Below are 144179 nucleotides of genomic sequence, written 5' to 3'. Positions count from 1 at the left end.
CACTCAGGCCTTAGGCCCCGCTCCTGTGGCATTCTCTGGGGCATCTCCTTTGATCCCTACTCTTCCTCAGGTACCAGCGGATCTTTCCCCTTGCCAGCCAGATCCCCTGGCCCTGCAGCCTAATCCAGTTCAGCAGGCATTCCCCAGCCCCTCCCTCACAAGAAGTGGGACTTCCTATCTTCCTCCACAAGCCCCTGTCCCCACTGGGCTGTCAGGGCTGTTTCCCTTGAGAGAAGTGCCTACCCCACCCAGTGGGACAACCAGGATGCATGTTCCGTTCTCTCTTTCAGATCTCACCCAGATTAAAGAGAAACTGGGGAGATACTCAGAAGCCCCCACTAGATTCACTGAGGGTTTTAGGGACATATCCCTACAATTTGAACTTTCTTGGAAGGATCTGCATATTCTTTTCTCTGTCTGTTGTACCGTTGAGGAGAAGGGGAGAATTTGGGAACATGCCCAAAAGTTTGGGGATCATATGGCTAGCAATAATCCCATAAAATATCCCCCAGGAGCAGCTGCTGTTCCCACGAGTGACCCCAGATGGGACTATCAAAAGAGTGAGGACAGGGAAAAGAGAGACTTTATGGTAATTTGCCTATTAGAAGGCCTAAAAACTGCATTTCAAAAACAAGGAAATTTTCAAAAAATTAGGGAAATTACTCAGGGAGAAAAGGAAAACCCTGCCCTTTTTCAAAACCGGCTACTAGAAGCTATTAAAAAGCATACAAATTTGGATCCAGACTCCACAGAAGGGGCAGCAATCCTTAGCATGTATTTTATTAATCAGTCTGCCCCAGATATTAGGAGGAAACTGCAGAAATTGGCAATGGGACCCCAAACACCTCAGGCCCAGTTACAGGAGATGGCCTTTGGAGTCTTTAACAACAAAGACCTTGTTGCAGCAGAGGAAAGAGAACAAAGGAGAAGGACCAGGGCCAGGGAGCATGATCAATTCTTGGCTGCTGCCTTGGCCAGGAAAAGACCCAGGGAGCACCCCTCCAGGGCACCCCCTTGGAGGAAGGCTGGCTACTTGGGCAGTGGGGAAACCTGCTTTCGTTGCCACAAGAAGGGTCACTGGTCCAAGGAGTGCCCCTCCAGGGCACCCCCCCAAAGGAAGCCCCAGTAACCAACGCCTGTGGAACTGTGCTCATGTGACCGAAGGGACATTGGAGGAAAGATTGTCCCTCAGGTGGGAGAAGTGGTGGAGCCACCCCCCAGTACCCTGTCCTCCAGTCTTCTCAAGACTTGGAACATCAGGAAAGCCTGGGTGCTGGCAGTGCTCCCACTTTCTCCACCTCTCTCACCAAGCCCTGGGCAAAAACGAAGGCTGAAGGTAAGGTTACCCACTTTAACATGGCTAAATTCTCTTCTTTAACCAGTCACTCTGGCCCTACCTGTCCCTTGACCCCTTGGGTCATAGGCATTGAAGGGGAAACTAAGGAATGTCTCCAGACATATCCCCTCCCCAGCCTGCTTGAGAATATATTGTTTAATCGCTCCTTCCTTATGCCCTCCTCTGACCCTGCCCCCTTGTTGGGAAGGGACCTGATGGTGAAATTGGGGAGTCAATTTTCTCTAGTTAAACCTCCCATTTCCCTTTTGCCGCTGTTCACTATATCTTCTCTGGTTTGCTTGAGAGTGTGGGAGACAGTCAGACCAAATATTTGGGACACTGGAATTCCAGAGAGAGCTACTTCTGCCATCCCAGCCACTGTTAGTCTCCCAGACCCTAAAGTGGTCCCCCATCTCAGCCAGTATCTGATTAAACCTGAGACCTGGGAAGGTCTACAACCTTTAATTGAAAAATTCCTTAAGTATAAAATCCTTGTCCCTTGTTTATGTCCATGCAACACTGCAGTCCTTCCCACAAAAAGGCCTAATGGAGAATACTCACAATTTATTCTTGCTTTTGAATGTACTTTTCCTGGGGAATCAAGTCCATATCAGCTAACATGGACAGTCTTGCCCCAAAGCTTTCGAGATAACCCTCATTTATTTGGCCAGGCTTTGGGAAGGGATTTAAGGCACCTGAAACTAGCAGGCAGTAGCTTAATTCAGTATGTGCATGATATTCTTATTTGTAGCCCCACACAGGAGGCTTCTTTGGCTGCTGCCACAGGAGCCCTTAATTTCTTTGGCATTCAAGGCTATTGGGTCTCTTGGAACAAAGTCCAGATAGCATGCCAGTCCATAAGGTATCTGGGCCATGAACTCACACCCACATCTCTCTCCTTAACGTCTGAGAGAAAAAGGACAATCCTGTTTATCCCTGTTCCAGCCACTAAGAAACAAGTTCAAGTGTTTTTAGAAATGACTGGATTTTGTAGACTCTGGATTCCTAATTTTGGTTTTATTGCTAAACCCCTTTATGACCCTACTCAGAGCACTGACTCAGACACCAGACTAAAGTTTTTGAGACTCTGAAAACTAATTTGATCACCACCCCATCACTAGACCTACCCAATCTGGGAAAACCTTTCACTCTGTATGTTGATGAAAGGAGAGGACAGGCTTTGGGAGTCTTAACCCATTCCTTAGGACCTGACCCCAGGCCAGTTGATGTTTTTATTTACTCAAAATATGCTTTCCTTGTTCTACATACCTGTGGAGCAATCTGGAAAGAAAGGGGATATCTGACAGCAAAAAACTCCCCTATCAAACATGCCCTTCTGTGTTTTGGCCTTGCCACAGTCATCTTTAATTCTCTCCAGAGAAATTATCTTTTATGCCAGGGAAATTGTCCTTTCTTTATACTCCTTTTGTACCTGTTTGGTGTGTGTGTGCCTAACCTCTTTGCCAGGTTTATCTTTTCCAGGGTGCAAGCCATCAACTTCCAGATGACAGCCCAGGCTATATACCAATCTCTGTCTGAATCCTAGGTCTCCAGCCCACTGGACCTGGCACCACCCAGGTTCTGAAGTCTGACCCCTTGAACAGGACCCATCGAGGCAGGGACAACTCTACGCCCCTTGCCAGCAGGAAGAAGTTTCAGAAACTGAGACCTTCACCCTTTACCCCAAAAGAATTTGGGTTCAATCTGTTTGAGGGGGGAATGATGGGGTTCAGACTCTGGGAACTTCCTTGAGCTCCCCTGGAATCTCCTCACTTAACCTGACCTTTCATACTCAAATTGAGCTCTCCCTGTATCCCTCCACAGAACCTGGCTTTTCATACTCAAATCTGTGACCATTGTCTGTTATCTCTCAATTGCCCCACCTGCTTCCTACCCAAACCCTCCATTGTCTGATCTCCTGATAGCCTCCAGCTGTTTTCAGCCTTTGACCCTCCTTGGATTCCCTCCTTGGACTTCTCCTCAAAGACCCTTCCTAAACCCCTCCTCCCATCACCCTGGACTACCAGGCCCCTCCCCCCCCCCCCCATCCCTCCTATAGTCTTTTCTGTATTTAAGTCCCACCTTGCCTCCATGAAGGCGCTCAGATGTAATCCAGGTCAGACTCTGTCTAGCTGGGATTGTGTCTGGCCCACTTGTATAATACAAGCGTCACAAATGCTTAGGCTCCTTAAGAGGAAACCCAATTTGGAGAATCTTTAATAAACTTTGTTTTCTTTGGCTTTAAATAAAAATAAATAAATATAAAGAAAGAAATTATCCCTACACATAAGGAACTTAAATTCTATTGTGAAAGGCAATGGGTAGGAGCATAAGTACATACAGGATAAATAAAAATTAGTAATGGAGATCAATAGTGGTTGGGGGAATCAGGAAAGGCCTTCATGTAGAAAGTATTCCTTGAGCTGCATTGAAGGATGAGATTTTATGAGAATTCATCCCAGGATTGGGGAAAAGCCAGAGTAAAGGCTTTGTCTTCATTTTACAAGCAAAGACTAAATAACCACTTACAGAGGAGATTCTTTTCCATTGTGCTTTGGACTGTATAATCACTGAATTCTTTGCTGAATTTGAACTATAACTTTCTGATTAATAATTGAATTATTTGGTCAAAAGGCAAACAGAGATACTTTCAGTACTCCAAGTTCTAGATGAGTGTTGATGTTGAGATTGTGGGAAATCACTTCACCCAAAAGGTAGTGAAACAACCATTAAGTGAGTTGGCATGAAATTTTCCCATTTTGCTGGTACGAACATCTACTAGGAGTTATACTGCTGACAAAGCAAATAGTGTATACTTTTGAATATTTGTTGAACTTCACATTCTCTTACAGTATGTTTTGAATGTTTCTCTCACCAGTGATATGATTTTGCTTCCTAATCTTGGAAAATGAAAGAACTGACAAATGACTGGTAAATGGTGCTTGGGTTCTATTTTGTTCCAACATTCTATTCATTATGTAAAGTCAATGGATGGAAGTGTAATTAGGAATTTTTTTCAATGGAGAAAGTTCTAATGTTTTAATTTATTTTTTAATTGTGTCCTTCATACAATCTCAGGGTGCTATGAAATTCAGAACATCAACAAAACAAGAGCAAATAATTAAAATCCTGTAAAAAATTAAACTATCAACATCTAAACTCTCAACTATAAACAACTTGTTATGTGCCTCTTGGGCTATGTCAGCCTAAAGTGATAGGTTTTTACATTTGTTTTTCCTGCTCTCTGCCTCTCTCATAAATCAATCTCTCTGGAACCTTAATTATTTTTGCTACTTCGTTCCAAATTCCCTTTATTTTTCCTGTCTTTTTCTGGTACAGACTTCTAGTAGATGCTATATTGCTGTCAGGGTAGGAAATGTCTTCTTAAATCCAAGGAAAGATGATGGGGAAACACATGGGGATTCCATCTATTAAGAGTATTGAGGCCAAGATGGCGGAGTAGAAAGACACACATACACATAGCTCCGAACCCACAACCCACAGAACGGCTAGAGGGGACCAATCCATGGTGAATTCTGTACCCAGACGCCATGGAATATTGGAGCGAGGGAGATTTCTGTTCCGGAGAGACCTGCAAACCTCTCGCGGGGGGTCCTTCGCGCTGTGGACTGGGCGCCGGGACTGGGAGCTGAGTGCAGCCCTGCAGCGGCCACAACACCGTGAGGAGGAGATCCGAACGGGCTACGAGGACAAGATATCCTGCGGCCACGAGGGTCCCTCCACCCACAGAGGGACCTGCAAACCTCTCGCAAAAGGTCCGTCGCGCTGCAGACGCGGAGCCCAGCCCGGACCTGCGGCGGCCGCGGCTCCGAGAGGTACAGATCCGAGCAGGCTTTAGGGATGGGATCTCCAGTGGCGGCACAAGACCCCCCCCCCCCCCCCACAGGTGACGAGGGTTGGTGGGAGAGTCTCTTTGGCGGGTCGAGAGGGGAGTGGGGTGCCCCCATGGCTCGGGCCCCCCTGGGAGATAGAAGCTGAGAGGCGGCTGCAGACAGGGGCTCCCCAAGTGGGCGGGAGCCTGGATCCATTGTGGAAGGTCTGTGCATAAACCCCCTGAGGGAACTGGGCCTGACCATCTGAACTTAATTCTCACACTGAATAGCAGCCCTGCCCCAGCCAAAAGCCCTAAGGCGGGAAGCAGCATTTGAATCTCAGTCCCCAAACGCTGGCTGGGAGGACCAGGAGGCATGGTGGGTGTGAGGATAATATTCAGAGATCAAGCCACTGGCTGAGGAGAATGCCCAGAAAAGGGAAAAGAAATAAGACTATTGAAGGGTACTTTCTCGGAGAAAAGACACCTCCTCCCTTCCTTTCTGACGAGGAAGAACAATGCTTACCATCAGGCAAAGACACAGAAATCAAGGATTCTGTGTCCCAGCCCACCCAATGGGCTCAGGCCATGGAAGAACTCAAAAAGGATTTTGAAAGTCAAGTTGGAGAGGTGGAGGAAAAACTGGGAAGAGAAATGAGAGGGATGAAAGAGAAGCATGAAAGGCAGATCAGCTCCCTGCTGAAGGAGAACCAAAAAAATGTTGAAGAAATTAACACCTTGAAAACTAGCCTAACTCAATTGGCAAAAGAGGTTCAAAAGGCCAATGAGGAGAAGAATGCTTTCAAAAGCAGAATTAGCCAAATGGAAAAGGAGATTCAAAAGCTCACTGAAGAAAATAGATCTTTCAAAACTGGAATGGTACAGATGGACGCTAAGGACTTTATGAGAAAGACAGATATCATAGAACATAGCGTGAAGATTCGAAAAATGGAAGATAATGTGAAATATCTTATTGGAAAAGCAACTGACCTGGAAAATAGAATCAGGAGAGACAATGTAAAAATTCTGGGACTACCTGAAAACCATGATCAAGAGAAGAGCCTAGACATCATCTTCCATGAAATTATCAAGGAAAACTGCCCTGAGATTCTAGAACCAGAGGGCAAAATAAATATTCAAGGAATCCACAGAACACCGCATGAAAGAGATCCAAAAAGAGAAACTCCTAGGAACATTGTGGCCAAATTCCAGAACTCCCAGGTGAAAGAGAAAATATTGCAAGCAGCTAGAAAGAAACAATTCAAGTATTGTGGAAATACAATCAGGATAACACAAGATCTAGCACCCTCTACATTAAGGGATCGAAGGGAATGGAATAGGATATTCCAGAAGTCAAAGGAACTAGGACTAAAACCAAGAATCACCTACCCAGCAAAACTGAGTATAATACTTCAGGAGAAAAAATGGTCTTTCAATGAAATAGAGGATTTTCAAATTTTCTTGATGAAAAGACCAGAGCTGAAAAGAAAATTTGACTTTCTAACACAAGAATGAAGAGAACCATGAAAAGGTGAACAGCAAAGAGAAGTCATAAGGGACTTACTAAAGTTGAACTGTTTACATTCCTACATGGAAAGACAATATTTGTAACTCTTGAAACATTTCAGTGTCTGGGTACTGGGTGGGAGTACACACACACACACATGCACACACGCACACATACATAGAGACAGAGTGAATTGAAGAGGATGGGATCATATCTTAAAAAAAAAATGAAATCAAGCAGTGAGAGAGAAATATTGGGAGGAGAAAGGGAGAAATGGAATGGGGCAAATTATCTCTCATAAAAGAGGCAAGCAAAAGACTTATTAGTGGAGGGATAAAGAGGGGAGGCAAGAGAAAAACATGAGGTCTACTTTCATCACATTCCACGAAAGGAAAGAATAAAATGCACACTCATTTTGATAGGAGAACCTATCTCATAATACAGGAGAGTGGGGGACAGGGGCACAAGCAGGGTGGGGGGGAGGATGGAGGGGAGGGCATGGGGAGGAGGGAGCAATTTGAGGTTGACACTCATGGGGAGGGAAAGGATCATAAGAGAATAGAAGTAATGGGGGTCAGGATAGGATGGAGGGAAATATAATTAGTCCTATACAACACAACTAGTATGGAAATCTTTTGCAAAACTACACAGATTTGGCCTATATTGAATTGTGTGCCTTCCAAAGGGAAGGGGTGGGGAGGGAGGGAGCTAAAGAAGTGGGAACTCAAAGTGTTAGGATCAAATGTAATGTTCTTACCACTGGGAAATAAGAAATACAGGTTAAGGGGTCAAGAAAGCTATCTGGCCCTACAGGACAAAAGAGAAGACGGAGACAAGGGCAGAGAGGGAGGACGGAAGAGAGAGCAGATTGGTCACAGGGGCAATTAGAATGCTTGGGTTTGGGGGGGGAGGGGATAAAAGGGGAGAAAATTTGTAACCCAAAATGTTGTGAAAATAAATGTTAAAAGTTAAATAAAAAAAAAAGAGTATTGAGATTACATAGAAATAGTTACAGAATTGACTAAGGTTAGAAAAGTAAGGAAAGAATTGAAAAGAAATGGGAAGAATAGATCTGGCAGGTGAGTGCCTCAAGTTAGAGGGAACAGGTATATTTTTTCTAACTATATATGACATTTTTATTGAACTCTTCATTTTACCTTTTTTTGGTCTTTTTTGGAGTGAGAAAGTTTATTTGTGCTTAAATGGTTATAAGAAGATGCAGTCCCTGCCTTCAAGGAGTTAGTAATCTAATATCAGGGTTTGGACACGTCTAGTACTAATCATAATGTACAATGAAAAAAATAAGTGTAAAGTATAAAGGTGGTATACAGAATGTTAGAGTTATACTTAGATTTTCTAGGAAAGCCTTTGATAAAGTCTCATATTATTGCAGTGAACAAGATGGAGTCAAAACTAACATACAAAGTACAGAAATATCCTAATTGAGAAATAATCATATCTTCCTTTTCTAAAGAAGTAAATTTTTTAAAGATTCCTCCTAGTTCAGCCCTCAGGGATCCAATAAAATTAATGTAATCACCCTACCAAATATTTACCATTCAAATGCTCAAAGACAACTATGATCCCCTGTCCCCCCACCCCAAGCCTTCTCTCCTTCAAGCTCAACTACTTCAGTTTTCCTCGTACAGTCAGTCCTTCACCTCTTCTTGTTATGGGACTTACAGATGTGTTAGTTGATAAGTTAGCCTCATTGACAAGATGTCAGCAACATCTAGGAAGGTTTATTTTGGCTTTATTAGAGCAGGTAGAATAAAGGTGTTTAGGAAAAACATGACAGTATGACTTGGTTCAATTTACACATTACAGAGAGAAACATTTGAGCCAATCAAGTCTCTCTATGCTCCTTTCCACACTGGTATGTTAAATTTAAGGCAGATAGAGCATCAGTTTTGCAAATAATTGGAGGTCAGATTGAAGCCAGACCAGAAGATAATTTATTGAGATGAATTAACTTCTAAAGAATTGAAGATGATGTTGAATTCCTATCGTGATATACAGTTGTGGGATAATGATATTATTTAAAACATGGATAGTTAATCTACATTAGTGTCATTCATTTTTTCATTTTTTTTCTTTTTCAAGGAAGGCTAGTGAGAGTAGGGAAAAACTTATTTTCCCTATTTTTAGGTAAAAAAAAAATACATCAACAAGTATGCTAGAGCTTTGTTCCCATGCAATTTTAGTTGTTTTTACTGCTATTGTTAGAAAAGGGTGTAGCCAAAGGGTGTTTTTAAGGTTAGAGATTATAAGATCTTCCTAAAATGGGTTCATTGCTCCACCCAATGACAAAAAAAGCATGCTATTTTTAACTTTAACTTTCTTTGACTTTAAGTTGCATTTGTTAAGGTCGTGAATCTTTAATTCTAAAGTCCATGGGTCAATTGTATGTAAATAAACATGAAGATGCAAAGTGTGTTGAATATTTTGTTGAATCTACTGGTTCCAAGATCAGTTTTGATTTTGTTCTAGATAAATTTCACATATCAGCTTGTATGCATTTTAAAAAAATAATTCAGTGATTTCCCCAAAAGTTTATTTGGGGCAGAAATTAAAGTGGTTGACAAGTTTTGGTCATTTGAGTTTTGTTCCTCAAATTTTTGTTATACTTATTGCTTAAGGACTAGTAAGATTGCTTTTATATTAGATTAATAATTTTGAAGGAGAACTATTAAGGAATTAAACAGATCCAGCTTGGGATTAACTAAACAGAACTTTCCTCAGTTGTTAAGAAACCTTGACTTCCTGTTGCCTTTGTCTTCTCAAAATGTTTTAAAGTGATGTGTACTTAAAGAAGATTAATACCATTAAAAAGCCATCATCTATCCAACTACTGGCAAGTATTTGGTTGGCTTGACAGGTTTTAAGCATGATTTCTCAGTTTCAAATTTCATATGCATGTCTGAACAATTCTGTGGTTTTATTTGCTAAATGCTTCTGGCACTCAAATGTAATTCATATCATTTCCCTACAACAGTAGCATCATTTTTCTGGTTCTTCAATGCATTTCTATTGCTCAGGGAAATCCTACTTTTAAAGGTCATAATCTGAATCCTGGAGGTAATATAAAGGATGGCCTTGCTAGGTATGACTCTGATGAGAAAAGTAGAACAGTCTCCCAGTAACCCATGGCAAATTAACCTAGACTGTCTCATCATTCATAAAATTTTGAAAGATTGAAAGGGTATTATATTGTGTGCATGTGTAGTGGCTGTAAAATAGTAATTTCAGAAGAATAAAGTGTATTTGTTCTTCCAGACTTGATACAAAGTGTAGAAATAAACGAGATCAGCCCCCTCTCTTTATAGATGAAGAATTTGAAACCAGAGAAGTAAGAAGACATCCAACATCACTCACATAGTAAGCAAAAGACGCAAGACTGAATGCGGATCCTCTGTTGCTAGATATAGCATATTTTTTCTTATATCATGTTCCTGTTCTTTAGAAGACATTGGAAAAGTTTTTCCTGTTTTTTTTTTTTTTTTTAAACACAAAAACCTGGCCCATAATATCCACATAGTGACATAGTGGATAGAGGCTTAGACTTATAGTTAGGGATATATGAGGTCAAATCTGGCCTCAGAAACTTACTAGCTGTGGGACCCTGGACAAATCATTTCACCTCTATCTGCCTCCACGCCCTCATTTGTAAAATGGGGATAATAATAGCACCTACCTCCCTGAGTTGTTGTGAGAATCCAATGAGAGAATATTTTAAAAATCACTTAGTGAAAATGATTCTTCCTGCCTCTGGGCCTGGTATTCTATCCACTGCACCTCTGCCTTGTGAGAAAGAGGGGGGGGGGGGGGGGGGAACAGGGCTAAATAAATGTATCTGAGAATTATCTCCATAGAAATGATAATTGGACCCACTGGTGTTAAAAAGATCACCAAATGATAGAGTATATATGAAGAAGAGGAGAGGGCCTAGAACAGAGCCTTGAGAGACAGACACTTTTAGTCACCACCCTTTGTTTAAAGATGCTGGAGAGAAGACTGTGAAGGAGTGGCTAGACAGGTAGGAGAGTCATCAAAGAGCATTGTCACAAAACCCAAGAATGGGGATAAAGCTGATTGATGATGTCAAAAGATGCTGAGATGTTAAGAAGATAAGAACTTTGAAAATATGTATATTTGGCAATTAAGAGAACATTGATAACTTCGGAGACACCAGTTTCAATTGAATGAGGAGGTCAGAAGTCATACTATAGAGGGTTTTGAAAAGAATAGGGGTCATTGAACCACTAAGAATATACTTCTTTCTCAAGGATTTTAACAACCAAAGGGAGGAGAGATATGGAATGATACCCAGAGGGGTTGGTCATGAGATCTCACTCTAAGGAGTTTCTCACTCCTAAAAATGTCACTCATAAATTCCTTCAGCTTGATGTATCTCCCTCAGCTGGGAAATCAGTCACTTTAGAGTTAACAGATGTGACAGGTATAGGAAAGTCTCCCTTTACTTCTTGCCAACAACTGATTTATTTGGACAAAGAAGCATACAGAATTTTCTAGTCAGCAGCAATAGTTCATACACACTTGGTTTTTGAGACTGGAGTTGAGTTCTTGGGCTTCCTCATTTTAGTTGGTGTCAGCATGCAAAGGTTTATCTGGCACCAGTTCTAGAATTATTTGCTATCTTTGCAATGTCAATCAGATCTTTTTCCATGAGCATCAGTATAAGGTCCATCTTTCCAAGGTCTCTAGCTCTTGCTGCTTTCATCCTAACTGAGATCAGACTCCATTTAGTGCAGGTATGGAGCAAAGTCTTAGTGGGGAACATCTCACTTAGTCTTTTTCCGTAAGACTCAAGGTGTTCTAGCTGAGGGAGAGCTGGGATCACAGAGCTGCCTATGGTATGAGCCCTGTCTCTGGGAGTCTTGCCTAGGAGATGTGGTTCTCAATTTATATGGTTTCAAGTTTATTTTTAAAGACAGGAAAGCTCTTTGGGGAGAGCTATAACTGTTATTCAATATGTATTGTGACGACTACATATTTGGTACTGTTCTAAGGACTGGGAACACAAAATGAAGCAAAAGACAATCCATATTCTCAAAGAGCTCACAATCTACGGGGGTAGGCAACTAGCAAATAAATACGTACAAAGAAAATATATGCAGATTAAAGAATAAGTAACTAAAAGAGGGAAAGCCCTAAAAATAAGTGGGGTTGGAAAAGGTTTCCAATAGAAGACAGGATTTTAGTTGGGCCTTGAAGAACTCAAGGAATCCAGGAAGTAGAAATGAGGAAGGAGAGCATTCCAGACTTGTGGAACAATGAGATAAAATAGCCAGAGCTGAGGAGGCCGCTGTCATTAATCAAAGAGTTCTTAGAAGGAAATAGTGTGTAAGAAGACTAGAAAGGTGACTGGGGCTGGGGGGGGGGGGGAGGGGAGGGATGATAGCTTTTGAAGAGCTTTGAAGGTGAAACAGAGAGTTTTATATTTGATCCTGGAGATGATACTAACCACTGGAATTTATTGGGAAAACAGTTGACATGGCTGTACTTGCACTTAAGAAAATCACTTTAGTGGATGAATGAAGAGTAGATTGGAATGGAGAGATATTTGAGCCAGGCTCACTCACCCGTGGGGAAGGAAAACTTTGCCCCATAGTGTCATAATATAATGGACAATGACAGTGCTCGTGATCTGTCTATAAAATAGAAATCAGGAAGATTGAGCTTAGCACCTAGACAGCAAGAATTTGTTCATTCATTTCAGTCATATCTGACTCTTTGTAACTCCATTTGAGATTGATTTTTTGACAGATACTGGAATGGTTTGCTATTTATTTCTCCAGTTCATTTGACAGATGAGGAAACTGAGGCAAACCGAGTTAAGTGACTTGCCTAGGGTCACAAAGCTAGTAAGTGTCTAAGCCTGGATTTGAACTCATGAAAGTAAGTCTTTTTGATTCCAAGTCCAGTGCTATATGTACTGCACCACTTAACTGTACTACTTAGTTAAAATAACAATCTACTTGCTGGCTCTTTTTTCTTCTCACACAGATCTACCGGGCCTCAAATTAGAACCTCTCTATCCTACCTCTTCCTGCTTACTGTCATCTGAATGACTCCAGGTGCTAGAATTGAGGCCAGCTTTATACAGTTTGGTATAAAAGAAAAAGAATAGTGGATTTGGAGTCAAAAGAACCGAATTTAAATTCCAACTCTGCTCCATGCTCCTATTGTGATACTAGGCAAGTCAATTAACCTCAGTGGGCTCTTATTTTCCACATCTGAAGAAAGCACTAAGATCTGCTCCAGTTTTAAATTCTGTAATCCTATGATTCAGCATAGACTGAAAGCAGAGGTGCTAATCAGGGAAACCATCGTACAGTCAGGAGATCATCTAGGTGTGAAGTATGAAGCAATTCAGTTAAAAGCAACCATAGTCCAAAACTAGATGTGGAGCCTGGGCATAGATCAGTTCAGTATTCAGAAAATAAGTGGAACAACAGGCTCTAAGGTCAAAGTGGTCAGAAACCATGAAATTGACAGTCATCAAGAGAAGCAGAGAGATAGCTTCAAGGTCAAGCTGAGCTTAATAGATGAGCTAGAAAACTTCCTGAAGTCTTGTATATGATTTCTGTCCTTGCAGGAACTAATTCCTAAGTGGGACTAGGCTGAAGGCCTACAATATGAGGTAAGCTGAATTATCTGGGTTGGGTAATGATTGTGGGTATAGGGGGATGGGCAATTGGCTAAGAGATCCAGTATAGATCATGAAATCTTCAATTCTGTTATCCCAGATAGATGCCAGTGCAGTGCAGTTCAACTACGTGACTGTACCCATGACCATTTCAAATGCATTAGGAAAATCAAAGCAGAAAAAGGCCCTTTCCTTTTGAATACACACATTCTTTATATTGTAGTAATATAGGACATTTATAGGAAGTTACACTGATTTAGGATTTGTAGAAATATGCATGTACCTCTTAACTGTGCCTTTGGACCAAAAGTGTTACGCCCAAGTGAACAATCCTTTAAAGACTCTTGACAGTAGTAACAAGTGCCTCAAGGTTATGCCCTATCTCTTTTTTTCCCTTTATGTCATCTGTAACAACTATGGTCTCTGACATTTAGTTAATTAAATTTGCCCACAATATCTGACTTACTTGCGCAATTCCTCTTGAGGATGTAATTTTTGAAGGTAGTAGGCAAGAAGAATGGTTAACCTTGATGAGTCAGTTTGCCACAGTGGCATGTTATTCATGAAGGAAAAAAAAAAAGAAACCTCTGGAACGTTCATCCATTGTATAAATAATAAGCCCCTAGACAGGGTATGAGTATAGAATATTTAAAGAACTATATTACATTTCATGAACCAGATAGCAGAAGGAAATCAAATGATCACACGATTTTAGCTCTGACCCCATGCCACTCATGATTGTTTTAATACGTTAATTTAATTTTAATGAAGTTTTCAGCCTAATCTTTTCAAGTTACTATTTTATAGCTATTTTATAGCTGCTTCCATGCATAAAATGGAACATTTACTGTAAGAGCAAATCTCTCTCTCTCTCTCTCTCCCTCTCTCTCCCTCTCTCCCTCTCTCTTCCTCTCTCTTCCTCTCTCTCCCTCTCTCTCGCTCTCTCCCTCTCCTTGAGTGTGTGTTTATGTGTATGAATGAGAGATAGACACAAAGAGAAAGACAGAAAAAGGGGAGAGATATACAAATCGAGAGACAGAAAAATAACAGATTGAAAGACACAGTATACATAAGCAAGGACTCAAGAAAGTGATCTGCCTTCAATGGAGTTTCTGTAAACGTTGAATCACTAATCATTCTCATCTGTCTATTTGTTTTACCTTTAACACAGGTTAGCTTGGACAATACAGAAATAAAGGCTGGGAGAGAAAATATGAGAAATGAAAGTCTAGGTCCAGCAAAAGAGACAGACTAGAACATGGGAGGATGGAGAATTTGTGGGCTGAACGCAGCACTGATTGACTTCCCAGGGCAAAATCAACCTGGTGGCCGAGGCTGTAGAATTACTTGAGAACTCTGACATTTTCCATCATCCTGTCAAGCTAGGCCTTTGCAATGAAGTCAGAGAATGAAGTTATGGAATTACCTGGTGAAACTAGAACATTCTAGAGCAGTGATGTCAAACAAGTAAAACTGAACGCCACTAAACTGCATAAGGGTCTCTACAGGCTGCATATTGACTTAGAGAACTGCATGTTAACATTATGTTCTATTTTATTTTCATTTATTTAGTTAAGTATTTCCCATTTACATTTTAATCTGATTCTAGTTGTAGTGGAAAGTGTAGCCCTGCATTTAAGTTCTCTGTTCTAGAATATGCATGAAGCAGGAAGGGAATTTCCTATGCAAGATAGAGACTTACTGGGGCTTATATTATTGTCCTGTGCCAATAAAGAAGTATTTTTTCTAGACAATATCTTGTTAAATAATCCTTGTTCCCAGAGAGTTTCCTGGTCTTTGAACACATAATAGATGAAATGAAGAGGATATAGAATAATGGGACACATATATTTGCAGTTTTCCCGTAAATGTGTAAGAGTGTGTGTGTGTGTGTGTGTTTTGGGCTCATTGGAGAAGGAGTGTATATTTGTTGTTGCTTCATATGTGGAGAAATGGAATCTCCTTGGGGCCCTCATTATTTGTCCTTCATTTTTTGAAGAGGACCAGTGACATTACAGGTGATGAAACGCAAGAGGATTGAATATAAGTGAGGTTGAGTTGCACAAAGTTGTCAGCCTCACTCTCTTTTTTCTGAGTCATTGAAGTTCAGTGGCAGGACAAAAGTCAAGATGACTGGTGATGGACCATGATGCAGTGGATAACCTTGGTGTCTTTGATGGCTGATCAAGCTTGAAGTGCTCCATAGCACCTGTTTCAGCCGCCTCTATGGCTACTGGAGCAAAATGTTCTCATTCACCCATTCTGTTGTGGAAAATCACATGCTTGGGATAAGCATTCGCCTAATTCACTGACAGCTAAAGGTGGACACCAAAGGTAGAGTAGCAGCCCTGAAAATTTCTTGGCAAGTCCTCACACCAGAGGTGCTAGTTCTCTCTGAATACTCCACACATGCCCGGGGCCCACAAATGAAGAAGAAGGAATTGGTTTTCAGAGAGCTTATGAAAAATAGAATTACTGAACTAATTATAAAGTTTTAGCAAATTCTTGGAGTTAAAACCTTTTTAGAGGTGATTGGACAGTAGAGATCACCTAGCTTAACTTAGATGAATAGATGAGTAAATGAATAAATGAAAAAAGTTTGAAATTCACTGTTTCCACCAAAATTCATAGTCCAGATTTGTAAAGAGGAACCATTAATTGTCTATTGAATCCAAAAGCCTCATGGCAACAATGCCAGACAGTTCTTACCCTGCCAGCACATCCAGCCAGAACTCTCTCAAGAGACTAGATCCTTGGCAGGTTTTCTACTTTGGCAGAAGCATTCCTATCAGGACAGGAGGACAGTCATATTTTTCCCAGTGAGGGTTAATTTTTGATTGGACAAGAAATATCATAGGATGCCCTTGCCAAAGGAAATACATTCCCAATGAGGAGATTTCTCCCTAGCTGGGAAAATGGTATCTGCTGAAACATTCTCCCTAGAGAGTCTGTAACTTCACTGGGAAAGTTGGTTGCTAGCTGCTACAACTTGTCTGTGCCAGCATGGCCTCAGGGACCCTGTTATCACTTGGCATCAAGCATCTGTTGACATTAGGATTAATGGGATGTTGGAGTCTCAAAGCTTTGGGTAGAGTCCTATACAAATTCATATTAACCACACAGCTAAATTGACAACACAGCAGTTGTATAAACGTTGCTGAACCCAAAGTGGTATTTCATGGAAATGATATAAATGGGTTTCATAGGTTGTGGTTTTTAAGCAATAGGATGAATCATGGATGGCAGAGACAAGGACAATTAATTCAGAGCAGCACAATGTAAGATCGAGATTATAGCCATAGCTCTACAACTTACTAGTTATATGCCCTTGGCTAAGTCACTACAACTTCTCTGGTTCTCTAACTATAAAATAAAGGTTTTTTTTTTTTTTTTGCAATATTTGAACGTCATATGGAATTTCTAAAGTGATAATTATTGCACTAAAGAACCATGAGTATATGGGATAATGGTTAGGATCATAAATACTTTTATACATATAGGCTTCATGACCCCCTAGGCAAGTCACTTAATGTCTCAGTGTTCTAGGCAACTCTCTTTGACTATAAATTGTAGAAAACATCATGACCTGTTGTGATAGAGTTTTGTCATCTAGGAGTTTCTAATATTAATAAAATTCCAGATCTAATCTTTATATTATAAAGTGCTATAAGTAGAATTATTTTTATTATTATTTATTTATTTAAGTAGTGGGCATGGTAATGCGATTTACCTTGCATACTTAAACTAGCAGTAGACAGTGTAATCTTGCTCTAATCAATGTTGATTAGAACCCTGTTCGTTGGTGCAGATAACAATCCCTACACTCTTTTTCTTATTGTACCAATCCCCCAAATACGTCCATGCAATGTAGTGGAGATATTTCCGATGCTCTAAATCAGTGAAGCTTTTGAGTCATCCACGTGTTATGCCTTTTCTTGCCACATGAATGACTGGCTCCTTTTCCACACGTACATTTCTTTGATGATGTCTTTTGAATTGCTTTTTGTACATAAAACATTTTAGGTAATTATGCAGTTTATTTGTTTCTGCTACGTTTCTTTTCAGTTGTCTTTAGGGTGGTCTGAAACTTTTATTTTGGGTGGGGAGGTGCTATTATTACATGATTGGAAGTCATGTGTCAGAGAAAGAGTACTGTTGTTGAAAAGATGGATTTTTATATCAGAGAAAAGACTTCGATAATTGAGCGTAATGCATAATTTTCTGAAGGCAATCCAGATTAATTACCTCTCCCTAGTTAGGTGGTACAGTTACTAGTTCAGATTCACTCTGAGATACTTACTAGATGTGGGACCGTAGGCCACTCATTTAACTTCTGTCTGCCTCAGTTTCCTCCACTGTAAGACAGGGTTAGTGAGAGCACCTACTTCAGAGGGTCATTGTGAGCCTACACGAGATAATAATTTGTAAAGCACTTAACAAATACCAGGCACACAGTAATCATTCTATGGCTCTCTGCTATGAGGATGATGATGATGATGATGATGGTGATGATGATGATGACGATGATGTTCACATTTAAGACAGTACCTGGCAAAGAGTTGTCACTTCATAAATACTTGTTCCTTTCCATTCAATTCTGAATTGAATTCATTTTCCACCATCAATGTCTTTCTAGTCAAAATATTAATGAATCATCTATTGATTATCTATCCAACAGCAGCACACCATGGCCTAACCAATAAGCATTCTTCATTTACTTGTTTCTCTTCTCCCTTTGTTGCCCTGCCCAGGAATTGTTAGACAAAATAATTTGAGGGATTGTGAACTTCATTAAGGAGGCCTTTATGCCATAAGTATAATATTGATGAGTTCAGGGTTGTACCATAAGAATGCTGGGGTGCCACCAGAAGTGATAGCCTGTACACCTGTGGGTTCTACCATCCTGAAAGAATTTTGCTCAGACAATTCTCCAAGTTAAAAACAGGCATTTTTTTGGGGTGACACACCCTAGTGATCCTGGTCCCGTGTGAAAGAGACAGAGCATGGGTGGTGTGTCCTGCTCCCTTAAGGGAGGCAGAGCAATTATTGGGGTTAGGTGTCTGGTCTATATACAATTCATTAGGATAGGGGAAAAGGGAGGTAAAGAGGTGGAGGGTTCTGGAATGCCTGGGATATCAGGTCATCTGGAAGTGACTATGTCATACAGATAAGCAAAGGAAACAGGAAAGGGGAGGTAAAGAGGTGTTCTACAATGTCAGGTAAGGGGGTGGTTTGTGAAAGTCCACAGTGGGAGGCATCAATACATAGTCTTGTTTGATCACTTTTTCCGATTGGTCACAGCCTGCATCTTATCTCATATCTCACATCCTATATTCAGCTTGTTCCATCTGCCTTGAGCACTCCATCTACCTCATCAATATGTCACCTAGGAGCCTCTGGGTGACTTCCACATTCTATAGGAATATTCTTATTCTTTTGAAATCTGTGCTGAACATATTCCTTGAAAGTAGCAAATTCCTTCAGCAAGCATCTATCTCTGTTTTATAGAGTTGATGTTAATAAGATCACTGAGGAAAGGTAAATCTATCAAGGAATCATTTGTGATTCTTTGCTTTTTTTTTTAATAAGAAAGTTTAATCTAAAAAGATTTTAGACCATTAGAGATCTTAGAATCAACATTGTAGGTCACATGGAAGGAATCTCAGTGGATGTTTAATCTACGAACTTCTTTACACAATGTAGAAATTGAGTATGGAAGCAGATAAATGTCTTGGCTTACTTCACCCCGGTGAACATAATCATTTGCATAGCATTGAACTCATGTCTTCTACTTCTACTTCTAGCATCCTTATTTGTACAATTAAGATGTTCCACAGATATCTGGGTATTTTAGTAAGAATCTCATTCCAAGATGAGGATTCATAATCAGAAAGTTTTCTAAGGCCCAGTAATAAAAATTGTGCTCTCCTTCATCAACCCTTCGGTCACTGCCTTAATTGGAAGTGAATTCTTCCTCTACTGAATTTCTGTAGCACGTATAATTACATCCTCAATTGGATAGTTATCCTTATTGTGTATCTCTTTTTTTGTATTTTAAAACTTTTATATTTTTTCTTCCAAATTCAAGCTCTTTGTGGTCAAGGACTATATATTATATTTGTGTACCAAATAATGTCACAACTGGAATACTGCAGGATTGGTCAGGATTAGTAAGAAAGTTACCAGATTTAACTGAGGAAAATTCTGTAAAATCTTAATCAGATTATCTTCTAATTTATTATTTAATGATTTTCAACTGCATTGATAAAGACCTAGATTTGATTTAAAGTGGGGTGTCATAATGGTAATTTAAATGGGAAGATCTTTTCCATTCATTAATAGTTTCATGTGATCTGCCTGGGTCACATGGAAACCTGAGTCACATGAGTCTTAGTCACATGGAGCCTGTGGTGGGAGAAGCTTGCTGAATGGGTGGAACAGGAAGAAGTGGACCTAGAGCAGAGCTGAGAGGAAATTGGTCAGAGTCTAGTCAGAACAAGGAAGGATGCAGGCAGCTGGCTGGCATGAGTGAAAGGACTTGTTTGTGATGTTAAGGGAGTTGGTTATTGGGAAACCTAGCAGCGAAAAGGCTTGGCGGGGGGATGGTGTTGTTCTCTGTGTTGTTATTGTGTATAGATTTTTGTTACTATGATGGATTTGGCTTTCTGGTGTCTGAATAATTGTTTTGGTCCTGTCTTCCATGTGGAGAGTGTGTTGTGTTTTGCAATTCAGAATTGTGCCAGCATTTTCATGGCTGCCATAAGCCCTGTGAATATCATATTGGTGCTGTAGGTGTGGGGAGGTAGAAAAATATGCTGAACACTTTTCAGTTAATTATATCTCTGGATTAAAGCTCATAACCATAACCTCAACATCATTGTCATCTGGGAACTGAATTTTGTGGCTTCAGGTTCAGTTACTTTAGGGGATATTTAAACTCTCAAAAGCAAGTATGTGAATCAGCAGCTGTTAAAAAATGCAAGAAATTCTACTGGAAACAAAGGGATAAGAAATGCCATTGCTGACTCTTCTATGCCTTGGGGGATATAGAAGAGGAAGTAATAAGAAAAAAGAACACTAATCTTAAACTATGTCATCAAAGAAAATGAAGTTCAGGACAGAGTAAGCACTGAGCTATTCATAGATAGATAGATAGATAGATAGATAGATAGATAGATAGATAGATAGATAGATAGATAGATAGATATATGTTGGGGATGGAAGCTCAATTCCATGTGGACAGTCTCGGGCGGGTAAAGGTGGGAACTTCTAAATCTTAGAGTTTCTCATGAGGCCCCCCATGAAACACCAGGGAATCGAGGAGTGAGACCGAGCTATCTCGTGTATTTCCGCCTCTTCCCGTGAGAAACGTGATGGGAGGAGCATCCCCGCCCTCGAGACTGTCCTGGATCTGGGCACACCTATTGTTATCTAACAGGCACGGTATTCAGGTGCAAACTACACGGCTGGAGAGCTTAATTAGGGTCAGGAAAGCCTGACGGCGCTCTTAGCGCGGAGGGGCCCTGACAGGACAGAAGGCTCCATTTTTCCTCTCTTCGCTCTCCCCTCCCCCTCTCTCCCCACTTACACTTCTGCTTCCAATCTCTTACTGTAAGATCTTTGCCTCCTTGGGAGATTTCTCTAACTCTCCTAAGGAAGAGTTCCCCCTGCACATGTAACCGAGACCCTGAATAAAGCCTAACCCTTGTTCGACTCTGGAAAGTCTCTTCTCTCATACGTTTATCCGGTTTGGCAAGCCGAAGACCTGCGATAGGTGTAAGGTAAGACTCGGGTAGCCGTCAGGCCTCTAGGCCTGGCAGATATAGATATAGATATTCTTGCTTTCAAGGAGCTCAATACTAATAGAATGCTAAGATTGAAAAGAAGGGTCTTTGCTTTAATGACAAGCTTGGGGTTCAGTAAATGGACTTTGTAATTTTTAAAAGCAAATCATCTCACTATGTTCAGCTCATTATCCATCTGCACTGTCCATTCCTGATTGACATACACTTGGCCAAGGGGCAGCTAGGTGGTGCAGTGGATAGAGCACCAGTGTAGGAGTCAGGAAGACCTGAGTTCAGATCTTACCTCAACACTTGATACTCACTAGTTGTGTGACCTTGGGCAAGTCACTTAACCCCAACTGCCTCATCCTGGGTCATCTTCAGTCATCCTGAGAAATATCTGGTCACTGGATTCAGATGGCTCTGGAGGAGAAGTGAGGCTGGTGACCTGCACAGCCTTCTTTCACTCAAAACAAAGTCAAGTGTAAGTCACATCATTATTCCTCTGATGGCATGGTCTTCTTTGGCAACAAAGGATGAACACACACACACACACACACACACACACACAGAGTTTCACTAGGTTATCTCGTCAACTCCCATGGATTCAAATATCATCTTTATGCATATGATTCTCAGATATATTTGTCTAACTTCTCCAGTTCTAACTTCTCTGCTGAACTCTGGCCTCACATTTTCAATTCTCTAACTGGATGTCTCATAGATATCATAATTTTAACATATTCCTGACTTAACTCATTAACTTTTCCCTCAAACCTTTCTTTATAATTTCCCAGTTGCTTTCAAGGGTACCACCATCCTCTCAGTCATTCAGGCTTGCAACTTAGGTATAATCATCTATCAATCATTCACTCTCCCTCTCCAACTCTCCACAACAGCCCCTGCCCCCAGCCTTTTGTCCAAACTCTTTCCAAGTCCTATTGATTCTACCTTTACATCTCTCATACCTGAGTTCAAATCTCACCTCAGACACTTGATACTCACTAGCTGTGTGACCTTGGGCAAATCACTTAACCCCAATTGCCTCATCCTGGGTCATCTCCAGTCATCCTGAGGAATATCTGATTGCTGGATTGAGATGGCTCTGGAGGAGAAGTGAGGCTGGTGACCTGCACAGCGCTTCCTCACTCATAACAAAGTCAAGTGCAAGTCATGTCATTATTTCTCTGATGGCATGGTCTTCTTCAGCAACAAAGGATGAACACACATACATACACACACACACACACACACACACATACATATCCACTTCTCTTCTCTGACACTGGCACCATTTTTGTGTAGGACCTCATCATTTTATGTATGGACTATTGCATTTAGTCTTAAGTGTCAGCTAATTATAGTCTATCTTCCCCTCACCTGTGAAACTGATCTTCTTAAAGGTCAGTTGTGACCATGTTCTGTATTTTTCACTGGCTGTCCTTCCTGCCTGGAATTCCCTTCCTCCTCATCTCTGTTTCTTGGAAACTATGGCTTCCTTTAAGTCTCGCTTGAAGTTCCATCTTCTGCAAAAAGCCATACTCAGTCCTTCCTAGTCTTAGTGAATTCCTTCTCACACTATTTCAAATTTATCTTGAATATGCATTGATTATATATAACCATTTGTATGTTGTCTCCACAATTAGTCTGTGACCTCTTGAGGGCAGATACTTTTTTCCTTTGTATTTCTAGCAGTTAGTAAGCTACCTAACATAATAAATGCTTGTTTGCTTGTGAAGGAAGTAATGCAAATACAAATACAAGTGGGAATGAAATGTCTTTCTCCCTCTCCCCCAGTCCTGTCCCACCCCTCAAAATGTACTGATATACAACCAACAACACTCTGAGAGATATTTTCTTCCTGTTTCAAGGTCATTATACTAGAATACACAATTTTGAAAAAAAAATTTTGTCTTTTTAATAGGTGAATTTAAATGATGCAAAAAGGCCAGAAAGGAGGGATAGAAAGTAGGACATAGATTCGCAATTATGGCAGAACAAAGAAATAAGCTTCCTTTTCCTGCCTTTTATTTAGGGGTAGAAAGAAGTGATTGAAGAGTCAATCCCATTTTCTCTGTATTGTCATACAGTTGAAAACACGACCCTGTGAAATTTGAATACAGATTGGAAAGGCTTTTGATGGACAGATATAGTTCTGAAGCTCATTTTGCTGTACAGATCTCTATGTGGAATTGTAGTAAGGGGCCCTTGATAGTCAGTCTATATTAAAAGGTCAGTGGGTGACAAGTAGAAGCTATTAAGGATAAGATAGCTAAGTCTGTGTAATATTTTAAGGTCTGCAAAGCTCTTCATATTTTATCTCATTTGGTTTTCATAACAACCCACATGGTATTGGCTATTATTATTCCTATTCCTATTTTATAGATGAGGAAATCCAGGCTGGGAGAGGTCATGTGCTTTGCCTATGGTCATATGACTAGCAATTTTCTGAGGTGAGATTAGAACTCACATATGCCTGACTTCAGATCTAATGGTGCAACACCTGTGGTACTCAGCTACCCCACATCTTAGCTGGAAAGAAATATTTCAACTTACTGGGTCATTGGAGAGGCATATAAAGCTTAATAATTTTCACAATGTTCACCTGGAGGCATATGGTAAGGCAATGAAAAATATATGGACAGCTAGGTAGTGCAATGGATAGAACACCAGACCTGAAATCAGGAAGATTCATTCTGACATTTATTCATTCAAATCCAGCCTCAGATACTGACTAGCCATGTGACCCTGGACAAGTCCTTAACCCTTGTTACCTCAATTTCCTCATCTATAAAATGAATTGGAGAAGGAAATGCAAACCACTCCAATATCTTTGCCAAGAAAACCTCAAATGGAGAAACAAAAAGTCAGAAACAACTTAAAAAAAAATAAACTGAATGGGTGATATATAGGACCTTAGAATGAATGAATGCATGGGGATTTTCAATAAAAGGGGAGAGAGCATGATTAAGATAATACATAATAATCTGTAGTAAAAGAAATACTCTATGTGTGTGCATGTATGTGTATGTGCACATGTAAGTATAAATACATAAAACAGGTTTTCCTGGCTTTCAAGCAGCTTTTCATCCACTATGACTTCTTTCTTTTTTAATAGCATATGTATTTAGTAGCATATTTATGTGTAGATGTGTACAGATATGCACATTTGTATTTGTGTGTGTACGTGCAAATACAAATACACACATGTAGGTTTTCGTGACTTTCAGGTCAGCTCTCTTCTTCCTATGTGATACTTTCTTTTTAAGAGTATATATGGATTTATGTGTGTATTGTTTGTGTATAAAATGTATCAATTTATGTTTGTGTATAAATATAAATGCACACAGGTCTTCCTGGCTTCTAGTTCAATTCTCCATGCTTTCTATCTAATAATATAAATGTATGTGTGTATGTTTGTGTATGTATAAATTTGTGTAAATATAAATTCATATGTAATAGGTTTGTTTTGGCTTCCAGGATAGATTTCCATGCACTGTCATGCTTCCTTTTTAATAGCATATATGTGTATATATGTCATTTGGGTGTAGATTTGTGAGTTTGTGTCTATGTATGAATGTATTTAATAAAAATTCATACTCAGATTTTCTGGCTTCCAGGTCAAATCTCCACCCTCTATACCATACTTTCTTTTCAATTGTGTGTGTGTGTGTGTGTGTGTGTATGTGTGTGTGACATCTATGCACACATATTTGCAACCTGGGTTCAGATCTTGCCTATAATATATCCTGGTTCTGGGACCCTGGGCAAGTCACTTAACCTCCCAGTAATCTAGGAAATTTGCAAGACTAAATGCCAGAAAAGGTCCTCATCTGCCTTGCTAAAAAGAGTTTCTTCAACCTGGGCACTCTAAGTAATATTAAAATCCCAATTCTTGTCTCTATCTTTATCCCTTTCAATGATAATAATAATAATAAAATTCCAAGTACTGAAGAGAATCTTTGCATGAGACAGTCGTCATTGTCCCTGACAGCTTAGAGATAGGTCAGCTTCATAGTAGGGAGCATGACAGATTTCCTTTCACTTTTCCTTTCAGCTCTACGAGACCAGGATTTCCTGGGTAGATATAATCCAGCCATTCCTAAACTGGGTCATTTTAAATTTTGATCTTTACCTCACATAACCTTACCTTTTTGAATTTCTTATCATTCTAAACATTGTTCCAGTGTTAATCTATATCTTTTTAATTTAGAATTGCATGTATCTCAAAGAAATCAAACTAAAGTCCCTCTTTTAACCTCCTTAAGCTTATTTTATCTAAGAACTTAGCATGTCTCTGATCACCAAATCATTGTCTCTGGTTTTAGCTTTGAAACCAGTACCAAGTGTTTTGAGCTGTGATGACAGAGGTACCCAACCTTCTAGAGAACTCCAGTGCCTCATGAATGACGAAACCGTACTTCCTGCTAGTACTGTGCATGTACTTTCATCTGCTTTAGGTACTGAGCTATATGTTCCATTTTGAAATACTGATTTCTGTGACTTCCTAAATGATATCATATAGATGGCAATTCCAGAGATAGATATCTCCATTGGAGGCAAAGAGACAGAGACACAGAGAGAGACAGAGCCATTGGAGGCCAACGTTTAAAGAGGGATTGAGATTCTTGAGAGAAGGGATGCAAAGGGCTATGAGTCTACCTGGCTAACAAAGGTCAGAGGCTTCTCTTGAACTTGAATTCTCGTTTTTCTAGCTTTAAAACTGACTATCCTTTATGTATGCTGCCTCTCATGGTCAAGAAACAACAACTATCACTCTGGAGTCTCAGAAAATGTCATGATTCCTAATGACCAGTGGAGAAAATTTTTAAAGGATTGTTGTTCATATTGAGGTTGGGGCAAATGGCAGAACTTCCTTTCTACTGCCCTAGAGCGGCGTGAACCATATATCTATTCTCCTTTTATACTTTTGTGAAAGGTAAAATATGTGACAGACTTATAGAGTCACAACAAAGCAGAGAGTTGACCCCCTCTATTGCCGTCTTATCCAAAACGCTATCTTACTTATCTTGTTCACTTAGATTATTACAAGCTTCTTGATTAACCACTTAATACTCTGCTACATTAAAAGTGTTGGTCTGCCAATCTTTGTCCTGGAAAGGCTTCTTGCAGAATGTTGGATTTTTTACTCGGTGAACAAGCATTTATCAAGTACTTTATAATTTTTCAGGCAATAGAAATCCAAATAAAGTAAAAGAAACAAACCAAAACAAAACAAAAAACTATCTGCCAACAAGGAACTTACATTCTAATATAGAAGAAAACAAATAAAAGGAAGCTGAAAATGGTGGGGGAGAGTACCAAGTGCCAGGATCATGACAGAGAAGTCCAGAGAAGAGCAGCATAGTAGGAAATGAAGAGATAGTAGGACTAGGTACGCTCCTTACATGGGGTTTCTAGGTAGAGTTATCTAACCAAACGGGTTGGCGGAGAGATAGAAGGTGCTTCTGAGAGTCCTAGTTCTAGAGCTGAAGTGAACTTCCATGTTGAAAAGACTTCTGGGGCATAAAGAAGTCCTGGAGAGTACAGCCTAATGGGAAATGGCACTTTAACCCTGTTCCTCTTGGCTTCAAGTCTCTCCTATCCATTTTGCCATACCTAGAGCAATTCCATAGCTATTAACAATCAAAATCTTCTGTGTTTCAAATCATTGTCTTATATTACATTAGAATAAATTCCCAAGTGCTAAGACAAATTCCAACAAATATTCAGTCACATGTTGGCCTGTTTATATGTCTACATTTCTTTGTAGTGAGAATATCATATTTTCACATGATTTGATTTTTCTCAAGAAAATTAGAGTAACTGATGCTATGAAATCCTAGGAAGTAACTCCTCTCTTAAAATCACCATCCTACAACTATTACCTATTCCCCTCTAAGACCCTGTGAAATTCAAGATAAGTTAACTTCATCTTATATTTCAACTCACTTCACAGTCCCTTCATCTCTAGGTTTTATAGAGAAAGGTTCAATAGCTTTCCACATCCTGTAGGACACATGATTATTTTACCAAAGAAAATTCAAAGACTCTTTTAAGAAGGCAGAAGTTTATAAGCTCTATATCTTCACTAAAATACATTCTTACTTTAATCACTCCCTACAAAATTTTTTAATGATCATCTATCAGCAGAGCTATGGGAGAGTTATTAAAATGGTACCATGAATAATCCCCAAATAATCCCCTGCTACCTGAGAGCCAATGATGGTAGTGGATAATAATAATTCAACATATCTCATGTTATTAGTTAGCTCAGTAAGAAGCCATTCCATTTGACATCCAATCATTTCTTTAAGCATTACTTTGGAGAAAACTACATATAGTCATTTCTGTATCATGCAATCTTATTATGCAGCATAAAGTGGAGTAGGTTAAGCTTACAAAAGAGATAACAGATGAATCATTTTCTTTTCCTATATTTTGAATTATGCTAAAGGAATTCATCTCAATAGATGTTGCTCCAAGGGGATTAAGGAATTGTAAATTATAAAACAAAACAATTTCAAGGTATGTTAATCCATTGTGCATCCTTCCATTTTGCACTTTTCCCAAGCTCTCCAAATTGAGAACTTGTTTATTCATATTCACTCCTTCTGATGGGTATCTCCTTCCCATTTAAAAAGCCTGACAACTCTCCCTTAAGAATTTTGCTATTATTTTCGTAGTTGTCATGACAACACCTATTTCATGCTGAAGCTATGTCGCATACTTTCATATTGGACAGATCTAATTTCATTGGGTATTTCCCTCCAATGATGCAACTTATATTTTCTGGATGACTAAACAGATTATTGAGTGCTGGTGTTGATAAACAATTTGTGAGCCTGTGTTCATTCTGGTAGAGAGAATCTTCAAATTTTTGCTATCTAGGCTAGTCTTTAGAGAAAACATTTATATTCTATAATTCAATCTTCAACAAACATTTACTGAGTATCTTCTATGTGCTGGATAATATAAACAAAATTTGTGTACTTTGTATACATATGCAGAAACATAAGAATTCCTCCTCTGAAGGAACTTACCTTCTATTGGGGAAAATAATATCTAAACATGTAAGTAAATGCGTTTTTTAAAGAACAGAAAAGATCAAGGCATCAAGGAAGACTTAATTCGGAGGTTGAACTTGAGCTGAGCCTTGAAAAAATCCAAAGATTCTAAAATCTACAGTTATAGGAAGAGAGTGTATGTATGACAGTGAGTAGAGCACAATGATAGCTCATGCAAAGGCACAAAGATGTGAGATGGAATTTTATGTACAGGCTAGTTTGCTCAGAATGTATGTAAGAACGAAGTTGTGCCAAACAGAGTAGTTTCTTTGAATCCAAAGGCAGTAGGGCGTTGCTGAATCTTTCAGAACATCGCTGGACCCATATTTCCAATTTAATGGCTTTCTATGTTTCCCTTCTTTGAGCACAGTTCATGAAAGTGCTCTAAGAGTAGAACCCTTGGTTCTAAGAAGCATCCTCTTCTGAAGAATGCAACTTGCTCTGGAAGATAAGACATTTGTGGGAGAAGGAGTTTTCTCAGCAAGGAAGAAATCATGGGTCTTAACAGTCAAGCAAGCAATACACATTTATGAGGAGCGTGCTATGTACCAGGTAATGCACTTAGTCCTGGGGATTAAAAAGACAATCCCTGCTCCAAGAAGGCTCATAATCTAATGGAGGAGACAATATATAAATAACTGTGTTCTATAAAGATATATTCAGAAAATAAAGTGGGAATAATCATCAGGAGGAGGGCACTAGAATTAAGGGGATTCAGGAAATGATTCCTATTGAAAATGGAATTTTATAAAAAAACTTGAAGAAATTCAGGGAAGCTAGGAGATGGAGATGAAGAGGGAGTACATTTCAAACATGGGGGACAGTTAATGAGAATACCCAGAGTTGGCGAATGATATATATTTTTCAGAGGGAACTGGTGGCTCAGGAGACAGAACACTGGATCTGGTATCAGGAAGACCTGAGTTCAAATACAACCTCAGAGACTTCCTAGCTGTGTGATCTTGGGCAAGTCACTTAACCTCTGATTGTCTAATAAAAGGATCCTCTGGAGGAGGAAATGACAAACCACTACGGTATCTTTGCCAATAAAAGCCCATGAACAGTTAATCCATGGTATCACAAAGAGTTGGACACAGCTGATCAACTGAGTGATAGCAACAACGAATCTTTTTCAGGGAATATCAAGGAGGCCAGTGTAATGGATGGCTGGCAGCATTGATGCATGCAAAGTGTAAGAAGACAAGAGAGAGTATAGGGGACGTATTTTATGATGGACTTTGAATAACAAACCGAGGAGTGGGGACAGAGGGAGAAAGGCCTTAAAGGAGGGACCAAACAATTATCTAGAAGATGAGTAACTTTTGATGTAATTGGTGAGCAAATAATGATATTAATTTGTAATTTCATTAAATTTTAATTCAAGAGTGAAGCTTTGAATAATAATTTAACAAAGAAGAGCTATAGACTAAATTAATTGAAGCACATAGGACTGGCTCTGAAAATGGTGTTTTGTATTAGACCCAGAGACCCTCAGCTATTGTAGAAGATACAGACCTTTTCATTAGCTTAGAAATGTCTAAATCAATTGAACCTAAACAATAAAAAAGAACTGGGAGGTTCTTACTCATCCCTATAACTCTGCATAATTTTGCATAATTCCTGTGACTGTTAAATATACATAGTAGTTTTGTAGAAATCATTTAATCAACTATTATTTGTTGAGTTTCTTAAGGCCCTGTTCTAGGTGCTGTGTATAGTTTAAATAATCAAAGGTTTTTAAAGGTTGAGATGAGTCAGATTAACCTTTTTACTTTAGATAAGAGGAAGCTGAGAGCCTGGGAGTTAAACTAACATGTTTAAGGTCAAATAGTTAGTTTGTGGAAATGTCAGGATAGAACCCAGGTCTCTTAGCTACCAGTGCAGTGCTCTTAAATGACACTGTGCTATATATCACATGGTAGGGTGGGGGAGAGACATACAGCTAGTTGTCACAGTGGATAGAATGCCAGACCTGGGCTCATCTTCCCACATTCAAATTTAGCCTCAGACATTTACTATGTGACCCTGGGCAACTCACTTAACCCTGTTTGTCTCAGTTTCCTCACCTATAAAATGAGCTAGAGAAGGAAATGGCAAACCATTCCAGTATCATTGGCAAGAAAACTCTAAGTGGGCTCATGAAGAGTTGAACACAATTGAAATGACTCAATAATAACAGTATAAGACATGAAGGAAACTTATGTTCTAACTGGAGAAATGAAGCTTGTCATGAAACTATTGTAGAGAGTCATATACACTCAATCCATCTACCACGTCTCCCTGTACCTGTTTCCCCTTTTTGCCTTCACAGTTTCCCTCCCTTCCCCAATCTCACTAGTCTAGTCTAGAAATTCCTTCCCAAAAGATCAGAAATACCTGATTCAAATGAATTCTCTGATTAATCTTAATCCTAGCCTCTTATCACATATTATTCTGTGTTATCATTCTTTATGGGAGGAATTCCACCCAATCCACTAGGATTCCACCCAATTTAAAGCATCTCCTCCAAAAATAATACACACTCAGTCCCTCTCTGACCACAACTCATGAGAATAAACACTCAAGTGTGCTTGCCCTCAACATGTCAGTTTCTCACTTGCACATTTGCCCACAAATTCTCTTTGCCCCCCTTCTAAGTTGACCCTCAACCAAACCTCTCTGCACAGGTCACCTCTTCGCACAAGTGCACACAGTCCTCTTACAGTCTGTAACTACCTCCAAATCACTTTCTGGCCACTTGATAACTGACAACCATTTCATAACTAGCCCTGAGGCTGGTTCTTAATCTCAGTAAGTAAGTGCAGAGAATCATTCATCTCATTTCTGAAGTGACCTCCCCCTGGGAACATAGCTGCTCTTCATAGAGTGTTTGACCCCTTGGTAACCTCAGCATCAGAGAGATATATGCAGAGATAACTAACACCAGGAAGTGGCTCATCCCCAGAAAGTTGGATATCAAAGAAAGAATTTTTTTGTCAGCCATAATAAATCATGAAATCTAGTTTCCTTACTAAGATATAAAGAGGTTGTGATCATTGCCATTGGAGGGAATATGTTAATGAAATCAGGAATATTTGAAGAATTGATATAGTACAGGAATACAAGGCAGAAATATAAGTCCTAAACAAATGGCCAAGAGATGTCACTTGAATGATAAGTGACGTAGGAAGTCGTAAAGTGAGGGAAGCATCATGGAATAGTGGCGAGAATACTGATACTGATGTCAGAGGATGTTGGTTCAAATCTAGCCTTTGTTCTTTAATACCTGAATGACCCAGAGGGGTTGGATTAGATGGTTGGTGCAGTTAGCTCTTGCTCAATATTTATGACTTAATATGTTCTTAAGCTTCTCCAGACACAACATTAGTTTCATAAAACAGTAAGATTAGAAAATAATCAAAGGCAATTTTGTAAAAATTTCACATTATTATATGGTAGCCTTTTATAAAACTATGACATTTTTTAAAGCTGCAGTATTTAAAATCATAGAACAAAGCTGTATTTAAAAGTATTGAGTCTTAGATCCTTTTGTAACCTTAGTAATAATCTAGTTTAGAGTTCTCATTTTTGCAGAAACAGAAACTGAAGACCAGGTAGGGGATTTAACTTCTTCAAGGCCATATAACCAAGTAGTTTTAGAGTCAAGAGTTAGGTCTAGGATTCCTGATCAGGGTTCCTGATTCTGAGGTCAGTGTTCATTATAAAATACAGTATTTCCTGCATTTTGCTTTTATGATGGTATAGATTCTTTCTGATGATCTGTTTTTTAGGCTAGCCAAAGATTTGTTAACAATACGAAGAAGATATAAACTTTACTCTCCCACAGCTTTTGCAGTCAGACATTAAGAACTTGACTGGACTATACATCAGTCTGGCCCCTAATGTATTTCTTATCTTCTTGTTTAGCTGCAAATTAATTTTAAAAATCAAGTATGCAGTCATTAGAAGTCTGATTTGCTATAAGTTATGGTCCTCATTCCTACTAATCTTAAGCCAACTTCAAGTTGAAATAAACACAAATTAGCATTTGAGAGATATGATTTAAAATGGGCCACATTACAAAGCATGACAAATTAGAATGAATACCTTCCGTATCAAGACATATTATATAATTACATGGCTAAGCTAAATATAGTGCCAGCATGACAGAGATGTTCAACTTCGAAACATGGCCCAAACGAATAAGATGAGGACAAGAGCTCAGTCTCATCTAATAGTGAACAGAATGTCTGAATGCACTGATCTTTGTTTTGCGTTCAGAGACCCTGAATGAGAAGGTGCCATGGGAAATAGAAAAGAGGTTGAGAATGGTGAGAATGTCTATTTTTCCTTCAAGAAATGTACTATCTGGAAGTGGGCTAGGTTTTTGACAAATTGTTCTTTGTAAAGCCAGGGTCTCATTTATGTTACTCTACTGTTTCTGAGGTTTCAGGGCTCCCTATTGTCTTAGGGATAAAAGAAAATATCCATTGTTTGAGATGTAAAGCTCTTCACATTCTGACTCCAAGTTATCTTTCCAGGCTAATTCCACATTACTTTATATTACACAGTATTCATTTGAGTCAAATTGGCATCTTTGATGTTTGCCATATATGACATTATCCTTCCTATGTCTGTGTCTTAGACCATTTCTGTTATTCCACAGGCTTAGAATCAGGGGTTGCTCTAGCCAGCTGGAAAAGGAGAGACACTTGTTAAATTTTCAGTCTTTCAATTAGAAAATTGGTAAGTGCTACAATTCAAGACTAGACACACTGTTTTGTTATTGTCTAGACTTCAGAAAGTTATGAAGAAAATGTTAATAACGTAGATGAAAAGTATGACAAGTCTATGAGAAGATTAACTTTTTGGAGACACTAAATATTTTTTGACTGAATAAAAGTATTATTTTTTCCTTCTATAAATTTTTCTATCTTTTACTTTGTTTACATAAACCTCACCCATCTTTCAAGCCCCAGACAAAGCCTCAGGTTATCCTAGAACTTTCCGTAGCTGCTCCAGCACACATTGTTTTGTCCCTTCTACTTATGTTTAGGTTGATCCTATTAAACACTATAGTGCCTCCCCAGTAGTAAGAGCTTCTGACAATGTTTGGAAGTATTAGAACATTTGGTGGCTGATTCAATATATCAATCAACAAGTATTTTTAAGTAAATATGATGACTTTGTTAAGTAGAAGAGATACAAAGACAAAAAGAAAATCCTGCCTTTAAGTAATTTACTGTGTACTCCAACAGTGGTGAATTAACCATACAGAGATAAACAAAAACAAGGTAGCCTAGGTGGAAAGGATCCTGACAACTGAGGAGAGGGGCATGCAGTGGACAACAAGGCTTCATGCTAATGGTAGGTTTGAGAGGAGTGTTGAAGGAAGTCAGAAAGATAGGTGGACAACACAGTTACAGACACTGTATGAGGTACTAAGAATTCAAAGGACAGTCCCTACTCATAAGAAGTTTATATTTTTACAGGAAATGGCAACATATGTAGAGAAAACTTTGTGAAATAAATGAAAAAGTTAAGATATTCAAGAGTAAGAAAAGCCAGGAATTCAAACTCTGATTAAAGTATATAAAGTAAAAAATATAAACATAGATCTAGATATAGGAAATATAGATAGAAATGATTTGGATATCTAGATCTAAATATTGACACAGATGATATGGATATATTTTCCTCATTTAATATCAATTTATAAATTTATATCTTTGGAATATGTAATTATTCCTTTGGCATAACTTGACTATTAGAAAATTTGGAGTTGGACAACCTGGTTTCTAGTGTCAGCTTTGAGGTTTACTTAATAGCTGCATAAATTTGGATAAAACAGTTTGCTTTCCTTATCTTTTGTTTCCTCATCTATATGTTAGAAAAAAATCTACTACTGCATGATTTACCTCTCAGTTTTTGGAGGAAATTTTTTTTATCAGCTGAAAAATGTACTATCTAATCATGAAAGTGGAGAAAATCTGAGTTTGAGTCACAGCTCTGAATTTACTGAGTGGAAATCACTTAATCTCTCTGTGACTCATTTTCTATTTACGTATTCATTTTCATTTATTATTTTATTGATAAGCATATATATATTTAATTTTCATTTCCAAATTTTCTCTGTCCTGCTCTCCTCCCATATTGGGAAAGCAAGCCATATGATATCAGTTATACATGTGAAGTCATGCAAAACATTCTTCCTATATTAAGCACATTGCAAAAAAGACCCAAAATGGTAAAAGCAAGCAGCTTAAAGAAAGTGAAATAAGCATGCTTCAATCAGCACTCAGAATTCATCAGTTCTCTCTCTGGAGATGGATGGCATTTTTCATTTAGGTCCTTTGGAATTGTCTTGTATAGCATTTTATGGATGAGAGTAGATAAGTGTTTCACAGTTGATCATTACATATTGCTGTAACTGTATATAGTGTTCTCCTGGTTCTGCTCCCTTCACTTTGAATCAATTCAAATAAATGTCCCCATATTTTGTTTGTTTGTCATTGTTTTCTGAAGGCATCCTCTTGTAATTACTAATAGCAGAATAGTATCCCATCGCAATCATATATCATAATTTGTTCAGTCATTCTTTAATTGGTGGACATTGATCTCATTTTTCTTACCATAAAATGGTGATAATAATCCATTTCATTGGCTTATTGTGTGGCACATACTTTGTAAAGCTTGAAACTGTCTATAAAGGCAACTAATCATATTTATTTTTTCCTCTTTCACAAACTAAGATCACAAACTCTCACTACTCTCTTAATTCTCAGTCAGACTTAATTCTACAGATATTAATGAGAATTTACTAATTTGTTAGTAATTCCATGTTAAAGAGTATTTATAAATTCTGAAGTGGAAAGTAATGGCATAGTAAATTCAATAGGAGCTTGAAGCTGTTGTAACCAGGGATACTGAGGAACTACAGAACTGAGCCAGTCATTTTAAATTCACCATGACAAAGCTAAAACTTATTCCTCTGTGCAACCAGATCCTTTTCATTCTTATTTATCAAATCTTCATTAAAGATGCAAATGCAGTATAACATGGGTTATGTGCATGTTTCCTCCACCCCACTCTTTCCTTCTTTATCCTACCCCTGGCCTTTTGAACCAAATTAACTGGTTGTCAGCAGTAAGTAGTGGCAAAGAGAGGGCAGGCAAGGGGGGCTGTACTCATCAGAGTGTTAGGGGCAGTTAAAGAAGCAGTAATAAGCTACATAAAGTGTAATACAGTCTCTTGATTTTTGATTAATAACTTCAATTCAAGAAGCATTTATTAAAGGATGACTGAGCAAAGTATGGTACTAAGGGAAAGACTAAGATAAATGATCTTATCAATGATCTTTTGCCCCTAAGGAGCTTACAATCTCAAGGCCCAGAATATTTTCATTCCCTAGCATTATAGTTTTAGAGCTAGGTCAGTAATTGTAGCTCCCTCATTTGCAGATAAGGAAACTGAGGAATAAAGGAATTTAACTAAAGTAAGGACATATTGTGTTTGGGAGCAAGTTATTTACTTTGATCATGAAATGATTTTATTTTGCTTCCCCTCATCTCTCTCCCTGTTCTGCGTGGAGACTCTTACAGTAACCTCTATATGATTAGTCACTTCCCCCCCTTATATCAAAAGAAATATTTTTATTATCATTCCCCAGGAGGATGGAAGTTGATATTTTCAAAGTAGTTGCAATTACTATACTTCTATATCTAATTATATATTCATCTATGTAAATTAGCATGGGATCATATGATCATAGCTGTAGAACTGGAAGGGAACTCAGAGGCCATCTAGTCCAACCCCCTCATTTTGCAGATCAGGAAACTGAAACTGAGTGATTTGCTCAGGATTACCTAACTAGTAAATGTGTGTTGTAGGATTTTGCTCATATATGAGGTCTGGGGAGGCAAGAGCTGTGTTTCAACTCGTCTCACTTTAAACCTCTGCCCCAAAAGGTTTAAATGAGGTTGTAGGGCATAAAGGGTTAACTTTTTCAATATGTGCACTGCTATTTCATAAATATTTATGTTCCATTAAAATATTCCAGTTTTTCCATTTCTGTTTAGTATTAAAATAGGAAAACATATTAATTCTCTATATTTGTTTCCTGGGGCCAATCTTGCAACTGCTGTCCCCCCATAAAAGACCCAACAACTTCTAATCAAATACTATTATTTTCCTTTTAAAATACAGTAGCTTTATGGCCCATAGGCAGAACTAGGAAAAACATCTATTATTCCCTCAACAAACCTGGTTTCTTTTTCTAAACACCCCATGTCCCTATTTAACTTTTTTTGCTTATTTTTATTTTACTTTCGAGAATTAAAAATATCTATGTAAGGTTCAAAATACTACACATTTACTACAGACATGTTCCTCTTCTTTCTTATTTTCCTAGACTATTGTGATTGACTTTGAACTCGGCTTTTTTGCTTCCATTATCTGCCCTCACTAATCCATCCCCTACAGTACTGCCTTAATAATTTATTTTATTTCATCCCTTGCAATCATAAGCCTCCTCTACTCAAAAATTTTCAATGGTTTCCATTTGGTCACCTAAAAAAGTTTAAATTCCTGATTCTGACAAGTAAGGCCCTCTATTCTGTGTCTACAGGCTGCCTGGTAAGCCTCATCTTCCTTTCATGTGATGTAGGTTTCAGCGAAGCTAGACTACTCTTTAGCCCCCATTCTGGTCTTACCCTTTCCTTACTCAATGATTATGTTCATGACTCATCTCCTCATCCATTTTCATCCGCTAAAGTTCATCATTTTCTTCAAAGCACACATTACACACTCTCCTCTCATTAATCTTTACTAAAAATGATCTTTCATCTCAAATTAGAAGAAAAACTAACATTTTACCAGCTCTCCTTTACCACCAACATATTTTACTCATCATGAAGTTTGTGGATATGCCTTCCTACATCCCCTTCTCATTAGACCATAAGCTACATAAGGGAAGCCCTTTAATGGCAGTGGTTTTTTTTTTTTTTATCTTTTTATCCTCAGTAGGTTGAATGTAGTGGGCACTTAATGTATCTGAATAAAAATGATTAAATAAATATGATTTAGGGAACCAGAAGAACACTGGGTCATGATACAAAGCTGCTCCTTATTTTACCTGGAGCAGCAACAGAGCATGGTGAGTAGAACTCTGGATTTGGAATTGGGAAGTCTGGATTTTGATCCTACGGCATTGCACTTCTTAAATCTGAGACTCTGGGCTATTTAACCTCTCTGGTTTCCTTATATGTGAAAGGGAAAATTTGATAACATCTACCCCTACATGTTTGCTATGAAGATAAAGATGGGGATAGATCTGTGAGTTCTTGAGCTGGGGAGCTCCTGGGTGAAAAATTTGATTTTTCAGTGTAGGTTGGCACTTTTTCTGCAATTTATAGGCCTATAGAGTTGCCTATAGCACTGAGGGACTAGGTAACTTGCCCAGGACCACAAAGCCCTTATACGTCTGAGACACCACTTGAACTCAGATCTTCCTGCTCCAAGGCCAGTTCTGTATCCATTAAACCACACCCCCCTTCATGAGTTAAAGATGGAATGAGATAATATACATAAAAATACTTTCCAATTCTAAAGCTATACAAATGTAGCTATTATTCTTTTCTCAGAGACCATGAAAGGGGAGAATGTTAACTAGATGATGATGATAATGAATTCCTTTAGCATTGTACTGAACAGCTTTAAAAGTTTGTTGTATTAAAACTGAATCACTTTTGCCATGATCCTCTTCACTTCCACTTTTCCATGTACAATGGAATGGAATTTAGCATCTAGTTTATTGGTTTATTAAACTGTAATCTATGGATGGCAACAGGCCTGATACTTTAGTCATACTCTAAGGTGTCAAGTCTTCTCACTCTGGAAATAAAAAAATACGTAGTCAAAGAGCAAAAGTAGTATGAGTATGAGCTCATAGTATAATTATATGTATAATTATATAAATATAGTATAAAGTATAAATAATCCCTCAGAATCATACCTTTCCCCATCATTGGGAAAAAATAGCAGAATGAAGGTTTTCCATTTCCCCCTCTAATTTCTAAAATATCTTTTCTTTGAAAAACAACTTTATCCATAAGCAGTAAGCTTTGTATGATATTGTTCATGATAGTTCATGCAGTTTGAATGATATTATTAATAGAAATTTGGAGGCCACTTGGAGCTGGCCTGATGCTCTGAAAGCAAATTGAACCAAGCCTCTTGGCTCACATTCCTTCTAATCTCTGCCTCAGCATGGATTAAATTAAACAGAAACAAATTTGTTTATCATGACTAGGGGACAATTGTTCTCTTCTATCATTTTAAGTGGATGAATTATGGTCCTCTTTTAAGTCATAGTGACATATTAACCCTAGAACCCCTTATTGCCCTTTTTTTAAGACCAGCTACTCTGTATGTACTCAAATGTTTTCCCAACTCCCAAGAATAAAGGGTTTAAGAAAAATGAATTTAAGAATTAGTTTCCTTTTTTAAGAGCATGATATGTCAAATTCCCAGAGAAACTTCCAAGTTTCTCCCAGCCTTCCCTTCCTCCTTCTTAAAGGTATATGCACTCTCTCTTCCAGTTAAAGATTTCAGCTCTCAGTCTGAAACATCTCTCTTAAATTGGATTTTATATTAAAAGGCCTGGAAACAAATCCATGTAATCTTTGGCATAAACTTGCACAGTTGTATTACAGACAAAGTAATAAGAAGGCAAAGAACTACAGATTTATGTATGGTGTACTATTTTCTTTAATTTTTATTTTTAAAATCTGTAATCATGTTGAAGTATGTTTCTATTTTTCTATATTCTATAATGATTGTGGTACTGATCTAATCAGTGAACTTGTTCAATTTAATGATCACTATAACTGGACCTTGTCAAATTAAATTAATATGCCTCTTTTTAATTTATTATTTTTTGGAAAACAGAGTGAAAAATGACAGGAAAAACAACAGAATGTTTTAGAAATACAACCTTACACAATGAAAACAGTTAAGGATGAACACTGACTGGACTGGGATCAGGATCAACTAGAGAGGGTTGGAGTAGGCCTTTGTATCACACCTAGGTGATTTCACAGATATCAGGAAGGTTCTCAATGTCTTGCAGAAAAAAAGAGAATTTTTGCCTTTTTTACCCTGGCATTTCTGCCAACAGAAGCTCATTAAAGTTAAATTTCTATGAAAAATGCAAAGACCCGGTAAGGAATAGCACTTTAATGATTAGTCTAAGATGAATGAGGATCTAGGAGTCAAGAAGCTGAAGTTCTTGTGCCACTTCTACTCGAGACTCTATTTCCTCAGTTTCCTTTCTCTATCCAGGCCTCATTTTTCTTATCTGTGCAAAAAAGTAGATTGGACCACATGGTTTTGGAGGTCTTCATCTGCCAACTTCTGTGATTTACATGTGTATGTTAAGGAAGGAATCAAAAGAATGGTATGAGATTGAGGTTTCAGGAAAGAATAAAAGGGCTGCTGGTGCAAGAGACCCTTCACAACTATGAAAGCTAAATGTCCTGTCATGACTTTGTTGGGCTTTGGTGAGGAGGAATGGTTCTGGCCCTCCTGAGGGAAAGGTAAATGATTACATGGGTGGGGGGAAGAGGGGCCCTGTGGGCATAGTAACTCCTTCAACCAAAACAGAGGCTCACTTTTTAGAATTTAACTATAGAATAATAAATTGAAGAGAAGTAAGAGATTGTAAATGTCACATAGTTCCACCATCTCATTCTCTCATAAAGAAACTGAGCCACAGTGAAATGTAGTGACTTCACCAAAGTAATTCAACACAATGCAATTGAAACAGCATTTATTTATTCTCTGTGTTAAGCACTGTGCTAGTTTACAGTCTGTGGAGGGTAGCTGATCTATCTATATCTATCTACAGAAGATTGAATACAAAATATATACAAGGTAATTTCCTAGAAAGAGGATAGGAAAGATTTGAGGTGGAGATAATATACTTTTGAAGGCATTCATTAATAGAAATAACATGATAATAATTAACATTTGTGTGGCATTATATAATTGCAAAACACTTAACAAAAATTACCTGATTTATTCTTGTCAGCAAAGCTGGGTGGTAGCTGTTATTATTATCCCCATTTTACGCATAAGGAAAAGTGAGGTAGATATTAAAAGTGTGACATCAGTAAGTGTTTGATATGTGATTTGAACTCAGGTTTTCCTGACACCAGGGCTATCTCCCATCCATGCATCAAGCTTATTCAAAATTCCTTGAAAGATGCAATATTAGAAATAACCCTATTCAATGAACTCCTGATAATAACCATCAGATAAGTTATAAAGGGAGATATCCCATCAAAACTATTTGCTGCTACTATGAAGGAGATCGTGCACAGTGACAAGGTCACAGATGGAGTCCCTGTAGTTAATGAGGTTACACAAATGCTCTTGTTTGCATTAAGCTCAAAAACAATCTCTAGACTCTTTGAAGAGATCTGTAATTACACAAAAGCATTTGATTCTTTTACAGAGGAAATACCAAGTGGATGAAGAATATGTATTACTCAGATTTCATCATGCCTCTGTTTGGATACCTTTTGAAACCTATATAACATATCATTGTATAATACTTGTAACAATAATAATAGGTTAGATTTATGTAATGCCTACTATGTGCCAGATATTGTGCTAAGCACTTTACAAATATTATCTCATTTAATCCTTATTACAATCCTGGGAAGGAAGAAGGTAGACTTTATTACCCCCATTTTATAGATGAGGAAATTGAGGCAAACAGAGATTAACTGATTTGTCCAGGGTCATGGATCTGGTCTCTGAGGCCATATTTGAAATTGGCCCACTGCTTTATGCTCTGTGCTGCCACCTCACTGTTTCTCATGTATATCTGTGTCAGACAGTAGATATGGATCATGTGTGTGGCCCAGAATTTAAAAGAAGGAAATGAGATAAAAAAAGGAGGAAATGAATAGGCTAACTTGCTTCCTAGAACACATAGCCCCAAACCTCAATAGAACAAAGACCCCCCAAGTTTCCCCAAAAAGCAAAGGCCTATTTTCTCAATACTAAATATCACCCAAGTTACAGAACATACTTGTTACCAAAAAACTAAAGATGAATATGAGAGAGAAGTCAGAGGGAAAAACTTACAGTGAGTGTGAGCAGGATGCAACATAAAATCAACCAGGAACTAGAGAGAACAGGAATAAAAGATGTCATTTAAAGGATTGTATAACATGAAAAGATTAAACTGGTCACATACTAAAAGTAAGAAAGAACAAACAGATGGATAACCTTCAAAGGCCCTGGCTTCTCTCTCAATGCTAGCAGAGAGTGACTAAGACTTTAAACATCGGGTGAACTGTCTGTGATGCGTTTTTGGGAGAACCTGAAGAACAGCTGGATAGTACAGGAGATCATGAGGAGGTCACATTTTGCATTTTTAGAAGGGTCTTGCATATTGATGAGGTCAAAATCCATTTAAGTATTTAATTTTTAAACTATATTTAAATAATTAATTTTAGTATACTTCAAACACTTCAAACATTACATGTTTCAGATTCTTATTAGATATAAAGAAAATTATGAATTGTCATAGATTTGTTCAAAGGCTACTCAATTGTTTTGAATGATAGAAAAGTTAATTTTAGAAAGGATATATTCTTTTATTTAAAAGTACAGATTTTCATTAGTCTGTCTCTGATTTATTTTAGACTCTGAAGATATAATTTAGTACTTTTAGAGTGAATTTAGTTGTTGTTTTTTTCTTTCTTTATAATGGTAATTAATTTGAGGAAGGAGTTATGTTGCAACTGGTTGTGGAAGACCTAGGTCAGACAGACCTTTAAATTGTGAAATACCAAATCAGCCAATGCTTTTTCACATAACCCATTTTATTTTTCAATTTGAAGATAAACGAAAGTCTATTTTGTTATCTTTTGCCAAGATCTTCGCTTGCTGTTCTCAAATGAGGCTGGCATAAGAGTTGGGATGGATGGGTCAAAGATAACATGGGCATTAAAAAAAAGAACTTATAGATTAAAAATTAATCTTTTTTTTTCTTCTCAAAGACATTATGTCCTCAATTAGGAATTTAAAATAGAAAATACTGAAAATAGACTTTTGGCGAGGCTCCATTTTTTAAATGGCATATATGTCATTTATATCAATTCCCTTGTCAAAAAAAAAGCAAGACACTTTTTTTCTTCTCCCATAAAATGAAAATGTTTTCTACATTTTTTCCTTCCTTTCCTCTTAGAAATAAATAATATTAGGAAAATTAACCATATCTCACTAGTGATGTTACTTCTTTATAATGTTTACATTTAAGCTGAGTTCTTGATAGTGGGGAAAGTGTACCTTTATGTATTATAGTCTATAATATTAAAGTCTATATATCAAAGTCTTGATTCTTTTTCTATTAAATGTCAGCTTCAAAATGAACACATAGTAAATAATAAACACACATTTATCCATGCTATTACCAAACAGAAATCAAAGAAAGTATGAAGATGAGAATAAACCAGAAAAAAACCAAAGTGAATGACCTTTCCCAGTGAGAGTGAAATATTTGGTTGCACACAGTCCTAGGTCTTACACAAGGGAAATTACCCAATGAATCTAATGTAGCAAGCTGACAGCAACATGATCAAGGTGCTCGTTCCTTTACATATCAGCTTCTTCTCAGAGTCTTTCATTTCTGAGACTTCTCTTTGAAGAGAATCTGGAACTGATTACCTTTTTTTAAACCTAGGAATAAAAACACAAAATCCCTCTTCTTTCAGGCTCTAGCCAAGGCTACTCTTCATTCATGGGTGGAGTATTGAATATTCAGCCTCCAGTTATGTGGAGACTCTTATGCAGATAAACTTGGAATCAAGGGTTAGTCTAAGACCCTTGTGTCAAATCCCCACTTGTGGGGGCACCTAAGCCCTGGTACTGTAAAGGACTTTTCATTTATCTATTGTATTTTTTCCTACCCAGACGGAATATGTAAATTTCACTATCTGGTATTGTTCTTTGGGTAGATAGCCACCAGGTATCATTAATAGTACATAAAAATTAAAAACCTAAATTTGTTTAGTTTTGTTTTGATACAAGAAAGGACATAGAATGAGTCTCTAGAGAGCCAAGGGTGTCTTCTGAGTGTGCTATCAACTGCTTTCCTCCTCCACCTGCATATCTCTGATTGACTGTCTTCTCTAGAGTCCCAGAATGGAGGACATCCATGTTTTGCTACTCTATGCTTTTCGTCTCATCTCTCTTTTGTCACTCCTATTCTTGTTACTGGTTCTCCCCTCCTGTGATGCTTCTATCCTCCTTTCCTAGCAGGGTTGTGTCATCCACCACCTCCTTACGTGGGTTTTCTTGAAGCTGCAAGAGAAGGATTCTGTGAGATGACTGTAAGGACAAAGTGACTTGAAAGCATGCAAGAAAGCCAATACAAAGGCAGGCATAACTTTTGCAATATGCATCACTGAGAGATGAATTATTTTGTGTAAAGCATGGAGGGAATGCCACTTTGGCTATATGGTAGCATATGTGAGAAAGTATTGTACATTGAAGTTGGAAAGACAGTTTGGGGGCCAGATTATGTAGGGCTTGAAATATTAAACAGAGGGTTTATATTTTATCCTAGAGTCAAGAGATCTGTGTATAGATTTTAAGACATGTATGAACTCAGAAGATGAAACAAAAACCTTTTATTTTCATTAACCAATAAAATAAAATTAGCATTTCCTTTATCAATGTTGTTCAAAAGAAAATATTATCCTGAGGAAGGACCCCTGCACTTCACCCAACTGCCAAAGAGGTCTATGAGTGAAAAAAAAAATATTGATCCCTGTGTTAGAGACAGAGTTGGCTGAGAACAGTCACATGATCTTATATAAACTTAAGGAATGTTATGCTGGCAGCAATATATAGGATGTATTGTATTGATGAGAAGCTTGAGAAAGTGGAGGCATTGAGCATGGGCATGAGCAGGTTTCATGGTCAAAAAATTTAGTTCAGAAATTGAGTTTGGTTCCTATAGAGCATGATTCCAGTTCTACTTCCAAATCCTTCACTGGATCACATTCTGATCATTCTGGTTCTCAAGGCTTCATCACTAGATGGATGAATGTATAATTCCGTCTGCAATCTTGACTCAAGATCACAACAGGTCAAACTCCCAAGTCATGTGAGGATCTCTGCCTGTATCTGAAACTTACAACTAACCCTCCTCAGCCTAAGCTCACTGCTCAATTTTGGTATAAAAGAGTGAGCAAGGGAAGGACACCTTTCTCCTCTCATTCGTTCAGTTCATGGATGGGCATGGTGCCCATGTGGAAAATACAGTAAGAAGGAAGATACAGGAGGGAGTGGCCAAAGAGAATCCCATGATACAGTTTTAAGTTTAATCTGCATCATTAACACTTAAATCTAGAAATCAACAAAACAATAAGTCAAGCACTATTTTGTAGTATTTGCCAATATGCAAGATATATGCACACAATATGTACAGTGTACACTGACATGTAACATATTTACATGTGTGCCATGGTTCTTGTGCATGTGTGATGCTTAATGTTGTGGTACATTGTGAATGTTTATGTTACATGTGTATGTATAGCTAAGTGACACGGTGGATCAAGGCAGTTTCTTAGCACCTGTCACTTGTTAACTGTGTGTGATCTTGGGCAGTTTCTTCAACTGTAAAATGAGGACATTAACAGCATCTACCTTCCAGGGTTGTTGTGAGGATCAAATGAGTTCATATTTGTAGGTGTTAAGCACAGTGCCTGCCACATAGTAGGCACTATTACTATTACTATCATAAGTATATATGTATATTTACATGTGTGTATGCACATGTGTATGTGTAAAACCAACAAACTTTTTTTACCATTATGTGTCAAGAATGATGTGCACTACAGATGAAATGACAAAAGTAAAAGTCTTTTTCCTCGAGTACTTGACATTGCATTCAGTGGAGACAATATGTTTTATGTGTATGTATACATATGTGTGTGCATACATATGTGTATACATTCCTGTGAATCTGTGTGCACATATGCATATACACATATACACTCACAGTTATCCAAGCAAGAGATTTGGTGGCAAGATATATTAGACTTAGGGGAATTAGGAAAGACTTCATATATTACTTGGATACTGAGCTGAGTCTCAAAGAGAGAGATTCTAAAAGGTCAAATAAATACATTCAAGGAATTGGAGGCAGACCACATATTGGACAGAGATGGAAAACAGAGCACTCTGTATAAGGATCAGGATGAAATCTGTGTGAATGGACACCTGAATGCATAAAGGAGAGAAATGTGTAATGAGGCTAGAAATATAGGTTGGAAAAGGCTTTAAACACCAACTAGAGAAGTATATATTTGCTTCAGTAGGTGACAGGGAGGTATAAGGCTTGTTTTTTCAAATAGGGGAGTGACATGTTGTGACCTATGCTTTCAAAAAATCTCCTTGACAGCAATACTAGAGAGATTAGAGTTGGATGAAGCTTGAGCTAGGAAAACCAACTGGCATGCTATATTACAGTATCTCAGATGAGAAATGATGATTCCATGAACTAAGGTAGTCACTGTTTAGCATTAGAAAAAGGGACAAAGGTGAAAGATATTCTGTCAGTTTGCATGAGATTTGGCAACTTTTGGAAGATAGAGGGTTACATAGTAGGGAGCTGAGGATTAAATGGGTAGATGTACACACATATAAACATACATGCACACATATGTGTATATATACTATACAGAAGATGCATATACAGCTGTATATCTACAAATGCATTATGTATGTGTGCATCTATATATTCAGATATATATATATATATATGCTCACACACATCTACATGCAATTTTGCTCATAAAATCCCAGCCTCAGGCTCTCAGGATGCTATTCTGCACCACAGGAAAGACAGATATAATCAGAACAGGTCTTTCTTAAGGTCAGCAGTATATAGTATTCTATTTCACAAGCAGAGTTTCATGAACTTTTAATTGATGCTGATAAATCTAAGAAATATGAAAGAATAAAGAAACCACTTTGACCCTTGGATATGAAGATGATATAGGTGGGAAAATGTGCTGAGTTTCAACAGCCAATGAATACTCTAACCCATTGAACTTAGGGATATGTGCAATCTGTTAAGTTTCATGCATGTGGGTGGCTGTGAACAGGAAAAATCTGTTACAGCCAAGATCTCTGTACAAACAGTAAAATACTGGCTAACCTGATTCTTTTAGTTGGAGGATTTGTAACTTGGGAATAACATTTTGTCACAGTTCTTACCCACTGCAGTATAACCACTCGCTTATTCCATTTTGCATGTTTTCTTTCAGCCTTTGGCTAGATAATTTCTATTTTCTTTAGGGCTTATCTTTTTCTTTAAAAAATAACCTATTCACTTCGGCTGATGTCACTGTCTGCCTTTCACTGAAGCTATTAATATTTTCATATGCTCCCATAACTAGAACTCCAGATGATGCTAGGGATGTGCATTAGAATGGCTATTTTCCTCCTGTTCCTTCTTTCCTTCAGATCCTTCTTAATTACTCTCTCCTTATGCAGTTCTCTCCAGATTATACACACTTTACTATTACAGGGAAAGACTAGCTCATAGAGTCAAGAAACTAGGGTTCAATTTCTGAATCAGATTAAAATGTAAAATGTAAATTGGGAAGTATTTAACAAAATAAATAAAAAATAGGATAAAACTTAATATCTTTCTAAATATGTTGCCCATGGAGATCCTTATGTATTATTTTGTTGACCCTTTGGAATTTGACATCACTCCTTAGAATATTTGGTTTTTCTGGACTGTGACCTCCCAGCTCCTAAGTCTGAGAAAAGGTAGGAGGATCAGAGAGGGAGAAGGGAACAAGAAAATATCCATAGTACACATATGAATCTGGCATTTCTGTGCCCATACTAAAAGAAAATGCTATTCAATTTTAAAAAAATGATGACATTAAGTTTAGAGGATAATATACAAGCTTCATTTAGACATTTCCAGAAGTGTTGCTGATTAACTCCTTTCCATTCCACCTCCCTTGAGTACATTCCAGTCAATACCAAGTAGACTGTTCTCTTGCCTGTATTTCTCTCATTGGGCACTCTTTCCTTCTCATCTGGTCTCTTCTTGTCTCTGTGTAAGCCATTGTTGCCACTGTATATCCTACCTCATGGGTTCATGGGTATGTGGGAAGAGAGGAGAGATGTGATAAGGCTTTGTATTGAAGGAACAAAGTAAAAAATAAGAGGTGGTTCTATCCCAGACATTGACTTACCCTGGAGGCCATACCTTCGTGGTTCTGTCCAGTGGTACAATGCTCTATGGAGCTCATAAAAGCATCCCTATACCTGAATAGTGTGGGAATCAGAACCCTGATGGGCAGGTAATCCCCTCATGGTGTCTTAGTGTATCCATAGAGTTTCTTCTCAGCCACCAATTAAAAAACCCATTGTAGCCAAGAGGAAAGAGTCAGAGACCATCTGAGCCCACTCTGAAGTGGGGAGAGAAAGGGTTGCTCTGTCATACATGTCTAAGGGGATGTAATATAAGGGAGGGAAAAACAAAAACACTGAGGAGCACCAACTACCCACAATGGCATAATTAGAACATTCTGAAGTCTTAAGTAGACTTTCTTGCTTCTACTCTTTCAAAGATAATCCATTATAGAATCATGACTTATTGGGTAGGTCTATAATAAACTATGTTCCATAGATTGTGGCTCTTTCTCCTGTTGTTATTTTCTATTGCTTCAGAGTGGGAGATAAAGTGATGGAAATTTCTGGGTTATCCCTTAACATGTTGTTCTGTCCAAATTTGCTAACTTTCCTAACTATGGATTTCCCAAGGTATCTTTGGAAAAATTAGTTTATATGGTATGAAAAAAACTCTCTAAGGATGGAACAGGTATAAATCTCAAGAGATAATTTTTTTTTTTTTATCATTGGTTCTGTCATCCAATGGCAGAATCACATAAGGTTCCATACGATGAGAAATTTTTGTATTGTGTACATCAGAAAAAGACTTAAGGAAAAACAATTTGGAAATATTTCTTTTCCCAGACTGAAAGAACAGAAAACTCACTTTGCTATTATACATGCATTTTAAATTGATCTTATTTTTACCCTATTTCCAAATCTCCTGTCACTTTCCCTCTCCCACTTGTCCCAAACAAAATAAGACATGGAAAGGACCTCCGTATTGTAGGTGATTCACTTTCTGTTTGGGGCTCAAGGGAAAGATTAAAAAAGGCCTTAACTTCTTATTCAGCTTTCATATATACATACATATATATATATATGTATGTATATATGTATATGTATGTATATATGAAAGCTGAATAAGCAAGGGCAGAAACCCCAGAATGACAGGGTGTTGATTCAAGCTTTAGAATGAAATTCATAGATCAAAAGGAAAGATATAAAAACAGTCATATACCAGTATGGATTATTGTTTTTACTCTGCTTAAGCACTCCATCAGAATTATGACAACAGAGGCTATACCAATTAGAGTAAAGTCACAGTCAGAGAAATAAAGGGAAGAAAGTACAGATATTTCTTTTTCAGTCTATAATATTTTACTCCAATTTCAAAACTGAATTACAGAGCTTTGTTTATAGTGTATGAATTTCTTTCACTAGTAAGTTGAATAAAATCACTTCAGTGAATTATGAATAAAAGACCAGATCCCTAAATGAAAATTTGAGGTGCAAATAATATCTTTGCATGTTATAGTTGGAAAACAATTGTAAGATTTGTTTTTTAAGTAATCCTCTCATTTCACATAAAAGGAAACTGATTTCCAGGGAATTGGAGGATTTTCCCCACAAAAACATTATGAATTGGGCTAATTGGACCTAGAATGGTCAATCTAATACTTTTTTTCAACTGTTGTAGACTGCCCCATGTAAATGCATTCAGTTATTTAGATGAGTGTATATGGATGTGCTTGTGTATGCTGGAAATTTTACTCATATTCTTGGTACTAACAATTATGATTAAGCAAGGTACTATTAGGTATTCATTTTACGAGAACAGAACCTCTTGCTTACCAAGAAGCATTGTCTCAGAAGTGGGACAAGAATGTGGATTTTCTAATTAACAGTTTTCATAAACCATACTGTATCTTTAGATCTCACTAGACTGCATTGGGCACACATGCAGTTTTATTTGATGATGTGATGATTTTCAGTGTTCTAATACCCTCCATGATGAAGGTATACATTTTTTTAACTTTGTTGGTTTATGAATGTATAAGAATTTTATTCTGGTTTTAGACAAAATATAGAGCCTTGCCTTTCTACAGTCTCCAAAATGAGCTTTGTTAAGATTCTTGCTTCTTTCCAGCTGTGAGAATTAAAAGGCTGTTCCATCTCACTAATTTTATCTTGCTGCTTCTTTCAGGCTCTAAGATGATGACAGTGAATTTGGTAACTGTACATGGCATAAGAAGAAAATGTCCTTCCTTTTAATTTAGCATATAACTTTTATTCCCTTGAAGACAAAGTAGAGTTGAATCAGAAGCCATACAAAAATAGCTAATTTTCTACCTAATAATATCCTAAACAAAATTAACTGGGTATTATTATTATTAACTTCAGGCTGATTTGGCTAATGGTCATCTAAAAATGTCACAGTATTAGAAATCAGTGACTAATCTGGATTTATATGTATTATTTCACTCAGTTGGTCATTTTTAAAGTATGCTTTCATCCTGCAAAGATATTGTAAAATTCATTCCATGAACTTTGGAAGAGGGGGGAAGAATAGACTGTAGCACTATCATGTTTCATCAATATGGATAATTGAAATGTTTTATTTCTTTACAAATTATGTGTCATTTATTAATAAGGTCTTGCTTTTATTTCTCTGAATAATTGGTTTAGCCACTCAGTTCTCAAATGTTTCAAAAGTAATCTAGTTATGTAGAAATTGGATATTTCTTCCATGGAATTTGTGGACAGGGTCCCTTAAAATATGAAAATTTAGGACCAGAATTCATGAGTCACTAAGAGACAACACACTGGAGTCATACTTAAGTGGGCAAGATAACTGATTGGGTAGCAGAGCTGACCAGAGTGAGGTGGAAGAGAAGAAGCTCTCTCACTCACTTATTCCCTTCTTGGTAATATACCTTTAAAGTATTGCTGCCCTCCTAAAAACACTTTTGAAATTTTTTATTAATTATTATTTAAAATAAAAACGTTTATTTTTAACTTTCATTTTAAAAATAATTTTGAGTTCCAAATTCTCTGCCTGTTCTATATCTTTCCTACCCATGGAGATGGCAAGAAACATATTAATTATGTGTTTGAAATAATGCCAAATGTGTTTGCATATTAGTCATGTTGCAAAAAAGCAAGAAAAATTAAGAGAAAAAAATGTTTCAACTTGTTCTTAGATAACATCATTTCCCTCTATAAGGTGGATATGCATACATGTATATGTACCTATATACATGCAAAATACATTTATAATATACAATACAATAATATATTGTATCATTATTGTATTGTATTATATGATACAATGATACAATATATTATTGTATTGTATATTCATAATATGATACAATAATATATTGTATCATTATTGTATTGTATAATCCATGTGTGAAGTGTGATCACAATACAACATGTGATAACATGGTATTGTATAATACAGTAATATATTGTATATAAATTATATCTATTTAATATATAATATAATACATAAGTATATATATAAATGTAAATCGCCAATATAGAACTGATCATTGATCATATGATATAATAAAATCTCCTGATATAGTAAGAACATCAACCAATACAGTGGAGAGAGAAAAGAAGAGGGAGCCCAGGACAGAGCAGCACAGAATACCCACAGTTAAGGAACACAAAGTGGGTGAAAATCAAACGGAGAAGAAAGAGGGAATCCCAGAAAAAAGATGATCCATTGTATCAAACGCAAGAAGGATAACGACTGAAAAAATGGTGATAATTCAGACCGGAGAAGATTTAGAAAAAATAGGAGGGTCCAGCCAGAAAGCCGGCTAGCAGGTGTGCAGGACCTAGGGAGGTTTTTTGTTTTTAAGCACATGGAAGCGAGGGGGGAGGGGAAAGATTTACTGAGAATCTCTCCCACTTGAAACATGGTTATTGAGGATTACTGCATTTTCAGTGTCTTGGTCCCATTTTTTTTTTTTTTTGCTTTTGTGTTCCTTCAAAATTTCTGATTTTATGATTTTTAAATATGAGAAATGACACAATGAAATATTTCTGAGAAACAAATTAAAATTCTCTAAACAACAAGGATATTAAGGGAAACTGTTTATTTTACATGCCCTTTGACACAATAGTCTAATAATCAAGAAACGGTACCTAAAACGGTGACAGGAAAAACATTCATTCTAGACTAATTCTAAAACATTACCGGAAGTGTCTTCATCCGGAAACCGGGAACGCTCTAGCCGGCGGACGGCTGCTCTCTCTGTCCTTAAGGAGAGCTTCGCGCGCAGCGCAGTCCTCCGACCGCGGGGTGGCGTGAGTGCGCTGTGAAGGGCGCCCCTCCGGGCTTCTCTTGACGAGGGGCGCCTTTCTCTATGGCTCTCTGACGCAGGCGCCGAGCAGGTGGGAGGCGGAGCCTGAGGGGGCGGGGCGGGCATAGGCGTAAGCGCGATGGGCCTTTTGGGGGAGCGCGTGACCCGATCTCCATGGCAACGCCGCGCAGCCGCGGCGCCGGAGGTGGTTCCAGGGCAGTCTGAAGGAGGAGCGGGAGGCGGAGCCATAGACAGGGGCTGCCTATAGGGGAGCGCCCCTAGAGAATCTTCTGTAGGAGCCAGGTGACCGACCTTGTCAGGGAGCTGTGGAAGCAGGGCTTTAGACTGGATGGACCCTTGAAGGGCCCTCTCACTTCGGAGATTCTGGGAGTACAAAGGGCACGATTCTGTGTCAGTTCTAGCGTTTTGAAAGACCTTCCTTCCCACAGTCTTGGGTAGGTTTTACACCAGCATTTTTCGAAGAGGAACAGTTACTACTGACATTCACTCTAAGCCAGGGTCCATAAAACAGCCCCCGAGGGGAGCTTGGGCAGGGGCCAGCCCCTGACTACTTCTTCAAGAGGCCTATTCACCGGATGGGCCTTACCTCACTCTGAGGGTCCGAAAAAGCCTTAGCCTAAAGGGCGGGGTCTCCCGCTGCATCCTGGGCCATCTCCAGTCATCCTCATGAATGACGTCACGGGATTCAGATGGCTCTGGAGAAGTGAGGCTGGTGACCTGCACAGCCCTCCCTCACTCAAAAACAAAGTCAAGTGCAAGTCAAGTCATCATTTCTCTGAAGGCAGGTCTTCTTTAGCCACGAAGGACAAACAGCAATTCTCAAACACTAGGAAAGGTGGTTTTGGGTCATTTAATCAATTTTACCTGGTCTCAGATGTTTCTTCTTAGTACATCATCAAATAAGGTTTCAGAGTCTGAAGGAACCTTAGACACGATCAAGTCCAACTTCATCATTTTACAGAAGAGGAAACTGAGGTCTAGAGAGGTAAAATAGGAATAAGTCACAGGTGTAGTACATATCTGTGACAGGATTTGATCCTAGGTCTTCCTGATTCTAAGTCTGATACTCTACCTAACCTCACTTGAGTGCATATATCATATGGGAGTAAAACTGGTTGCAAATTAAGCCAACTTTGTATGCTTGGTGCCATTAAATTGTCATTTCTTTTTCTTTAGGCAATCAGGGTTAACTGAATTGTCCAGGATCACACAGCTATTATGTGACTGAGGTTAGATTTGAACTCAGGTCCTCTTGACTCTAGGGCTGACACTTGATCCACTGCATCACATAGCTGCCTTGGTGCTAGTATCTTGAAGAATTTCCTGGAACCCTACAATATATTTAACTATGTGACTCTGCCATTTCCTAATAAATTAATCTGATGTATCATTTATATAATGAATTGGAAGAAATATTTCATATTTTTTATTTATAAAGGTAACCACATATTCAATCTTATTACATAAGAATCCAGATTGATAGTCACAGAAAAAAAAACCTAGTTTTTTTAAAGTTTACTTCACATTGTAATTGACTTTTCTGATCAAGTATGAATTCCATTATATTCACCAATTCTTTGATATGAGCACCTGACATGACCCTTATATCCTCAACCAACCTTCAGATAGGCAGATGCTTAGTTATTCTTCCTCTTAAAAAATAAAACTCATTATTACAGTTATAGGAGAAGTTCTAAGTTTTCTAGACCTCTTAATTTGTTGGGAAGGAATGAAAGGGACTAATCTTTTTATAAGATGTTACACATATTTATTTCAGTTCATTAAGCAATAAACAAGAATTTATTTAGTAGTTAAAGCTACCCTGTACTATGTTAAGTATTGTAAGGGATAGAAAATAATTATATTGCATGGTTTCTATCAACAAGTTTCATACTCATAAAACAATTAGAAAATTATATTTAGTATCTATGGATCTGGGCACCAATGTGGAGGGACAAATTATTCCTCTGGCTGCTGTTTGGGTCTTCCCTATTCTGGGCTTGATATCTTTGTTTCTTCACAATGCATAGTCATGAAAACTTTACTTATTCAAATACTTTCAGGATTGCAATGTACGATCATGTTTAATGATTGGTAATTGTATCCCTAGTCCCTAGCATAGCATCTGGTATATCGTAAGCATTTTAGGAGCACTTGTTGAATGATTGATAGATAGAAAATATCTCTTCTTTGGGGGAGAGTAACAAGTCTATTCTTTCCGTCCTTTTAGCTACCTTTACTAATGAGTGGGGAGTCTGTCCTGCAGAGGGAGAATAAAACCAGTTCTCTCTGCCATTGACTCTCAGGCTTACAGACAGTTTTCCTAGAAGACAGCAGTCTTCAGGCTATAGTCGTACCTACCGTATGAATGCCTCTCTCCTAGAATGTCTCCTCTTATTCACAAAGTTTAGTTCTTATCTGACATTATAAGAAATCTTATTGTTGTTTCTTCTCATTCTCCTCCTTCCAGATGTGGCAAGTATCCTCAGGGCTCTACTTCTTCAAACAGAAAAGGTTCTTATTGGAACTGGGGTGAGTGAATGACTTTTAACCTTACTGTGTGACTCTCCTTGGTTCCCTATAAATCATAAGGACTGAGCTGGCTGGAGAAGATTGAAAAGCCTGCCAGCCTTTTCCTGTATCTTCCAAAATAATCATAACCTGTTTTTTTTGTCTCTTTGAATATAAATGCAAGGATATAAATGAATATATGTAATACAAGAGCACATGATATTTATTGTGTACAATATACTAATTTAACATATGCATATGATAGATAATATATAAAATATATGTACATATTTGTCTGCATTGTATTTATCTGCATATACACATATGTGGATGTCCATATATATGTGGGTCTGTATATATAGAATATATTTGAGAATATGAGTATATATATATATATGTATGTATGTATATGTGTGTATGTTCTTAGACTTACTGCAGGATCTTGAGTGTCCTATAAACGAATTTGGTCTGGCATTCCTTATGCTTTTCCTAAGCCCATGCTTGATCTTAATGGTCACTTCCTCCCTTTCTAAGGGTCCATGAACTGCCCCTCTCATCATGCAGTCTAGAATTGGACTATTTAAAGTTCAAAGGATAATAGCTAAAAGGAATGAACCTCTTGACCTTTTTGGAGATGACATCTCCCCTTCTCCAATTCATCTTTCACATTCTACACAGTTCTTCAAAGATCATTTTTAGCAGTTCATCTATAAGATCCAGAAGTTCTTTCAGTATCTCAGGATATAATATCTTTTTTCCTCATTTAATAGTATATTTTTTGCAATTGTATCTAAAGATAGTTTTCAAGTTTGATTTTTCTAAGAATTTTTATTTCCATTTTTTTCTCCCTAGCCCCACCTCCCCTAAACAACAAGCAATCTGATATAGGTTATACATGTATAATCATGTTAAACATATTTCCACATGAGTCATTGTGAAAGAAAAATTTTAAAAAATGGAAAAATCATGAGAAGAAAAAAACAAAATAGGGAAAATAGTATGGTTTGATCTGCACTCAGACTTCATAATACTTTCTCTGGATGTGGATAGCATTTTTCATCATGGGTCTTTGGAATTGTCTTAGATCATTGTATTGCTGAGAAGAGCTAAATTTGTCATAGTTGATCAATTCACTAAGTTGCTGTTACTGTGTGCAAGGTTCTCCTGGTTTTGATCATTTCACTCAGCATCAGTTCATGTAAGTTTTTTCCAAGGTTTTTCTGAAATCTACCAGCTCCTCATTTCTTATGGAGCAACATTATTCCATTACATTCACATACCATAACTTGTCCAGCCATTCCCCAATTAATGAACATTCCCTCAATTTCTAATTCTTACCACCACAAAAAGAGCTGCTATAAATATTTTTGTCCATATTGGTCCTTTTCCCTTTTAAATGCTCTCTTTGAGATAGAGACCTAATAGTGGTATTGCTGGATCAAGGAGTATGCGGAGTTTTATAACCCTTTGGGTATAATTCCAAATTGCTCTCCAGAATGGTTGGATCAGTTCATACCTCTACTAATAAGGTGTTAGTGTTCTAATTTTCCCCATCTTCCCAACTATAATTTTCCTTTTCTGCCATAGTAGTCAACCAGATATGTGTGAAGTGGCACTCCAGAGTTGTTTTAATTTGCATTTCTCTAATCAATAGTGATTTAGAGCATTTTTTCATATGACTGTATATAGCTTTAATTTCTTCATTTGAAAACTGCCTATTCATTTCCTTTGACCATTTATCAATTGGGAAATGACTTGTATAATATTAAATAGTGGTGATAATTGGCATCCTGCTTCACTCCTGATCTTATTTTCTTGCTGATATTTTATGTAAAATTTTTCATCAATATTCATTAGGGAAATTGAATTGAATTATAATTTTCTTTCTCTAGCTTTGCTCTTCCTGGTTTAGGTATCAGCACTATATTTGTGCCATACATTGTTGAGAATAGCTAAGTCATTCAAAGTCAATCATCTCACAATATTACTGCTATTTTGTACATAGTACATTTCACTTTGTATCAGTCCATGTAAGTCTCTCCAAGTTTTTCTGAGAGCATCCTGCTCATCATTTCTTATAGTACAGTAGTAGTCCACTATAATCACATACCCAGTTTGTTTAGTCATTCCTCAGTTGATGGCCATCCCTTCAATTTCTAATTCTTTGCCCCCAGAAAAGAGCTGCTATAAATATTTTGGTCCATATTTTTTTGAAATCATGGCTTTCAGGTTGTCCAATAATTTCAAAATTATCTCTCCTGGAACTATTTTCTAGGTCAGTTGTCTTTCCAATGAGGTATTTCACATTGTCTTTTATCTTTTCATTCTTTTTTTTATTGTTTCTTGATTTTTTATGAAGCCATTAGCTTCCATTTGCTCCATTCTAATTTTTTCAGTATTTGTGTGTGTGTGTGTGTGTGTGTGTGTGTGTGTGTGTATGTGTGTGTCTCCCCTACCAATCTGTTAGTCTTTTCTTACAACTGTTCTAGGACCTAACTACTCATTCCATTTATCCATACTTACTTGTCTTTATTTTCATTTCCATCTCTTGTACATGTGTTTTTACTATCTTGGAGTCAATTAATTTTCTAATATATCACAATATTCTTTTCATTTAATTCCCCCATTTCCCCCCACAGGAATAGATAATGTTTCATTGTTTTTGATTCCTAAGATTCTTTCTTCCTTAGGGTTCATTTCCCTTTAAAAGCCTGAGACATTAAATTTACTTTCTTATCCTTACTCTCAACTCCTTGACATACAATTTACGTGAAATATGCAGAACTTGAACACTTCACATGTTGACAGCAACATTATGGAGGGAGAAAAAAGCTACATGTAAAGACATCATAACTCTGATTAATATAATGATTAACCACATGAATAGGGGTTAAAGATGAATCATGCCACCCACATTCTGCCAGAGAAGTGATAGACTTAAAATCCAGAATGACTAATGCATATTTGCTATGAGCAATGTGGACATTTCCTTTGCTGGACTATGCGTATTTCTAGTGAAGTCTTCCCCCCTCCTATTGGAAGGGCAGAAAAAAATGACTTTTAAACAATAAAATATTTTGTTTAAAACCCTTAGATATATTGCAGGCTCTGTCTGTATTTATCATAATTACCTTTCTCATATCCTGAAGTGGCATGATGCCTTCATCTCAAATTTACCTGTTTTGCCCTCCAAGATATTTTTTGTTCAATATCAGGTTAAAAAAAAAAAACCTTTTAAAAAATACCTTTTTAGGAGAATATTTTGGTGTATTTTCAAATAGGTCAAGTGCCTCATTACTGCTCTATCCTTCCACTTTGCTTGATTTGTGACAAGAACTCTTCACTTACGTCCTTCAGCTGGTCCCCATTACTATATTGCCTAGACATTTTTACTCTTTTGATTCTTTAGCTAGCTATCTTAATGACATCCATATCTAATACATGTATATAGAATGTGTATATAGAATATATACATAAATATACATCATTGATAAATGATCTTAAAATAGAGCACTCAGAATAAATCATAGCATGGCAGATGTGGTTTCATCAGTACAGAGTATATTGTTATTTAACTTTCTCAATGTAAATTTTTACTTTACGCAACTAAATTTTTATTAGGAGTTTTGGAATCCACTTGATAATTTTAGAGTCAACTTAAACTCCAGATAGTTTTTAACATAAGTTTCTATAAAACAAATAAACTTTTTCTCAAGGTCAAAGAAACAAAAAAGCAGTCAGAAACAAAATAATCAAAGAACATATATTTTCAAATTAAAAAAAGTTATCACTAGTGTCAAATGCAGCAGAGGGGAAAGCATGTGTATTAAAATATATCATTGCAATTGGCCATAAAGTGGCCATCGGTGACCTTTAAGAGACTAAATGCATTTGTTATTTTGGGAATAGAGGGGATAAATGAGGAAACAAATCCTCTAAAATGCAGGAAAGATAGGATATAAATGGAAAGATTGGCTTCAGGCTTTCATCCAGAATTTTCAAGATTAGAGAGAGGGAAATCAGAGAATGGCCATAGACAAAGAGATACATGGATTTTTTTCTATCTATTTTAAAATTTATTTTTATTTATTTCATTAAAATTTTTTCATTATATATTTCATTTTACTTATTCATTTCTTTCTTTTCATGTACTTCCTAATCATATTGCGTTTCTTATATGACTGCAAACATATAAAAAAATCCAGTCTTAATTTTCTCTCTAAAGGTAATTATCAGAAGGTTGATAAAACTATGAAAAAGTTCTTTTTTAAAAGAACAGACTAAAAATTTCCCTTTCTTTCAGGAAACCTATGTATTTAATTGATGCATAATGTTAATTTTATAGATATCCATTTTACCTTGCTTTATTGAAATAGGAACCTAAGAGATAAGGGAGGAAGAGACATATTACATGGGAAGGAGGCACACAATTGGAATCATAACACTGTAATTCAAATCACTTTCAACTGTTGAGCTCTAGCCATGCTACTACACTTGCTTCCTCATGTGAAAAATGGGACTGTTAATACTTATTGTGCCTATCTTACAAAGTCATTGTAACAAATCACTTTGTAAATCATTACAATTCATTGTTAAGCATGTGATTGTATTATTACCATTATTTTGTATTTCTCAATTTTATTTTCAATGAAGTTCAAATAGAAATGGTCCTAGGACAAGTCATTCTTTTATTTTTAATGGATATGGAACTTTTTTTCACAGTCATTTTATGTATAAATATATATTGTATATACACATATATATGCATATCTATGTATGGAAGCATTTGTATATATGCATTAGTACACACACATGTATATGCATGTATTTATATATGTTCATATATTTGTATTTACATTGTACACATATATGTGTCTGTGTAGCACTTGTGTGATTTGTACATGTTTATATTAATTTATACATATGTATGTGTGTATATACAAGCTGTGTGAATATAGGTAAGACATTAAGTCCTCTGATCCTGTGTTCCTTCATAAGTAAAATGGGAGGGAAAATATATGATTATACTATAGTGGTAGTGGTGGTAGTGCTAGGTAGTAGTAGTAGTGGTCATAATATATTGTAATAGGTAATAGTGGTACAGTGAGGACAATGACCTAGATAATCTAAGTGCCTGTATAGCCCTATATTCTGCAATCCTTTGATAGGTCAGCTTTACTGCTTAATTGTGATCCTAGTCAGTTGGGTACTCCTTTAGTTAGTACAGTGGATGTATAAGTTATAAAAGGGGCAACTACTTGGGAACTTTCACAGGTTGTCTCTAAGGTATTGCTCAAATAATTCTTTCTACTCCTCCCACTCCATTTCAGTTACTTTTTCCAAGAGATAAATCTTCCAGGAATATTATAGATATGATCTTACCTTTAGTGCTTTTCTAATATATATCTCCATAGAGCAAGAAATAGAACTATTATTCTGAATAATTGCTGGTGTTTTAATTTAAAAAATTAATTTAGGGATTAAGAAACACCAAAATGAGAAAGCATTTCTAAATACAAATTAGAGCAGAAAGGAGGATTATGTGAAACCACTATCTCAATTATACCTACTTTTTTTTTAATTTTGCAAATTGAACATGTTACTTTTAGAGTTGTCTTGATTCACTATTTTCCTCTGAATTTCCTTCTATTACATTATGTACATTCTTTCTATCATTTGTTATGGCTACACTATTGCTCTTGTTCTACCTCAATGACAACAAAAAGAAATGTGCAGTCCTTGTTAAAAATAATTAGAGCCAAGGAAAATAAATTCTCATCTTTTCCATGTCTAAAAATGCATGCCTCATTTTGTAGCTGAAGTCCATCACCCCTGTATCAGAAATTGAGGAGCATGTTTTACCATCAGTCCTCTGAAATCATGGTTGATTATTATATTCATCAGTGATCTGATTTGGATTGTCAGTTTCATTGGCATATAATTGAACAAAATAGCTTCCAATAATTGATTTAATTTTATTGTCATTGGCAGTGCATTCATCCTTTTCTTTTTTGAGAAACAGAATATTTTTTCAGTCATTAGTCAATAGTTTGTTTTGTTGATCTATTTCCTCCTATAATTTATTGAACTTTTTCTCCTGAAATTTAAGATTCTATGTCATTTGGTGCATATGTGTTAAGCACTGATATGACTTCATTTGTCTATGGTGCCTTTGGACAAAAAATAGTTTCCTTGAATATTCCTTCTAAATAGGTTCATTTTTTCTTTTGCTTTGTCTGATTGTTACTCCTGATTTTTTTTTTACTCCAGCTAAAGGATAATACATTCTGCTCCAGTTCCATATATTTTGTGTGTCTTTCTATTATAAGTGTATCTGTTATGGAGAACATATTTCTAGATTTTGGTGTCTGATTCATTCACTATCCTTTTTCATTTTTGGAGTGAATTAATTCCATTCACATTCTCATTCACAGTTATGATTATTAACTGTGCATTTACTTCCACGATGATCTACTTATCTTTCTCTTTTTTTTATCCTGTCCCCTCCTCTAAAAATCTGTTTAGTTTTGATCACTGCCATTCTTAATTTTCCCTCTCTCTTAACCACTACCCACATTTCTCTTAGCCTCTTCTTTTCCTCTTTCCTTGTTGGTAAGATAAATTTTTATACACAGTTCTCTGAATGCACAGGAATTATCTCTATTTCAATATTTCTAGATATATATTTATCTAGAGTGCTGTCTCTCTCTACATTCATACGTGTGTGTGTGTGTGTGTATGTGTATGTGTATCCATCCTCTTTGAACCAGATCAGATGACAGGTTCATGTGTTGCCCATTACCCCATTATAAAAACTCTTTTTTCATCCCTTTTTAATGTGAGATAATTATCCCCATTCTGCTTTTCCCTTCTTTTTCCTGGTTTATTCCTCTTTCTCACCATTCCATTCTTTTTTGAGGTCATTCTGACATAATAGACTCATGCCCATGCTTTCTGTTTGAGTAAAATCCTTTCAACTGCCTATAATGATGAAGTTCTTAGAGTTACATATATCATCTTCCTATATGGAAATATAGGAAGTTTAACCTTGTTAAGTCTCTTATTGGTTTCTCATTCATGTTTGCCTTTTTATGTTTTCCTTAAGTCTTCAGTTTAGATGTAAAATTTTCTCTTTAGCTCTAGTCTTTTCAACAGAAGTTGTGGAAAAGTCTAGTGTTTCATTAAATGTCTTTTTTTTGCCCTATAAAATTATGCTCAGTTATACAGGATAAGTTATTTTTGGTTGCAATCCTAGTTCATTTCCTAGAATTTCCAGAATATGATAGTCAAATCTCTCTGAAAAATTAACGTAGCTTCCAAATTTTGTGCTATCCTGACTGTGACACCACAGTATTGGTACTGTTTCTTTTTGACTGCTTGTAGTATTTTCTCCTTGATCTGTATGGCTATATTATTTATGGGGATTTTCATTCTGGGATCTTTTTCAAGAGGTAATCAGTGGATTCCTTCTTTTTTTTTATTTTACCTTATGATTCTGTGGTATCAGTATAGTTTTCCTTTATAATTCCTTGAAGTGTGATTTCTAGGTTGTTTTTTGAGCATGGCTTTCAGGTAGCCCAATCATTTTAAAATTATTTTCCTCAATCTCTTTTCTAGATCATATGTTTTTTCAATACGATATTTCACAATTTCTTCCTAGGTTTCTTTTCCTTTTTACTTTGTTTTTTAATTTCTTGATGTCTCATAGAATCATTAGTTTCTAGTTGATCAATTTTAACTTATAAAACATTAATTTCTTCTCTAAGCTTTCATACCTTTTTTTGTACCAATATGTTAATTCTCTTATTATTTTATATTTCTCTTATTTTTCCAATATTTTCCTCTACCAGTCTTACTTAATATTTAAAATCTTTTTTTGCTGCTTTTTTCTTTTTCTTTAGCTCTTTTAGGAATTCTTGTTGAACTTATGTCCAAAAATATTTTTATTTGAAGCTTTGCTTGTAGATGTTTTCTTTTTTTCTTTTTTTAAATTTTATTTTATTATTATTATTTTTTAATGTTTTACAGTCACTGTCATAAAATTAAGATATTTATCCCCCCCACACCTACCCCCCACTACCTCCCTCCCTCCCCATGACAGCATACAATTCTGTATAGGTTCTACATATACTTTCCTATTGAGTACGTTTTCACTATAGTCATGCTATGTAGTCAAACTAAAATAAATGGAAGAAATCATATAACAAATCAAAACATGATACACAAAAGCACACACACACACAAACATGATCTGTGAATGACTTCCATATTTCTTTCTGTGAGAGTGGAAGGCATTTTGCATTAGAAAACCACCATTGGGATTTTTTTTTTTAATAAGTTCTTGCGTTATTACAAAATTCCAAGTCTACCAGAAAAAACTCTCTCACACTGTGGTTGTTGCTGTGCACAAAGTTCTCCTGGTTCTGCTCCTTTCACTCAGCATCAGATCATATAAGTCCTTCCAGGACTCTCTGAAGTCTTCTTGTTCATCATTTCTTATGGCACAATAGTACTCCATTACATTCATATACCTTAATTTATTCAGCCATTCCCCAAGTGGTGGGCATCCCCTTGACTTCCAGTTTTTGAGAACTACAAAGAGTGCTGCTATAAATATTTTTGTACATGTGGGACCCTTTCCCATTTTTATGATCTCTTGGGGATACAGTCCTAGTAGCGATATTGCTGGGTCAAAGGGTCTGCACATTTTTGTAGCCCTTTGGGCATAGTTCCAAATTGCTCTCCAGAATGGTTGGATGAGCTCACAGCTCCACCAACAATGAATTAGTGTTCCAACTCTCCCACATCCTCTCCAGTATTTATCACTTTCTTGTTCTGTCATGTTTGCCAATCTTATAGGTGTGATGTGGTACCTCAGAGTTGTTTTGATTTGCATCTCTCTAATCAATAGTGATTTAGAGCATTTTTATATGATTATAGATATCTTTAATTTCTTCCTCCGAAAATTGGCTGTTCATATCCTTTGACCATTTATCAATTAGGGAATGACTTGTATGGTTATACATTTGAGTCAGTTCTCTATATATTCCAGAAATGAGGCCTTTATCCTGGAGCTTAGCCGTAAAAATTCTTTCCCAGTTTACCACATCCCTCCGAATTTTGGTTGCATTGGGTTTGGTTGTGCAAAAACTTCTCAGTTTAATGTAATCAAAATTATCCATCTTGCATTTCATAATGCTTTCTATCTCTTCTTTAGTAAAATGTCTTCCCTTCTCCACTTACTTAAATCTGACTTTATTTGTGCAAAAAGTGTCTTGTAATTGTGTTTATATAATCCCTGGGTTTGTTTCGGCAGGGAAACTCCCAAGTATTTTATAGTGTCTACCCTAGCTTTAAATGGGGTTTCTCTTTCTATCTCTTGCTGTTGGACTTTGTTGCTAACATATAGGAATGCGGAAGATTTGTGTGGGTTTATTTTGTAACCTGCAACTTTGCCAAGGTTGTTTATTATTTCAAGTAGTTTTTTACTTGAATCTTTAGGATTCTCTAAGTAAATCATCATATCATCTACAAAGAGTGATAACTTAGTTTCTTCTTTGGCTATTCTTATTCTTTCAATATCTTTATCTTGTCTAATTGCTACAGCTAACATTTCTAGTACCATATTGAATAATAGTGGTGATAATGGACATCCTTGTTTCACCCCTGATCTTATTGAGAATGCATCTAGCTCATTCCCATTGCATATAATGCTTGCTGAAGGTTTTAGATAGATACTGCTTATTATTTTATGGAAAGTTCCCTTTATTCCTATGTTCTCCAGTGTTTTTAATAGGAATAGGTGTTGTATTTTGTCAAAAGCTTTTTCTGCATCTATTGGGATAATCATGTGGTTTTTGTTAGCTTTGTTGTTGATGTGATCAATAATGCTAATAGTTTTCCTAATATTGAACCAGCCCTGCATTCCTGGTATGAATCCTACCTGATCATAATGTATTAATCTCATGATAAGATGCTGTATTCGTTTTGCTAAAATCTTATTTAAAATTTTTGCATCTATATTCATTAGGGAAATTGGTCTATAATTTTCTTTCTCTGTTTTGTCTCTTCCTGGTTTGGGTATCAAAACCATATTGGTATCATAGAAAGAATTTGCGAGGACTCCTTCTTCCCCAATTTTCAAAAATAGTCTATATAGTATTGGAATTAACTGTTCTTTAAATGTTTGATAGAATTCACTTGTGAATCCATCTGGCCCTGGCTTGTAGATGTTTTCAAGGAATTATCTGCTTCTCAATCTGTATGGTTTCCTGGCATCATAGAAACATTTGGGGTTTTGTTGTTGTCATTTTGGTAGTTTGCTCATTTTCCCTCAGCCTTTCTCTTGACTTTTGGCTTCTGTAGCTCAGTCTGCTTGTTTATATGTTTTCAGTGCTTCCAAGGTGGTATGATCATGGATAGGTCTGGTCACTGCCTCCTCCACACATAGCTGGTGAATACTTCTTCTTCCCCACAACCTGTCAGCTGTGCTCCATACCAGCCCCCTTTCCATTATTTGAAGATCTTTCTTTCAATCTAACTTGGACTTGGCTAGAACAAAGACTTACTCTGATTTCTTATGAACTTTTCGATCAGAAATTGATTTGTTTTCTGTGGTCATTTTCTAGGAAAGATTTTAGAGGGAGTCTGGTAGTTGTGACCCTTCACCATACTATATCCCCAGGATCATGATTTTAGCAGGGAAAAAGATTTCGAAGGTTATCCTGTTCAACTTGCCCATTTTACACAAGGAGAGATTTTGGATGAAATTGAGACATCATTTGAGTTAAATGATTTGTCCATAGCCTCACATCTAATTTCCAAAGCAGTATTTGAATGGAAGTTATTCTTACTCCCAATCCAATGATACATCTTCTGTAGCACATTGGTGAACAAAGTTACATCATGTGGAGTAATGTGGGATGAGGTGCAGACTGTATGTGAGAAATAGTTTCATTAGCATGAGATCTCAGTTTTTGAGTTTAATTTCAAATAGTTTTGGAGTAAGTGAATAAATTACCATGTGGTACATCAAATATAATAAAACTAATTATTTCAGCTCACAAATTATTTGTTTAATAAGCATTATCTTCAAAGTTCCTTGTGAACAACTCCACATTGATACAAAGGGACATACTCAGGACATCTTGACTGACCAGGTCATTAACCTTTCTTTTAAATATGTCAAATATTTATCTATTTAAATATCTAAATAAATATCTAAATAAGCTGTAGGGATTTGTGCATAGATAAGAGTTACTCCTCTTTTTACTAGATAGTAGGAATTAAGGCATTTTCTTTTTATTACTTTAACATTTATCTTGTGGGATTTATCCATCACTAATACAAGAGATGTTAATATCAATAGTTTTTCTAGAAATTTAAAATTGTATGTTTGTCATTCATTAATCTTCATGATGATCACTATTTTCCTAGCTTTTGTAGTAGATCTGTGTTTCTGGGGCACAGGGGACTGTGTCCCACAGTTCTTGTGCCTAGAACTTGAGGCTTTGTGTGTTGTGGCCTCTGGTTCTTTCAGCTAGAAGCTAAAATGCTGCAGCTTACCTGGTGCTGAGCTGGCTGTTGCTGAAAAGCAGAGGCCAGGTGAAGTCTTTCTGGGTTTCCCTGGTGTAAACTCTGGAGCTAAATGCGTTAAGTGTGGGGGAGTGGTGGTCTGGCCACAGGAGATCTCCTCTGCTGAGCTAGAGCGTAGGCAAACTCAGAGATCAGTGAACCTGTCTGTGCTAGTGTCTTCCTGATTCCCCTGGGGTGCTGAGGACGCCTGGGGTCCTGGTGTTGGCAGTGGGCTCCACCCCCCTGGGCTCAGGATCTCCTTCTGGTTTGCTGAGGTGGGGCTGTCTGGGACAGCTGTGGTCCTGCACTGGTCCCCTTCAGCCATAGCATGAGGGACCTTCCTTAGTGATTGTCCTAGCCTCACAGACTAAGAGACTGTATCACCCTTTTGCTGATCCTATTGTTTCAGAATTTTTCCTGGGGAAATATTCTCCGAGCTCTGCAAGGTCAACAAGGGGAGGGAGATAGCAATTACTGATCACTCTGCCATCTTGGCTCCCAGAAGTTCAAGTAGGTGACTTACAGACATTTAATCTACTGGTTGATATTCTCTGGAGCTACTGCTGCAATTGCCTGGGGTTCTGTGCTTCCCTCTCCCTCAGTTCCAATGGACTTCCATCCTGAGTTGATATGTTTGAGAATTGACAGCAGGTCTGTAGCTTCAGATCTCCTGGGGCTACCTGCTTGGCCCTGCCATGGCAAGGACTGCACTTGTTCAGCCTGTGTGCTGTGTGTTCCTCCATCCCATGCAACAGATCCTTCCCGTTGACCTTCCAGTGTGTTTTGGGCTGGAAATCTGCCAAGTCTGTCTCCTATTGAATTCTACCCCTCCAAAATCCATTCAGATGTTCTATTTAGAGATAGCTTAGGTGAGTAGTTGTTTTCATGCCACCATCTTGACTCCGTTGATGTACCAATGGAGGAAAAGAGCCTAGTCTGGCATATTGTTGTTCTGTGATCATGGTTTTATTTTCAACATGCTTACTTAGCAGTCCAATAATAAAAAATGCTAGAATTTTGAAAGGATTTGAAGCCAATTTGAAAAGCCCTTCTTCTGTATTTGCCACTCTCTTCTCTTCCCTTTCCCCCTGCCCTCCCTTCCCCCCCTCCTTCTGATAACTGGAACATTTGTTCTTTTATAGTAACTAAAAAAAATTCTTTTATTATACTCTTTCTTTTAAAGATCATGGACAGTGACTCAACCATAGTATTTCAAAATGATTTTAGCTATTTGGGTCACATTTCTTCTGGTCATGTGGAATTGAGATCAATAGAGACAGGTCTCATATTATTGTTTATCTTGAGCTTCCAATATCTATTCATTGTTTTTGTTCTTTCCTTCCCACCCTGAAAGTATTCTTTGGCAAGAGCCAAAAAAGCAAAATCAAAGTTGATTAATTTTGCCTTTTCTATCACTGGTTGTCTGCCATCCCTGCACATAAATATAATGATAAGGTTGAATATGGAAAATTGTTCAGTGCTTATTGCTATTATCTTTGAATCAGTAATAATCAGTTCAAATGGATAGAGTGATAGATTTGTCAGGAGATATAATTGTTCTTTGAATACTTATTGCCTTTGTGATATTAGGGAAGTCACTTATTTATTCTGAGTCTCAGTGTTCTCAACTGCAAAATGGGGGTAATTTTACATTCCCTTACTCCAGGTTTTTTCTAATGATTCAAGGGAAATGAAATAAAGTACTAATGAACATGAATCATTATTAGCATAGCAAAGCTATCTGATGTAGTATTACTGTGAGATTGATAAACATAGACCATGAAGGGAAATTTAGCAAACAAACTGATGCTTATTTGTGAGCTGATGAAATTGTTTAAATCCTATTTACTTTAAACATCCGCAGTAATGACAGAAAAGATCATTTGATGTTTTAGTAATACCACTGGCAGCTAATCATTAAAGTAGTATAGCTGTCAAAAATATCATAGTCTTTCAATTAGGAAAGTAATGGTAATGGTAGATTTCTACAATTTAGTAAAGAACTACAATGGAAAAACATGAGGATTATAAAAGAATATGAACTATTATATGTAGCTCACTTTTAACAAGTTAGTAACATAACTACTGCTACTACTACTACTACTACTACTACTACTACTACTACTACTACTACTACTGCTACTACTGTCTAGTATTTATACATCAATTAATATACCAGGAAGTATGCTAAGCATGTTATAAATAATATCTTATTCTTGAGATGGCCATTTACAATTGATGTTTCCATTTCCTTTTCCGTACTCTTTTGAACACTATTCAGTGTTTTCTGAACTCATCTATCATCACTGCTCTTTACAAAGTTAATAATGAAGTCTAAGAATAATGAACTTTTCCCTCTTCTCATTTTTCTTGACCTCACTTCAACTTTTGACACTGTAAATCACCTCCTTGATAATCTCTTTTCTCTAGGTTTTGCTGATACCACTTTCTCCTTGTTCCCTTGTCTGTTGTTTTCTTGTTGTATTTTGCTGGATCTTTATCCAGCTCAGTTTCATTAATGATCTCCAAATCTCTGTCTTCTTCTGTTCTATAGTATTTCACTTGGCAATCTCATTGGCACCCAACAATTCAGTTATTGTCTCTATGCTGATGATTCTCAAATCTATTTAACTAGTTCTAGTCAGTTTCTTAACCCCTAGTCTTGTATCTCCAACTATGTACTGGACATCTAGACCCTTATGCCTCATAGATATCTCAAATTCAACATTCCCAAAGCTAAACAGATTATTTCCCTTCAAATGTTTTCCTTTTTGCAACTTTCTTATTTCAGTCAAAGGGACCACCATTGTTATAGTAGTCATGCAGGCTTACCACCTAGTTGTTATCCTTGAATCATTCCTCTGTCTTTCCTCCCCCTCTCCAACCTGTTGCTAAGTTTAAATCTCCTAACATCTTAGTATATATGCCCTCCTTTTCTCCTCTGACAGCTACTTCCTTATTGCCCTCATTACTTCATGACTAGACTATTGCAATAGATTTCTGCTTATCTCCTTAACTCAGATCTCTACTTACTTACGTCCACCTGCCAATCATTGGCAGACTGATCTTCCTAAAATGCATATCTGACAATGTTACCCCCTCCCCATTCAATAACCTCTACTACCTTCATTATAAAATCCTCCCTTTGATGTTCACATTTCTTTAAAACTTGGACCTTTCCTAAATTTCCTCCTATTTTGACTCTCAGAACTTTCACTGAGTGTCTCCCTTACTTGGAATTGTCTCCTTCATCATCATTTAGCCTCCTTGGCTTTCTTCAAGTCCTGGCTAAAATCTCATCTTTTACAAGAAGCTTTTCCCAACCCATTACAGAAGATTAGTGCCTTCTTTGTGTTGAAATTCTCTAATTTATTCTGAGTATATCTCCCTTACACATATATTTTGTTTATATTACCTACATGTCTACCCATTAGACTTTGAGTTTTTAATCTATTTGCTTATTTATTTTTACTTATTCATTCACTATTTATTAGTGTTCATCTATTTATTTGCTTATTTATACCTTTCTTCATATTTTCATTTTCTAAACCACTCCCTGGCACACGATAGTTAATAAATGCTTATTCATTGAATATAAGGCTCTGTGCTAGCTACTAAAATGCAGAGGTGAATATACAACATTCCCTGATATCAGAGGCATTAAAATTTACTCTGTGACATTGGGAATCTCATTTGCTCCTTTTGAACCTCAATTTCTGTACCTGAAAAATATAAGTAATAATTGTCATGCTATGTTGGCTAATAAAGTTATTAATTATACAAAATAATTAAAAACTTCCAAATCTCTATTCTTCCAATCTCACATTTTACTGTTAGGCTTTACATTTTTTTGAATTCCAAATTTTCTCTTTTGAGCCATCATCTCCCCCATCCTTGAGACAGTAAACAGTTTAACATAGGGTGTACATATTCAGTTTTGCAAATATGGCATGTTTTCAAGATTCAAAATATCATGTCTATGAAGGATTTAATGTATTCATAAGATGTTACACCTTTTAATTGGAAAGGATCTCAATAGCCTTCTAGTCCAATCAATTCATAATCAAAAGGAATCTCCATTCTGAATTATCTAAACCTCTGCTCAGATTTTTGCAATGAGAAGGAACCTACTACTTCCCAAAAAAGCCCATCCTACTTTTTGTCATTTGTAAAAATTCGTAACTCTTGTCTACTATATCAAGCTGAAATGTGTTCCCAGTTATGTTCTTCTTTGGGAGCCTACATCTACTGTCTTATTCACATGAATAGATTTCAAATACTTGAAGAATTCTAACATGACTCCTCTTTGTTTTTTCATCTCTAGACTACTAATACAATTGCATGTATTATGAATTTATCTCCTATTTATTATTCATAATGAAATCCAAAGTAGTTGTTAATCTTTCCAATTTATGTTTATATTAGGCACATTTTGGTAGAAATCAGTATATGATATAATATTTAGCTTAGTAGGAAATCCATCCACCCCCATTCCTCAAACCTCAGTTCTTTCAATAAACTTCTATTTATGAATTTCACCAACTGTCAATATTGAAACTTCTTTTTTAACATACTCTAAAAAAGATTCCTTAAATCCTAAAAGTCTTCAGCTTTAGTATCCTTTCAAATCCTAATCAATTTTTATTTTGTCCTTCAACCTGTTATTGGTAGTTGTGCAACTCTCCTGCTAACATTAGGGCAGTTTGAATATTAGGGCAGTTTGATGTCACATCTCATTTTAATACTAATTGTAAGACATTTTGTAGTGACAGCTTGAAAAGTGTTGCCCTGAATCACATAGCAAAGTTTTGATTAGTAACTGTTGTAGGCTTGTTTCTACAGGCCATTTGTGAGTGTGTCCCATCACCCCTCTAGTAATGCGATTCTGATGTCTTTAACAAAGGAATTGATCAACATCACACTCAGCAATCTGCTTCTGTTTTCTCAATATTAACTTCATGGATAAAACTAAAGATTTCAAATGCTGCCTCAGAGATACCAGCTTTGTGACCCTGGACAAGTCGTTTAGTGTCTCTTACTTTCATCATCTGAAAAATGGATAGACTGCATCATGAGATGAGGAACACATGAAAATAGTATGTAGTGTCCTAAAATTCTTAGTGAAGTTTTAAAAGATATACAAAATATGCTTTTCCAATCTTTTTTTGAATATATAATTTATTTATTTTCAGTTATTAACATTCACTTCCACAAGAATTTGAATTCAAAATTTTCTCCCCATCTCTCCCCACCCCCACCCTAGGACAGCATGCACCCCATCCACCTCTTTCTTCAGTCTGTCCTCCCTTCTTTAACCCACCCTTCTTCCATCCCCCTTCTCGTCTATTTTCCTGTAGGACAGAATAGATTTCTATACTTCATTGCTTATACAGCTTAATTTCCAGTTGCATGATATAACAATTTTTACCATTCATTCTTAAAGCTTTGAGTTCCATATTCTCTTCTTCCCTCCCCACCCGCCCTCAATGAGAAAAGAAGAAATTCAATGTAGGTCATACATGTGTAATAATGCAAAGCACTTCTCTAATAGTTATGTTATAAAAGACTAACCACATTTCCCTCTGTCCTATCCTGACCTTCATTTATTCCATTCACTCCCCTGACCTGTCCTCCCACAATAGTGTTTTCTTCTGATTATCACTTTCCCCAGTTTGCTGTCCCTTCTATTATCTTCCCTCTCCTATCACCTTCCCCCTTGCCTTCCTACAGGGTGTAAAATAGATTTCCATATCCAATTGAGTGTGTGTTATTCCCTCCTTAAGCCAAATCCCATGAGAGTAAGACTCAGTTATTTCCTTTCATCTCCCCTTCTTCCTCTCCATTGTAAAAGCATTTTCTTCCCTCATTTATATGAGATGATTTGCTATATTCTACATCTCCCTTTCTCTTACTCTTAGTACATTCCATTCAACAGTAAATTCTTTTTAGGTATTTGCCTTTCATACTCAGCTCACCCTGTGCCCTCTGTCTATGTGTATATACATACACACATACACCCATGTACATATACATACCTACACATATATAACATACACACCCATACCCATCTATATATATATATATATACATATGTATATGTATGTGTGTATGTATATATCTATATATCTATATATATTCCGTCTAAGTACCCTAATGCTGAAAAAAGATTTCATGAATTACAAATAACATCTTTCCATGTAGGAATGTAAACAGTTCAACTTTAATGAGTTCCTTAAGGCCTCTCTTTCCTGTTTACCTTTTCATGTTTCTCTTGATTCAGTATTTGAAAGTCCAATTTTCTATTCAGCTCTGGTCTTTTCAGCAAGAATGCTTGGAAGTCCTCTATTTCATTGAAATTCCATTTTTTTCCCTGTAGTGTTATACTCAGTTTTGCTGGGTAGGTGATTCTTGTTTTTAATCCTATCTCCTTTGACCTCTGGAATGTCACATTCCAAACCCTTCAATCCCTTAGTGTAGAAGCTGCTAAATCCTGTGTTTTCCTGATTATATTTCCACAATACTTGAAATGTTTCTTTCTGACTGCTTGTAATATTTTCTTCTTTACCTGGGAACTCTGGAATGTGACTATAATATTCCTAGGAGTTTTCCTTTTGGGATATCTTTCGGGAGGTGATCAGTAAATTCTTTGTATTTCTATTTTATCCTGTGGTTCTAGAATATCAGAGCAGTTTTCCTTGATAATTTCTTGGATGATGATGTCTAGCTCTTTTTTTTATCATGATTTTCAGGTAGACCAATAATTTTTAAATGATCTCTCCTAGATCTATTTTCCAGGTCAGTTGTTTTTCCAATGAGATATTTTGCATTGTCTTTACATTGTCTGTTTTTTATTCTTTTGATTTTGTTTTGCAATTTCTTAGTTTCTAATAAAGTCATTAGCATCCATCTGCTCCATTCTAATTTTTAAAGAACTATTTTCTTCAGTGAGCTTTTGAACCTTCTTTTTCATTTGGCCCATTCTGCTTTTTAAAGCATTCTTCTCCTCATTGGCTTTTTGACCCTCTTTTGCCATTTAGGTTTGTCTATTTTTCAAGGTGTTATTTTCTTCAGCATTGTTTTGAGTCTCCTTTAGCAAACTGTTGAGTCACTTTTCATAATTCTCTTCGATTGCTCTCATTTCTCTTTCCAATTTTTTCCCCACCTCTCTTACTTGATTTTCAAAATCCTTTTTGAGATCTTCCATGGTCTGAGACCGTTGCATATTTTTTTTGGAGGTTTTGGATGTAGAAGCCTTGACTTTGATGTCTTCCTCTGATGGTTTGCTTTGTTCTTCCTCATCCAAAAGGATAGAAGAAAATACCTGTTTACCAGCAAAGTAACCTTCTATAGCCTTATTTTTTTCCCTTTTTTGGGCATTTTCCCAACCAGTTACTTGACTTTTCAATCCTTTGTCAAGTGGAGGGTATACTCTAAGGACCTGTAATTTCTCAGTTCCCCCAGGGTGGCACAATCAAAGGAGAGGAGTTTACCCCTGTCCTGGCCTGCTCTCTGGTCTATGAGTAGCCACAAGCTTTTCTGCCCAGGATCTGGGACTAGGATTCCCTCTCTACAGTCAGCATTAGCTCCTCTCTTCCTCATCCCAGAACCACCGCTCAGAACTGAGACCCAGGTTGGCTGCTCTATTCCCCCAAGGTCTTCAGGCTGAAGGCTCCAAAAGTGGAAGAGTCTACAGTGGATGCTGCCATCCTGGGTCAGAGCTGGGGCCAGACCTGCTCCCTTCTCAACCAAGTGAAAGCGCTTCCTCACTGATCTTTGAAACTGTCTTTGGTGTTTGTGGGTTGAGAAGTCAGGGACATGCAGCTACTACTTGTGATTCTGTACCCTGAAGCCTCCTCCAGTTCTGTCCATGCAGTACCAGGTACCAAAGCTGGGCTGTGTGCCACTCTGAACCCGGTGTAATAGACATTTCCTGTCAGCCTTCCAGGCTGTCTTGGTCTGGAAATCTCTTTCACTTTGTCATTTTGTGACTTCTACTGCTCTAGAATTTGTTTAGAGTCCTTTTTACAAGTATTTTATGGGTTCTGGGGTAGAGCTAGAGCAGGTCTGTCCTTTTACTCTGTCATCTTGGCCCCACCCCGATGTTTTGCCAATCTTAAAGAACTATGTAATTGCTAGCTATTATTGTTGTATTCAACAAGCATGTTTCTTACATTCTCTTTTTTTAAAAATTGTATTTCATTTTCAGTTTCAAATTTTCTCCCTCCCTTTCATCTCCATCTGACCCATTAGGAAGTATGATACCATATACATCTGAAATCATGCAACAGATATTTCTTCATTCCCAATGTTAAAAAAAAAAAAAACAACAAGAAAAATAAAGGAAAATGTTCTTTAGTCTTCACTCTCTGTCCATCATTTCTCCATAAGGTGGTAGATAGCATTTTGGAGTTGTGGTTGTTTATTGTGTAAATCAAAGTTACTGAGTTCTTATGCAGTTGTTTAATGTTATAGTGGCTGTTATTGTTTATGTTGTTCTCTTGGTTCTGATCACTTGAATTTTCATGAGTTCATGTAAATCTTCCCATTTTTGTTGTTGTTGAAACCATCCGTTTCATCATTTCTTATGGAGCAAGAGTATTCTCGCATATTCATACACCATCACATTTTTAGCCATTCCCCAATTGATGGCTATCCCTTCAGTTTCCAGTTCTTTACCACAAAAAGTGCTGCTATGAATATGTTTTTTCTGTGGTATTAGGTAATGTAGGTGTGAGATAGTACCTCAGAATTTTTAAAATTTGCATTTCTTTAACTATTAATGATTTAAAGCTTTTTTCATGTAGCTATAGCTTAATTTCTTCCTCTGAAAACTGTCTGTTCTTATTCTTTTAACTAGTTATCTGTTGAGGCATAAGTCCTATTTTTGTTAATTTGACTCAGTTCCCTATTTATTTGAGAAATGAGACTTTTATCTGAGAAAATTGCTATAATCCCCAGCTTCCTGTTTTTCTCCTAAATTTTCCAGCAATATTAGTGTTGCAAAACTTTATAATTTTATGTAATCACAATTATGCATTTTTACCTCCCATGAAGTTCTCCATCTTTTGTTTGGTTATAAACACTTCCTCTATATGTAGATCTGACAAATAATTTCTTTCATACTCCCCTAAATTGCTTATGATATCACCTTTGTGTCTAGACATGTACCCATTTTGATCTTATCTTGGTACACAGTGTGAAAAGTTGGTCTTTCTCTAGCTTCTGTCAAATTATTTTCAAGTTTAACAAGTGTTTTTTATCAGATAGTGAGTGTTCTTACCCCAATACTTGTCATCTTTGGGTTTATCAGGCAATGGGTTACTATACTTATTTGCTTCTGTATACTGTACAGAAGCAGTTTTTGTTCCCTAATATTCATCTACTTTCTTATTACATAATGTTCCTAACATTTTCCATTTGTAAATAAATGGCTCAGTCTTGGACTCTGGAATCCTTGGATTCAGTTCTTGACTTTGACACATCTTAGCCTTCTACTTATGGACAAAATTTTTGGTTCTCAGTGTCTGAGGCAAATTTGAATATAAATTTCTTATAATAAAAACTACTAATCTGCATTAATCCATTGACCTTACACACTATGAATTTCATCATGGATGAGCTTGAGAGACAGCATTATGTAGTGGAAAGGCTGCTGGGCTTGGAACAAGGATCTGGGTTGGAATCTTGGCTTTGTCACATCAGCAGAATTGCCTTGCTCATTTTATGTCACATCCTTAAGCACTTAGACTTTTTCAACCTGTAAAACAAGGAGGTAAGAGTAGACAATCTCTAAGGTTTCTGCTAATTTTAAATTTATGATCCTGGGAAATTGTACATGCAGACTTACCTTTCCTCCTTCTACCCCAATAGTGTTAGCAAGTTGAAGTTTGATTAGTAATGCTGATCCATCATTTTGGATTCCACTAACGCTAAGTTAATTGTGAGAGGAAAAGAAGTTTATCTTTTCAGTAAGATGTGAATATAGGAGCAGATGTTTTAAGTTTCACTGTTTGAGGGAAAGAAATAATATAGAAGCATATTTGCCATTTTGTGCAGAATTTGGTTTAGTTGTTAATAATCATTGGACTTCTCTTTTTAGAATAAAGCTTAATGTACATTTATAGGAATACAGAGCCTGCTATTAGGATAAGGCTCATCCATTCTTCCAACTTCTAGACAAAACTGAGAAATATAATGAATTTTAGAAGATTGAATTGAGTCTATCCCATGAAAATCATCTTTCATAGTAAAAACATGCAACATATCCAAGATTCAAAGTAATGCCTGCAAGTGTTCTTAACAGTATCCAAATTTTCAGTAGTACAAATTCAACTACCAAATTAATAGGATGTGAAATAGAGACCATTCAATTTTACAGTTAAACAAATTTTAGAAGGAAAGAGAGCCCAGATATCAATCAACTGTTATCTTAATCACATCTTACTTCTACCTTTGGCTTACATGTGACATATACTGTGACTGCCTAGGCAGAGGAAGGAGAAATGAAACTTTTATCTTTAAATACAGAGCACTAGCACCTCCTCAGCAAAACAAGCCAACCAAACAATAACACAACTTAGTAAATAAACTTTGCTCATTTCTTATTTTGATCAGAAATTCTTGATCTTAGTTTTCCGTCACCTGCAAATCAGAAAAAAAAGTAATGTGTCCTTTATTCACAGTGTTATTAAAAAGTATAACTGTCTGTATAGAGAATAAGAGAGCCAAAGAACAACCACCCTATTTCAGTACTGGAGCAAAATTAAAAGAACCTATAAGAACCTTTCTTCAGAAGAAGAATGTAAAAGATCTTAGTTACTCAAATAGCTAGAAATCTGTTCTAGCTTTGAGTAATAAAGCTGAGAAATCTATTTTGATAAGAAAAAAATACAGTACTTTAATACCACAATTGCAAGATGGTTGGCTATAATGCTCATAACTCTTTTTGAACAATATAAATAATCAAGCATTTGAGGGTGATGAGGTAACATATTCTGCTAAGTGATATCAATCTTAATGTAATTAATTCTAACAGCATGCCTTTCATTATTTTTTTCTGTTTCTTTACCATAGTTATCTTCATTTTCTCTTCACTCAGCAATGTCTCCTATCTGACAGGGCAGAAAGAACTTTCTCAAAGACAAACAATTCTAATGAGAAAAAGACACATTTCAATCACTGTCTTTTCTTCCCATCTTGATAGAAATCATATCTGTCTGCTAATTCTGCCTTTATTTCCACAAGTATCACATCCCCATCATTCTTCCCTGCCCTAGGCCTTAGCTGATTGAAAACAACCAGTTCCAAACTAGCTTTTTATCAAAAGTGTTGGCAGTCTCCCTTTGGAGGGGCAGAAGGGGACTAATAAGAACATCCAGTGGCATGGTCGATTGTTCCTGGGGGGCATAGTAACAACAGGGCTATTCTGAGCTGCAGCTTGAGCTGACAAAGGTCATTGCAAAGTAGTTCATTCAAACAATGTTTGAGAAAAGCAAAGAAAATTAAAAGGTCATGAATGAGATGGCATTGCTTTAAAATGCACTCGAGCGAGACTCATTTCCTGATGTACTACATTCACATATTGATATCTCTGGATGAAAGTAGCTGGCAGCAGTCATTGTAGCTTCAAAATTATGCTGAAAAAGTCACTGTGGTGACATAAATTGTATTTAAATGGGAATGTTCACAAGCAAGATTGTTATTGTTGTCTGGATGCAAAGCCTTAATTAACTAATGTATCACCTTCCATGAGACAGTATCCCACTGAAGGCTTCCATTGTCAGATTCTTTCCAGGTTTGAGCTACTCTATAAAGACAAGTTTGGGTCTTCAATGGACTCATTACCTTTTTGGGGTTATTGGAGTGTTAGAGGATTATGGGATTACTGGTTCAGAGCTGGAAAGAATTTCAGAGGCTATCAGTCCATACAATTCATTTACAAAGGAGAAAACTGAGGCATATTCATTACAGTTCTGCTATGGAGCTATAAGGAAGTGATGTGATAGCTATGTAGCTTTAGGAAGGTCAGAAGTATTTTACTTCAATCACATCTATATACATGAATATGCATGCATATGATAGGATAGATATTGTAGCTTTGTGGATGAGGAATGGGTCTCAGAGTCTGAAAAATCTGAATTTAGGTACAGTCTCTTATGCTGTATGACCTTGGGCAAATCAATTAATAACTAAATACCCTAGGCAATTCAGTGAGATTACAACTTTCAGAAAAGTTTCAGGTTTGTAATGGCTGGGGACATTTCCTCAACTAAGAACTCCCTTCACCAATAAAATGACAGTTCTGAATGAAAAAACAAAGATCATATTCTCTTAGTAATATATTTATTTATCAAAAAGTCAAATGCAAGTCACTGAACCTTTGCTGATTCAAAGTCAGTGGAACTCATTATTTTCTTCCCCCCATTTAAACAATATTTTTATTTAAAGTTTTGAGTTCCAAGTTCTATCCTTCTCTACCCTCCCTGAAAGAGTAAGCAATCAGATGTAGGCTATACATGTGCAATTATGTAAAACATTTTCACATTAGTCATTTTGTACAAGAAGTCTCATTAAAAAATAAAGTGAAAAATAGCATACTTCAGTCAGTATTCAGTCATTTTAGCAGCTCTTTTTCTAGGGGCAAATAGTATGCTTCATCATTAATCCTTTGGAGTTGTCTTGGATCACTGTACTGCTGAGAATAGCTAAACCATTCCCATGTCGTCATCAAACATTATTGCTGTTATTGTATACAGTGTTCTCCTGGTTCTGTTCACTTGATTTTGGATCAGTTTATGTAAATTTTTCCAGGTTTTTTTCTGAAATCCACCTGTTTGTTACGTATTACAGCATAATAATATTCCATTGCAATCATATAGCAGTTCTTGTTTAGCCACTCCCCAGTTGATTTCCAATTCTTAGCTAGCACAAAAAGAGCTGCTACAAATGGGCCCTTTTGCCTTTTTTTGGATGTCTTTGAGTTATAGACTTAGTAGTGGTATTGATGGATCAAGGGGTATGCACAGTTTTGTAGCCCTTTAGGCATAATTCCAAATTGCTTTCCAGAAGGGTTGGGTTCAACTCCACCAACAGTACATTAGTTTCCCAAATCACCTCCAACATCCAACAATTTCCTTTTTTGTCGTATTAGCCACTCTGATAGGTATGAGCTAGTGCCTCAGACTTGTTTTAATTTACATTTCTCCAGTCAATAGTGAGCTGGAGCATTTTTCCATGTGGCTATGATTACTTCATCTGAATTTTATTCCTTTGATCATTTACCAGTTGGAGAATGGCTTTTATTTTTATAAATTTGACTCCATTCTCTATATGTTTGAGAAATGAGGACATTATCAGAGAAAATTACTTCAAAATGTTTTTCATAGTTACTATTGCTATTTCCCTCTGTCCTATCCTCCCTTCTGTTTATTCTATTCTCTCTCCCCTTTCAGCTTGTCCATCTTCAAAAGTGTTTTGTTTCTGACTACCCCTTCCCTGAATCTGTTCTCTCTTCTATCATCTCCCACTTCCTTATCCCCTTCCCCTCCTACTTTTATGTAAGATAAGATAGATTTCTATACCCAAGTTGAATGTGTATGTTTATTCCTTCTTTGAGCCAGTTCTGATGAGAGTTAAGGTTCACTTACTAACCCTCACTTTCCCCCTCTTCTCCAATGTAAAAGTTTTTTCTTGCTTCTTTTATATGAGACAATTTTCCACGTCCTACCTCTCCTTTTCCCTTTCTCCCAGTACATTCCTCTCTCACCTCTTAATTTATTTTTTTTAGTTATTGTCTCTTTGTATGTAACTCATACCTGTGCCTTCCCTCTATCTATACTCCTTCTAACTGCCCTAATAATGAGAAAGTTCTTATCAGTTACAAGTATCATCTTCCCATGTACAAATGTAGAGTTTTATTATATTAAGTCTCTTATGATTTCTCTTTTCAGTTTGCCTTTTTATGCTTCTCTTGAGTCTCATATTTGAAAGTCATATTTTTTATTCAGCTCTGGTCTTTTCATCAGGAATTCTTAAAAGTCCTCTATTTTTCTGAGTGTGCATTTTCCCCCTGAAGGATTATACTCAGTTTTTGGTGGGTAGGTGATTCTTGGTTGTAGTCCTAGTTGTTTTGCCCTCCAGAATGTCAAGCTTTCCAATCCTTTAATGTAGAAACTGCTAAATTGTGCATTTTCCTGACTGACTCCACAGTATTCAAGTTGTTTCTTTCTGGCTGCTTGCAATATTTTATCCTTGACTTGAGAACTCTGGAATTTGACTACAATATTCTTGGGAGTTTTCATTTTAGGATTTCTTTCAGGAGGTGATTGATGGATTCTTTCAATTCCTATTGTATTCTCTGGTTCTTGAATACCATGGCAGTTTTCTTTGATAATTTTTGAAAGATGGTGTCTCGGCTGTTTATCATGGCTTTAAGGTAATCCAATAAGTTTTAAATTACCTCTCCCAGATCTGTTTTCCAGGTTAATTTTTTTCCATTGCGATATTTCACATTCTCTTCTCTTTTTCCATTCTTTTGCTTTTGTTTCATTTTTTCTTGATTTCTCATAAAGTCATTAGCTTCCATTTGCTCAATTCCAATGTTTAAAGAATTATTTTCTTCAGTGAGCTTTTGTACCTCCTTTCCTATTTGGCCAATTCTATTTTTAAGGAGTTTTTTTCCCCATCATTGAATCTGGAAATTTCTGCTTTATAAGGCATCTCCTCTGCCATGTCTTTATATGCCTCTTTTTCTATTTTTTCTCATTTACTGTTTAAGGTTTTATCTTCCTCAGTATTTTTTGTGACTCTTTTACTCCTTTATGAGCTATTAACTGATTTTTCATGATTTTCTTTCATGACTTTTATTTATTTTCTCAGTTTTTCCTCTACCTCTCTTACTTGATTTTCAGAATTGTTTTGAGCTCTTTCATGGCCTGAGAGCAATTCATATTTTTCTTGGTGGCTTTGGATTTAGGAACTTTGGCTTTGTTATCTTCTAAGCTTGTATTTTAATCTTACTTGTCACCATGTTAACTTTCTAGGGTCAGATTTGTTTTCTTGTTGTGTGCTCATTTTTCCCAGCCTCTTATTTGTTTTTTTAACTCTTTGTTAAAATAGGATTCTGCTTTCAGGGTAGAAGGTGTGCTGTCCCAAGCTTCAGGGGTTTTGTGCCTCTGTTTTTAGAGATACTCCCATTGATGCATAAGTTTTTGACTCATCTAAGGTGGTATGATCTAAAGAGATGTGTGTTTGCTACTCTCCTGACCTGTGCTCTGCTCTGTGAATGAAAACAAGCACTCTGCCCTAGAACTCTGATGAAGGTCCCTGCTCCACTGAGGCCTCAAGCCCTGGTATGCTAGTGCTCCTCCTTGCCATGGGACTGCCAACCAGAACTGCAACCCAGATCTGAGTATGAACAAAGCAACAAAGTCCTGCCTCATTTCTAGCAAATAGACTGCTGTAATCTCCTTCTGACCAGTTGTTAGACCCCTTTACTCTCTGTGAACTTAGAGCTTTGAAAGCAGCTTCTACCACTGCTGATTCAGTGACTCCCAAGATCTGTTCCTGGTTTGCTGGGGTAGGGTCTATACTTGTTTGCACTAGACTTGATCTGCTCTCACTCAGACTTGACAGACATTTCTTACTAACCTTCTAATTTGTCTTTGGTGTCTGTGGGCTGAGAGGTCTGAAACCACCACTGCTGCTAGTGATTCAGTCTCCCAAAGGGCTTCTCCTGGGGCCTGGAATATGAAGATATGATCTATGCTGTTCTGTATTTCTCTCTCACCCTAGTACAACAGACCCTTCCTGCCAAAATTGTAAGTTGTCTTGGGCTAGAAAATTGTTTCACTCTTTCTGTGGGTTCTGTCATTCTAGAATTGATTTAGAATCATTATTTAGAGGTATTTGGAGGGGTTTGATGATGAGCTCAGATGAACTCATTTACTCTGTTGCCTACTACTCTGCTGCCTTTACTCTGTGATATTGGATCTCCTTCCTTTCATTTGTCATTATTTAGGACTGCATTATTTGTAATTAGTTTTTAGTGGGAAGAATTTAAAACCAACAGATATATGCTATATATATTTTTCCTCCTCCTCTTAGGAGATATAGAATCCTGGAAAATTCTTTTTAAAAAAAATTGACTTCTTATCTCCCTAAACTACCAAAATTTAGAGGTATCAAATATAATTCTAGTTTTCTACCACTAAGAAACTGCAGGAAACAATTTTCAGTGTTGAGGTTCACCTCAGTGCAAGAGTTACTGTTTTCCTAGGAGAGGAGTGGACATGATTCTATAGGTCTCCCAAAGCATTGTTCTACACAATCCTTGAATGCATATATACCTTAGATGGACACATAAGACATATCATTCTAATACTAGTTTTACAACACACAGTTTGAAAGGCTTTAGTACAATTTAAATGCTCAATAAGGCCAGCTTTTTGTTCACTTGTGATTAACTCTTCATGATCCCTTTTGGGGTTTTCTTGGCAAAGATACTGACATGATATGTCATTTCCTTCTCCATCTCATTTTACAGATGAGGAAACTAAGGAAAAAGGTTTAAGTGACTTGCCCAATATCACACAGCCAGCATGTGAAGCCGGATTTGAACTCCCCAAACCCCTCCAAATACCTTTAACTAATAACTCTAAACCAGTTCTAGAGTGACAGAATCTTCTTGAGTCTAGGCCTGATTCTCTATTAACTGTGATATCTAGCTATCATGGTTCACTTCTCTCTTTTGTAGTATCTTTGCTTCCATCCTCTATTCCCACTTTACTCTGAATTGTCACAGAAATACATTACCATGTCACTTATGCTGGGCCTTTGTTCAGTTTTCCATGTAATTACATTTTTTGTGCTATACCCAAATCTTTCTTTTTAAAACATTTCAAATGAAACCTATCTTCTCTTTAAAAAAAGCAAACAGAAAAAAAAACCCTTTCTATCATTACTTTACAGTTTCTGCTACTGATATTTTGATCTATCATTTGAAGGTTCCCTAAAGGTAATATAAACCACTCTTCTCTTTCTCAATTCTGAGTCCAGTTCATTTGTACCATTCCCAAGATAGGCTCTTTTGGACAAGTTCTCTAGAATATATATAATTTCATTCAAAGCTACATCAAATTCTAGACTATAGACATCCTTTGTACTTTTACTCCTTCTTTTGTAAGGACATAACTTTTTTGAGTGGATGCATATCTCTTCCAGGAAACTCTTCAATTTTCTGGGGTTTCCTCCAACCCTCCTAGGTTATCCACAAAGTAATAAGCTCCAGGATGCATTTGATCCCTTCAATTTTTGGTACTTAAAGACTGGCAAGCACTCTCCTCAAAATACTCTGGTGAACTTGGTCTTGCACACATTAATATTCTCATCCTGCAACTGAGCAATCTAAAACTCATCAAACAATTCTTAAGCATTTGTTAAGCACCTGCTTTTTGTTGGGAGCTTCCAGAGAACTCCAGATAGAAATTGGTTGGTTGTTGTCCTTCATTCTTGAAGAGGACCAAAATGACATCACTGTTCTAGAATCAAGTTTCAATGTATGTGACTGTGACTGATCAGAGCATGATGATCTTGAAATGCTCTACCATAGGTCAAGCACAAATACTCTTTGTGAACATTTGGGGTAGATCCTGTAAATTTGCACATCCTACATGACCTTTGAGCTATTTCAATTCTTCTTTGCTCATAGAGCATAGCACCTTCTCTGATGTAGGCATGCCAAGCTGAGTGGTCCTTTGCCAGCGTCTGCCATGTCACACAATCAATTCCATAGTTCTTAAGAGATGTTCTTCTGACTACCACATGAATGCTTGCCCTATATGAGTTCTTCATAAAACAGTCTTTTTGGTACGCGTATGTTTTGCATTCGAACAATGTGACCTAACCATCAGAGTTGTGCTCTCTGAAGCAGAGTGTGACTACTTGGCATTTTAGTTTGCTTAAGAACCTCAGTGTCTGGTACATTATCCTGGTGGATGATCTTCAAAATGTTCCTAAGACAATTCAAATGGAAGTGATTCAGTTTCCTGGCATGGTGTTGGTAGACTGTCCATGTTTCACAGGCATACAGCAATGAGATCAGCACAACACCTCTGTAAACCTTCAGTTTGGTAGTTAGTCTAATACATCTTCTCTCTCATACTTTCCATCGGAGCCTCCCAAAAACAGAGCTAGCTCTGTCAGTGCATGCATCAACCTCATTATCAATGTGTACATTCCTGGAAAGTACATTACCAAGGTAAGTGAACTTATCCGCAGCATTCAAAATTTCTCCATTTGCTGTAATAGATGGTTCCATGTATGGATGGTGTGGTGGTGGCTTATGGAGCCCCTGTGTTTTCTTGGTGTTAATTGTCAGACCAAAACTATCACAAGCACAGAGTTCATACTTTGTTTTATCTCAGCTTCAGAGACTGCATTGAGTGCACAATCATCTGCAAACAGAAAATCATGCATCAATACTCCCTCTACTTTAATCTTGGCTTGTAGCCTTTTCAAGTTGAAGAATTTACCACATGGTAGCTGACCTTGGTGCTATGTTCATCCTCATTGAAAGCATTTGACAACATGGCTGAAAACATCATGTTAAAAAGCATGGAAACAAGCACATAGTCTTGTTTCTCTCTATTGGTGACTGGGAAGGTATGACAGCATTGTCCATTATCTAGAACCTGGGCCAGCATGCCATCGTGAAATTGACATACAATGCTGATGAACTTCTCTGAGCAACCAAATTTTGACATAATTTTCCATAAGCCCACATGACTAATAGTATCAAAGGCCTTGGTTAGATCTACAAATGTTGTGTGCAGACCTCTGTTCTGCTCCTGGCATTTCTCCTGGAGTTGTGAGCAGCAAACACCATATCAACTGTTCCTTAGCCCTTTCTGAAGCCACACTGGCTCTCAGGTAGATGCTTATCTTCCAGGTGAAGGATCAGTCTATTAAGGAAGACTCTAACAAGAATCTTTCCAGCAATGACTAAGACAGAGACACACACCCCCCCCTCCCACCCCGTTATTGTTACAGCACAATCTGTTTCCTTTACTTTTATAGAAGTGGACAATAGAGGCATCCTTGAACTCTTGGGGGATAACCTCCTCTTCCAATGTAATTGGGAAAATTTCAGTCAGTTTTTGTATGAGCAATGGACCTCCTACCTTGTAAATCTCAGCTGAAATAGAGTCAGCACCAGGTGCTTTTCCACATAAAAGGAGCCTAATTGCATTCAAAACCTCTTCTTCAGTTGGAGTTGTAGCTAGGGAGAGATTAACTTCAACCTGAGATAAATGGTCAATGGCATCACCATTGGTTGATGATGGTCTGTTGAGAACACTATGGAAGTGTTCAGCCCATCTCTCTAGGATCATGTCCTTATCACTAATCAGTGTGGCTCGTTCAGCACTGAGTAGTTGAGATGTGTCATAGATCTTTGACCCATAAATAGCCTTCATGGCATCATAAAAGTACTTTAGATTGTTACTATCATCAGAAAACTCAATTTCATCTGCCTTCCTACAGAGCCAAGAATCCTGCATCTCTCTAAGCTTTGCTTGTACTTTACTTTTGATGGAATTAAATGCTGCTTTCTTGGAGATGGATGAATTATCTTGCTGGTGAAACCTGTGGAGTTCTCATTTTTCATTTAACAACTTCTGAATTTCCCCATCATTTTCATCAAACCAGTCTTGGTGTTTGCAAGTGTTCTGACCCAAATGAGAAAAGCAGTGCTATATACCAAATCTCTGAAAATTGCCCACTCCTCTTCTGCTCTGCTGTTGCCAGCTGTGAGTTGGCTCAACTTTCCCTCCAATTTAACAAGAAACTGTTCCCGCTCAGAAAAGAGTTGAAGTTTATTGGTATTAATTCTTCTGGTAGTCATTTTTCCTGGGGGATATTGCTGTTGTTGAATGCAAATATTTAGCTTGAAAAGGATAAGTCTATAATCAGTCCAGTGCTTTGTACCATACATTGCCTTCATCACTCTCACATCCTATTTGTCTTTTCTTCTTAAAATCACATAGTCTATTAAATCCCAGTGTTTGCTATGAGGGTCCATCCTTGAAGTTTTATTGTGTTTAGGTTAGCAGAAAACAGTGTTGATGAAGAGAAGGTCATGCAATGTGCAAGTCTTCAATAGTAAGTGCCATTGCTGTTGTTGCTTCCAATTCCATTCCTCCCTAGGACTCTCTGCCAAATCTGGTAGTCTGAGCCTATTCTAGCATAAAAGTCATCCAGAATTATCAGCTTGTCTTCTTTTGGCACATTGATGATAACGGTCTTCAGGTCTTCATAAATTTTTTTTTACTTCATCGGGGTTCATCATGATTGTAGCATAGGAGTTGATGATGGTGGCATGATGTTTTCTTGCAAGTGACAATAGCATTATCATGAACCTGTCATTCACTCCTTTCAACAGGCATGCTAGCTTGTTGATTAGATTAGTTTTTATTGCAAAACCTATACCACCTTCATAGCTTTCCCCTTCACTCCAATGATCACTCCAGAAAAACATATATCCACCTCCAATTTCAGTAAGCTGGCCTTCAGTTGCCAGCTTTGTTTCATTTAAGTCCACTATTTGTATGCAATATCTACTGAGCTCTCTTGCAACAAGTGCTGTTTGTCTTGCAGTTCTACTGGATTTTGTATTGTCTATAAGTATGCACACATTCCATGTGCTGATTGTGAGTGGAAAAGAAGATTTTGTACATTTTTTTTTGTTTCTATTACAGAGTTGTTTTTCTTGATCTCATTAAAGAGGCCATGCCCAGGCTACTTCTTAAATAGGCCTGTTCAGTGAATGACCGTTGCCTCACCCTAAGTGCGTACCTGCAAAGACCTTGGCCTAAAGGGTCCAAGGTCTCCCAGTGCATCTTGGGCCATCTCCAGTCGTCCTGAGGAATGTCAGGTCACTGGATTCAGATAGCTCTGGAGGAGAAGTGAGGCTGGTGACCTGTACAGCCCTCCTTCACTCAAAACAAAGTCAAGTGCAAGTCATGTCATCATTCCTCTAATTTCATGGTCTTCTTTGGCAACGAAGGACGAACATGATCATAGAGTAGGATTCCCTCCTGCCATGGTAATCAGACCAGGGTTGAGTAAGCAGACAATTTTTAGGGTACCTTTTCTAGCCCCTTCCTCACATCAGGAGGTGAGCGGTGTGATCCTGAAAAGACTGCTTAGCCACCCAGGGGGCTGCCAAGTCCCACTGCTGCTTCCGGTGAGAAAAAACCCTATGTCTTGGGTCACCTGTATGCAGGACTATAGTTCTCAATGTATCTGCACTTGCTGCTTCTTCACTTGCCTGTCACCACAGACTTTAAGATAGGTGTAATGGTAAAATGGTATGGATATTGTCTTTTGACTCGTGTGTAAATTGGATTTAAGTGAGAGTTGCTTGACATCACGCACCTCCTCTCTCCTCCAAAATCATCACAGTCCAGTGGCAGGACAAAGTCAAGATGTGTGATAATGGCTCAAGATGCAGTTGATGACCTTGACATCTTCACTGTCTGACCAAGCTCTAAGCACTCCATAGCATCTGCCTCAGCTACCTTCATGATGGTTGGAACAAACTGTTCTCATCTGCTCGTTCCACCAGGGGAAATCTTCACATGCTTGGGGCAGACACCCCCTAACTCACCAGTGTGTTTGAGACCCCATGGTTCTCTTCAACTTGGCTTAGCCTGTCTGCTGAACCAGTGTACCAGGGTGTGACCACTGCACATTCTGCAGCTTCTTGGAGCCACTGGTGGACACCAGAGGTAGAAAAGAGCTTGGCAGCCATCACACCAGAGGACATAAATAAAAATAAGTGAAAGACTACCCTCTTGGAGATTGTAGTCCCTAAGGGGGAAAAGACCATTTACACATTTGAGTAAAGACAAAGTATATACATACATACATACATACATATATATATACACATATGGAGAGAGAGAGAGAGAACAACAGAAAGAGAGCTAAGAATAAAAGGAAATAAAGAGAAAAGGGATTAAAATCAAAACCAGGGTTTGATCCCTTATCTTATTCCAAGTCCAGAATTCTTTTCCCAAACAATATAATGTGTTTTATTTTATTTTATTATTTCATCATTTGCCTACTTTTCTGGCTTGGATTTGTAGTCTGTTTTGGTCTTCTTTGTGTTCCAGATCTTAAATATCTTTCTGAACATTCTTGGATGTTAAGCCAGCTTCCCAAACCTAGTTTGGGTGAAACTCAAATGAAGATGAAACAGATAAGATCAGTCTAAGAAACTTTTCAATGAACTTATGTTTGAGGTGACTCCATGATTAAGTGAACAAGTTCAGCCAGTAAATAATAAATTCAAGTTACTATCTTATAAAAATTGTGTCTCTTCATGATTTATTAAACAAGTGTAAAACCAGCTAGTGAAATCAGTCTTCTTACTCCTGTCTTCATTTGTCTAATAGATGCTTTATTTACAGGTTTGTGGTTGCAATAAATAGGCTTTAATTATTGGAATAAATTTTAATGTAATTAATAAGTTGAATTTTTACTTGTATACTCAGGTGATTATGTACTATGAGTAGTAAAGTGTAATTTACATGTGATTACATTAATGAGGACTTTTGCATGCTAAGTAAAGGGATCATTTACTTTTAACTCATCTTTGCCAAGAGTTGTCTTCAAAAAAGTAGAATGAAGGCAATTAAAGGAGGTCTTATTTCCAAATGCATTTACACTTTGTTCTTGTTTAGTCAGATTCAACACTTCATGGCCCCTTTTCAGGTTTTCTTGGCAAAGATATTGGAATGATTTGTCATTTCCTTCTCCAGATCATTTTACAGATGAGGAAATTGAGGCCAACAGGGTTAAATGACTTGCCCGGGATCACACAACTAGTGTCTGAGACTACATTTGAACTCGGGTCTTCCTGACTTCAGGCTTCTATCCACTGTGCCATCTCACTGCCACATAGATATTGTGAGTGTTTCTCATAGACATTAGGGAGAAAATGAGCCATATTGGGGAGAAGGGGATGTCCATATAGAATTTCAAGGTTTTTAAAGCACTTTACAATTATTACCTCAACTTATCTGTATGACTTAGGTGCTAGTGTTGTCTCTATTTTACAGATGAGTTTTAAATGTCTGTGAGTATTTGAACTCACATCTCTTTGACTCTAGATCCATATCTCTATCCAGTGTTCCATGTAACTCCTTAAGTGAGAATTGAGGAGGTTATAGTGTTTATTTGGACTAGAAAAAAAAGTCTCACTCTCTATAATTAACACTTTAAAAGAATTTCTCCATAAATACATTCCTTTTCCCCAACCCTTTTTCTGTTTTCTCCTAGAGGAAGAAAATTTAGTGAGACAAAATGCAAATTTAAACAGTTGGGGCAAAACTATATTTTTCAAATACCCCTTGACTCTATTAATGTTATATTCTAGAAAATAGTACCATGTTTCCCTAAATGATGGATTATTTCCCTTTCAAATGTAAAACTTCTGTATTTAAATATTTAAGTAGAATTGGAAATCACCATCACAAAATTTTAACAATTCTAAAATGAGGTCATAGCTCCTATGGGTTTTTCTAGTCTTATTCTTCTAACTTGAACGAAGAGCTTCTGGAGAGCTATGATATCATTTGAGCTTTCCTAGTAATCCTTCTTTAATCATTAATTGATTAGTGATCTTCACAGTGACTGTTTCAAATTTGCTCTATATTCAAGGTCCCAACTGCAGTCTCCTACACACACACACACACACACATACACACACTCTAGATTACCTTTAACTTCATTAAGAATATTGAGGCTCTCCTAGTTTCCTAGTTATTGCTCAAAAAATCTTTTCCCTTCTTCCTTTCTCATAGGAAAGCATTCTATCTCTATATCTTGCCAAGTTTAATCTCTTCACTTGTTCATTTAATCTAGTCATATTCCCTTATACCTTTTCTAGGACATCTGCCCTTCCACAAAACTATCCTCTTCTAAACACCTTAGTTAATCTTTTTTCTTCTCCTCTTCCTTTTCTCTCTTGATCCCACTCACTCTTCCTCCCTCTCTCTTTCCGCCCTCCTCTATTTAACCCTCCTTGGCAAAAAAAGAAAATGAAATGAGCAAAAAATATGCCCTATAACAGCACATAGCATTCTGCTTCCAATGTCTGCCCCAAATCCTTCCTAAAGCAAGGGAAGTATGTTAGAGTATATAGTCTCCAGAACTATTCTCCATCATTTTTGGACTTAATCTTCCTTTTAGTGATTTCAAAATTACATTGTTGTGTTAACTGTATGTAACTTATTTAGTTCTACTTTTCCATTCTCGATCAGTTCATCCATTTTTCCCCAATATTTTTCTAAATTCCTGACTTCAATGATTACTTCTCAATATGTTATTCTAGTACAATTCTTATATCACAATTTTTGTCAACCATTCTTCACATCATGGACATTCAGTTGGTTTCCAGTTCTTTTTTATTTTTTACCACTAACAATATTTCTATAAATATACACATGAATAAATATAGATTTTATCTTTTGATAAATTACTGTCTATCCTTTGTTTCTCTCTTTGATCTTAAGATTAATACCTGAAGTGGGGTTTCTGTATCTGAAAATATGGACAGTTCAGTTCACTTTCTTGAATATTTCCCAATTTGTATATACAATGATTGGATTAATTCACACCTTCACCAACATTGTATAATTTAGACTAACTTTGCAGAGCCCCTCTAATTCACAAGATATTTTTTGTCATTTTTGATATTTTGAGAAAAGAGGGAATAACTTAGAGTTGTTTAGATTTTCATTTCCTTCATTATTATTTATTCATAGTATTTTGTAAATAATAATTACAGCTTGCATTATTTTTTGGAAAACTGCTAATTTTCTTTAACTACTTATTAATGTAAGAATGGCTTTCAGTGTAAGATATTTGGGTCAATTTCCTATTTGTATCAGTTCTCATAATACTATGGATATAAGACTTTTGTTAAATTTGTTGCAGTTTTTTCTACTTTGAAGTTTATTTTTCTTCACAAACTTTTATAAAATCAAAATTGTCTAATTTATCTTTTGTAATTTTTTTCTAGTTATAGAGTTACCTCTTCTTATTCCCCTCTCATAAACAAAAATTACCATTTACTTACAGGTTATATATCCACAATGGGTAGCTTATCACTTATCATACTAATATGGTATAAGATCTTAACCTGTAAATGAATTTTTTTCAAAAAACTATTTTTATCCCAAACAGTTCTTATCAAAAAGAGCTTCCTTTATTTCTTTATCCAGCAAACTACTTTTTTGGGTTTATCAAAAACTGCCTTCCTCTTATCAATATAGCTAATAACATTCTTTACAAAAATAAAGATATTTTTATTTTTGTGAAGAATTAACATTATAAAGACAAACCAAGACAGGCATATAATTGTAGAGATATTCACTTTTGAAGTTTTGACTGTGCTAAAATTATGTATATATGTATATAATTATATATATTATATATGAAAATATATATTATCAGTATTAACTTACAGATTGTTCCTTCATTGGGTTCCACACTCAAAATATTATGATTCCCTTTCCTTATTCTAGACTAGCACTTCAGGACTGGACTTGAGGAAATATTTTCTTTCTCTACAGAATCTCTCTGCAAAATCATGTAGGGATTAACTCCAAAGGTTGGTGTCTTAAAATCTCCAAGAAGCATAAGGGATTAGGACTGCCCTGGGATAATGTGGCCAAGGCCTTATAGCAGTAAACACTGGAAACAACATGCAGATGAGCTAATTTTCAGTTTTATTTATTTTGTATATGAATTAACATATTGGAGGGATATAATTTTTCTTATTATTATCATTGATGTTATTTTTCCATTGGGAAGAAGAGAGATTTTCTTGTTTCTTTCTTGTCTTTGGGGAGCTGTCATTAACTCTTACTATATAAATGTTCCAGGATTCCCTTGGCTTCTCTTCCAGGAATCAAATTGTTTGATTTTCAAAAATTCTCTTAGCCTATTCATTCTGTTTCCTTGAATTTCCTCTTGAAAAGCATCATCTCAAAGAGCTTCCATTTTGAAATCAATGTGGCTGACTACCACAGATCTTTATTTTTGCACTGCTTTGATAGCTTCACTTTTAAACTTCAGTGGCATACAATAGCATATAAGGATGAACCAAACCACATATATAACCTATTTTTTTCATAAATCTGCTTTTCCTCTTGACTTACATTTCCTTCAGATTTTGTGTTCTTCTTGATACTTTCCTTCTTGAAAAATCACAGGACCTAAAAGTCAAATGGTATGAAAGATAATATCTAGTCCAACTCATACCAATGAAGAAACTCTTCTAAGTCACTTTTCTTAAAAGAATGTCTATCTTCTGATTAGAGAATGATTCTAAGGGAGAAACTGCAACCTTGTAAGGCAGACTATACCAGGTCTAGTTATTAAGATTTCCCTTACATCTAACCTAAGTGTTGCTGTTTCTCTCTCTTTGTCTCTCTCTGTGTGTCTCTATGTTTTTCTCTCTGTCTCTCTGTTTCTCTCTCTCTCTTTCTTTCTTTCTCTTGCTCTTTCTCTTTCTTTCTCTCTTTCTGGTTCCATATATCTGTTCTCTAAAACCAGGCTGAGCAATTGTAATCTATTTTTCCTCAAATTTCTTCAAAAACTAAATGATAAGAGCTGATATTTAAATAGTAATTATAGATTTGTAATTGGATTTATGCACATGATCTCATTTCATTCTCACAAAAGCCATGGAAAAACTTACAATTATCCCTATTTTACAGAGGAGCAAACTGAATGAGGGTCAGATAGCTCACGTCTTCCTAATGATCAAATCATAAGGAGGTGTCGTCTGTCAGTGGTGGGGATTCAAGCACAAATATCTCCTGACTTTAGCTCCTGTACTATTTCCAGCATACCATAACACCCAGTCACCACCATGTCTTCCCTTTTTGTGTTGCAGATTCTGTAATCTATTCAACATCCTGTGTGTCCTCATCTAGAGGCACTCCATCTTTTTCTCTGCCATTCCAAAGAAATATATGACTCAGTCAATACAGAATTCCAAATGTGGTCCGACAAAAGGGTAATCAAGAACTAATACATTGTTCTGGTCTGTGCAATTGTTTTAATGTGGCCTAGGGATTTATTAGTTTTTGAGGTTCCATTTGATACTTTTGACTCTTATTGAGTTTAAAACCCACTTCCACCAGACTTCTTCCCCCAAATGCTTTTTACTATGGCTTCCCAATACTAATATTGTGGGTTTTATTTTTTTATTCCAAAAATTGGACATTCATATTTGTAAAAATTTATATTTTTAAATTAGCCCCATAATCTTGTTTTTCTTCTTGGATTCTAATCCAGTGAATTAGCCACCCTTGATTCCACCCCTTTTTTGGCATATGCAAGTTTGGTAAGCAACTTTCAATGGATTCATTCAAATCTTTTTATAAATTTTTCAACAGCATAGGACAAAGACATTGTTGACCTACCCATTAATAACTAATAATTCTTGATCACAACTGATTTCAAATCCTCCTATCATGTGTCCCTCAAATCCCCATCTTGCTTCCAAGAATAGCAAGAAAATAGGGCTAAAAATCTGGCTGAAATTTAAGAATTCTGCATCTGGAGCATTTTTATCTCTGTAGCAAATGGTAGGAAAAGGAAAGTGAGATAGTCTTCCCCCCCCCCCCCCCCCACCTCCTGCCCTTTAAGTTGTTAAATAAGTGTCCATGGCTTTCTTTGCAAGATATTCACTAACCATTCCTTTATTAAGTGTTCAATAATTTTGCAATGATTGGAAGTAAAGTTCATTGACTGGTCTGTAGTTCATCTACTCTCCATTTTCACTTTTTGGAAGCTGAGACAATGTTCCTCCTTCTGTAATCCTATAGAATTCTCTTCTTCTCTAAGATCTTTAAAAGAACATTTAATGGAATTCCCAAATCAATATATGTGACTTTATCAGGAATCCGAGAGTAATATGAAACATAGCAGAGGAAAAAACAAACATGAGATTTGGAGTAAAAAGATGTGTATTCAAATTCAGTCATTTATCACTAGGCAATCTTGGACAAATCACTTCTTTTCTGGAATTGTTTCCTCAATATTTTCTAATTTCCTTGATGGGAATCATATAGTGCTAATTGATAAACATTCTCAAAATCAATATGTGTTATTTAGTTGAGCTGCCTTTAGGTTTTATTTTTTAGGATCTGAACTTGTCATTTCATTGACATAGGCAATGCCTAGTGAGACTATCTACCAATATACATCAGCACATTCTCTACTATTTATAGTCAGATAATTTGCTTGCCTAGAGCAAGGGGGAGGACATTTGCCTGGAGTTTCACAGTCTGTTTTTGTCATGACCATTACTGTACTCAGATCTTCTTGGCCCTGAGGAACCTCTCTATCAATTACACTATATTGCTTTTCTGGAAGTATATTTACTATCCTTAAAATGGTGTTGAATGTGCCCACTGTAGCCTCTGGAAATGGATCTGTTCCTATTGAGACCTATTTTCCAATCTATAATGTGCTTAAATTTTATAGTTTTCCTTAACTATTCATAGTTTTAAATTCTCTAATCCTTTTCTATTTCATCTTGTTGACACATTCTCATTGTCTGGTCTGTTTAATCCCTGTCCTACTCCTGAATAGCATAAAGTTTCTGATTTATACTGAGCACTTATAAAGCATATTTTCTTCCATTACAGCATAGAGAAACCACCTCTTTTCTTTAAATCATCTATTTCCTAAGGAGTCTATGTATTTCAGAAAATCATAGTATAGTGTAGCTAGATTTTTTAAAAAAGAATATAGAATTAAAATCTTCAGAGGAGCAATCTCCAGTTCGAAGCAAGAACTTTTGAAGCCATAGGTCCATTACATTCGTATGTCAAGTATTGTGAAATATTGCTTATGAATTTCAAGATCAGAAATTAATAATCAACAGGTGACTTTCAACTGTCACATCTTACTGCCCATGAAGATGGACTTATTATATTTGTATAACTCATCTCAGAATACTGACTTTAAACGCAAATCAGGCAATAGCTCCTTTTCCACATGAAAAAATGCATCTGAATTTTCAATATGGATGTCATTGTGGAATGCATAAGATTTCAGTAGGATAAAATAGAATAAAGATATGGTCCCCTGATTTGTTTGTGTATGCTTACCAAGTGGAGACATCCTGTTCCATTGTGTTTGATTCAAAATTAGTTGATCAACTTTCTATCAACCTGTTCTGCTCCCAAGATATATAGCACGATGGAGATGGAGATATGAAGAGAATTTCATTTGCTTTGTCCTTTACAGCATTATCTTTTGTGTAAATATACACTGTCTACAAGTTCAGAGTCTGCAGATGATTTAAAAATCAATGTACTTCAGGAGATGGCAACATGCAAATATTGTACTTTCATTGTGTTGCATGAGATGAACATTTGGTTAAAGTACAAATAAATGGGTTTTAATCAAGTAGTGCTGACTGCCTGTGATTATATAGCTCTGTTAAATAAAAAGATGGAATTTTAGTGCAGACTACAAACTGTAGAGATAGTTTGGTATAAAGGGTGGAGAGCCAGTCATGGAAAAGATAAAGAAATAGGAACCTGTGGATTTGAATTCTGCATCTACCACATAGAGATTTTGTGATAATGGATAAGTCTCTTAACTTCTCAGTCTTGTAGACAACTCCCTAGCACTATAGGCTGCAGAGAATGTGTTTGCCTGCAGTGGTAGGCAGAGCATCCTCGCCTAAGAGTTCTCTGTACTAATGAAATCCCAGGGTCACCCCTCTCCTGACCTTTGCACTCCTATGGGAAAAGAAAAATGGATTTTAAAAATGATTGCTCCCTTATCTAAATAAAGCCAGCCTTTTAAAAATGCATATTTTTGATGTTCAATTCACTGTGCTAGATGCTAAGGCAAAATGAAATGAAAATTGAATTTCATGAATGAAATGAAATTAAAAATGAAATTCAGTCCCTGCCCTCTAGGAGTTTATATTCTATTGGGTTTCCACCAGCACCCCAAATAAAATCATTTTCCTGGGCTGGCTTAATTCTAGTGACAGTAGTTAGCTCATGTCTTCATTTTGAGTCACATTTCATTTAGTCTTCAAGTGCTCAGGGGTTGATCAGAGTGTTACTTTATTAGCTAGGCCATTTGTTTCTCCAATCCATAGTCCTACCTAATAAGCACTTAATTGCTAATTAGCTTTTGACCAGGAATTTTATAGGGTTAGAGAGACAAAGAAAAAAAAAGGGAAGTGTTTCTATTAGCAACTCAGGTCAATTATTGGTAGGTAGAATAGAAACTATTCTAATAAGAATTCAGGGTTGTCTGTTTTCAGTTTTTGGGGGACAATAATTACCCTTGGATAATGGAGAGATTTTTTAAAAAATAATTGAATGAAAGCTACTCTTTCCCTGTATTCACTGCATACTAACTCATTTTTAAAAATGAAGTATAGCTAATGCTAAGAAATTTTTAAAAAAATATTAAAAAAACATTTCCTAAAATCTGATTATCCTGTAGTTGAGAAATGATAGTTTTATTTTCAAGTTATCATGGATTAGTCGACAATAGAGAACATAGAGGGCTTGTATGATTTACTCATTAGTCTTGGAAAAAATAATACTACAACTAATAATAGTTTAAATCTCTAAATGTTGCTGATGCCCTACTGCCAAGGTTATTTAAGTTTTATTGATGCATTGTTGTTACACCAGAGTCATTTCATGACAGTCCTCTCCATTCAGTTAAGCAAAGACTATGGACCACATATCTGAACACGTATATACAACATTCCAAACCCATATTCTACTCTGTCTGCAGTGAAGGAGGGTGCTATTTTACTCATCTCTTTTTTGATTGATTCATTAATGCATTTTTGTTTTCAATATTCACTTTAGTAAGATTTGAGTTCTAACTTCTCTCCCCATCTCTCCCCCCCTCCCACCCCAAGAGAGCATGCATCCTGATTAGCACCTTCCCCAATCTGCCTTCCCTTCTCTCTCACCCCTCCCTTCTTTTATCCTCATCTCCGCTATTTTCTTACAGGGCAAGATAGATTTTCATACCCCATTGCCTGTATTTCTTATTTCCCAGTTGCATGTAAAAACAATTTTTAATATTCGTTTTTAAAACTTTGAGTTCGACTTCTCTCCATTCCTCCCTCCCCATGCATCCCCACTGAGAAGGCAAGCAACTCGATATAGGTTTTACATGTGTAGTCATGCAAAACACTTCCAGTCATGTTGTGAAAGACTCTATTTCCCTCCATCCTATCATGTCCCCCTTTTGTTCTATTCTCTCTTTTGACACTGTCCCTCCTCAAAAATGTTTGCCTCTAATGACCCTTTCCTCCTATTTGTCCTCCTTTCTGTCATCCCTCCACATCCCCATTTATGCCCTTCCCCCCTATTTTCCTATAGTGTAAGATAGATTTTTCATACTAAATTGAGTGTGCATGTTATTTCCTCCTTAAGCCAAATCTGATGAGAGTAAGGTTCACTCTTTCCCTCTTACCTCCCCTCTTTTCCCCTCCATTGTAAAAGGTTTTGCCTCTTTTATGGGAGAGATAATTTACCCCATTCTATTTCTCCCTTTCTCCTTCTCCCAATATATTCCTCTCTCACCCTTTACTTTCAGCCACTTGATCTCTCTACAGTCTGTGGGCCTAGAGTTCCAGAAATGGTCACTGCTAGTACCTCTGCTGCTGTTGTGACTGCACTGGGCTCCTTCACCTCCTCCATAACCCTGGGGCTTGGGTTGGACTACTCTACTCTCTCACACAGGTCCAACAGGATTTTCCACTGATTTTCCAATTTGTCCTCGGCTTTTTGGGGTTGTGGAGTCTGAAAACCACCACAGGTTCCAGAAATTCAGTCCCTCCCTTCCCAAGTCTGCTGGTGTCCCATCCATGCTGGAGCAGCTCACGCTGAACTTTGCTCCCAGCACAGTGTGATAGATGCTTTCTGTCAACCTTTCAGGCTGTTTTGGGTTGGACGTTTGCTTCACTGTCATTCTGTGGGTTCTGCAGCTCCAAAATTTGTTTAGAGTCATTTTTTAATAGGAATTTGGGTCGGTTTGGAGGGAGGGCTCTAGCAAGTCCCTGCTTTTACTCTGCCATCTTGACTCTGCCCTCATTGCTTTTCAAGGGGTAGGAATGGTCATACTTTAATAGATCTGTGATCACATTGGTATATTTCATGTAATATCGATTGTAACCTAGCCATACCTGACCTTATTGTGTGACCCTTGTCTATGTCCTCTAATAAATACTCTGGAAGTAGAGTTTTTGATAGTTTTCTTTATTCTGTATCTTTCATATGTATTTCTGCATTTTTCTTTGAATATTTTCACCCTTTATTATAGCAAAATAAGATAAGGCTAGAGAGAGGGTTTAGACTTATTATTTCGTTGGTTTATTGAACTTCTGAGTAAGTAAAATTTAACTAACTTAGGGTTGTGTCGTTATCAATTAAAAATATATAAGCAGGCTGCAACGTATAAACAATAAGGAACTTAAAAGAACAGAGTAAAAACTGTCCAACACTAAGTATATGAGCAAAGAGAACTTATGATTGTGCCAAGGATCAAAGGTCACAGGTATAGAGTGAGGATCATCTCTCGCTACCTTCATTATATTAGGAAGAATCAACCCTAAAATTTTGAATTGATATCTTGTGGTGAAATAATGGAATGACATAGATAAGAGTCACATAGAAAGGGCAGGAATGGATGGAGTGTAATATGTAGGCACTTCTCCATCACTGTGATCACAGGGATATTTTAGTATTTTTTTAATATTTCTCTCATGGTACCTGCTACATAAATTTAGTGCTATGGTCAGATATAATATTTATTGTCAAAGTAAGTGTAAAGGTTTTCCATTTGGCTCATGATGCCCATCTTTAAGTTGCAGAGATAATTAAAAAATTAAGGTTCTTACCTAGATAATCAATAATGGAGCCTTAGTAGAAGAATAAGTGGCATCTACCCGTAGTCTTACCCCAGGGACTATTGTTTAAAACTATGAGATTATAATGATCGATGAGTTTGAACAAGTTTTCCCTGTTTTATTTTGGCTACTCTTCTTGAAAAAATGACCTATTCAGGATATGGCCCGAGCATATAATTTCCAGTCTTATCAATTTGTTGATTAATCTTGATGGATTTTTTTTCTCTTTTAATTTTATGGTTATAAAGGATGACTCTCAGGTCATGGGGAAAGGACACATTAGGAAATATAGACATCATAAAAATAAAATATATCAACATTTTATTTTATAAAAATGAAAAAAAGAACAGAAGCAATTCTCCCAATCTCTATTTCATGTGAATGAAACTTTAACAATACATCTATCAATTCTGATGGGCAATTCTAATAAATATGTCATATAATTAATAAAGAAATGTACATTGATTGTATTAGCTATTTAAAGCATGTATGTTATTCAGAGAGTTGTCAGATTGTTTGAAGATTTCTGAGGAACCTAACTGTACATTAATAGGGAACATTTTAATCTTTAGTAGTTTAGTTTTCCTAATTACATGTAAAAATAATTTTTAATTTTTGTTATTTAAAATTTTTGAGTTCCAAGATCTCTCCTTCCTTACTTTACCCTCCCCCCCATCAATGAGAAGGCAAGCAATTTGATATAGGTTATACATGCACAGTCATGCTGACTGTATTTCCATGTTAGTCATATTGTGAAGAAAATCTCAAGAAAAAAAAAGAAAAATCAAGAAAGTAAAGAAAAAGTATTCTTTGATCTGCATTAAGACATTATCAGTTCTTTCTCAAGAGATGGATAGCATTTTTCATCATAAGTCATCCAGAATTGTCTTGGATCATTGTATCGCTGAATAGTTAAGCCATTCATAGTTGACCTTTGTACTATATTGCTATTACTGTATACAGTATACTCCTGGTTCTGCTCATTTCACTTTGAATTAGTTCATGTAAATCTTTCCATGTTTTCCTGAGGGCACTCTGCTTTTTATTTCTTATAGCACAACAGTATTTCAACACAATCATACATAACAACTTGTTTAGTCATTTCCTATTGATGCACATCCCTTCATTTTCCAGTTCTTTGTCACCACTAAAAGAGATGGTATAAATATTCTTGTATATATTGGGCCCTTTTTGTTTTTTATTTCTTTGGAACACAAACCTAGTAATAGTACTGGTTTCATTAAAGAGTATGCCTGATTTAGTAGCCCCTTGGGAATAATTCCAAATTGCTCCCTAGAATAATTGAATGAGAATACCACTTCACCAACAGTGCATTAGTGTCTCAATTTTCTCACGTCCCCTCCAAATGGCAAAATTTGACATTTTCTTTTTCTGTTATATTAGCCAATCTGATACATGTGAGGCAATAGTTCAGAGTTGTTTTAATTTGTATTACTTTAGTTAATAGTGATTTACAGCATTTGTTCATTTGACTTTAGCTAGCTTTGATTACTTTGTTTGAAAACTGCCTGTTCACATCCTCTGAACATTTATCAATTGAACACATTTCTATAAAATTAACCTTATTTTCTATATATTTGAAAAATATCAGAGACACTTGCTGTGATTTTTCACAATTATGATTACTATGCATTTCTTTCCATCATATTTTCCTGTTTATCCTATTCTATCTTTACACCTTGTCCACCTCAAAAGTGTTTTGCTTCTGACTTTTACCTCCCCAATCCACCCTCCCTTCTAGCAGCCCTCACCCATTTTTTTTCTATTTTTTAAAACTAATTTATGTAGTTTTAGTTTTCAACTTTCACTTCTGTAAGCTTTAAATTATATGCGTGTGTGTGCATGTTCCTTCTTTGAACCAATTTTTTACGAATGAATTTCTTTTTTTTTTTTTTTTTTTTTATTTAGCTTTTAACATTCATTTTCACAAAATTTTGGGTTACAAATTTTTCCCCTTTTCTCCCCTCCCCCCCCAAACGCCAAGCAATCTAATTGCCCCTATGACCAATCTGCTCTCTCTTCTATCATCCCTCTGTGCCCTTGTCTCCGACTTCTCTTTTGTCCTGTAGGGCCAGATAGCTTTCTATACCCCTTTACCTGTATTTCTTATTTCCTAGTGGTAAGAACATTACAGTTGATCCTAACACTTTGAGTTCCAACTTCTTTAGCTCCCTCCCTCTCCACCCCTTCTCTTTGGAAGGCAAGCAATTCAATATAGGCCAAATCTGTGTAGTTTTGCAAATGACTTCCATAATAGTTGTGTTGTATAGGACTAACTATATTTCCCTCCATCCTATCCTGTCCCCCATTACTTCTATTCTCTTTTGATCCTATCCCTCCCCATGAGTGTTGACCTCAAATTGCACTCTCCTCCCCATGCCCTCCCTTCTATCATCCCCCCCCACTCTGCTTATCCCCTTATCCTCCACTTTCCTGTATTGTAAGATAGGTTTTCATACCAAAATGAGTAGGCATTTTATTCTTTCCTTTAGTGGAATGTGATGAGAGTAGACTTCATGTTGTTCTCTCACCTCCCCTCTTTATCCCTCCACTAATGAGTCTTTTGCTTGCCTCTTTTATGAGAGATAATTTGCCCCATTCAATTCTCCCTTTCTCCTCCCAATATCTTTCTCTCTCACTGCTTGATTTCATTTTTTTTTAAGATATGATCCCATCCTCTTCAATTCACTCTGTGCACTCTGTCTCTATGTGTGTGTGCGTGTGTGCATGTGTGTGTGTGTAATCCCACCCAGTACCCAGATACTGAAATGTTTCAAGAGTTACAAATATTGTCTTTCCATGTAGGAATGTAAACAGTTCAACTTTAGTAAGTCACTTATGACTTCTCTTTGCTGTTCACCTTTTCATGGTTCTCTTCATTCTTGTGTTTGGAAGTCAAATTTTCTTTTCAGCTCTGGTCTTTTCATCAAGAATGCTTGAAAATCCTCTATTTCATTGAAAGACCAATTTTTCCCCTGAAGTATTATACTCAGTTTTGCTGGGTTGGTGATTCTTGGTTTTAGTCCTAGTTCCTTTGACTTCTGGAATATCCTATTCCATGCCCTTCGATCCCTTAATGTAGAAGCTGCTAGATCTTGTGTTATCCTGATTGTATTTCCACAATACTTGAATTGTTTCTTTCTAGCTGCTTGCAATATTTTCTCTTTCACCTGGGAGTTCTGGAATTTGGCCACAATGTTCCTAGGAGTTTCTCTTTTTGGATCTCTTTCAGGCGGTGTTCTGTGGATTCCTTGAATATTTATTTTGCCCTCTGGTTCTAGAATCTCAGGGCAGTTTTCATTGATAATTTCATGAAAGATGATGTCTAAGCTCTTTTTCTGATCATGGCTTTCAGGTGGGCCCATAATTTTTAAATTGTCTCTCCTGGCTCTATTTTCCAGGTCAGTTGTTTTTCCAATGAGATATTTCACATTATGTTCCATTTTTTCATTCTTTTGGTTTTGTTTTGTGATTTCTTGGTTTCTCATAAAGTCATTAGCCTCCATCTGTTCCATTCTAATTTTGAAAGAACTATTTTCTTCAGTGAGCTTTTGAATCTCCTTTTCCATTTGGCTAATTCTGCTTTTGAAAGCATTCTTCTCCTCATTGGCTTTTTGAACCTCTTTTGCCAATTGAGTTAGGCTAGTTTTCAAGGTGTTATTTTCTTCAACATTTTTTTGGGTCTCCTTCAGCAGGGAGCTGATTTGCTGTTCATGCTTTGACTTCATGTCTCTCATTTCTCTTCCCAGCTTTTCCTCCACCTCTCTAACTTGATTTTCAAAATTCTTTTTGAGCTCTTCCATGGCCTGTGCCCATTGAGTGGGCTGGGACACAGAAGCCTTGATTTCTGTGTCTTTGCCTGATGGTAAGCATTGTTCTTCCTCATCAGAAAGGAAGGGAGGAAATGCCTGTTCACCAAGAAAGTAACCTTCTATAGTCTTATTTCTTTTCCCTTTTCTGGGCATTTTCCCAGCCAGTGACTTGACCTCTGAATATTTTCCTCACACCCACCTCACCTCCTGATCCTCCCAGCCAGTGTTTGGGGTCTGAGATTCAAATGCTGCTTCCAGCCTCAGGGCTTTGGGCGGGGGCAGGGCTGCTATTCAGTGTGAGATTAAATTCAGATGCTCAGGTGAGGGCAGGGCTGCCTCTCAGGCTCAGTTCCCTCAGGGAGTTTATGCACAGACCTTCAACAATGGATCCAGGCTCCTGCGTGCTTGGAGAGCCCTGGTCTGCCGCTGCCCCTCAGCTTCTGTCTCCCGAGGGGGCCCGAGCCATGGGGGCACCCCACTCCCCCCTCGACCCGCCAAAGGGACTCTCTCACAGACCCCCGTCACCTGTGGGTGGAGGGACTTGTGCGGCCGCTGGAGATCCCGTCCCTGAAGCCCGCTCGGATCTGTTCCTCTCGGTGCCGCGGCCACGGCAGGGCTGTACTCAGCTCCCAGTCCCGGCGCCCAGTCCGCAGCACGAAGGACCTTTTACAAGAGGTTTTCAGGTCTCTCCGGAACAGAAATCTCCCTCGCTCCAATGTTCTGTGGCCTCTGGGTGCAGAATTCGCCGTGAGTTACTTCTTTGTAGTTGTTCTATGGGTTGTGGGTTCGGAGCTATGTGTATGTGCGTCTTTCTACTACGCCATCTTGGCTCCGCCCCCGAATGAATTTCATGTTACCCACTACCTCCACTCTACTGCACAAGCTCTTTTGCTCCTCATACATCAGAAAATTTACCTCATTCTACCTCCTGCTTTCCCGTTCTCCCAGTACATTCCTTTCTCACCCATTATGTTTATTTTTAGATAATTATCTCATCATATTCAAGACACAGCTGTGTCATATATGTGTGTGTATCTATCTCTATCATCTATCTGTCTGTCTATCTATCCTTCTATCTATCTATCTGTCTATCATCTATCTGCCTATCTATCTATTTACACACACACACACACACACACACACACACACACACACACACACACATGCATACCTCTAACTGTCCTAGTAATGATAAAGTTTTTAGGAGGTGTAAGTATTATTTTCCCATATAAGAACATAAACAGTTTAACACCATTAAAAACATTATTTTTCTTCCCTAGTTACCTTCTGATGCTTCCCTGGAGTCTTCAATTTGAAAGCTGAATTTTCTGTTCAGCTCCAGTCTTTTCATCAGGAATACTTGAAAGTCCTCTATGCCATTAAATTTCTGTTCCCCCCAAAAAAATTATACTCAGTTTTGCTGGGTAGGTGTTTCTTGCTTGCATTCCTAGCTCTTTTGTCCTCCATAACATCATATTCCTAGTCCTCTGACCCTTTAATGTAGAAATTGCTAAATCTTTGTGTTATGCTGACTATGGCTACATATTTGATTTTTTTTTCTTTTTGGCTGCTTGCAACATTTTTTCCTAGACCTGGGAACTCTAGAATTTGGCTATAATATATCTGTGAATTTTTATTTTAGAATCTCTTTTAATATTTCTTTTCCCCCCTGTTCCTGCAATATTAGAGTAGTTTTCCTTGACAATTTCTTGAAAAATGATCCTTAGGTTCTTTTTCTGATGTAGTCAAATAATTTTTAATTATCTCTCCTGGGTCTCTTTTCCAGGTCAATTATTTTTCCAGTGAAATAATTCACCTTTTCTTCTATTTTTCATTCTTTTGATTTTGTTCTATTGTTTCTTGATGTCTCATAAAATCATTAGCTTCACTTTCCAAATTCTAATTTTTAAGGAGTTATTTTTATTTGGTAAACTTTTGTATCTCCTTTTCTATTTGACCAATTTTACTTTTTGAGGAATTCTCTTCAATGCATTTTTGTATACCTTTTTTCCCCATATGGCCAGATCTGCTTTTTGAGGATTTTTTTCTTCAGTGCATTTTTGTATGTCTTTTTTTCCATTTGGTTAATTCTGTTTTTTAAAAATTTCTTCTCTTTAGTGTTTTTTTGTATATCTTTTACCATTTAGCCTATTCTGTTTTTTAATATTGTTTTCTTCAGGTTGTGTGTGTGTGTGTGTGTGTGCCTCCTTTTCTAAGCTGTTGACTCTTTTTCCCCGTGATTTTCTTGTATCACTCTCATTTTTCTTCCCCATTTTTCTTCTGTCTTTTACCTGATGTAAAAAGTCTTTTTGAGCTCTTCCATGGCCTGAGACCAATTCGTATTTTTCTTTGAAGTTTTAGACATGGCAGTTTTGACTTTGTTATCTTCTGATTTATGTTTTGTTCTTCTGTATCACCATAGTAACTTTCTATAGTCTGGATCTTTTTTTTCTGTTTGCCTATTTGCTCTGCCTATTTTTTGACTTTTAACTCTATGCTAAAAGTGAGGTTCTGCATCTGAAGTGTAGGGAGCACTTTCCTAAGCTTCAGGGGTTTTGTACAAATGTTTTCAGAGTTAATTTTGGGGACATGTAAATTTTTGGTTCTGCCAAGGTGGTGTGATCTAGTAGGAGGTGTCTTTATTACTCTTCTGGCCTGTACTCTGGTGTGTGAACACACTCTTTTCCACCAAGGAACTGTGACCAGTGTCCTTGTCCCCCTGTGGCCACAAGCTCTGTTGTCCTAGTACTCTTCCTCTCCCTGGGACTGAGACCGAGGACTGCCACCCATATCCACATATGGGCAATGCAGTTGTCTGATCCCCTTAACATCTTTGGGCTTATAGATCTGGAAACTGCCATTGCCATCACTGATTCAATTATCCCCAAGCCCTATTGCTGTTTTGCTGGCATATGGCCTCCAATGGACTGAGCTCCACTCTCACCCTAATATAAAAGGTCTTTTCTTGTTGACCTACTAAGTTGTCTCGTGGTGGAAAATTGTTTCACTCTCTTTTTGTGGGTCCTACCGCTCCAGAATTTGGTTTGAGGCATTATATGCAGTTATGTGGAGGGATTTGGAGGAGAACTCAGGTGAGTCCCTGACTTTTCTTCACCATCTTGGATCTATCCCCTCCTACCCTCCCCCCCCAGGGAGTAATTAAAAGTTAAAAGATATTAGGTTGACCTTGTCAAGGAAAATCATCATCAGAACCTTCACTAGTTGTGTGTTCCTAGGCAAGGCACTTAACTTCTGTCTGCCTCAATTAGCAAATTAGCAATTAGCCTCACCTACCTCATAGGGCTGTTGTGAGGATCAAGTACAAAACTGTAGTGTCTGACACAGTAGTCTCTAGATAAATGCTTATTTCCTCCCTTCCCCTTCTATCTATTGCACAGTTCAGAAGGTAACCCCACAACATTGAGATCAGTTTAACCTGCCTTCCCTTAGCTTCCCCAAACTTACTTGGACAGAAGGTCATGTAAGACAAAATGAACTGCATTTTCTGAAAATTTGATTCTAACCCTTTCTTTACTGTGGTCTGCCTCCCCAACCATCACCTCTTTCTCCAAACTCCCCTTGACCCTGATAGGCGAGCCTTTGCTTTATTTTTCCAGGCCCAAGTAGTCCCCTCACCATATGTTGTCTTCTCCCATTGGAATGTAAGATCCTTGAGACAAAAGATTATCTTGCCTACAGAAATTTGTGTCTCTAGCATTTAGCATGATCCCTGGAATATAGTAAGCACTTAATTACTACATTAATAATAATGTCTCTCTCAAACTCTGTCTGTCTTGTTAAAACAAGGAAGCAAGGTTATGGGTTATGAAGGCAGGCTTTCTGTTTGCACTGAGTTTCTTTCTGCCACCTTTAGGAGAAAGTTTTTAGTCACTGGGAAGCATGTTCCTAAGAAGCACTCCAAGGGTCAGACTACAATGTGTGGGAGGTATTTTGTTTGTTTTATTTTACTTTTATTGTTATTTTATTTTCCTTCACGGACTTAGTCATATATGTTTATATTGATTAGATTACTAATGTTATTGGAACTTCCTGGTATATAAGTGAGGCAGCCTGTGGGCAGCTCTCTCTCACCTGCCCATTTGGAACGAGATTTCCTGAGGACATCTCTGGTTTATGGAGGTGTTTGGGAGCAGGCGTGGAATGAGAAATGATTCATTTTTGGTTAGTGATTGACCAAGAGGCTTTACTCTTTCTCTCATATCAGGGAAACAAACACCTGGGGAATGTTCTCTCATATTCTAAGGACATTCCTTAGTAAAACAGTTTATTGTTATCATTGTTTCTTGCCAAGGTTCTTCTCTCAGGGAAATGGCTAGAGAAATCCCCATTTCTACTCTATTGGAACAAAAGATGTAGAGAATAAAGAAGCAAATCACACTAGGCAGAAGATAACTGGAGTCTTGCATGGAGAGGTATTTATTGGGAAATAAATAGAAAGAGTTGAAGGTACAGGCACAAGCATGGGAGACAGGTCAACATGCCAAGTTCATTTTTCTCTGGCATCCTCAGACCTGTCACTGTCCAAGGGTAGCCTCTAATTCATTTCACTACCAAGTCATACTGGAATGGAATATTGTAGGGAGTTTGAGGGATTCCCAGAGATAGGCCTCTATCAGCCTCTTCAAAGCATGGAGGCAGGACAAGAAATATTATATATGTTGAACAATATATACTATAACTAGAATTTTCGATGTGTGAAGGGGTATGAAACATAATCAGGATGGAAAGATAGACTGGACCCAGATCCTTAAAGGCTTTTAAATAGAAGCCAGGAGATTTTTATTTTATACTGGAGGCAAGAAGGAGTCCCTAGAGATTCTTGTACAAGGGAGTGACATGGTCAGAACTATTCAATGGGAATTTCAAGAGTCATGCATTTGGAATATATTGAAATGGAATGTTAAAAGACATTGTATTGGGGGGGTATATGACTTATTAGGATTCTGTTAGGTAAATATTCATTCCATTCCATAGTTATTACACAAGTGCAAATTAACCAAGATGAGTAAATTATCAATACAAGGTCTCAAGATTCAAACTCACATCTGTACAGGGCCATGGAAAGGGTGGGTAGATCCTCAGGCTTCATCAGCACCTTCTGGATTCAATTAAAAAAATTTATCTAAATTGAGAGTTCTTTGATGGAGGAGGCAGAATCATGAACTTTTTGATATAATCCATCAAGGAAGGAAGCTTTGCTAAAAGATGGGGACAAATAAATGAATATTGTTCTGAAGATGGTAAGAGTAGGATTAGGTAAAAGGTCAGTTGAAATGTTGTTATCAAAGAATAGAGCAGATTGAAAATGATATTGATGATCATGAGTATTAGCACTTATAAATCACCTACTCTGTGACAGGCACTGTGCTAAGTATGTTAAAGAGGAAGGTGCTGTTATTATCTCCATTTTACAGTTGAGGAAACTGAGGAAAACAGAGAGGTTAAAGGAGTTGCCCAAGATCACATAGTTACTAAATGTCTGAGGATGTGTTTGAACTCAAGTCTTCCTGACTAACCAAGCAGAGTACCCACTCTGCCACCTGTTACCCCAGATGACAAATGAATATATTGTACTGGGTCAGTTTGCAGGTTAAGATCTACCAACAACAACATTTACATAGCTAGTTATTAGAAGATCTCATTTTAGAATAACCCAGCTATCTTGATTTAGCTCATGTACTATGCTTCCCTCTCATCTGCGGCAAGTATAATTTTAATGACAACAATAACCTATGAATAGATTAAATGAGTAAAAAAATTCACTGAGGAAAACAAGGTCCTTTACATTAAAAAAAAAATATAAAGTCCTAGGGCAGCTGGGTGGTGCAGTAGGTAGACCACCAGTTCTGGAGTCAGGAGGACCTTAGTTCAATTCCAGCCTAGTAGATATGTGACCCTGGGCAAGTCACTTAATCCCAATTCTCTCTCTCTCTCTCTCTCTCTCTCTCTCTCTCTCTCTCTGTCTCTCTTCCCCCCTCGTAATCCATATCTAATAATAAATCAATATGTACTATTTACAATGTGTGATGTACTGTGCTAAGTACTATAAAATAATCTCATTTGATCCTCACAATAACCCTAAGAGGTATTATTGTCTAGATTTTTGAAAATAGATAAAGAAACTAAGACAATCAGAGCTTAAACAACTTGCCCAGGATCACACAGCTAGCCAGTTTCTGACGCCAGATTTGAAATTGGGTCTTCCCATGGCATGGCATTCTATCCACTGTACCACCCAAATATATCATGTTATATGCAATATATAATATATTTATATGTTATATATTTTTATATATTACATATCCACAAACCTTAATTGGACCACAGTAGAGTTTCCTGAAATTAATTTAGATAGACTATACACTGAAAGGACAAATATTGAAGCTGGAGTTGAAATACTTTGGCCACGTCATGAGAAGATATGATTCACAGGAAAAAGACCCACCTGGAAAAGACTGAAGGGAAAAGAAGAAGTAGATAGCAGAGGATAAGAAGGTTAGATAGTATCATAGAAGCAATGATCATGAACTTAGACAGACTTTAAGCCATAGTGAATGATTGTGATCTATGGGGGTAAGGAAGAGTTGTACACAACTGAATAACTGAACAACAAAAGATTTTACTGATTCACCCACAAACTAGCTGCATATAGTATAAATAGCTAGGAAATAGAAAGTCTTTCCATGGTTCCTTTCTTGTACCCCATCATCTTCTCTAGATATCAGTAGTCATGACCTCATGAAGTTAGGTATTGGTAGAAGACCATTGGTATTAGCTTTGTAGTAATTAACTGTCTTGTCAAGATTTGTCTGCTACAGAGACCAACAAGAAAAAAAAAGTGAGTGTTTGACAGCTTAAAAATTAAGCTCCCTGACTCATTGATGTTACATTTCAGACACTGTCTAGGCTTGTACAATATTCTCTCTTTCTATGTATTGTCATTATAATAAATCCTTTGAATGGATTGTGGTAGAATGAATATTTGGACACAGGGTATGAGGGTATTGGAGAATGGACCTGTCACCAACTCTATCCTTGAAACAGATTGGTTTTCTCTCTATTATGTTACTGCAAGATTTTTTTCCCTCCCTGTGTGGAGAACAAGTTGTTCTTCATCAATATCCTATTTTCTTGGCAATCCTTAAGAGAGTGCTAAGTCTTTATTCTGTGTGTAAAGAACTGCTTAGGTAAGTAAGTTCATTGAAATAAAAATTATTCAGTTCAGTGGAAAGAAAATCAAATCAGTTTAGAAGTTGTTTTATAGTATGTAGACAAATCAAGTCACTAATTGATTTTTTTTCGCATTGTGGGTTGAGACTATTTACAGGATAGTACATACAACAAGTGACTTGTTGCTAGTGGATATGGGAGGCTGTTTTTTATCTTATAAACAAACTCATCACTCCCCAAGAAATAGTATTTGAAACATTTGTTTTCAACTTAATTTAAGGGAAGGTGCTGTTTCTTGCTCCCCAGTGCTTTAACATATAAAATTTAGATGATGTTCCCAAGTTGGTTTACTTCTCACAAAATGAATGGTGTGAAAATGAATGGGAAAATGTGGCAGAGAAGATATGGTAAATAGGAAAATGTTTGTGTAGCATCCACTGTGGTGCCATTCCTCTTACTCAAACTCATACTATCTTCTGAGGATGTCCACTAGTACTCTCAAGGTTCTAGGGATAATCCTGAGGGGTTGGGCTTCTAGTAATATTTCTATTCAGTTTCTGCCAGCATCCCTCCATTATCAGTAAACCAATAGACTTAATTAGTTTTAACAAAGATATTTATCAAGATGGTATATTTAGAACAATTGAAAGAAAATAAAACGCCACCCCTCATTAAAAATAATAACAAGGTACACTCTATAAGAAATACATGGGAAGGATGGATTCATACTTAGAGTAAATTGCTAGTGAGGTACACATGTAAGAAACATATTTGGACAAAGGGTTAACTTATAATTCCTGGTTCTTTGTCTTATTGGAAGTCCTTTCTTCAGTTTATAGTTGTGATTCTTTGCTGGTAATTCTTTTCCCTGAAGCTATCTTCCTCTTGAGTGACTATCTTTTTACATCTGTCTGGCCTTAGGATGTCACTCTAATTGCAGCTGGATATGTTGTCTCATACTGGTTTGGTTTTTCCAATCACAACTGGATGCACAATTTTCTGCTGATTGAATCTCTCTCATGACAAAGCGTAGGAGGGTGTGGTTAGATGGAGTAGGAAAGAGGTGGAGAGAGGGAAGAAAGGGGGGAGAAAAAAAGTGAAGGAAGAGAGGCAAGGAGAGGAAGAGGAGAAATTTTGAATCCTATATTTCTGGACTATTACAGCCCTTAAATATAACTGGAATAATAGGATAATAACAGGAATTACTGGAATTCCTTTAGTTATTTTAAAAAGCTTAGAGGCATAGCTAACTTAGTTATTCAATCATCTGTTCTCTAATTTTGATCTAATCAAAGTGATTCATACCTGATAAATAGATCACAGAGCAGTTATAGACCATCTTATTTCCAAATTAAAATTTTATTACACCTGTTATTGATTGACTTAGTGGAGATATCTAGGCATTTTTCTATTTACATTAATTGGAAATGCAATTGGAATATCCAAATCCTTGTATCTCCCTTGTGGAATTTTGCTAACTGAGGCAAGGATTTTCTAAGAGAGTAATAGATTACTATTCCATTTTTACTCCTCTTGTAAATTCTGAAGAAAGGCAACATGAGATACATTAAAATGAGAAAAAAAATAAAAATTTTTAAGCAGTTATTGTGGCCAACATTGTGTAACTGCAATGGATACAAAGAGAAAAAAAAATAAATGCAGTACCCTTCTCTTGATGGCCTCCTTTTCTAATTTGTGAAGATATAAAATAGAAACTGAAAATTTAGGATCCCTGATGATACTTGGGTTAAAGAAGACAGAGCTGCGGGGTTGCACTGCATCTTGGCAATGCAGATGGTACTCAAATAATAACTTTGGGCTAGGGGTTAGTGGGTCTAAAAGTATGAGAGGAGTAAAGCTCTGGATTACCAGAGGCAGAAGTAAGGATGGCAACATGTGGTTTTGCAACTAGCTGAGAAGTAGTACTCAATGCTTGCTGGGAACTGGACAATGAAGGTTCAAACTGGAGAGAGAGATTTGTTCTTGCTGGATCACTGGGTGCATGTTAGAAGTCTAAGGGCACAGCATGATGAGTACCTAAAATGCCAACCATGGAGAAAGGAAGTCCTGGATTCAAGTCTTACTTTGGACATATGTTAACTGTATGAAAATGTGCCTAATCTCACAATGCCCCACATAAATCTTAAGGAAAGTGTGTGCGTGTGTGTGTGTGTGTGTGTGTGTGTGTGTGTTCATCCTTCGTTGCCAAAGAAGACCATGCCATCAGAAATAATGACGTGACTTGCACTTAACTTTGTTTTGACTGAGGGAGGGCTGTACAGGTCACCAGCCTCACTTCTCCTCCAGAGCCATCTGAATCCAATGACCAGATATTCATCAGGATGACTGGAGATGACCCAGGATGAGGCAATTGGAGTTAAGTGACTTGCCTAAGTTTACACAGCTAGTGAGTTGCAAGTGTCCGAGGTGAGATTTGAACTCAGGTCCTCCTGACTCCTGCACTAGTGCTCTATCCACTGCACCACCTAGCTGCCCTAAATCTTAAGGAATGGGTTTTAGATGTGTGGCCCATCTGCTCTGGTAGAGAGTGTTTCCACAGAAGGAGATCGCTGCACTGAAACAGTCACTGGAATAAACAGTGCTTTGGAAGGTAGTCAAGATAAGATAGAAGAGAACAGTTGTTTGGTAAGGTTGATGGTTTTAATTCAGTGAGAGGTCACAGGTATGATAGCTGTTGATTCCTTTATGGTTGCACATTCATGAGACTTGGCTTGCAAAATTGAAGAAACTTTGATCTGATAGAATCTGAAAGGAGGGCAAATAGCCTTTTCTGAACTGTACATAATATAATTACAGCAGTGAACCTTTCTTCACACAAAAAAGTAATTGGGGGCAGGTGCATGTACGAGAGCCTAAGCCAAAATGCATAATGTTGAAGAATTAGTATCCATTCCTCAACAACTTCCCTCAGTAATTCTAGCTCTCAAGTTTTGCTGAGTGATTATATAAAAGTGATGATAATATAGGCTAGGGTTGAATTTTGCCTCAATATAATTGCATTGTCATATTAAAACTTTTTTTGTAAGCACAAAGAATAAGACCATGCATGTTTTCTTGCATGTAGGTATAGCACTTAGACATGTACCTCCAAATTTTGTTTAATTTTTGCAACATAAAATTTGGGAAAGTCTCTGATGTTTTTAAATAACCCAAGTCTGAGGAGTGTCTGAATTTCCCGATCTGAGACCTGTTCACAGTTTGATCATGTCTTTTACGTGGCCTGTCCATGATTCCTTGCTTAGAAAGTACTGAACTAGTCTCCTGCAAAGCAGGGAAGTAGGACCCAAAACCACGTAGAAAGGGTATGGTGGGTTAGAAATCAAGATAGAAGCTGAATGAGGTATGGGAAGTAGGAGTCTCTTGGCTCCTATAAGGAGCAGTACATATGACAGACATCCTGAGGGAATGAGGCTGACAGTTTCCACCTTGTAAGCCTGAAGCAAAGAAAATATTTCCTTAAAGTATGGTTATGGAATTCTTCCTGCTCTCTGTTTTTATGTAGCCACCTCTGCTGACCACCCTTAAAATTCAATTATTTCTGGCCTGCATTTTATGTATGTACTTGACTATTCATTAATGTTTTGATTTTTGATTTCTTGATTGCCTGTGCATATGGAAATACTATAATTGAATGGTTCCCAAGGCACAGAAACTGTCAAAGCAAATCTGTATTGGTAGGGCTAAGTGTGCTACCATGAACTGAAAGATGCCTAATTGAGACTTTTGCAGATGATATGCAGTGGTGGGGAGGTTCAGACATGGCTTCCCATCCATTCAGCACTCAGTAATCTTACAGACTCCTAGCAAATACTTTTTGCAAGTAGGGATTCTTTGTTCTTAAATTTTATTGTATTTTTCTTCATTCAGTTGAAGTTTTTCCAATTAAATTTTTTCATTTTATGGCATTTTATTTTATTTTTTTGAAAGAACTATTTTCTTCAGTGAGCTTTTGAATCTCCTTTTCCATTTGGCTAATTCTGCTTTTGGAAGCATTCTTCTCCTCATTAGCTTTTTGAACCTCTTTTGCCAATTGAGTTAGCCTATTTTTCAGGGTGTTATTTTCTTCAGCATTTTTTTGGGTCTCCTTTAGCAGGGTGCTGACCTGCTGTTCATACTTTGCTTGCATGTCTTTCATTGCTCTTCCCAGTTTTTCCTCCACCTCTCTAATATGATTTTCAAAATTTTTTGAGCTCTTTTTGGGCTCTTCCATGGTCTGAGCCCATGGAGTGGGCTGGGATACAGAAGCCTTGACTTCTGTGTCTTTCCCTGATGGTGAGCACTGTTCTTCCTCATTAGAAAGGAAGGGAGGAGAAACCTGTTCACCAAGAAAGTAACCTTCTATAGTCGTGTGTTTTTTCCCTTTTCTGGGTATTTTCCCAACCAGTGACTTGACTTCTGAATATCCTCTTCACACCCACTTTGCCTCTGGATCCTCCCAGCCAGCACTTGGGGTCTGAGATTCAAATGCTGCTTCCCAGCCTCAGGGCTTCCATGGGGGCAGGGCTGCTATTCAGTGTGAGATCAAGTTTAGGTGCTCAGGTGGGGGCAGGGCCGCCTCACAGGCTCAGTTCCCTCAGGGGGTTTATGCAGAGACCTTCAACAATGGATCTGGGCTCCTGCCTGCTTGGGGAGCCCTGGTCTGCTCCCGCCTGCACTGCTGCCTCCTGAGGGGGCCTGAGTTATGAGGGCACCCCACTGCCCTCTCAACCCGCCAAAGAAACCCTCTCACCGGCCCTTGTCACCTGTGGGTGGAGGGACCCGCGTGGCTGCTGGAGATTCTGTCCCTGAAGCCTGCTCGGATCCACTCCTCTCGGCGCTAGGCAGCCAACACAGGGCTGGGCTCTGCTCTGCATGCACAGCACAAAGAACCTTTTGCGAGAGGTTTTCAGGCTCTCTGGAACAGAAATCTTGTCTGCTGCACTGTTCTGTGGCTTCTGCTGCTCCAGAATTTATTGGCAGTTCTTTTTTACAGATATTTTATGGGCTGTGGGTTTGGAGCTAGCGTATTTGTCTGTTTCTACTCCGCCATCTTGGCTCTGCCCCCTATTTTTCCCAATTACATGTAGAGACAGTTTTCAGCATTCATTTTTGTAAGATTTTGAGTTCCAAATTTTACTCCCTCTCTCTCTTCCCTGCTCCCTCCCCAAGACAGCAAGCAATCTAATATAGGTTATATGTGTACAATCATGTCAAACATATTTACAAGTAGGGATTCTTTTAAAAAAGTTCTTTGTACTTGAATCCACAATCCTCTCACGGAGTCTGGCACATAGTAGGACCTTAATAAATATTTATTGATCACTTTATCATGGAAGATTATTATAACATTCCACAAATCCTGCTGCATGTTATAAAGGAAAGTGTGTGGGATTTGGGTTCGAAAGAACTGCTTTGAAAGCTGCTAGGTCATTTATTGTATGACCTTGGGATAGTCAATTAACTTTCCTGGGTCTTGTTAGTGTTGAGTCATTCCAGTTGTATCTGACTCTCTGTGAACCCATGTGAGGTTTTCTTGGCAGAGATACTGGAGTGGTTTGCCAGTTTCTGTTCCAGCTCATTTTTACGGATGAAGACCTGAGGCCAATAACTGTAAGTGTCTGAGGTCAGATTTGAACTCCTGAAAATGAATCTTCCTGATTTCAGACGTAGCACTCTATGCACTATGGTACCACTTAACTGCCCCTCCTTGAGCCTTAACTTTCATATATAAAATAAGTTGTATGGAATGGGACCTAGATTTCATGCAGTCTGTCTCAAAATCTTTCACTATCCTCTCCTGTGAGCTTCTCTACTACTCACTGCCATCATATAAAGATCCTTTCCCATTCCCAAAGTGGGGAGGCGGGAGATAAAAACCTAGTTGGGTTGCATTGTGAAGTCAATATATAACAAAGAATGTGGAGGGAAAGTCTGAGATACATCTATAAACATTGTCAAAACACAATAAAACACTGTCAAAGCAAGCTTATGGAGACACTGTTCAGATGTCAAATTGAAAATGATGTCACTATAAATTAGAGTAGCATTTTAAGGAAAGGAAACCTAGCACGCTCTACTTATGTGAGTGCCAATGCCATTCATTTCAATCTAAGCTTTCTTACCAGGTGTGGAGGAGGTATGAAAAATATTTCAAAACACACTGCAATTGAGGCTCTTAAAATACTTATGGTATTATTAAGAATTACTTATGGAAATTCTATTGGGGAATCTTTGAAAATTCCCATAATACCATTTTATTTTCTAGCTTTATGAAATGGTATAATTCAGGTTCATACCCTTTGATTGGTCCTATGATGTGGAAGTTGGAGGAAAAAAAAGTTTTTCAGAAGTAAGAACAACATGATGAAAATACCTTTTTCACAGATGATGAAGCATTTTTCTAAGCAATTTGGATATGTCAGCCATCAACATGTGACTGATGCAGTCTAGGAAAAAAAAGAAAGTTAATCATCCCAACAAAGTTGATTTTTTGAGATCACCTTGTCATTTTCATCAGCATCAAAATCTGAGAAATTAGATATCGTTATGAAATTCAAAAAGTCCAATACATCCTTGAGATATATGAATTCCCTCAGTAGAATTCCCAGTAGTTCTTCATCTAGTACCTACTTGAATACATTTGATAATGAGACCCCAGCATCCCTAGAAACAGTCCACTCCATTTTTAGGAAGCTGTAAACATGAAGGTTTTTTAATTGTATTTTAATCACTCTCCCATTATCTTCTGCCTGTTTCTCTTACCTGCTGCCCTCCGAGAGAGGGGGAGCAAGTCTCATAATTTTTCCACTATTGTTCTTCATATAGTTGAAGATAGTGATGATGTTTTGTCCAAGAGACAGCGTAATTCAGTAGGAAAAATGATCTGAATAAAAAATTGCCATTTTGCTGCTTTAATAAACATGTAATAACTGAAATATGCCTATCTCACTATCATCTATTAAGAGTTGGCTGGTAATCCATTTTTATGATCATCATAGTACCTTGGAGGCAGACGCTGTGTCTTGCACATCTTTGTAACTTCCCATTACTTAGCATAGTGCCAGATACTTGGTCTGTATTCACTAAGCTGGATGTTTCCTTGAATAAAACATCGAAGTATTAACTTGAAATGCTGTCCTGTGCCTAACATTGGAATGACAATGAAGTAAATGTGTGTAGGTGATTTTAGAAGGTTATGTAACAGACACTTTTATCTTGTAGCCAGCCCATCTGTTTTATATGACATGTATGTTTTCTTTTATCTGACTTTTGGTTCACAACTCATTAATGATCATTTGTTTAGTTCTGTTTGCATCCACCTTGTATTTTCTATCATTTTTTTTCAGAGCTTTTGCACTTGTAATTCTTCTGAGGTTATGGTGTTAAAGCATCTTCAATCATATTGCTTCCCTGGAAAAATATTGGATTAAAAAAAGGCTTTTACAGCCCATGAGAAACTTGGGGGTTCAAATTTCCCAATGCAATAAAGTTCTAATTCCTTTTCTATATCATTTTCAAACTCAGTTCCCTCCTGAGCGTATTGAAGATGTATACACAAAGGGACTAATTCCATGAACTGTTTCACCAATTGCACATAATTTCACTAAGGTGCAAGCTTAATCAATTTAATTTTTTTTCCTGTATGGATAGTTAAAATGATGTGTTTTAAGTGACTATGAGTCTCCTTTAGAAGACTTTGTAATGCCCCAAGGCTCAATGAAATAGACACAATTGGCAATGATAAATGAACTCATTTCTCCCCAGTACTTAGAGCAGTGTGCAAATGAGAGGACCAATCAGTAATTGTTATTTGGTTCCTTTTTTGGTAGCAGTGGTCATGCATGTGTACCTTAACTGGCAACTGGCCAGCTCAATGTCTAACCCGGACCACATGAAATGAAATTGAACTGGTTTCCCTATCTTTTATTAGTTTTCTGTTAGAATGCTATGTTTCGTGACACTAATGTTAAATACCTGGGATTTCAGTGGTGTTCTCTCCACGTATACAGATTGTACCCTCCATATTACTGAGAAATGGTCTTTGAGAGTATTAGTGACTGACACATGCATCCTAATAAAGCCCAACTGATGAGAAGCCTCTACAGATTTTAAATGTATTGGTCCTAGAATGTCAGACATGCAACAGTAGGACCTCCTTATAGTGCATCTGTATTGCCTTTTAGAAAATATGAGCAGCCATTGTCTAATAGGCTCAGTTGTGGTTCATGCATTCAGGAACTAAAGGGACAATGGATAATGTTATCTTATAAAAATTTGTAACTACATAAACATTGAAAAAATAAACCTATCAGGTATACAAAAATCACATTGTTGTGTTTAACTATTTATCCATAAAAAATCAATAGATTTATAAGAATGCAATGACAGAAGCTACATGAGAAGGAAGTTCCCTAAGTATAAAAACCAATAATCTGCCTTTGGCATCTACGTTCACTTTCAAGGCCTAATGAGGCAACACAGAATTTAAAGGAGGAATAGTGGTACAGTGAAAGGTGAATGGACTCAGGTCCAGACTCAAAGAAATCGGGTTCAGATCTTACTTTGAGGCTTAATACCTGCATAACCTTGAAGAGGTCACTTAACCTTCCTTGACCTTTTTTACCTGCTGTGAAGAAAAAAGAAGAGGAATTTCACTTGATTTATAATAAAATGAACTAAAGAACAATTCATCTGCATTTTTTATTCAATGAATAATTGGATCTTAGATCATTTTTTCTGACGTTTTTTATTAAAAGTACAGATTGTGGATGAACTTAGGGTTCATAATATTACTGTACATCTCACAGAATACTGTACAATGGATAGTTACTACTCTTAACCTGGATGTTATATCATTTATCCTGCTATGCTTCTAGAGCAAGGTGAAAATCTATTATTTTATCTGAATGGATTATTACTGTTCCTAAGAAGCATACCTGTTTTCAAAGTGCTCAAATTACATTCTCAACTCCTGAATACATTTTAACTTTATAAAAATAAAACACTATTTGCCCTATTATCAAGTGGAAAAGTGGACAGTTAGGTGGTACAGTGGATAGAGCATCTGGCCTGGAGTCAGGAAGACAAGTTCAAATCCAGCCTCAGACACTTTCTAGCTGTATCATTCTGGGCAAGTCACTTAAGCTTCTTTGCCTCAGTTTCTCACCTGTAAAATGAGCTAGAGGGCACAGCAAAGCAGTCCAACACCTTTGCCAAGAAAATCCCAAATAGGATCTTAAAGACTTGTACTGAAATGAATCAGCAACAACAGAGTGGGAAAATAGATTCATTGAAGTTCACCTTGGCTTTATTTTTTAAAGGGAAATTGGAATCCTCTTTTTATACATGTGATATGATAACCAGTCCAATCATAATAACATAGGGAGGCAGTTTGAGGTTATTGTAAATTTACTGGGCTGTCAGAACAGCTGGCTTCATTATGAACTTAATGTGTGAAAAGTCACTTAAACCACTATGCTTATCTTAGGGAGGTGTCAGGACCTAATGAAATAAAATACAAAGTATTGGATAAATGTATTCTACTGTGAGTAGCATAACCTGTAGGAATGATGGTGAAGATGGTGATGATGATCGTAAAATAATAAGAATACATATTTTTAAAAGCCTTAATTAGGGGGCAGGAAATAAGGTTTCTAGGTCTCAGCTCTAGTCAACCTTGCCTTTTGATTTTATGTAACTTTGCCTCTCAGGATCTCACTTTCCTCATCTATAAAATGAGAATAGGAAGAAGTGAGTGACTGAATTTTCTCCACAGTCACTTTCAGTCTGAAAATTTTTCACTTTCTGAGAATCAGTCCCAACCTCCAGTGAGTTCTTATGCAAGTTGAAAGACCTGACAAACTTGTAGCAGAAACAATTAGAGGTCAAATATTTTAGATGGGTACGTGTGCATAGGCTTTAGGTGAATGACAGTTTTTAAAAGATAGAAGACAAAGTATTCAGGATATTGTCAACACTGTGCAAACATTAGAATATGCAAATCTATATTAAATAACCTGCTTCTCTGGTTTATTTTGTTTTAAGCTTTATTATCTCATTTACAGAAGAAAGTCATTCTCAGAATTAGGGAATGATAATTAATTTCTTACATCCTTAAGTCTCAGTTTACCCAACTAAATAAATTTTATAAAAAAATTATAAATTTACAAATAAAATTTTATAAATAAAGAAATTGGATTATATGATAACTTATATTTATCTCCAATGGCTTCTCATTTCATGCCCTTGTCTAGCTCTAATAATCAGTGGACTAATGGTGAAAGATAGACTTCAAAAGAGATATCTATAAATGCCCAATTCTATAATCGGCATTAAGTAGTTAGTAAAGGGGACTAATTGATTTATAGAAGTGACAAGGAGGGTTTATATTTAATTATTTATATCTTGCATTTAAACAAAATTTAGAATTGAGGAAATGAAGGTTAAGGTGGGGAGTGGGGAATAATTTCCTGTGCATTTTAAAACCCTCAGTTTAAAAAATGGTCAGAGTTTCTGGTTGTGATTTTTTTGGTTGCATACTTAAGAGGTTTTCCTAGTGCAATATCCTAAATAAGAATGGAACACACATCAGCATCTGACCTGTGCAGATCTCTTCACTTTTCTCCTGTGGCTAATATTGCGCTTCTTTGTCTTCAGGTAATGTGGCCCAGAGAACATAGTCAATTGCTTCAAGAAGCACTATCTCATCTTCCTCTGCCATTGCAAATCACTGCTCCTTCATGCCCAGGGAGACAGCTTTATGATTTACTGTGACTGAAAATTCTCCACCTGTTGGGGAAGCTTTCACTCTTTAGACTTTGTGAACTTATCAAGGCTCTTCTGCTAGTGGATAAATACTTAGTCCTTTGCCAGAAATATGCCAAACTTTTCCAGTTTGTTAGCTCTTACAAGCCTTTTGTGCTCTGCTCATGTAGTTTTGGGGCATCCGGTGATCCAGGATCTTCTTCATGCCACAAGAAAGGGTTAGAGCCTGAGCAATTTTAATTAAAAAGTTAAAAATTAAATGTGTAACCAATAAATCTATGATCCTTGCCACAATGTTGATTTGCTTGTGTTTGCATGTATGTGTATGCATGTGTGTATGTGTGTACATACGTATGTGCATATGTGTATGAATATGTGTGTGGTAGGAGTATCCTGTCTTAGTGGGTAGTTCAAGTGTGCATTTAGTGGGGAGAAGAAGGGCCTTTCCTCCTCTGTTCTGAGTATTCTGTGCGGTGGTTCTTACTCCCAGAAAAGGATAAGGCACCTTTGTCATTAACATGCTGTCTGTGTCTTCTGACTTGACTTTTACATTATTGCTCCAGCTATTACTATGCATGCATTATTTATATGGTTGGCTATCATGGAAAAAAGGCAAGCAATTTACTTGTCAAAACACATTAGAATGCATGACTTTAAATCAGAGTCGCATGGGTTGGTAAAAAGCTATAATAAATGCACTTTGGCTAATATGTTAGTGTCATGCAGTGGAGATGGTCAATGTATTGACTGAGAAACCTATAATCATTTCCAAGACTCTTTCAGTAGAACAGCATTTTGGATGATTTACACAATGCTTTTAATTGCATAATAGTAAACCTTTATTCCTGGACTTTTCATTTCAAAAGGTGGACTTTCCAAGGCTTCTGTAGCAGTATAATAAGAACTGAGTACAAATTCAGTTCTTGAGCTTTATAAAACCTAAATCACTGAAAATGACTTGAAGAAAGAGAGAGATAGGGAGAAAGGGAGAGGAAGGAGGGGAAAGCAAATAAATAAAATAATACAAAGTCACCTGGATTTAAGGGACTATGCAGAGTAAAATGCCAGGAGACAGATATTGAAAATCTCCATAGAAACAGAATCATGAAAAAATATGTATGCATAAAAGTAGTCAATGAATTAGCAAATATAGTTGAAAGAACATTATGCCAGACGCAGAATTCCTGATTCTTAGAGTGGAACATATGCGCCAGTCACTTCACTTCTTTATTTGATTTCCTCATCTATAAAATGAATTATTTTGGACTAAATTGGGGCATCCCAAGCCTTTTTTTCCTGTGATAACACAATGTATATCCGGATGAATCCTCAGAATTAGATAGATTTGACAGATCTGGAGAGTTTCTATTTTGTCTCCTTTATGTGTAAGCAGCCAGGTATTATATTGGCTAAAAATGCTGGCCTAAGAGCAAGGAAGACTTAAGTTTGAGTCCAGCCTCAGACATTTACTATGTCATCTGGGGCAGCCACAGAGTTTTTCTGAGCCTCAGTTTCCTCATATATAAAATTAAGACAATAGTACCTACCTCACAGGGGTTTTATGAGGATAAAATGAAAAACATATGTAAAGTGTTTGACAGATATTAAAACAGCACTTCATAATGGCAGTGATGATGATAATGAGCATGATGATGATGATGATGATGATGATGTATTCTGTGACCCAGCCCTCAAGAGCCAGACATCTATTATTCTTATATTTAAGACGATAAATAGCTTCCTCATCAATAGGCAATGATTCTTTGTCCTCACACCATCACATCTGAAAAAGCAGCCTCTTCTTCCTCTTCAGAGTGAACATTTCCCACATTTTTGGGAAGGACAATGACTACATCAGAACATCCTGTTGTAATTTTTTTGGCTATTTTGTAGTATCTCTGAGGCAAAAGGTATGCCTAGTTAAATGACATAGTTCCAATTTCCTTTGGAGGATGTTGGGAACTCTTCATAGGTTTTCCAATAGTACATCATAGCTGCTCCAACACTTTTTGTTTCCCTTTTCCATCTCCACCTGGTGGGAGTGAGGTAAAACTTCAGAGTTATTTTAATTTGCATTTTTCTTACTATTAATAAATTAGAAGATTATTTCATTTAATAAACTGCTTTTCTTACTTTAAAAATTGAATGTCCATGTCCTTTGATTGTTGTTGTTCTTGCTGTGTTTGTCCTTCATTCACGAAGAGGATCAATCAAGATGTTGACATGACTTGCAGTTGACTTTGATTTGAGAGAGTGAGGGCTGTGCAACGTCACCAACCTCACTTTCTTCTCCTGAGCCAGTTGGGTCCAGTGACCTGATATTCATCAAGATGACTGGAGATGGCCCAGGATGCATTGTGAGAAGCTGGCCTTTTCAGGCTAAGGTGTTATAGCATTCTCCCTTTGAGTGAGATACACCCATTCAATGAATAGGCTCAAGGGATGGCCCCTTTAATAAAAAAAAAAAAATCAAACTGAGAGGAGAAGACCCTCAGGGTTCCTGGGTAAAAGAGAAACAATTACTATTTAGTATTTAAATCCACTCTGTGTTAGGAGGGTGGGGACTTGTTGTTCAGTCTATGATCTCCAGAGTGAATTAGGTTTGAGGTTTGATCTTTGAACAAGAGATATAGCCCTTCTTCTTTCATTATCTATTGGGGAATAGCTTTTTTTCTTGTATATTTCAACTATTTCTTATGTGACTTGAATATTAAATCTTTATGAGGGAACTATGTTGCAAAGATTTTTTTCTCCCAATTTACTGTTACATTTCTATAGCTAATTCTGATTGCATTGATTTTGTTTGTGCAAAATTTATCAATTTAAGTAATTAACATTATCTATTTTATGTTTTGTGTGGTTAAGATCTTTATTTTTATACCCTGTTTGATCAAGTCCTTTTTCCCCATACAGGGTTTCAAAAGATATCTCCTTTAATGCTCTTCTTATAGCTATATATGACCTTATTGGTCTATGTTAAGAATCCTTTTGGAGTTTATTTTGGCATATGGTATAAGATACTAATCCAAGCCCATTTTTTCTAGAAATCTTATGGATATTTGTTAGCAAATTTCTTTATCATATTTATGTTAGTGTTTGTGATGTGTTACAGAATGTTAAAACTTTAATTTTTTTTTTGCAAACATTCTGTAAATTCTTGCCATTTATGTTTCACTGGTGGAATGCTATCAGTGATAGAATTAGACAATTAGACAATTTCCTGAGATAAACTCCATATAGTTTCTGGAATATCAATAATTTTATTTTTTAAACTTTCTCTGCCTTCCAGCTCTGCCACTTAGGTCAATTGTTTCTACAATAATTTTTCATGATTTTCTAATTTTTGAACTTGTATTTCCTATAAAGTGAGGTACCATGGAGGGTCACTTTCTTTAGGAATAGTAGTTGGAGTCACAATGATGACATTATCTCCAAAGATGCAGTTTACAGCCCATCCTTGCTTGCCCATCCTACATGATTCTTTTTCATGCCTTCCAATCAAAGACCTCTCATCTTGCAAGGCCTTTCTTGATTTTCTTTCTCTTTTGAGAGTTTCAGTCTGAGCTTTAGCTATTTTTTTTTTAATTAATTTCCATAAATAGGATGGAATGGTAATATTTCCATGAGGGATAGGTGCTATCACAAAGTAAGATTAACATAGATGTTTTTTATTACATAAAATGGAAGAGTTTTCACATGACCAAGATCAGTGTAATATATATGAAAGCTGATTGGATTTCTAATGAAAGCCCATAACTCCTATGTTTTTTGTTCTTTGCTACTACTGTAAAAAATAAAATATGTTGATATAAGCGTTATGATGTATATGAAATATTTATTTAACTCAGTAACTGTAATATTAATGAGAATTAAAAGATCTTCCCTGATCATTAATAAGCCTTAGGTAGAGCATGTTAAGGGAAACTTGATTAGGAGAGGCTCCTTTTGTAGGAACGTCCACACCTTTTGTTAATTTCAAATGAGGCAATGGTCACGTCATGAGGGTCATAGTACCCTCTGGCTCTGAAAAGTGTATATATACTCCGAAGTGAGGTTTTGCTTTGGGGGCTTACTCTTTGGAAGAAGGTTCATGGCCAGATTGGACTCTGGGCAGCTATTAAGGAACCCCCAGCTTTGAAAACCTAGATATTGGTGCTTCTCTCTCTAGTAACTATGTATGTGATGGTTAGACAGTTGGATCTGTCTGTTGATCTGCGATATATGTATTACTTATGGTCAGAAAGGAACTATTTAAATGTCATGGGACTCTAGTCAGGATCACACAGGACCTTACAGATTCTCCATGAAAGATCAGAGGGATTGGAATAAGGTATTGCATAAGGAAAAGGAGGTTGAATACAAGCAGTGATCAATTTTCAAGTAAATTTGAGCATAATCTTTTAGGCAAGGAGATGGACATTCAATGAAATAAGAGATTTCCAGACCTTTCTTATGAAAAGATCAGAACTCATCAGAAAATTTCATTTTCAAATACAAGACTCAAGAAAGGCATAAAAAGATAAACAGGAAGAGAAAAGAAAAAGAAAAGATATTTAATGTGGACAAACTATTTACATCTGTATATAGGCATTGCCTGCCTCTAAATGAGTACCTGAAAAGACCAGCCTAAAAAGGCCAAGGTCTCCCATTGCATCCTGGGCCATCTCCAGTCATCCTGATGCATTGATGAATGTCTGATCATTGAACCCAGATGGCTCAGGAAGAGAAAGTGAGGTTGGTGACCTTGCATAGTCTTCCCTCACTCAAAACAAAGTCAAGTGCAAATCATGTCATTGTTTCTTTGATGTCATGGTTTTCTTCAAAAATGAAGGACTGAACACAGACAGACAGATTGATAGTCAGACAGAAGCCCTGCCTATTGGTCTTGATTTCTCTGCTTTTATTTTCTCCATTGGTTTATGTGATTAAAGAGGATTGTTGACCCCCCCCCCCCCCAAAAGTTGCTTTCCTTTTAGAATAGCAGATTTAAGAACCCGTGCTAGCAGGCCATGTTGGATGTGTCAAGGTGCTTGCTGCTACAGTGCCATTCTAGGAATATGTGGTTGAAAGTGTAATTTTTTGAGTATGGATATTTTACTTAGTTTATTTTAATAATTTCAAATCACTTTACAGAATGGTTTTGATAATCACATGTCCACCCACATTTCATTAGTGTGCCTGCTTTTCCACAACTGCTTTAAAATTTACAACTTAAAATATTTAGTCTTCATTTATCAATTTTCTAGGTGTGAAGTGAAATTTTAGCTTACATTTCTCAGAATATTTGTCATTTGGAGCATTTTTTCTGGAAAAAAACAATTCACAAATAAAAATTGCAAACTGGTAGCAAACAAGGTATTTTGTTCCAAATTACTGAGAGAAATGCAAATTTAAAAAGTTCATGGTTTCACCACACAACACAAAAACTGCCCAAGATGACAAAAGACTCAAATAGTCACTGTTGGAGATATGATGGAGGGGGCAGTAAAGAAAGGTACACATTCACTAATATGGAGTTGGAGGATATATGAATTTTCCCAAACACCTAAGAAAGTTATTTGGATTTATATTATGAATGTTACTAAAATATTCATACTTTTTTATTCATAGTTCTTACTGCTAAGAATAATTTTTGAGATTTGTGGAGTTTAAAGTAAAAAAAAGAAAGAGTATACAACAAACTATTTATAATAACACTTTTTGTAGTAGAAAGATACAAGAAAAATCCATCAAAGTGGAATGAATAACAAAATTGTAATATAATAATGTAATGAATGAATAAGATATAAGAGATAATAAATACAAATCAGATGAGCTTCAGATGACATATAAACTGATGAAAAAAGGAAGAGTAAAGAACTGGGAAACAATTTCTCACGGCAACTACAGCAATATAAGGGAAAAGATTCCCAAAACACACCAGAATGATGTGTATTATGACCAAGTGTGGACCAAAGAAGAATTGAGAACATGGTGAGCAACCTCATTTCCTAGGCAATAAGGGTAGTGGAATATTGCCTGTATTAATGAACTTGTCCAGTTAATGTATTAATTATTTTGCTGAACTGCTTTCATCTGTCTTTTTAAATATTTAATATAGATGATAGCTTTTTAAATATAGCTAGGAGTCAAGAAGACTTGAGTTCAGATATAATCTCAGACACCAACAGAGGCAAATCCCTTAACTCCTCTGCCTCATTTTCCTAATCTGTAAAATGGGGATAATAGCACTTGTCTCCCAGAGTTTTGAAGAACAGATAAGATAACTGTAAAGCATTTAGCCAATGACTGTCATATAATAAATAATGTATAAATTTTAGATGATGATGATAATTTTGATTGTGAGGAAAATATTTTTAGAAATAGATATGAAGTAAAAACAATAGCCATCAGTAGAAATAAAATTTGCTTAAGAGGAAAAAATACAACTTAAAAAAAAAAGAAATATATCCTACTGCTTTCCATGTCAACCATTATAGGCTATATGATATTAAAGAAAGAAAAACAGCTTCCCAAGTCCCTTATTCTTTTGTTTTGCAGCATCTACTTATTAGAAAACTGCAAATATACAGGAGAACGAAACTGAAGTGATGTATGTAATTATGTATTTCTAAGACTGCTTGAAAAAATGTGCAGAACTTCTAAAGACAAGTTCTTATCTATGCACAGAGCAAGCAAATTCTAGGTTCAGTATGAGAATGGAATTCTGCATGCTTTGATAATGAAATACTGTTAGAGAGACAGATAAATAATTCCAGACAAAGATGAAAATTGTAAGGTTTGAAAGGTTTTAAAAAATCTAAATAAAGTGATGGGCATTTGTAGACATATGCAAATTATTTGAATCTGAGTTTCAATAAAAAACATTCCTATACATAAGAACATGAAAAATGCTGTCACTGGTGTTTAGGAAAAGAGTAGAAGACTTTTAGATTTATGGGCTGCTATTAAACCTGATAAAAGCTGAGTCTTCCCAGTTATCAGGCTGTGTCTATACATACAGATAATTTGGGCCTAAAAGAAAGATAAAGATTCTTATATTCACACCAACACCTCAGCCCATATACAGGAATATTGATTTTTTAATCCTCAAGGTACTGTTTTTCTATCAACCAAGTCATCTGGGACTGATCCCAAGGGTAGGATTTTGAGGACAATGTAACATGAAGGCATTTAACCCATGGATGTGAGATAGGTGGACTGCTACGAGGTATTTCAGGATGTAGACAGAGTAGTGGGAGCTCTGAGGACAAATTTTACCATTGTCCTCTAGATTACAAAATTGGGTACTTGGATGGTGACAACCAACATTTAAGCAAAGGAGAATTATTTGAGGAAACTAGGATCTGTCATTTCAACTCACATAAATAATTGGAAGAAAGTGAAATATCTTTGGATATTTGTCCATAGACAAATGTGCAAATGCACACATAAGCACATATTTTCATGACATTCTCTATGTAAATTCACTAGAGTCTTTACCCTTGGGTGATCTTGGGTAGTACTGGACTAAACACTAGGGAGGATAAAGGCAAAGTACATAAAATGGCCCTTGTTCTCCAGAAGTTTTTGTGCTAATTAGAAAAATGATTTCTACAAATGAAATATTTAAAGGATAATGCAAGATGGAAATATAATTGGAAGGAAATAATAATCCAAATGCTTTACACAGAAAATAAATGTTTGCCAAGTCAGAAAGGTGAGAAAGATGTTTATAGCTCAAGTTGTGTTTTTTTTTTATAGTATTTTAAAGTTTGTAATGTGATTTGTGTATAAAGTGGCTGCATGGTATAGCAGATGAAAAGTGACCTTGTTGCCAGAGACTAGGTTTCAAGTTCCACTTTTAACCCCTACTTGTGTGATGCTGGCTGTTCCCTTAACCTTTCAGTGCCTGTACCATTCTCTAAGAAAATAAGTTGCACAGAATTTGCTGATCTGTACTGATCTATATCAGTGAAATCACAAATCCATTCCTTATCCTTTTCCCTAAAATGATTTACTTATATTATTTCTTTTAATGCATTGATTTGGGGCATGTTAAAGCCTTTCAATTTTATGCACTGAACTTTACTCCACCTATCTTTTCATTATTCCTGTAAATTTCCAAAACAACGTGATCCTCCCTGGCCATCACTTCCTTGTATGTGCTATTTACCTCGATTAGAATGTTATATTCTTGAGAACAAGAACAATTTTCAACTTTGTATTTATATCTCCATTTCTTAGTATAGTACTTGCACACAATAAATCCTTAATGTATGCTTTATATTCATTCATTCATCCACCAAATCTTTCTTTACAGTTGCTTTACCTTCTCACCTACTACATTGCATTACTGACACATATTGAACTCTCAATTGAAGTCTCCCAATTGAAATCTCAATCATAAGGATGAAACCTTAGATAATATCAAGTTCACTATATGAGGTACTTGAAGTCAGAAATATAAATTCCACACAAGACTGATCTGATAGTTGGTACCTTGGTCTCTAAATTCCTAGTAAAGTACAATTACTACTGTGTCTGTATATCATGTTATTCCAAGGATTTTCCTCTCTTGACTTAGTATCTGCAATATTTTGACCCCTAAATCCTCTTATTACTTGGTCTTGAGTGTTCAAACCCTCCAGTTTCCCCTCCCTCTCCTGGTTCTGCTTCACTTTATCAATGCCCTTTTCAGGATGTCAAATCTCATACTAAAAGGGTAATTCCAGCTGTTGGCTGACTCAAGTAAGAGGAAAGTTAGACTATCTCTATCTCTGTCTAGACTCTATACCCTTTATTACAATTAGATCTGAACATGGGTAAGAATTTAATGGTATGGGAGGGACAGTTGTGCCTTTTTCTAACCTTTTACATCTCAGCTTTATCTTTAATCATAACAATCGAATGAAGGTTGAATTTTGGTGAGGGTAGACTTAGTGTCTGTCCCTCCTGTGGTTGTTGTGGTTCTCCGAGTTGGAATCTACTTTAGAGAGATTCCAAAATCTGGTCATCATCTCATGTTGGATTTAGCCCCAGGTCTTTTTGACTGTACATACAGTCTCTTTTATGTTATATCAAGCTGATTCTCAAAATGAATGTTGAATAGTGAAGGCAAAGGAAAAGTACAGAGATGGTAATGATGATGTTCTATGTAAGGGACTTTAGGAGTTTGGCCTTGTATATTATGTATACATATATACATATATATAGGTATAAAATATTTAATAGTGAAAGATAAGTTAGATAAGTGAAGTGAGTTGATGAGGCAAGGGAGCGCAGCATTATTTAGCTAAAGAAAATGTAAGCATTAGACTGATTCATGATGTGAGGGATAGTGTTGACAATAGGGACCATGGTTTATTTAAAAGAGAATGTGACTCAAGGAGAATAGACATAGGTTTGTGTTCTACCTCCAACACTCCTTACATTTTTAACCTTGGAAAAATCATTTAATTTCTTTGTGCATCCAGCTGTTCTACTATAAAATGGGTATAATAATTTCATTGCCTACATAATAGATTTATTGTACAGAGTACACCTTGAAGCCTATAAGGCTCTATATCATAATTAACTAAGAAGTTAATTACTATCATTGTTAAGAGAACAAACATATTTTCCTTCAAATTCTCAAAAATGAAAATAAATTTTTAAATGATTGGAAATGGAGAGGTCTAAATTATTTGATACCCAGTGTTTGATTATCATTAAATCCAATCTGATTCCTTTGAGAAGAATGAATAAATGACAGCTTCTTGAGAATATGGATCAATTTGTGTTTTCATGGCTGACACACAGATGCATATCCATTTATTTTCCCAGTTATATGCTATGTATTAATGACACTGGGTTTATGTAAAGAAGAAAAATATTATATATACGCATATACCTATGTACATGTATAATTGTATACGTATACATGTATGTGTATGTGTGCGTGTATGTATCTATACCTATGTATCTACACACACAATTCTATATCCTTTCTTTTTACCAGGATTTTGTTTGAAGGCACCTTTATTTGCTTCTACTATAAAAAAAATCTATTTTGATACGTACTGATTATTGGCAGAAGTTAATGAAAGAAAATCTTCCCCAAATTGCCAATGCTTGAAGGTTACCTTGGTAACTTTGATGAGAAAGAAGCACCACATATTTGATCTACAGACCTTCTTTTTCAGAAGTAATGAGGAATTATATCTAATGAGTCTATAGAGAGCATCAGAAAGGATTTGTTCAATCTACACACACACACACACACACACACACACATACACACACACAGATAAACTTCCACTCATACAGTTAGAAACTTGCGATATGACACCCTTAAGCTCTGTGCAAAGTAGAATTGCTTGTTTAAACCAGTGTTTGTCATCACAAGTCAAAAATGAAAGAGTTAATAGGAAGAAAATTAAATATATTTAAAAGGATAGTGTTGGGAGAGGCTTGTTCTCTATAAAGACAAACATACAAACACATTTATACTTAGACAGTTCCGAGAGAATTTTCTATAATATTTCTCAAAGTAGAGTAGAATTTAATACAAGGCTGACCCATCTTGAACTCTATTTAAAGGAATGTCATTATAAAAGTCCTGAATAGACCTGGTTTTGAAATATTTTATATTGATATTTGAAAAAATTAAAAATTATTTGAAATATTTTAAAAATATTTTATTAGTAGTATTTTTTTCACTGGACCTCAGTGTCCACAACCTTATTTTGTCAGATGATCTTAAGGAAACAATTCCATTTCTTGGCATGCTACTGTTACACTGTTTAAGTTTCAGAGGCATACAGCAGTGAGGACAGTATAATGCCTCTGTACCTTCACTTTGATCGACAGCCTAACACTTCTTTCTTCCCCACATTTTCCTTCAGAGACTTGAAAACACTGAGCTACCTCTGGAAGTGTATGTATTAATCTCTTCATCTGTGTATACATCCAGAAAGTAGACTTCCAAGGTTGGTGAACTTTTCCACAGCATTCAAATTTCTCAGTTTTCTATTAACGATGGTTCCACAATACGGATGGTGCAGTTTTGGCTGTTGGAGAAGCTGTTTTCTTGGTATTGATGATTCTGCCAACAATAGCACTAGCAGCAGAGAATTGTTCCATACATTGTTGCATCTCAACCTTAGAGGCTGCATTGAGTGCAGAATTATCTGCAAACAAAAAGTCACCCACAAACTCTCCCTCACCTCTAGTCTTGGCTTGTAGCCTTTTCAAGTTAAATAAGTTATTATCAATATGGTAGCTGGTCTTGATGCCATTTTCATCCTCATTGGACGTGTTGGAAATCATTGTTGAAAATGGAGAAAGCACATATCCCTGCTTTACTCCATTGGTGCCTGGGAAAGCACAAGACCATCATCCATTATCAGAATCCACGTAAGCATGCTGTTATGAAACTGTCAGACAATACTAATAAACTTCACCAGGAAACCAAATTTTGCCATAACCTTCCACAAGCCCTCATAACTGCATTGTCAAAGACCTTGGTCAGGTTTTCCTCCAAATTAGCAACAAGCTGGTCACACTCAGAGAAACTATCTCATCTGTTGACATCAAGTTGTCTGGTAGTTGTCTTGCTTTGGGGCCACTGCTTTTGTCTAATGTGAATATTTAGCTTGAAGAGAATAAGTCTGTGATTGGTCTAGTACTCTAGGTCATGTTTCAACTTATCACTCATGTCCTGTCTCTTCTCTTTACCATGATATAATCTATTAAATGCCAGTGTTTGTTGCACCCATGAAATATTATTGTATTTAGGTAAACATAAGACAGTGCCCTTAGTGAGAAAATCATGAGCTGCACAAGTCTTCAGTAGCAAGTGACATTTTGTTGTTTTTGACTGCATTCTTCCCTAGGACTCCCTGCCATCTCTAATAATCTGTACCTTCTCTGGCTCCAAACTCAGAATTACAAATTTGTCCTCTTTTATCACATTGACAATGAGGATCTCCAGGTGTTCATAAAATTTTTCTTTGACTTCATCAGGGTTCATCATGGGGACAGTATATGCACTGATGATGGTGGCATGGTGCTTTCCTGCAAGTAGCATTTGCCTTGTCATTAGCCTACATTCACACCTACCTTCATGTCTCACGCATGTTCCTCTGATGTGGCCACAATGAAGGAGAGTGCCATGAAACTGGCATTGTTTTGTGATCAAAACTAATCTGTCAGCCTTATTTCACTGAAGGTTGCTATTTGGATGTGATACCTCCTGAGTTCTCTTGCAACAAGAGCTGATTGTCTTTCAGAATTACTGGATTTCTTGTTTTCCGTAAGCTTGTGCACATCATATACAAGTGGAAGCATCAGTGGCGAGTGGAATCATCTTCACAGAAGTTTTTTGTGTGTTTTGACCACTAGGTGTGATCCTTGCCAATATCAGTAATTAGGTCAGGGTTAGTTTAGGTAAAGCAAACAATTTTTAGGGCACCCCTTCCTCACACCAGGAGGTGATCAGTGCGGTCCTTCAAAAAAGCTGTTCAGTCACCCAGGGGGTGATTTCTTTTGACTTAGTCATAAGTAGTTTTAAGTGAGGCATAGTTGGTCATTGACCTCACTCTCTCTTCCAGAGTTGTCAGAATTCAGAGGCAAGATAAAAGTCAAGACGACTGGCAACAGTCTTGGATGCAGCAGATGACCTGGCATCTTTGAGGTCTAACCAGGGTTTAAGCACTTCACACCACTTGCTTCTGTTGCCTTCATGGCTCATTAAAACAAATTGCTCACATCTGCCCATACTCCCTGAGGAAGGCTTCACATCCTTGGGGTAGTTGCCCCCCAACTCATTGATCAGTTTGAAGCCTATTGGTTGCCTTCCACCTAGTTTAGTCAGTCTTCTGAAATCGTTTACTGGAGTGTGGCTGGTGCACATGATACAGCTTCTTAAAGCCACAGGTGAGAGTAGGGTGGCAGGTGGACACCAAAGGTGGAAAGCAACCCTGAAAAGTGCTCAGCAGTCATTACCCTAAAGGTACTAGTTTTCCATCATATCTGTACACCCTACACAATTATGTGAATATATATCATATATATGTATGTATATAGCTGTTTCCTGTCAATTTTATTTAATATTTGATCAATATAAATTATTAACATGATTCTATAGATTATCATCTGCTTTATAACTTCTTGGTTTTTGTATCACTATCATATTTGTCCTAACAAGGAATTTCTTAAAGTGCTTACTTTGTCTCATTATTTTTTGTGCGTAAATGAATGAATGAAATGAATAAGTCTCATGACTGAAAAGGCGTTTATTAAGTGTTTACTCTATAGCAGGCACTGTGTTAAGCAATCAAGAAACACATACAAAAAGCAAAATAATCCTTGTCCTTCAGATCTTATATTATAATAGGAAAAAGCAACACACAAGGAGTAGTTCTGACTAAGGAGGGTTGTTTTGGTCACTGACGTCAAAGGGTTGGTGAGTACAGCAATAGGGTAATTTATTGGCATATCCTATGTTGGAATAGCCATATGATGTGAAGATAGCCAGGAACTACAGTAGTGAGAGTCTGAGTCAGGCTAGAATTCTCACCTATTAGAAGGCAAGGGACATAAGGCAAATGAGGTGGTTAGAGATAAAGGTTCAAGCTCAGGAGCATGGCATGGAGATGAGTGAGCATCAGTCATAATAATAACATTAGGGCACATTTTAAATTATATGTCTAAATTCATCTTTTAAAATGCAATATACCAAATATAACTGTGCAAACAAAATTTTAGATAGCATTTTTGAGTTCCAAATCTAGTAGGAAATTCAAAACTAAAAATGCCGCTTTAAAAACCACTACAGATATTTATTTCCCCTCTGAATTTCCTTGGGGGAGGAGATTGTCATGGTAATGATTTATAGAAGTAATATTTATCCAAAGATACTTAAAATTGTAGTCATGGGATTTATTCCAATTTCAGGTGAGATGGTTTAACTACCATAGCCAAATTTTCACATCCAGGAGGAACTTAGAAGACTACTATGATATTATCCCTTTGCTTTGTTGAAATAGAAGAAAAAAGATCACTTCTACTGCTTTTATTTGCGAGCCAATTATTCACCTCAGGAGAAGTTAACTTATCTGTGACATTATCTCTTTAGACACTAATATGTGTCTAAAATGTTCCTAAGCACATTTAAGTTCTAAATACATTTAAGAATTCACATACCTTATAGTGCGTGCTAAGTTTTGGTGACACAGATGTTATTTATTGTTTAAATTTTGACGTACTTATTTGTAAATTCACCTTGAAAATGTATCCTGCAGTACTCTCTCTCCTTTGGAAACTCAATAAGTTTCTTAATTGCTCTTTCTGTTTCTTTATTTCCTGCTCTGGATGTTTCACATTTTAGTCACTTTGTCTTTTTTTCTGATTATTGGAATGGTTGCAATGAAATATGGTTTCTCCCTTTATTTTTTCTCCAGAATACTCTCTATTTAGCTAGACTATGGACTACATGATACTTTATGGGGATGATGGATCAGAGTTGATGGGCTGAGCTCAGTCCAACTGCTAGTTATCCGTGAGATAAGGAGAAGGAATTGACCACCTCCATCCCCACCTAAAATAGCTCACATACCTCTCCAGTCCTTCTCTAGTAAAGCCTGTCTCCTGGAATCACCATGACTTCAGGATGGATGGACAGCAAGCCTACCCTCAGCAAAATTTAATTTTCATTTTTTTTTTTTGGTTAAAAGAGGATGTTGATAATTTAACAGAGAAAAAGGAAAGAGATGCCTGAGTCACAGATGGGTCTTGCCTCCTATGACATCCTTGTTTCTGTGCTATTATGTTTGCAGTGAGAGACATAGAGTCCAGAATGAGGAGGGAATACTGGAACTGTCTTCTTACTTCAGCAGGCAACAGTTGGAATTCCATGTTCAGTGTGAGGTTCAATGCTGTGAGAGTGACATTGATAAACTGAAACAGAACCGGAGAGGGAAATAAATTAGGGAGTTAACACATGTGCATGCACACACACACACACACACACACACACACACACACACACGCGCGCGCGCGTGCGCGCGTGCGCACACTCCCGTAGTATCCAACCAGATATTAAGCCAAGAGAGGAGAGAGACTTCAAGATGACATGAATGAGGAACACTGAATGGTACAGCATAAATTGTATTTTATTAGGAATTTGGAGATTTAACTTCCAACTCTACCCATAACTGTGAAATTAGACGTCATTTCATATCCCTGCCTTCAATTTCCTCATATAACTAACTGTATGCTGTCTAAGATTCCATTAACTAATGCACCTTTGAAGCTCTAAACTATTCCAACCATTCTATAAAGCAATTTCATTCAATTTATTAAGTGCCCACTATGTGCCAGGCACTTTGCTAAGCATTGAGGATACAGATATTTTGAAAAAGGCAATTATTGCCCTCAAGGAACTTACAATATAATGAAGGAAAGAGAATGTGCAAAACGAAGCTGGAAAAGTGGGGGGAACTTAGGAAGTAACCAACACATGGGCATCTTATTGCTTAGACTTTAAACTAAGCAGGGCTGCCTATAGAAGGAAGAGAGTTAGCTCTTTGGAACTATGCCTCAAAAGTTATTGGAACCTGCAGTATTACTACTTAGTCTTTACCCCCAAAATAAGAGAAAGATGAAAAAAGTACCTATATGTATAGAAATACTTTGTAGCAGCTCTTTTTTGTTGTGGCAATACAGTGGAATTTGAGGAGATTCATCATGTGGTGAATAGTTTCTACAAGATATGATATATGTGAAGGAATTTTTTTTCCTATAAGAAATGATGAACAGGATGGTTTAAGAAAAACCTGCGAAGTCTTTTATGAGCCATGGTAAAATGAAGTGAGCAGAACCAGGAAAACAACTGATGCAAAAGTAGCAAATTTGTGAAGATAATCAACTCTGTAAGAATTAGAAACTCTCATCAACATGATGCCCAATCACAGTTCTACAGGACTCATGATAAAGCATGCTTTCCACTTCCAGATAGAGACTAGATGGATTAAGGATATAAAGTGAAGCATATTTTCCTTTCTTCCTTTCATTCTTTCTTTCTTTTTTTCTTCCTTCCTTGCTCTCTTTCATATTTTTTTCAGATATGATTATAGCAAAATTCACTTTATATGACTGTTTATTTGTAAAGAATTTTGTTTTTCTTGGCTTCTCAATGGGTGGGGAGAGGGAAAGACAGAGAGAGAATTCAGAAATGAAAATAAAATAAAACTAAATAAAAGAAAAAGTAACAACCCTAGGTATTTGAAATACTTTTAGTTGATTTCAAGTTTAATACATTTCAATAATTCTATATAACAGCAACTGTAGGTGGAATCAGAACTTGTTGAATGAATGAATGCATGAAAAAAACATTTATTCAGTATATTAGGCACTGAGCATTGTTTGTGCTAAAAGATGGAGATACACATACAATAGTGAAGACAGCCCTTGCCATCAAGAATGTTAATTTCAAATTCAGAAAAAAAGTATATATGGAAGTAGTGGTCAGGGAGGGTTACTTTGGTTTGGCAAGTTATAGGAATAACTTAAAAAATATTCAGAATGTAAAGCTAAGCATCCTTTGGGCCACCCAGATATAGAGGGTTATTTACTTTTGACATTCACCAAGTAGAATAGTGGTATCTCATGGCAGGAGTTCTGCATCAAAAAAGGTTAAGACCTTCAGCCTCCAATCTGTGGTAAAAGCATACAATAGCAGTACGGATTTCCAATACCAGAGGATCATTGTTTCACTGTTCTCTACCTAGTCAAACCATAACATATTTTCCATACCTAGGTACTACATTTTAGAAATGGGCATGGATAAGATGGAGAGTATATAGCAGGGCATCCAGGTTAATGAAGGTCTTTGAGTACATCGGAAATATTTGTTAAGCTACTACTAAGGGCCAGACACCATCCTAGGCAATTGTGATTTAAAAACTAAAAATTAAACAGTCCTTGATCTAAAGTATTTTTATATAATAAAAGAACTTTATGCCATATGAACATTATATGAAGGAACTGAAGGTGAAGCTTATGGGATATGTGATAATTGCCTTTAAATAATGAAGAGGTATCATGAGGGAGCAGGATAAGAAAATCTTTATCTTGATTGACATTAGAGGGACCTAAATAAGAATAATGGATGAACGTTTCATAGGCAAAGTTAGCATTGATTAAAGAACAACTTCCTAAACATTAGCACTTTCCAAAAGTGGAAGGATTGAATCTAGTAGTTGTAGATTTCACCTTAATGAATGTCTTTGAGGGTAATCACTGGTTGAGCATAATTCATTGGGAATTTCTGTTCAGGTGAATGGTAGATTGGCTGTAGGGTCCCCTCCAATTGTAATTCTCCAAGTCAGTGAATCTGTAATTGTATTCTTGAAGGCATATCACAAAACTTGATCAATGTTCAAGATATCTCATTTATTTTCTTTTCTAGGCCTCAAGCATATAATTCATTAAGAGAAATGGATCATCTTGTTAAAAAGTAGAATAACAGAACACTGGAAGGAGCTAATTGAATGACTGATGACTGCCAAAGATGAACAATATTCAGAATGATGATGATTAAAAAGCCAACACTGAGCATCTGTAGGACCAGTCCTAATCTTCTATGGGAAGTTAATGTCCGCATGATATACTTTGGGATGATTTCAAGGCAATGTAATTTCTTTTAATTCCTTCTGTTTCAGCTCCTGTGTACATTATGATTTTACAACTTTTCCAGTATTGGAGTCTTTCTCTTCCCTTGTTTTTGCTCCTGATACATGGCACAATAGGATAATTACCATTGAAATTATTTTGATGTAACAGACTTTAAACATAAGTTACATTCTAATATCTTGTGGGAGCAGGATAAGAATTCACCCATTGCTAAATAAGAATGATGGATGATGCTTTGGTATCATCATTTGATGCTTAAAAGATTCTCTAGTCTTTGGACTCACCATATAATATGCAGATCAGGTGAAGCAAATCTTTAACTTAGAGAAGAACCAACTTAGGGGAATGTGAGGAATGACATCATAGGAGTGTGAAAGTATGCTTTTATGCAAGTGATTGGGATTCAGATCCCAGCTCAGATTCTTATTATTATTGTGACTGTACCTCAGTTTCCTGATCTGTAATATAAAGATAGCAAAGCTTAGACTTCCTTCTTTTCCACAGCTGTGTGTGTGTGTGTGTGTGTGTGTATGTAAATGCTTTGTGAACCATCATATTTTAGGACAATAGGTCTTTTTTATTTTAAGTATACCATCTGGATGAAATAGTTTGTGTAGTCTTTCCTATGTTTTGGAAAAGATGACTGTATAAAGATACTCATATCTATGATCTGTTAGTCATTGAATCTTGTATCCATTTAGAGCAAGGATTTTTATTTACTTGTTTATGTCATGGACCCTTTGTCTAGAGAATCCTTCACAACTTTCTCAGAATAATACAAAAAATAAATACATATAATTATATTGAAATATGCTTATAAAATAATTATGTAAAAGTTCATGCACCCCAAACCAAGAACTTGTCATTTAGAGTACATTATAGGCATTGCCATAATAGTAAAAATAAACTTTTGCTACTTTGAAGTTTGTGAAACAGCTTATGTGACTGGTTTCATTTGAGCCTTGTTGTGACACTAAGAAATAGGTATTATAGGTAATATACTCATTTTTGGCTTCATTCCTCCTCTTCTTCTTCATCCTACATTTCTTTATTTTGTTTTTGTTTCTTATTCTGTTCTCTTTTCTTTCCTTTTCTTGGTTTCTTTTTGCATTGATTACATGGTGACATGGAAAAAAAGTTGATCTCTAAGCCAGGAATATCAGCTTTCAAGTCTTGCCTCCGGCATTTACCTACTATATGACCTTGAACAATTCACTGTACCTCTCAGTGTTTTGGGCAACTTTCTAACACTATGTTAGATGTTTCCAGTCTGCACTGGAAAAGCAGTTACCTGTGCCAATGAAAGTCAAAGTTCCAATTGTTAACTCTGGAACATTATAGAAGTTAAGAAATTAAAACTCAAAGACATTAACTGACTGGACCAAAGTGAGACCCTTAGCAAATGTCAGAGTCAGAATGAGAACCCACCCCACTCTTCCTGACTTGATATTCAGAAGTCTGTTTCCTACACCATAATGCTTACTGCTACTAAGCTGAATCAAACAGCAAGCAGTTATTCATTGTCAACTCTGAGTCCAGTACTGAGTTCAGTACTATGTAAATTAACTTCATCAAAGATAAGGACTTCGAGGAACGTGCAATAAGCTAGAAGAGAAAAAATTTCTACAAGAAGCAATTTGAAAATATTACGAAGGAATGTATACAAATATCTAATTTATGGAACAAATTATTGCTATGGAATTTTAGAGAAGGGTGAGAAAATTGGTGGCTGGAATTTTTAGAAGAGGCTATCTGGAAAACACTGGATCTCAGATATCCACAAAGGAAAGGAGTAGAATTTCAGTAGGGTAAGATAAGAGAAATATCATGAGGAAAATCACAAAAGTAGAAATTATTATCATGTGGTAGGGAAGAAGAATGCATACGGTAGGAAGAAGCCAGAAATAAGGCAGAGAAGGACCAGAAAGTGGAATGGCCTTTGTTTCAATTAATTTAGAGAAATGGAAGATCTCCCCATAATAGTACATCAACTCTCAATTTATAATATAATTCTAATTACGGCTGCTAGTTCATATGATATCCTCAAAGAAGAAAGAAATTTTGTATGTGTACTTTGCACTATTTCTTTGTTAAATAGTGAAGGACAAACAACATATTTGTAGCAAAAGTTACCAGCAAGAACATGAACAGAAAAAAAGAGGTGGAATTACAAAATTAGTATTGCAGCCAGCAACAGAAGTTGCAGCATCAGGTAGAACTATGGAGGAAAGTCAATGAATGAATGGGTGAATGAATGAATGCAGGGAAGTCACCTTAGAATCATGGCTATAGAACTATAAGGGACCTTAGAAGCCACCTAATCCAACGTTTTCTTCTTATGGCTCATCAGTTAAATGACTTGTTTAAGACCACCAAGGGAGTGTCACACGTGGGATTTTAACCCTCTTTATCTGATTCCTGATATGATTCTCTTCTCACTGGACTCCCCTGCCTCCTTCCACGATGGTCCATCCATAGACACTTAGCCCTTTAGAGCTGTTGTTGAGATACTAACATAGCTCTACATATGCAAGCTGGCATTTCACTAATGCTTCAGAGTTCAATTTTGTTTTAATTTGAACAGAAAAATATTTTGTCAATTATGATTTCATTTTAAGAATTTTGCCTTACAAAGCTGATGCACTTAATGAGTCTTTTCCATTATGGGGAAAAAGTGAGCTCTCAGGCAATTTGTGAGATGCCAGGAAGCTCATTTGTAAAAGGTTTCCACTTGAGATCAAATTGACTCTTTGATGATAAATTCCTGGAGATGGGGGGATGGTTTTGGGGTCATGAAAATACTGACATAACCTAAGCTAATGGAGCCTGTATAGTTTTGCATGGTTCTAATTATTTCCTGCTATGCAGGAGGGTTTATCAGCTCCAGCAGACCATATGGTGGAAAGAATCCTTACATTGGAAAACAGAAGGAATTTTTTAAGTGTCAAGAAAGAGATAAAGCCAGCTAACTGTACACAGGAGGAATAAGACAGAATGGTCTGAAAGGTGAAGTTGGGCCACGGCAAATAAATACCATTTCAGTACATTGCTGAGGTTGGAATTAGAATTTTAAAAATCTACTTAACTTTTTGCCCCTACCAACTTATCGAGTAGGTCATTTCTTTGCTGTATGCAAAAAAATTTTGAGGAAAATATATTTTTTCCCTACGAGAATTTATAACATAATTCTGTCTAATTATGCCTGATGTTTTGCTCATGTTATGATATCCTCAAAGTGGAAGGAAATAAAACAGCTTGTCTGCCTGACAGGAAGACACAAACAGACTGGAAAAATTAGCAGCAGCAGTTAGACAATGGGAGGTTGCCAAGGCATGTGCTGCTCTGAAATGATCTTAGAACAAAAGAAGATGACTATCAAAAGTGTATGAAGTTCCTCTGAAGTGGGATATGAAAGGCCAGAAGCTTTGGGAGTGCTTCCCTCTTCTTTCAGGCTTAATCAGAAATGAACTTTAAAGACAAACATGACTGGCCTTTTTTAGAAAAAAAAAATCATGGCTTTGACACAGCCTCTCTCCTAAACAATTTACCTGACTGGAGAAGAGACAGGTGTTTGTCAGGCTTTTTGTTATTTGGAATTGAAAGAACTGTGAACCCCAATTGCTTGGAAACAAAGAATGCAGTCAAATTCCCCATCTGCTCTCCCTGAAGGCAATATTTTCAGTTTTAGTCTTCAGATATTAGTCTCTATTTTCCTTATTTTAAGTAGATTTTTATTGAAATCTCTTTTTTTGTTTAATATTGATCAGATATTCCCAGGTATGTCTTCTTTCTCTACCTTTTTAGGGAACTAGTTTCCCAGTGCTAAACATGTCAGAGAAGTTTCCCATTTACGCTGGTAGAGGAGTTCTCTATATTGATGTAGTCAAAGGTCTATTCTCCATCTTCATCCACATTACAGAAGTTAAGGAACTAAGACTCATAGATGGGAACTCCTTTATAAAAATACATAGGAGAAAAAGTGAAACTGATAAATATATTGAAAAATATAACTTTAAATATAATGGCCTACAGATGTTAAGCCTCTGGACCTCTGCAAAGGAGTAGGAGGGAGATGTCTTTTCACAAGTCTTTTTGGGGGCCAACCTTTTCTTTTTTTTTGTAATACTACAGCATTGATATCATTATTATTATCTGAGGATGTTATCTTTCCATTGATGCTGTTATAGTCCTTTGATATATTGTTTCCCTGGCCCTTCTTACTGTCCTTTGAATCCATTCATGTGAGTCTATTTTTTTTTTATATTCATTTATGTACCACAGTTTGTTTAGCCTTGTCTGCTTTGTTGTATGAGTTACTTTCAGTTCTTTGCTATCATAGAAAGGGCTTGTATAAATATTTTCGTGTTTATGGAGTCATTCTTTTATCGAAGAGACATTTGTAGCATATGCCTAACAGAACAATTTGAAGGTCATAGGTTATGCTTTTACTGTGTCTTGTATTATAAGTATTGTGCTACTTTCTAATGGAACAAGGAAATTGCTGAAAAGTTTTCATAGTTAAAAGTGGAAAGATAATAACTATAGTCAATTGATACATACTTATGAATTAGTTATTCAGTCATTTGTTATGAAGTAAAATTAAAATATTCAATACATCAGTGGTTGTTGCTTAGTCATTTTTCAGTCATGTGAACCCATTTGAGGTTTTTCTTGACAAAGATACTGGAGTAGTTTGTCATTTCCTTCTCCAGATCATTTTATAGATGAGGAATTGAGGCAATCAGGATTAAGGGATTTGCCCAGGGTCACACAGCTAGTAGGTATCTGAGGTCATATTTGAACTCATGAAGATATTTTCCTGACTTTAAGCTCAGTGCTCTTATCCACAGAGCCACCTAGTTGCCCCAAGGAAATTTTTGTTGTTGTTCAGTTGCGTCTTGAGTCTGTGACCCAATTTTGTTATTTTCTTCACAAAGATACTGGAGTATCCATTTCCTTCTCCAGATCATTTTACAGATAAGGAACTGAGACAATCAGAGTTAAGTGACTTGCCAGGGTCTCAGAGTTAATAAGTGTCTGAGACTAGATTTGAAATCATGAAGATGAGTCTTCCTGATTCCAGCCTAGTGCTCTATCCACTTCAACACCTAGCTCTCCCACAATAAATCAATGTGAATTAAAAACAATAGCAATAGCATTTTCTTTGTATAGTGCCACATTATTTTAAAGATTGGTTGTGTTATTTCACAAGTCCACTAAAATAGTGTATCTGACTTCATCCCAAACCAATGATATTGACTTTACTAATCTATTGATGTGTTTGTCAGTCTGAGATTGATATTATGTAAAACTTCAGTCTTGTTTTAATTTGAATTTTTTTATTCTTTAAAACATTTTTTTCATTTGATTTGTTAATACTTTATAATTTGGGAGATAACTCATTCATATCCTTTGAAGACATATTTATGGTAAATTTAATCATATGTATGTGTATGAATATTTCTTCCAAATCAAAAATTTCCCTTTTTCGATGCAATAATTTTGTTTGTGATATTTCAATTTCATGTAATCAACATTATCAATTTTATTTTGTGTAATTGCCTCTAACCATTTCCTACCTAGGACTTTGAAAAGTATATGATCTGATTTTATTCTCATTTTTATAGTATATTCAATTTTCAGGTTGTGAATCCATTTTTAATTTATTTTCTAAAAGCATGGGAGACACCGATTTGTCTAATTTGTCCTAGACTGCCTTCTAGTTTACCAATGGCTTTTATCAAATAGTGTTCTTGCTATTTAACTCATGTTGTAAGATTTATTAAAAAATATTTTTGAGTTTCATTGTTCCTTTCTTTTTTGAGTCTCATTATTCCCAAATCTCCCTTGTCTACTCGTTTGGTTTATCTACTTCTTTATTTTTAAGTAAAAAACAGATGATATGGTTTTTCTGTTTTATACTGTAGTTTCAGAT

General features: G+C 36.7%; 1 long non-coding RNA gene across 1 annotated transcript; it reads left to right on the top strand.

Moving 5' to 3' along the window:
• Positions 1 to 51886: 51886 nt before the first annotated feature.
• Positions 51887 to 139177, top strand: LOC140532912 (uncharacterized). Its single transcript, XR_011976737.1, has 3 exons — positions 51887 to 52167; positions 54204 to 54265; positions 138021 to 139177. It is a non-coding gene; the product is annotated as an uncharacterized lncRNA (long non-coding RNA).
• Positions 139178 to 144179: the final 5002 nt, after the last annotated feature.

This window comes from Notamacropus eugenii, chromosome 3 (genome assembly GCF_028372415.1).
Source record: "Notamacropus eugenii isolate mMacEug1 chromosome 3, mMacEug1.pri_v2, whole genome shotgun sequence".
NCBI lineage: Eukaryota > Metazoa > Chordata > Mammalia > Diprotodontia > Macropodidae > Notamacropus > Notamacropus eugenii.
Note: the sequence above shows the minus strand (reverse complement) of the source record. Positions and strands in the feature narration are given on the sequence as shown.